The sequence below is a fragment of the Gymnoscopelus microlampas genome (genome assembly GCF_963454915.1).
Source record: "Gymnoscopelus microlampas genome assembly, chromosome: 1".
Classification (NCBI taxonomy): domain Eukaryota; kingdom Metazoa; phylum Chordata; class Actinopteri; order Myctophiformes; family Myctophidae; genus Gymnoscopelus; species Gymnoscopelus microlampas.
In genome coordinates, this window is record NC_139962.1 from 6,834,580 (window position 1) to 6,978,758 (window position 144,179).

General features: G+C 41.7%; 2 protein-coding genes across 12 annotated transcripts in view; one reads left to right on the forward strand and one right to left on the reverse strand.

The window, feature by feature from the left end:
- Positions 1 to 2,276: 2,276 nt before the first annotated feature.
- Positions 2,277 to 108,961, forward strand: madd (MAP-kinase activating death domain). Of its 11 annotated transcripts, none has more exons than XM_084061148.1 (34): positions 2,277 to 2,551; positions 13,512 to 13,696; positions 19,072 to 19,740; positions 34,728 to 35,031; positions 38,995 to 39,126; positions 39,805 to 39,918; positions 41,908 to 41,988; positions 49,090 to 49,271; positions 50,165 to 50,400; positions 51,400 to 51,559; positions 53,174 to 53,277; positions 54,200 to 54,411; positions 58,365 to 58,660; positions 59,327 to 59,466; positions 61,845 to 61,946; positions 69,485 to 69,596; positions 70,507 to 70,693; positions 71,435 to 71,585; positions 72,245 to 72,490; positions 77,232 to 77,338; positions 77,452 to 77,535; positions 80,340 to 80,498; positions 81,316 to 81,436; positions 82,648 to 82,710; positions 83,799 to 83,919; positions 84,731 to 84,836; positions 86,617 to 86,727; positions 87,813 to 87,920; positions 89,607 to 89,771; positions 90,569 to 90,641; positions 94,869 to 94,975; positions 99,604 to 99,673; positions 103,810 to 103,856; positions 106,030 to 108,961. In XM_084061148.1, exons 2-34 carry the CDS (start codon positions 13,638 to 13,640, stop codon positions 106,144 to 106,146), a joined length of 5,046 nt encoding a protein of 1,681 aa, XP_083917274.1. In that variant the 5' UTR covers positions 2,277 to 2,551; positions 13,512 to 13,637; the 3' UTR covers positions 106,147 to 108,961. The 11 variants fall into 11 exon arrangements, with proteins under 11 accessions (XP_083917274.1, XP_083917278.1, XP_083917277.1 ...); XM_084061152.1 differs by having other exon boundaries at positions 87,816 to 87,920; XM_084061151.1 differs by having other exon boundaries at positions 77,452 to 77,532.
- Positions 108,962 to 137,124: 28,163 nt separating this feature from the next.
- LOC311063316 (torsin-1A-interacting protein 1-like) overlaps positions 137,125 to 144,179 on the reverse strand; it is a 13,760-nt gene continuing 6,705 nt past the window's right edge. The window contains exons 3-4 of the mRNA XM_084082691.1: positions 142,582 to 142,842; positions 137,125 to 139,870 (exon numbers count right to left, since the gene is read on the reverse strand). Of these exons, the coding sequence (XP_083938817.1) occupies positions 139,095 to 139,870; positions 142,582 to 142,842 (1,037 nt within the window). The 3' untranslated portion in view covers positions 137,125 to 139,094. The remainder of the gene's footprint in view (positions 139,871 to 142,581; positions 142,843 to 144,179) is intronic.

The following is a 144,179-nucleotide window of genomic DNA, read 5'->3' on the forward strand; positions in this document are numbered from 1 at the left end:
ATCAAGACCTGAGTCAGAGACTAAAACAAATACTGTTTTACTGTACCACTACTGCGATTTATAGTTTTTGGTTTCAGGGGCAACCCATTTGTTTAAACAGAGCCTTTAATATGACTCATATGGCTGTGTGATTTGCAGGGAACGTGCCTCATGTTTCTTTTATTAATGAGGGAAGCTCGCCTGGTGTTGCCGAGGTTATTGCGATGACAAGACAACATGTCACACAAAGCATCTTCAGGTTTCAGTCCCCAGCATTGGCTGCCATGGCCGGGTTATTGTGTGGGTGAAATATGGGCTCTACCCTCACCCTCCCTCTCTCTTCCTCTCTATCTCCATCTCCATTTCTCCCTTTGCCTTGCCTCTCTCTCCATCTCCCTCCCTCTCTCTCCATCTCTCTCCCTCTCTTTCCCTCTCTCCCTCTCTCTCCATCTCTCTCCCTCTCTCCATCTCTCTCCCTCTCTCCATCTCTCTCTCTCCCTCTCTCTCCATCTCTCTCCCTCTCTCTAGCTCCCTCCTTCCTTCTCCCACTCTCCATCTCCCTCCCCATTTCTCCCTTTGCCTCCGTCTCTCTCCCTCCTTTCCCCCCTCTCTCACCCTCCCTTCCCCTATCTCTCGCTCTCTCTTTCTCTCTTTCTTTCTCTCTCTCTCTGATCAAGCGCATCACACACAAAATAAATCGTGCCTAAAAACAGCTGTTTGCTGTTTGCTATTCTGAGTTCCCAGAAGTTTTTGCCAGCTCTCTCATACAAACGGGAGGGGCGGATAGCTTTTTGCTTACTGAACTACTTATTATTGTTATTTTAGTAACTTGTAGCTGCAACTTGTTAATGGATTTTTTATTTATTCCTAGATCAGTGGTTCTCTAGCCTCGATCTCCAGGCTTTTATTTTCCTTCGTGTTTTTCTCAAAAATAAGAGCCTGGACCAAGCTGTTGAGATTTCTGGCATATAGGAAGTTGGAGGTCAACCTTTCATTTCCCAAACCAACCAGAGTGCAGTGGGCGTCGCTCCAAATGTTGTGACGTCAGGGCTCTCAATGCTGCACATTGGGGGAGGAGGAGGGGCGCGGCGCAGGGCGGGGCGGGGGCGGGCGCACAGATCGACAAACCAATGGGAGCCACCGGTTGTTTTCACCGGAAATTTTGAATCCGCCCCTCTAGACCAGATATCAGACGCGCTGCGGCAGGCTAGTGGTTCTCAAATGTTAAAAATTTCAAGGACACCCTCAACTCTGAGTGTACAAATGGAACCACATGGACCCGTAAGTACGCTCTCAGAGTTACAGACCTGTAAGGGTCCATTTGGTTCCATTTGTACACTCTCAGAGTTACAGACCTGTAAGGGTCCATGTGGAACCCCGTCAAGGAACCCAGATGGTCCCTGGACCCCACTTTGAGAACCACTGCCATAGATTTTTTTATTATTACACACTGTTATAGGATCGGTACTCTATATCGAACGCAAGTTATGGGAATCGGAATGCGTATCGGGAAGGAAAACATGGTATCGGTACATCTCTACTTGTAGCCTACATCTGCAGTGGTTGAGGTGGTTCTTCCTACTCTTCCATTGTGACATTTAGACCCTGGTGTTGGGTTAGTCCCATCTGTGACCTCCAGCTACAGCAGAGGGGTGGGGGAGGACGACGACTCACAGATGGGCCGGGGGGCTAGTGTCGGGCAGGACACCTGCTGGTCAACAACTTAGTTTTGCCTGAAGCAGTGAAGCTTATATGCAAATGACTGCCCTGGACAAATAGGATCCTGCTTGGTCCAGAAGACCCATAGGGTTCATAATCCAGCTGGGATGTTAAATCTATGGATTGCAAAGGATTCATCACCTAATGTTTAGGTCTTAATGAAGATTCATCATACATTATATTATTTACAAATATAGCACAAGAAGGCATCATAGTGTGTCAATGATATCACATTTTTTTGTAACTGCAGCTCCTATGCATGTGTTTCTCCAATCTATCGCATAATTTATAAAAATACATATATACATTTATATTGTTTTTATTATAAATACATAAATATATATATATTCTTCTTTTTTTTCTAAATTATTATTATTATTTATCATTATTATTTTAAATAATAAAATAATACAAAAATAATAATAATAATAATAATATATATAATGTTGTATTTTAGCATGCAGCGCGACACCGTCCTACTACGTCATATAGTGGTGGTTGAATCGTCATTCACGATGCGGAACTCCTCCTCAACACACACACACACACACACACACACAACCATCTGAGGAGGAGGAGGATGTCAGTGAGGAAGAGAGAGAGAGAGAGACACAGGTTCAATGACAACACACACACACAGTAGTAGGAGGACCAACAACTTATAGGAGCCATGCTTTATACTATCTTTATGAATCACTAGATTAATTCATTCATATATTCAGAGAGGATGTCATTTACACACCAGTGAGAGGTAGAGAGACACCAGCCATAGGCAGGAGAGAGAGAGAGAGAGGGGCAGGCCGTCATCATCATCATCTGTGAGCCTAGCAGCAGCAGCTAACCCTACTGACAGGTTGGTACATTATATTCTACATATAAACATCATGTTTTAGTCTATACTGTCCTTGCACTGCTCTGGTCATGTGTCAGGGTGCTTAGTGTGTTTAAAAACAGACACCCAGCCATAACAACAGGAGAAACAGTGGCTTTAAACGTGGAATAGAAGGAGAAGTGAGTGTATATAATTGTCCTTCTATTAGCAGCTACTAGCTTAACAAGCTACTGAAGCTAGCTAATCCTCCACACAGCACCGTGACGTACAGTTCATATACAGCCGGGGATGTGTTGCATTTGTAGGGAGAACATGGTGGCTTTTTATCGGTCTGAACAACCAAGTGTCGACGTGTTCTCATGTCGACACTTGTCTGGTTTAAGAATAATATTGTTTTTTGGTCTGGAATGCGTAGCTCTTTTTTTTTATACACACAGTCCTAAAATGTTATTGTTTTTATTGGGACATACATTATTGGACATACGTTATTTGTGTCGCTTGTTAAAGGGTCGTACTGTTAGGTGCGACGTCTGACAGCTATAGGTTTAGGTTATCAGTTGTGAAGTCAATGTGTTGGTTATTATCACACACATCATATGATAAGATGATCATAAACCAGAGCAGATAGACTGCACTGTTACAGCCATCAGCTCCTCCTGTGAGGCAGAGAGACATACATTGTTTTGTTGCATGTTGTTTATACTGTCTGTTTATATGTCACTAATGTCAATGGAACCCTATAGTTATACCCTCTATAGCTAGCCTTGGACGAAGACTATGACAGATGTTATTTTATCCTGTCTGACTTTTACTTTCGTATCTATGCTAGATAATATGCAAATGTCAAAATCGATGAAATACATGATAGTCCTTCTTGATCCAAGGCTAAGCTCCTAGCAGCAGCAGGAAGACATTCTATACATTGTTCTGTTGCATGTTTATTGTGTCTGTTTATGTCATTTATATCAATGGAACCCCCTATAGTTAGTTACCCTGTAGGCTAGCCTATTTACAGTATAGTGGCTAATCTCTCCATATAAGCTATATTTATAGGTACAAAAACGTTGCTAGTGTAAAAGAGCAGGATTGGTACTCTGCCCACAGTAATGATAATGTGATTGAATGCCATGGTGTCTCGACTAGGGTTACAGTTACAGCCCTAACTGTGTCATCCTCCATCATCCATCAGGCGTTGCATCATGGTGTCATCTTGTAGTAGGAGGCCTACGATGACTAGCCTTGGATCAACACTGTCTGTCATAGAGTCTGACATTTATATGCAAATGTCAGACCTTGATTAAATGCATCTGTGACAGTCTTGATCCAACGCTATACAATGACAAGACCTGGCAGTGAAAATGCTTCCCCTGTTCTTCACATTACATGGCTTACAAATTGTCAATTTTCCACATGTTATCACTGGCATAGCCCTGAAACATCATGTGAACCATGGCTATCACTGGCATAGGTTTTCCCCAGTTTGGATTACTTTAAAGTCATATTAGTGTGTACTTCAAAGATGCAATCCGGAACTTATTTTAATGAATGAAATGTTATTTTGATTTGAAATGTTATTTTGATTTGATCTACCATTTGATCTACATGATTGAGCATGTTAATAGTAAAACTAGTACATCTGCATCTGAGGTGGTCTCCCAGCTCCTATTCTTCCATTGAGACATTTAGATCATTGTACTGGTTGACACGTAGTACTGACTGAAGCTCATCAAGTGCATTCATGTCTGCAGGGTACTTACTGCCTCTTGGCTGAGTAGATGTTTGAATGCCAGCACTCAGGGAAGTGTCCCTATGACCCATTAAGACCTGATGCCCATTCTACAAATGTTCTCTAAATCTTTACTTATGTTTCTATATCAGTGGTGCTCTAACTCTTTTGTGTCAAGGACCCCCAAAATGATATGTATTCGGCCGTGGGCCCCCATCTCAAAATATTTGGTTCCAGGGACCCCCAGAAGCAAAGATTTGAGTTAAAAATGTTCGCTTTAAAATATATATATTCAAAGATTTGCACACACTTTCAAAAATAGCAGATCTACAAGCTCATCGCTCCACGAAGTGATGCGCTATTGTATATCTGCTATTATACATGTGTTCATGGGAAACCATGAACACATTTCAGCTGAAGCCTTCTTCCTCATTTATCATCACTATGAGGAAGGTTTTGTTTTGTATGTGTTGATTAGATGGTGCCTTATCTGATCTAGTCTGAATGAAAGTCACTTCCTTCAGGTCTGGCATTTCTTCTTTAGCTGATAATAAATTATTCTGAGTCATGCTGCACCCAGTAAATTTAGTTGATTACTTGTGAGTTGTGAGTTGAGCTCACATTCTTTTTTTAGTTGAGTAGATGTTTGTTTGGACACATTCTCATGGCAAGGTGTGTGTCACGTTTGGCCCAGTGTCAGAGTTGGGACGGGACGATTGACGCCCTTGGGGGTGACAATTACCAATTACAAGGTGTGTGACCCCTGTGACCAGGCATAGTTGGGACCATGCAGACTCAACGTTGAAAACCTTGTTAAAACGTCGGAGAAAAAAAAAAGTTTAAAAACCTTGATGACGAGGCAGGCACACCTTCAGATGCAGAGTCGAGCACCGCGGCGTGCACCCGCGCCAGGCCACAGCCGAGCGAGTGCCCGTCACGAGTGGTGTGACACTTCATGCTTCTGATGACTCTGTGTCTGTGCCATCCGATTTTACGTCTTATTATTATCAACATAGTTTAAAAGCTACAGAAAAAGTGTTTCTGTACACATTTGTAAATGGAAGCATGCAGTATGTAAAGCATATATATGTTCCCCAGAACCTTAAAAAAAAAGAAAAACAAGAAAGGAAGATAAATGCATTCAGAGAGAGACTATGCTTTTCAGAAACTAATAAAACAGACCTAATGGGAAGGAATGTTCCCGTGCAATATTTTGAGAAACTCCCCTCTAGATTCCTGCCGTAATCTGACAACTCAACGTCTCCAGACTCCACCTTTTAGCCCGTAGCACTTGACCTAGCCTTGACCCATTCTATCCGGGAACGCATCTACAAATGCCTTCTAAATCCTAACGGGTGTCTTTTCTTTTTTTTACTAAATTTTGATCCCACGATTTTGTAACCCCATTTCTTTTTCACTCCGTGCCAATTGTCTAAGTAATCCTGGGCACTACACTCCCTCTGCCAACCTAGGGAGAGCTCAGAGCCGAGCTCATGCCTCCTTCAATGCATGAGAGCTAACAAGCCTTCTAAATCCAGGTTTCTGAAAAACCTATGTTGCTATAATATCAGTGGTGCTCAAACCTTTTCATGTCAAGGACCCCCCAAAATGACAAGTATTTGACCGCCGAACCCCATCTCAAAACATTTAGTTCCAGGGACCCTCCCAGAAGCAAAGATTTGAGTTATGAATGTTCGCTTAAAAAATGTAATATATTCAAAGATTTGCACTCATTTTCACGATTTTTCAAAAAAATAGCAGATCTACAAGCTCATAGCGCGCTATGATCTTGTATATCTGCTATTTTTTAATGGTCTAGTATAGCTAAAAGACACAGATGTGTTCCTGGATTGGCCATGCAGTAAAGGTTAAAATGTATTTTAGATGGCATGTTATTTAGACAGATTCTAGGTTTACCTTTACATCCGATAGTTTTCTATAGTGTCAATGTACAGATTATAATTCTTTTGATATTATATGGTTTAGAGTCTAAACCATATAGCATCAGTCTAAACTTTAGACTGATGCTATATGTTCTTGGTTTACCTATGATCCTATAGATTACTGAGGCACTATGCGCTGCCTCTATGCATTCTATGCATGTGTTCAGCTTGCTTACTGTAAGTCGCTCTGGATATAAAGAGCGTCTGATAATTGCCTACATTGTAAATGGTAGATTATTTCAGTAGATCTTTTTTCCTGTAGTCAGTTGTTCTCTTCTCTGCACATTGTGACTGGGAAGGAGAAGGTGTTATGCATGCAGGAGAGGAGACCAGTCCGTATGAATCATATCTCTCCCATCTGTGCTTGCGTAACCAGCCTGGTGTAGACCCACTCTGGCCACATTCAGCTGTTGCGTTAAACCTGTCACTGTTTAGCCTCTGTGCAGTTTATTACATTTTAAACAGGCCTCCCCCTTAACCTTAACCCCTATTATAAAATTGGGTTTAATCTCAAACTAAGCTCACTCATTTAGCCACAAACGTGATGAGGTTTGACCCATTCAACCCGGGGACGCATCTGCATCATTTTAGATTTCTTTGGCTATTCGAAAATAGCAGATACAGTATACAAGCTCATAGCGTGGCACCGAGTGCCGCCCTACGAGCTTGTAGATCTGCTATTTATTTATTTTTTAATCGTGATTTTTTTTTGAATATATGTTTTTTTTTAAGCAAACATTTTTAACTCAAATCTTTGCTTCTGGAGGATTCTACTAATGTCTTCTAAATCCTAACCGTTTTCTGAAACACTTATGTTGCTATAATATGGTTCTCAAACTTTTTCTTGTCAAGGACCCCCAACATGATGTGTATTTGGCCGTGGACCCCCATCTCAAAATAATTTAGCTCCAGGCACCAGACACGCTTAAAAAAAAATATATATATTGAACGATTTGCACACATTTTCCTGATAAAAAAAAAAAAAGCAGATCTACAAGCTCATAGTGCGCACTAGAGCTTGTATATCTGCTATTTTGAGCAGCCCAAAGTATAAGATAATGGTTAAAGTGGTTAAAATCTAAAATGACAGATGCGTTCCCGATATTAATGGTTTAATATTGTGTATTTTCCTCCATTTCCTCAAACGGCAAACCGTAACGGACCTTTTATTTGTGATGGACTGGTCTGTGTTTGCCTGTAGTTCTGTCTGTGTGTGTGGATTTGATTTGTCGCTTCAGAAAATGGCCTAATTGCTGCCTCCAGGAAACTTTGATGTTGTCAGAGTTGGCTCTGAAATTTCTGGTCGGTAATAACAGGATTAATCCATTAAAAACGGGAAAGCATCTGTGTCATTTTAGATTTCTTTGGCTGTTCAAAAATGGCAGATCTACAAGCTCATCATAGCGCTATCAGCTTGTAGATCTGCTAAAAAAAAATTATCGTGAAAATGTGTGCAAATCTTTGAATATATATATATATTTTTAAAGCGAACATTTGTAACTCAAATCTTTGCTTCTGGGGGTCCCTGGAACAAAACATTTTGAGATGGGGTCTGTGGCCAAATACATATCTAAAAAATTGCTATATCAGTGGTGCTCCAACTTTTTCATGTCAAGAACCGCCAAAATGATATGTATTTGGCCCAAACCAAAATATGGTGTTCCAGGGACCCCCGGAAGCACAGATCAGAGTTAAAAATGTTCATTTAAAACACACACATATATATATATATATATATATATATATATATATATATATATATATATATATATATATTTGCACACATATTCCACGATAAAAAAAAAAAAATGCAGATCTACAAGATCATAGTGCAGCACTCTGTGCCGCACTATGACCTTGTACAGTATATCTGCTATTTTTTTTATATCCAAAGAAATCTTAAAATTACACAGATTAGTTCCCGGTCTTAATGGATTAAGATAAAGTAAGGTATAATTCTGTGTGGGTCTCCACAACAACGTTAAACACAACAGTGCAAAAAAAAGCATATAACTTAAGCCCTATATACTTTGTCATACAACAAATGTGATGCGCTGTGAGCTTGTAGATAACGTAGGCTACTTTAGCCAATTTAGGATTTCTTTTAACCAAAATAGGACACCAGGGTTAATGTTGTTAAAACACTACAAGCTTTATAACTCACACAAAAAGATCCTGGCTGTGTGTGTGTATAGGAACCATATACTCCTGTGGTTTTGGGTAAGAAGAACATTTAATTACTTAAGCCTCACTACTACTCACTCAGCCTAAGATGACAACTGACCAGAGCCAATGGGATCTTTTTCATTCGTTGTAATTAGAAAACTAAGTGACATGAGGAAAGATCACTTTTGTCTTGTAGACTTGCATAGATGCTTGAATTATCTCATATGGCCAGACCTGTCCTGTTGGCTAAACCACTGGTTCTCGCATTGCAAGGCGTTGTGAGATTGTAGATAAGCTGTTTGCACAATTTTAGCTTCCTCCTTATTTTTTTGGACAATTTGGTCAATGTTTGACGAGTTTGTATAGTATTGTTTGTTGATTGCTTTTGAGACAGTAATGGTCTTATTTGTATTTATTTGTTTTATTTTAGAGGTATTAAAATGGTCCTTAAATTATCACTTTAGAAATGTGCAGATACCCTACCCTGTATATACTTCTACTGTGTGTTGGTTTGTTTACTGTTCAGTGACAAAACAATGTTGCTTTCACATTAGGCAAATCATCTACACATGTTGAGAACCACTGGGCTAAACCATCAATGCAAATAAATGTCTTATATACCATTCAGCAAACAAGCAGTACACAGTGTGTATGTGAAGTGATTGATTCCAGCCACATGCTCCACCAAGTGAGACAATACACACACACACACACACACACACACACACACACACACACACACACACACACACACACACACACACACACACACACACACACACACACACACACACACACACACACACACACACACACACACACACACACACACACACACACACACACACACACACACACACACACACACACACACATGATGCCTTGATTGGTCCCATGGGGGAAATTCAGGTCAGTAACTATTCAGCTTCTGCCAGCAGATGGGTGGCTGCTCAGATGGTCATGACGAGGAGCAGTTATAGGGGTTATATAATGGGTGTGCTGGGTTAAGAAGTCGTGGCCTCTCTACCCATTCAGCTACGGCCGCCCACATTTTCCACAATACTTAACCTATTAAGACCTGAAGCCGATTCTACAAATGTCTTCTAAATCCCAACAGTATTCTGAAAAAAACCTATGTTTCTATATCAGTGGTGCTCAAGCTTTGTCATGTCAAGGACCCCCAAAATGATATGTATTTGGCCATGGACCCCCATCTCAAAATATTTTGTTCCAGGGACCCCTAGAAGCAAAGATTTGAGTTACAAATGTTTGCTTTAAAAATATATATATTGAAAGATTTGCACACATTTTCTTGATTTTTCAAAAATAGCAGATCTACAAGCTCATAGCGCGGCACCGAGTGCCGCGCTATGAGCTTGTAGATCTGCTATTTTCAAATAGCTCAAATCTCATTTAAAACCTCTATTTAAAAGTCTTCTCATTACTTCCTATACAGAAGAATTGTGGGCTTTTGACAAGCTATCCTGAGACGGAGCAGAAAACAAGAACATCATTTTGAATCAAATAGCCTTCTACTACTACTGCTGCTGTAAGGTTTAAGTGGAAGTGTATGTACAGTATGACATAAGATGTACTTACATCAGTGGTTTTCAACCCTTTTCATATCAAGGTTCATTATTTATTCTGCATTTGAGCCACGGATTCATCACCATTTGATGAGATTTAGCCCCTCAGACCCAAAACTTAGAATATTTTGTTATCGTTGGATAAGATTTTGTCCACAATTCCATCCATGCTGTATTGATTTTGGTACGATAGAAGAGATAACAGGCACACGTTGATCAAAATAACAATTCTTCTACATTCTGTAATGGACCCTTCGCTAAGCCCCACCCACTCCACTCTGTGACTGGTGGTGCGGAGTTAGTCACACCCAGGCCTGGCAGCGCCTGGCAAACTTTGCTTCTCACCCATTGACTTGCATGTTAAATGACGGCTTTTCCCCTTAAAAATAATCGATCATTTCAGCAGCAAGAGCTTCAAAATCTCTTCTAAATCTAGTCAACAAGGCCTGCAGTAGGCTATTCACTGGACAAATGTGCATGACATTATTTCAATAAACTAGAAACACGGGAAATGTTAGAGGGAGTAATAGCCATGGATACACGACGGTCGACTGTCTCGACCGTCATGGATGAACTTCAACCTGGTGTTTGCACTGTCTCCATTTACGGCCCGTACATCTACAGAAACGTTCATATTTCAAATATAAAGTGCTTATCCCATGGCCACGGATGTTACATTTATGTACGGGTTCTCAAAAGTACCCGTATAATCCGTGTTTGTTCAATAAAAAGCATTTTAATCTGATCGGTGGCCATTTTCTCCATATGCGTTCAACTAAGCGACCCTATCGGTTGGTAGGTGTATTGCACTCTGATACATTATAACTCTATGATAAAATGGCCACCGATCGGATTAAAATGCTTTTTATTGAACAACACAGAATATACGGGTACTTTTGAGAGTCCCGTGCATCATTTTAACATCCGTGGCCATAGCATAAGCAATTTATATTTTGAAATCCGAACGTTTATATAGATGTACGGACCGTAAATGGAGAAAGTGCAAACACCAGGTTGAAGTTGATCCATGATTGTAACAGGAGTTTTCATGTACCGCAGGGTAAGACTACAGTAGCAGTTAATAAATAGACGAACAAATGAATGAATATACTTTAACGTGCGGAATTCGAAACAGGCAGCGCTGGGATTCTGAATTGTGTTACGATTACGGTGATTAGTATCATTGACACCACCTGGGCGAGTGAGTCGTGTAACTTTCCCAACGTTAAGCTGTGTTCAACAACTCAGGCACAGCCATAGCCTTCCAGTTTAAGCGCAGATTTCAGCTTGGGAAAAGAACCCTCCAGTTGTGGATAAGTGGAATCTGTTGCTGGTTCATAGTCACCATAGCGTTATCGTGGTATTCCTGTTCTTGCTATTATGTTGCAAATGATTGTGTGTGTGTGCGGGCGAAATAACATTGACAGCTATGGCAGGTGACGAAAGTTTGCCAGACCTGTGCCAGGCTAACAACGGTTGCTAAGCTGGCATTGGACAATCGCTTTTGGGGTGGGGTTTAGCGAAGGGTCCATTGTGTAGACGTCTTGTAAATTCAGTAATGCAGATGTTTAACAATAATTTAACTCTTGAGAGTTAAAGATCTATAAGGGTCCATTTGGTTACCAACTCTCCATCATTTAGCTGGGGACCACCTGGAACCCCCTCAAGGACCACTGGTGGTCCCCGAACCACTGACTTACATCTTGACTTAGAAAAGAGTGTGTGGGGTTACCCAGTAGCCCAGTGGTTACTGGTTAGGACCCAGTAGCCCAGTGGTTACTGGTTAGGACCCAGTAGCTGAGTGGTTCCTGGTTAGGACCCAGTAGCTGAGTGGTTACTGGTTAGGACCCAGTAGCCCAGTGGTTACTGGTTAGGGCCCAGTAGCTGAGTGGTTCCTGGTTAGGGCCCAGTAGCTGAGTGGTTACTGGTTAGGGCCCAGTAGCCCAGTGGTTACTGGTTAGGGCCCAGTAGCTGAGTGGTTACTGGTTAGGACCCAGTAGCTGAGTGGTTACTGGTTAGGACGCAGTAGCCCAGTGGTTACTGGTTAGGACCCAGTAGCTGAGTGGTTACTGGTTAGGACGCAGTAGCTGAGTGGTTACTGGTTAGGACCCAGTAGCTGGGTGGTTACTGGTGAGGGCCCAGTAGCTGAGGGGTTACTGGTTAGGACCCAGTAGCTGAGTGGTTACTGGTTAGGACCCAGTAGCTGAGTGGTTACTGGTTAGGACCCAGTAGCTGAGTGGTTACTGGTTAGGGCCCAGTAGCTGAGTGGTTACTGGTTAGGACCCAGTAGCTGAGTGGTTACTGGTTAGGACCCAGTAGCTGGGTGGTTACTGGTTAGGACCCAGTAGCTGAGTGGTTACTGGTTAGGACCCAGTAGCTGGGTGGTTACTGGTTAGGGCCCAGTAGCCCAGTGGTTACTGGTTAGGACCCAGTAGCTGAGTGGTTAATGGTTGGGCAGCATAGTACCACATGGGCTGAAATGCCTGACAGTCAGCCCCTGTTTAGATTCCAGGCCGGCCAGACCATTTTCTGCATGTTACTGCCTTGCTCTCTCTCTCCTAAGTAAAGATACCAATGTAATCTACACCCTGTGTGAAGAGAGTGGTGCCTTTGATGAGCCCCGTATTGATGTTGTCATCAATGTTTGTTTATTGGACACACGGACATACACACGGACACACAGACAAAGTCAGATATAGGACTCAAAAAAAGAGTGTGTGTTGATGTTGTATACAAACTTTGAAGCATTAGGGTATCGTCATGTGATATGAGACGCATCCGGGATAATGGACATGGAAATAAGAGTTCTCCTGAATTTATTAATTTAAGCCTTAGTTTATACTTTGCTTTTTTTTCTCCAAAAAACAAAACCATTATCATCACAATCTCAATATCGAGGTACTGTATCTAATAAAAAAATTACAAAAAAAAGAAATGTGATTTAGTCCATACTACCCAGTCCTATGATTAGGGCTGTGTCACAATTACACATTTAAGTTGACGATTAATTGTCACTCAAATAATTGCGATTAACAATTTAATTGTGTGTTTGGCCATTGAACATTGGAACATATGAAGCCTTTGATATGACAAATAACTGTAAATAATAGATTATAAATGTAAAAATAGCTCATCTACAAGTTTACAACACATCACAAAGTGACACGCTGTAAGCTTGTAGATGAGCTATTTCTGCTTTATTTAATATTTGAAAATGTGTGTACATTTTCAACATGGAATTTATTATGACGATTATGCAAAGATAATTGCAATCATCTCAAATAATTGCGATTATGTAATAATTGTGACAGGCCTACCTATGATACAGTTGATTTGCCAGCAGCCGGTTATTTTGCATGTTTTTTGTGTAACACATGTAATAATGACCGACGGCATGTCTTTTCCATTGTTATTGCTATTGGTGTGTTCCCAACTGATTTGCTTTGTGTGACATTTGACAATTCAGCATCATTGACGAGACCAGAAAATGAATGGCTTAAAAAAAAAAAAACATACATTTAACACAATGTTGTTTTGGTGTGTGTGTGTGTGTGTTACAGGTAACCTGCCACGATGATTGACACAGGCCGGTGTTTGTCGTGCACCCCTACGCTTACCCTGTTGTGATTGGCCCAGTGAGGTCCTAGATGCCGTGACGTCCACACGCAGCACAGCATCGATCCAAGATGGAGAAAAAGAAACCGTGCCCTCGTCTTCTGGACTACCTCGTGGTAGTAGGAGCCAGGTAAGAGCTTTTCAGTTGGTCGTGGGCAGTGGTGGAAAAAGTACTCACATTATTTACTCAAGTAAAAGTATCAATTCCACAATGTAGAAATTGACTCGAGTAAAAGTACAAAAGCATTGCTATCAAAATTTACTTAAAGTACCAAAAGTAGAAAGTGCTGTCTCGTTTTCAAAAGTTTTCAAATGTATGAAATTTATAAAACTCTTTTGAAAATAGCAGATCTACAAGCTCACAATGCGACGCATTGTGAGCTTGTAGATCTGCTATTTTCAAATGGCCGAAATGCATATAGGGCTGAAGTGGTTAATGTATGTTTTGTAATAATAATCAAAATCTACAAAGTAACTAGTAACTCAAGTTTTCAAATAATTGTAGTGGAGTAAAAGTACACTATTTGCCTCTGAGATGTAGTGGAGTAGAAGTAAAAGTGCTGAAAATTGGAAATACTCCAGTAAAGCAAAAATACCTAAAATTTGTATTTAAGTACAGTACTTGAGTAAATGTACTTAGTTACTTCACACCACTGGCCGTGGAGCATGGTGGGCTTTTACATTTAGCTTGCTTTGAATACATTTGTATGGAGCCAGAGCTGCAAGCACGTTTACAGACAATCACAATCAATCATCATTATCCTGTCCATTCATAGGTGTCCATTGTTGTTAATGGTGTCGTCTTGTTGGGTTCTATATTCCGTCCATTTCTCAGATTTTTCAATGAATGAAGTCTCTCGCAATCTCTCGAGAAAAAGGTGTGTTAGTTTCTCCATTACCAATGTCTCCTCCACAATGTTCAGCCAGAGGATCTGCTTTGTACCATTATAGCCTAGTGATTTTCACTAGCTGCCAATAATACTGTAACTAGGAGGTATATATCTTCTCTTTGTGTATTTTCCTGTGTCAGGTTTCCCAAATATACAGTACCACACTTTTTGGGGTATCTCATAGCTTAGGATGTTATTTATCACAGACCACAGGTATTTTTTGCTATTTTAAAACATTTTTCCAAATAAAAATGCCCAATAATATCAGTCATAAGACATAAGACGCCGTGCAAAATAGGACATCCTACTATCCTACTATCCTACTATAATTCTAGTAACCTCTGTGCGTGCGTTTGTAGTGGTGGTGGTGAAGCTACCCGGTTCTCCCCACTGGCTGGACCAATTGCTCTGATTTTGCACACAGCCATTGACCATTACCATCTGAACTTAACTGTGAAGCCCGTTTTTCAATTTCATCAAATCTCAGCTTCTTATTAGCGTTTTTGTGTCAAAGAATGTCGTCCCATAGCTGCGGCTGCCCAGCTATGGGACAAACTGCCTCCCGGGTTGCCAGATCATGTGCGCATATCCCCCCACGGATGCGCTGCGCCGACCGGGTATGGTCTAGTATTTATAATTGTGTGATACAGCACAGCGTCTATCAAATTCATGCAGTTTTAACCCATTGAGACCTGAAGACGATTCTACATGTCTCCTACATATCAACAGTTTTCTGAAAAACCTATGTTTCTATATCAGTGGTGCTCAATCTTTTTCATGTCAAGGACCCCCAAAATTATATGTATTTGGCCGCAGGCCCCCATCAAAATATTTTGTTCCAGGGACCCCCCAGAAGTAAAGATTTGAGTTAAAAATGTTCGCTTTAAAAGTATTTATATTCAAAGATTTGCACCCATTTTCACGATTTTTCAAAAATAGCAGATCTATAAGCTTGTAGCGCGGCACTCGGTGCCGCGCTATGAGCTTGTATATCTGCTATTTTTGAATAGCCAAAGTGTAAAATAATGCTTTTTAGCTCAAATCTAAAAATGACACAGTTCCAGGTCTTAATGGGTTAACATAATTCAGCACTATGTGTTTCAAGTTTAAATCCAATATCCCAATGTGTGGCCCTTCACTCACTTTATCAAAGTCAACATGGCCCCCTGGAAAAACATGCTGCCTAGTGGCCACCCCTCTATATGGCTAACTCCCACATGTAACATTGTGAAGTACAGTAAATCAAACTGTGACATTTAAACATGCATTGAGAGGGGTGGTGGGGTTGATAACAGTGGTGTTTCTCAACGTAGGGTGTGGGGACCCTCAGGGGTCCTTGAGGAGTTATACAGCCCTGTGTGGCTCAGATTTTAAATGAACACTGAAGATTTTACAGTGTAGATTGAAGTCCCAGAGATAGAAAAGATGGTTATCAAATGTGGGTCTCATGGCCTAATGCACATCAAATATGGGGTCCTTTAAAAAAGGTTTACTTTACCTGTGATCCTAGATTACTGAGGCACTACATGGAAGTAGTTTGGAGGTGTGACTGATAAATATCAGCAAAAGAATGTCAGCGCTCACGGAAGTGTCTTTCAGGTACTTTTAACCCATTGAGACCTGAAGCCGATTCTACATGTCTCCTAAATCTCAACAGTTTTCTGAAAAACTTACGTTTCTGTATCAGTGGTTCTCAAACTTTTCATGTCAAGGACCCCCAAAATTATATGAATTTGGCCGCGGACCCCGATCAAAATATTTTGTTCCAGAGACCCCCAGAAGCAAAGATTTTAGTTAAAAATGTTCGCTTTAAAAATTTATATATTCAAAGATTTGCACACATTTTCACGATTTTTCAAAAATAGCAGATGTACAAGCTCGTAGCGCGGCACTCGGTGCCGCGCTATGAGCTTGTAGATCTGCTATTTTTGAATAGCCCAAAGTGTAAAATAATGCTTTTTAGCTCAAATCTAAAAATGACACAGTTCCAGGTCTTAATGGGTTAAACAGCACAGGTAAATCACCAACAGCGCGTTTCAACAGTTTCCAACAGCCTCCCTCAGCGTGATAATAATCATTATGATAATCATTATGATGATTATCACACCGAGGAAGGCTTGTGCCAAAATGCCAGCGGTGGAAAGTAACCAAGGTACATGGAAAATAGGAAAATATTGTGCTTTTACTCCACTACAATTATTTGACAACTTTAGTTACTAGTTACTTTACAGATATAAATCATTACGTTGTAAAACATACATTAACCACTTTAGCCCTATATTATACAGAGGCTATTTGAAAATAGCCGATCTACAAGCTTGCAACGCGTTGCATCGCGACGCGTTGCGAGCTTGTAGATCTGCTAAACATTTTCAAACATTTTAGTACTTTTGGTACTTATATATATATAGGTATATTTTGATGCTAATACTTTTGCACTTTTACTCAAGTAGCATTTTGAACGCAGGCCTTTGACTTGTAACAGAGTATTTCTACATTGCGGTATTGCTACCTTTTACTCAAGGAAGAAATTTGAACACTTTTTCAACCACTGCAAAATGCGTGAATAGAAAGGACTCTTCCGGGAGTGCTGACATTCTAGCCGTGCACCCGGTAAATAGTTGATTACTTGTTGTGACTTGAGTTGGGCTCACATTGGTTAGTTTGATGTGTAAGCTGCCCACACACATACTTGTGGCCTATAAGTAAACCCACATGTGCTGCTGGGGATTAAGTGCTTTGCCTGAGGGTAGTGTTAGTGTAAATGTTGTGTAGAGATTATTTCTTGTTCGCAAACATGTCTTGATGTAATGCAGAGAAATGTGCGTTCACTCACACAGGGTTTCCCGGGGTCTTTAAAAAAAAGTTCTCAATAATCCGAATTTCAGCCCTTTCAACCCATTAAGACCTGGAACGCAGCACGTGTGCATTTTTAGATGTCTTAGGGCTATTCAAAAATAGCAGATATACAAGCTCATAGCGCGGCACCGAGTGCCGGGCTATGAGCTTGTAGATCTGCTATTTTTGCTATTCATGAAAATGTGTGCAAATCTTTGAATATGTATATTTTTTAAAGCGAACATTTATAACTCAAGTCTTTGCTTCTGGGGGATTCTACAAATGGGAAAAAAAACGTATGTTTCTATATCAGTGGTTCTCAAACTTTTTCATGTCAAGGACCCCCAAAATGATATGTATTTGGCAGCGGACCCCCCCCCCCCCCCCTCCATCTCAAAATTTTAGTTCCAGGGACCCCCATGAAGCAAAGATTTGAGTAAAACATATATATTCAAAGATTTGCAAAAAAAAAATCACGATATTTCAAAAGATAGCACATCTACAAGCTCATAGTCTTAATAGGTTAAAGCGGCTTGACATCTTTTTTTTGTTTTGTTAAAGTTGCATAAATGTCAGTCTCGCTATTAAATGTGTTATGGGGAAAAAAACATTTTTGATTACACTAAACAAAACTATAAAATGAAACCAACACAGAACCAATAACCACTTATAACAAGCTCAACCTCATTAGACTAAATTAATTTACTTTGCCAATAGATCTGGGACTGGGCTTTACCTTCATATCCTTCCTACTTTTAGTTTAGACAGAATGGACGTGAAATAAGTCTTAAATTGCATTCATAATGGTCGTCTCCAAAGGTCTCTCATTTAACTGGTTGAAAGCTGCAGAAACCAACAAACTGGTTTCTTCAACATTGGCCAGCCGTTTCTGCCACGGTTCATTATTTGGCTTAGACAGGCTTAATTTTTAATTATGCCTTATTGCCTTTGTGGTTACAGTAAAACGCAGACTTATGTTTGACTTGTTAGTGATTATATAAACTGTTTATTGAAGAAGTTGTAGTGATAATAAACTGTTTATTGAAGCGGTTGTAGTGATTATAAAGTGTTTATCAGTGGTGTAAAGTAACCAGTAGCTCTACTTAAGTACTGTATTTAAGTACAATTTTGAGGTATTTTTACTTTACTGGAGTATTTCCAATTTTCAATACTTTTACTTTCTACTCCACTACATGTCTGAGGAAAATATTGTACTTTTACTCCACTGCAATAATTTGAAAACTTTAGTTACTAGTTACTTTTTAGATTTTTATTACTAAACATACATTAACCACGTAAGCTCTATATATATTTCGGCTATTTGAAAATAGCAGATTTAGAAGCTGAGCTTGTAGATCCACTATTTGTGTACTTTCACTCAAGTACATTTAGAATTCCAGGCTTTTACTTAACGTAACAGTAACGAGTATTTCTACGTTGCAGTATTGATACTTTTACTTAGCCCATTAAGACCTGAGGCCGCGTCTAAAAAAAAACAAAATCCTAACAATTTTTCGGAAAAGAATATAAAAAAAATAATTTTCACGATTTTTCAAAAATAGCAGATCTACAAGCTCGTAGCGCGGCACTCGGTGCCGCGCTATGAGCTTGTAGATCTGCTATTTTTGAATAGCCAAAGAAATCTAAAGTGACACAGATGCGTTACAGGTCTTAAAGGGTTAAGTAAAACATTTTCCACCACTGGTAGTGATTATAAACAGTTTATCGAAGCGGTCGTAGTGATTTATAAACTGTTTGTTTGTATGTTGTTTCCCAGGCAACCCAGTAGCGACAGCGTGGCCCAGACCCCCCAGCTGCTCCGGCGCTACCCTCTGGAGGACCACAAGGACTTCCCCTTGCCCCCGGACGTGGTGTTCTTCTGCCAGCCGGAGGGCTGCCTCAGCATCCGCCAGCGTCGGGTCAGCCTCCGCGACGACGCGTCCTTCGTGTTCACGCTGACCGACAAGGACTCGGGCATCACCCGCTACGGCATGTGCGTCAACTTCTACCGCTCCTTCCAGCGCGGCGGCAGCGGCGGCGGCGGCGGGCATCACCGCAGCCGCGGGGATAAGTCGGGCGACTCGGCCGCGCAGGCCGCCGAAACGGCCAGCGAGGGGTCGGACGGCGGTTTGCCCCCGTCGACGTTGGCGCCGCCTAACGGCGCCGGCGACCCCGCGGCGGCAGCGGGACAACCGCCCGCCTCCGGAACGGAGACCGGAGGAGGAGGAGGGCCGCCCGGCGCCGGCAGGTCGCCGCGGCACAGACGGAGCGCCGGCGCCAAGCTGGCGAACAGGAACCGCAACAGCACGTTGACGTCGCTGTGCTTCCTCAGCCACTACCCGTTCTTCTCCACCTTCAGGGAGTGTCTGTACATCCTCAAGCGGATGGTGGACTCCTGCAGCCAGAGGCTGGTCCAGCGCGCGGGACTCCCCCGCGCCACCCAGAGGTAAGGGCCGGTGTTGCGTCTTTAGTGACATCATCTATTACAGCGGTTGTGAAAAAAGGGTGTGTCTGCCGAGGCACACTGACTGGTTCTGTGGCAACCACACGTTATTATTGCAATATTTACTACTGTACAAAAGGTTATGAATTACCTTCTAACTCAGTTCTTTGTACTCACTCATTTCCCAATACAGTAAAATATATATTTTTTTGACCACTTTCAACCTGGTGTCCCTATTTTGGGGATGTCGGAATGGAAGGCGGTTACCATGTTATGTACCTGTAGGTCAAAGGTTTTTATAAAAAAATTAAAAAAGCAAATAAGCCGATGTACATGCTCACGAGGCTTTGAATCATGATAGGTTCTGAGCTTTAAGATCAGCTATTTTTGCAAATGTATTAAAGTATGAAATAGTGCTTCGCAAACCCCAGTCAAGGCAAAGATTTCAGTTACAAATGTTCACTTAAAATATATATTCAAAGATTTGCACAAATTTTCACGATTTAAAAAAAAAATAGCAGATCTACAAGCTCGTAGCACGACACTCGGTGCCGTGCTATGAGCTTGTACAGTATATCTACAATTTTTTTTATAGCCAAAGAAATCTTAAAATGACACAGATGCGTTCCCGGATTGAATGGGTTAATGCAGGCTTTTGGAATAATGGACGTGCTGCTAAGTGCTAACAACATGAAGTGAAACAGCTGAATGACTGGGTCTCCTCTGTAAGGAAGGCCAGTCCAGTATACCACCAGACCACATCTCAATAAAGGAAGAAGATTGCCTTTATGTTGACATTGCATTCCACAAATATTGACCAGGTGGATAGAAAATGTCTCTACAGCTGGTTGAAATGAAATCTGTGAAAATGCTTTTCAATCCTAAATGTTTTACAAAGTACTAAGAAAGTGGAGTCTACAGTCTAATAATAACTATATAAAATGTGATGAATTATTTACTGGAATAGTAAATTAATCATAGTCTTATCATCGCTGTTGGGTGGAAACCTTGTACTGTATGTCCAAAAAACGTTACTTTTCTGGCCATACCATGGAAGAAAGAACCTGTGTTCTAATGGATTCAATGTAGTTATTATTTAGTCACAAGCTCTTGTTGATTGATACTTTTCATTTGTTGAATATTTCGTCTCTTTCGGGTGAAAACCTCATATATGTCCAAAAACCGTTACTTTTTAGGATACAAATTCAAAAACTGCGAAAGTAGCAGATCTACAAGGTCAAAAGTGTCGCTTTGTGCACCGTTTCGAGACGCGTTTGGGGCTTGCAGATCTGCTGGCTTTTGATGCTTTTGTGTGACACTGTAGGATCAAGTAGGAGCGTTAATTTATGAAAAAAACACAACAAGTTTGAATGTGGAGATAAAAGGTTTCTGCCCGACAGCAACGAACCTACATATTTTGTAGAGAAAGAAAAGGTCTTTTTTGCAGGGTAGGAGCAGGCTCCAGGCAACCATTTGTTCATGTTTATACATATAAAACACAATTTTATACATAACTATACGATATATGTGGTGGCCTACCCCCTACCCTACGAGGTAGGGGGTCCCTGCTCCATCACCCCATCAGTTTAGGGGTCCCTGGCCTGAAAAGGTTGAAGACCCCTGCACTAGGCCATCTGCACCCAGACTCTAGACAGTTTTTAAGTTGCTTGATTGATTTAGATATCTTGTTTTTTCAATTCCTTTTTTTTTAATACAAAATAAAAAATACATGAAAAAAGTAATTGAAAAAACGGCTTGTATATCTGCCCGACAGCAACGATTTATAAACCCCCACACAGACACACTTATTAACCGCTTTCAACCTGTTGTCCCTGTTTTTTTTAGGCGTGTCATTATAGCCGCCGAAAATAGCCGATCCACAAGCTCACAAGGCGTCACACTGCAGCGCGTTGTGAGCTTGTAGATCGGCTATAAAAAAATAAAATAAAATAAACCGGTATCGGTGCTAAGCGCCTTGCCCCCTCGCTGCTGTCATTATTGACTCTTTGAACCAGAGTAAACACAAGTGTGGCTCAGTGGCGTGCTCCCTGCAGAGCCTGAAACACTTCAATATCCTGCCCAGTGTTGATAATGATCTGGGACTCACCGTGTGCTTGACATTATACCGCCGACCTTTTCCCCCCAAAAGCACACCCCCGCTATGTTTGATTTGCGATGAAGCCGCCGATTTGATGGCGTTCATTTCAGCCAGGTATATGAAATTCATTCAACTGTGCAGAGACTTGCTTGAGCACGCTGAATTCAGGCTCATTGCCTAAATAATAACCGTTGTTATTTATTGTGTTTTAATGCGTTGTCAGAGCTGATTTGTCAGGTCGATTTGAAAAGCGTAGCTGCAAATAGTTCCCTGGACAAATGACTGATTCACGATTCACATGCCATATCGCTAATCGCTCCGATAGGCTCTATGCACAGCAGCCATAGTATCACTTCCTTCACAGGTGTTACCAATGATACTAATGAAGGCTCTGTTCCATTTAGTGTAGCACAGTGGTTTCCACGACCCCCATAACTCTGAGAGTGTACAAATGGAACCAAATGGACCCACCCGTAAGGGCCATTTGGAAGCCCATGAGTGTCCCTGGACCCCAACTTTAGACCCACTGGTGTAACAGAGTGTTTCCAGTGAGCCAACAACAAGCATCCTGACTCTGTTTGACCAGAATGGAACAGAGCCTTCATTAGTATCATTGGTAACACCAGTACGTATGACTCCAAATTTGGGCAAGGTTTCAGCGATCACAGCCCCTTTGACTTACATTCTAATATTAAAGTCAAAGGGATATTTCACTTTCAAACATGTTTGGGGTCATTTTAACGTCTACTCTTGCTTTTGTGTTTCACCCCAGTACAGTTTTTAAAGATATTTTTGGGGCTTTTCTGCCTTTTATTTGGATAGTACAGTTGAGAGATAGACAGGAAATGGGGAGAGAGAGACAGGAAGTGACACACAGGGTGGTCAGGATCGGGAATCAAACCCACGACTCTGTTGTTATTTAGATATTTTCACTAATTGATTTTAGCTGTTTTGATTTTAATTGTTATCGGACACGTCCCCTTCCTATGTAAACCCATTGTAACTTCAAATTCCTTTATCGACTCATTGAAAACCCACATCCCTGGTTCTGGTGACTCATGTTGTCCTTCTAATAAGTGAGGGGTCTGTGTTTTTTCAATTCCTTTTTTTCTTCATTTTTTTCCCTTTCTTCATTATCCAAAATAAAAAATACATGAAAAAAGTAATTGAAAAAACGGCCCCCTCACGCATTAGAAGGACAATATCAATCACCAGAACCAAGGGATGTGGATCTGTTGCTTTTGATACCTTTGTGTGAGGCTGTAGTATGATCAAGTAGGGGCATTCATTTATGAAAAAACACAAAAAGTTAGAATAAGGAGATAAGAGGATTCTACCCGACAACAATGATATATTAGAGCATTGGTTCTCAAAGTGGGGTACGGGGACCCCCAGGGGTACTTGAGGCGGTTCCAGGGGGTCCCCAGCTAAATGATGGATAGGAACCAAATGGACCCTTATGGTTCTGTAACTCTGAGAGTGTACAAATGGAACCAAATGGACCCTAACGGGTCCATTTGGTTCCATTTGTACACTCTCAGAGTTAAATTAACATTGATTTTATAATATAAATTCGGGTCCCAGAGATATAAATGCCATTAAATGGGGGTCCGTAGCCCTAATACATGTCAAACTGGGGGTCCTTGACATTAAAATGCTTGAGAATCACTGCGAGAAAGCCGTATAAATCTTCTCTTATTGGGGTCCCTGGCTTATCTTTTCAAATGGGGGTCCGCGGGCTAATAAGTGTCCATTTGGGGGTCCTTGACATGAAAAAGTTTGAGAACCACTGATATATTAGAGGAGGAGGCACTTCTCTGGCCCCACTGGCCAGAATGTGCACCAGAAGTTTGGCGCTCAGCGATTTGCCAGATTAGTCTCCTGACAGACTCCTGCAGCAGAGTCATGATGGCCATAAAACTAGAACGAATCGTGAGGAATGACACAGATGGAGTGAAATCCTTGACGAGACACGCTGACCGAGCAGAGCTGTCTGTGTGAATAAATAATGAAAGCCAAGCCCACAGCATTCTAGAGTTTCCGCGCAGAGGAAAGGACAGTCATTGCAGCAGCAGAGCCAGAGGCCCCCATGTGATCGCTGTGTCATCCACACTGATGAGGCTGAGATAACCCTTTTAATGCAACCGCTGCGTTTCTATATATCGACGTTATATAGACTGACTGCTGTGCCCCTGACATTCGGGGTTCAGTAGTACTCCCCTCTCTGTGTCACTGCTTGGCAGCGAGCTTGTATATCTGTTATTTTTGAATAACCAACGTATACATGGATACAGTGGTTAAAATGATTGTGATGATGTATTAACAACTTTTACTGGGGACCCTCTCTCTCTCTGCCTCTCTCTCTCTCTCTCTCTCTCTCTCTCTCTCTCTCTCTCTCTCTCTCTCTCTCTCTCTCTCTCTCTCTCTCTCTCTCTCTCTCTCTCTCTCTCTCTCTCTCTCTATAATAGTGCAGTGGTACGACTTTGCAATGATGCTAAAAGGATAACACAAAATTCCCTGAGGGCCTGTTTCCATTGTGGTCCTATGTATTCATTTCATCACGACATACAAGAAATCGTCAACACTAGTAGCAATACCAGTATATGTCCAAAAACATTGGGGGTGGGTGTCATTTCTGGTGTCAAGCTTGGAAGACTTGTCTCGGTCCAGTTGCAAATTGCAGCAAGGTGTTCTTTTATGGTGGTTTTGAAGGAGGGTTGGTGTGGAGTCACACTTTTTGATGGCTTTTGGTAGGGCAGAGTTTACAAAAAACAGGGAAAGGCAAATCAATCGATAAACCCACTGGACTGAACAAAGTGAAAAACAACTCTAAAGCAAAAAAAAACTCACCACTAAAGGTTACAGTGGGCGGCACTCAACTCTAAGCTTAGTGTGTTTAATCCATTAAGACCGGCGGGAAAGCAATATAATATAGCATCTTTCATTTTAGATTTGAACCACTTTAACTGATGGAGCTGTTTCTTCCTTATCACCCACACAAAGTACCAGACACTTTCTAAAGGCCACAAAGAAAATTCAGACTCGGAGACAAGCAGCCATTTGGTTATGACGATTATATTCAGACAGAGAGACTGGGAAGGTTACAGTATCACAGGTATGGTAGGCATCATCGGTCGTGTCTCTCTGAAGTTGAACAGAGAAAGCATTGGATTTTAACAGCGTCCGTTAACATAAACATATGACATCATGGAAGACAGATCAAGGGTCCAGCCGTCGGAGGTGTAATCCTGCCATTGGTGGAGAGTGATGATTACGTCGTCGTCAGATGAGGATGATGATGAGGATGGTAGATGATGAAGATGATGATGGTGGTGTGACAGTTTATCTTTGGACAAACAGCGTCCACATGTCTGGGTCAACACTTTGACCTCGGCTCTGACCGGTCACTGGTCAGTGGTGACTTTGTGATACTGAAAGAAGGGTTAGCGTAGAGGAGAACACCTAGATACAGTGTTCTCAAAACATTTCCATATTGACATAACTTGAGAAGCCAACAGATAGCCACAGAAAGCCTGTAGCTAGTTTGACCTTGCATAGACAGAGAGAGAATAGGAGAGTACAGAAGCACATTTAACATGACTGAATTAGGCCAATATGACACCATTATATTAATTTGTCATTTAAAGCAGGTTTAGGACACTAGACAAATTATGATAACAAGATTAACTCTATCAAACCATTATCAGATCTACAAGCTCATAGCGAGGCACCGAGTGCCGTGCTATGAACTTGTAGATTTGCTATTTGTTGAAAAATCATGAAACTTTTTGCAAATCTTTGAATATACTGTATATTTTTAAAGCAAACTCAAATATATATATTAAAAGATTTGCACAAATTTTCAAGATTAAAAAAATAAAATAGCAGATCTACAAGCTCTGCCGCGCTATGAGCTTGTAGATCTGCTATTTTTTAAAAGCCAAAGAAATCTAAAAATGACACAGATGCGTTCCCGGTCTTAATGGGTTAACAGAAAAACCTCCTCCAAACCTTACCTTACCTAGTCCTACTTTACCATAACTAAACAAATTAAAAGCTTAAAAGGACAAACACTAATAGACTTAACAGATCTAGGTTACATACAACTCTAAGCTGACAGTCTGGTTGATGGAGACGGATAAAAACAAAAACCCAAGTACTAAATGTTAAATTAGCTGTTGTTTCCCAAAATGTAAAAAAAAAATAGAAGTTAGAAAATGGTCTGAAGTATTATATTGTTCTTGTCGGGGAGAAATCTCCATATTTTAACTTTTTGTGTTTTTTCGTAATGAACGCCCTACTTGATCATACTACAGCGTCATACAAAAGCATCGCTTCACGCCACGTTTCGAGCTTGTGTATCTGCTACTTTTGCCATATTTGTCTAAATATGATAATCTCGAAGGCATCTCCGAGACTATGTTTTGCGCCCTGTCCATCCTTCCGTCTGTCCGTCCGTCTGTCCTTCTGTCTGTGATCAGCTAATCTCCGGCACCGTTGGCTTGCTCGCAGCGAAACTGTGCACACACACACTCCCTGGGCGCCAGAGCAGAACCTCTGTCCCAATGTTTTCACATGGGCCTGTTATAGCGCCACCAGGAGGCCGATTTTAGCAAAACGCATTTTTTGACAGTACTCCTACAGATTTTGTCCAAACATCACGCACATCGGTACGCAGTATCTCTATAGTCAAGTGATCAAGACGGATCCGATTTTTCATATTCCATCCTGAACGGCGAATTCCACACATTGCTGGTCCACAATACCTGACCTGACCTGTGCTCTGAGGCAGTGGTTCTCAAACCTTTTCATGTCAAGGACCCCCAAATTGACGCTTATTAGCCCGCGGACCCCCATTTGAAAAGATAAGCCAGGGACTCCAATAAGAGAAGATTTGTATGGCTCTCTAGCAGTGATTCTCAACCATTTTAATTTCAAGGACCCCCAGTTTGACATGCATTAGGGCTACAGACCCCCATTTAATGGCATTTATACCACTGGGACCCCAATTTATATTGTAAAATCAATGTTAATTTAACTCTGAGAGTGTGCAAATGGAACCAAATGGACCCGTTAGGGTCCATTTGGTTCCATTTGTACACTCTCAGAGTTACAGACCCATAAGGGTCCATTTAGTTCCTGTCCATCATTTAGCTGGGGACCCCCTGGAACCCCCTCAAGTACCCCTGGGGGTCCCCGGACCCCACTTTGAGAACCAATGCTCTGAGGAGCACTTTTTCTAGTTGAATTTGAATCCTGAAAAGTAAGAGTTTTGGACCCGACAGAGTCTACTGTATATAGTATGCTTATATGTATATACTGTATATAGTATACTTATATGAGTATATACATGATGTGAATATGCATGATGTATCATTTTCAGACATACAAAAAAAAAAAGTTGAATGGGGACGATATTCATCGACCAATAGCATTTATTGGTCTGGCTGTTCACACACAAAATGAGCCCTGACCCAAAATGCAATAACCTGTGGACACCACCAGTTTAGATCCACATTTTACACAACATATTCCTTGAGATAACTGCATTCATATCCGCAGAACATTTTAACCAGTATAGCTTAATATTTGCTGTTTACAAAATGGACATGTGACTGTCTGCCATGGTGTTTTTGGCGAGGTCTTTTTCTCCATTGAGAGACAAACATATTGTCATTTTCAAGTTTAATGATTTGCTAATTAGTTGTTGTATTGGTAAGTCTGGGCAGTCAGCCATTCATAATGAGCTTTTTTCCTGTAAAGTGCACTTGCTTTCTCAACACAGGCATCTATTTATAGCTTCAGGAATGCGTGCTGCTTTGCACCTTCTCTACAGGGGGTTGAAGGGATGGATAGTGCAATAACACAGCCTTGTTTCCCCATCGATCCATTTATACTGTGCATGTAAACAGTGAGGGCTCACTGTCACCATCATGACATTTTAGTTGATGATTCATTTTGATACAAGTAATTGCAAGTTTGGCTTTTAAGTCTTTTTTTTGGGGCGTTTTCCCTGCCTAATAAGCCTCATATGCCTTAATATATTACACTTGCCCTCTTTGAAAAAAAAAAGAAAAGCACCTTAAATATTGTATTTATTTTAGGAATAGTTCTTTTACTATTACGGTACTATCTTTTACTATACTGAAGGGAAACGACGCCCGTCGCAAGTTGATGTCATTTGTCCATGTGTGGTCCAGCCCAATGGAATGTATGGAATGCATGTGCTAACTAACAAACAACTTAATACGTCCTACGGTTAATTTGAGCATCAAAACATTATTGTCTCCGCCAGGCCGAAAGGCATGGCGAGAGAGTATGTTTTGCACCATGTCCGTCCGTCTGTCTGCGTCCAGCTTATCTCCCACACCGTTGGCCCGCTCGCAGTGAAACTGTGCACACACACTCCGTGGATGCCAATTCAGAACCTCTGCCAACCAATTTTTCACATGGGCCTGTTATAGCGTGCCCAGGAGGCCAATACATCACACAAATCGGTACACAGTATCTCTATATTCATGTGATCAACACGGATCTGTCCGATTTTCCATATTCCATCCTGATTGGCTAAGATTGGCTTCCAAAGTTTGCTGGATAGGTCCATTTCAACAAAATGCCTCAAATCATGAACGCAGCGTGTGATTTCCGTGGCATTTTGCACACGCATATCCCACTAGGCCGAGGAAGAAATGCCACCCTTTTCACATTGGCCTGTTATAGCGCCACCAGCAGGTCTAATTTAGCAAAACACATTTTTGGAACAAAATGCCTCAAATCATGAATGCAATGTCCGATTGCCGTGCAAGGCCTGAGAAGAAACGGGCACCCTTTTCACATTGGCATATTATAGCGCCACCAGGAGGCCACAATAACCTACCTGACCTGGCGGAGACCTGTGCTCCGAGGAACACTTTTTCTAGTTTTAAACATGTTTTTATTAGCACATGCATTCAATAGGGCTGGACCCTTGTCCCCCTTGAGTAAATAGATGAACTATTTCTACAAATCTACAATATTTAAGGTGTTTATAATGTTTTATTTGAGTTATAGAGGGCAATTATAATGTATTAAGGCATATAAGGCTTATTAGCCAGGGATTATTTTTGCAAAGATCCTCTTTGTAAACACACATTGTTCAGCCCTGGATCTTTAAATCCATTAAGAAGGGGAACGCATCTGTGCTATTTCAAGATTTCTTTGGCTATTCAAAAATAGAAGATCTACAATATTATGAGCTTAGCCATTTATTTAAAAAAATCTTGAAAATGTTTGCAATTCTTTGAATATATGTTTTTTAAAGCAAACATTTGTAACTCAAATCTTTGCTTCTGGGGGGTCCCCTGGAACAAAACATTTTGAGATGGGGGTCCGCGGCCAAATACATATCTAAAAATGTTTTCTAAATCCTAACAGTATGTTGCTATATCAGTGGTGCTCCAACTTTTCCATGTCAAAGACCACCCAAAATGATATGTATTTGGCCGCGGACCCCCATCTCAAAATATTTTGTTCCAGGGACCCCCAGTGAGCAAAAAAGATTTGAGTTAAAAATGTTCGCTTTAAAACATATATATTTAAAGATTTGCACGCTGTGCCGCGCTATGAGCTTGTATATCTGCCATTTTTGAATAGCCAAAGATATCTTCCCGGTCTTAATAGATTAATGAAGACTTTTATATGCAGCCCAGACCCCTAGTCTCTTCATTCCTGTGTGTGAGTCCTTGTCTGCTCCTGTGTGCCCAGGCCCATTATCTCTCTTTTATTCCTGTGTGACTTCTTGTCTTGACTGCTGCACCACAGTGACAAAGACAAACAAAGGAGCGTTTTCCAAGGCACAGCTCCTCTTGTGTGCTCTAACCCTGAGGCAGATAATGACAAATAGCTTTACGACAAAATAATAAGCGATGAAGGTCAAAACTGTCCATGTACTTACAATAACGTTATACTTTAAGAATGTTTCAAAAATACCAAAAGTAGCCGACCTTACAAGTCACATTGCGACGCATCGTGAGTTTGTAGATCGGCTGATTTTGAAGGGAAAAAAAGGAATTAATGTTACATTTTTGGCCCTAAATCCACAAAATAGGGATAGCAGGTTGAAAGTGGTTAGCCACTTAAACCCTATATCAGTTGTGGGCCAGAACTTGACCCGCCAGCGATAATATCTGGCCCCGACAAATTATTTTGTAAATAATTTACAATAGCTGACTGACAGTCCAGGTAGGATATGGACAGCAATAGCTTTGAATTGATGAAATCAGGTATGAAGAACAAATAGTTCTGTTTCCATTCTTTGAATGTTATGTTTTCACTGTCAACTTTCCTCTTGAGACTTTTGCATGAAAAACTCCTCTCACGTTTAAAAAAAAAAACACACTAAAGCTGTGTTTCACATGCCTTAAAAGATACATTGTTTCTCTCCATTCTGAGAGACCTCGAACCATGAAAGAGCTCTCGCTCGAAAAGGAGTACTCTCTGTCTCCAGATAAAATGTTCACTAGATATCCTCTAAGTGAAACATTCAAGGATGACGCCTGCACAAAAAAGAATTACGTAAGCATTTCTGTGTGCACCTGTAACATTTGATTCCACATGCTTTTCTATCAATTGTTATACCCACATCTTTATGTAGTAACTTTTATAACAATACAGTTATTATTATTGTATATAAGGTTGTTTGTTGCAAGTTCCAAGTCCTAATTTAGCCATTGATTGTGTTCTGGCCCACCATCTTTCCAATGTCTTTGAAAAGGTTTGGCCCGAGGCCAAACTTACTTGCCGACCCGTGCCCTATATGGTTGACCGGAGTCCCTCAGGGCTCTATACTAGTGTATTTTCAGTTTTCTGTTATTGTGGAGATAGCTTTTGCAGAAAATAGCCGATCGACAAGCTCACAACACGATGTGAGCTTGTCCTGGCGTGTCTGCTATTTTTTTGCGAAAGCTATCTCCACAATGCAGATGCTTTTAAAGTGGTTTAAAGAGCATGGGGCAATGACATGGAAATAATGATGGAAAACATACCCTAACAACCCTAACCCTAACATTTCTGTTCATTCCATCCAGCTGTTTTTCTTATAGGCTACATGAATGGAAACGATTTGACGATTCTGAAAAAAATATTGCAATTATCTAAAAGAAATTGCGATAATATAATCATTGTGTAATATTTGTGACATACCAAGCTTACAAAACAATATGGTTTCACTAACCACCTTGAAAAGCCTGACCGAGCCCATGGTTAACCCTTTGAGACCGGGAACGCATCTGTGTCATTTTAAGATTTCTTTGGCTATATAAAAATAGCAGATATACAAGCTCATAGCGCGGCACCGAGTGCCGCGTTACGAGCTTGTAGATCTGCTATTTTTTTGAAAAATCGTGAAAATGTGTGCAAATCTTTAATTTGAATATATATATGCTTTTTTAAAGCGAAAGTTTTTAATTCAAATCTTTACTTCTGGGGATTTTACAAATGTCTTCTAAATCCTAAAAGTTTTTTTTCCTAAAGTCTTTTTTACATATGTTGCTATATTATCAATGGTTTTCTAACTTTTTTTCTTGTCAAGGACCCCCAAAATAATATGTATTTGTCTAATATATGATAATAATATTTTGTTCCAGGGACCACCAGAAGCAAAGATTTGAGTTAAAAATGTATATAAAAGATTTGCACACATTTTCACGATTTTTCTAAAAAATAGCAGATCCGCAAGCTCTGCACCGAGTGCCGCGCTACGAGCTTGTATATCTGCTATTTTTGAATAGCCAAAGAAATCTTAAAATGACACACATGCGTTCCCTTCCCGGCCTCAAAGGGTTAACAAGTCGGGGGGGGGGGGGGGGTTGACATATCTTCCTAGCTATTTCACCTGCGGTCACTGAAGTCTTCTGTCTGACATAATCATTATTAATAATGTCACTGTGGCTGCTACAGTAATGGCTCAGAGGCCTGCCTGACACAGTTATTACACAACCCACCGCGTGATCGCAATTATTCAAGGTAATCACAATTATCTTTGCACAATCAGAGAATTTTTTTTTGTTCTCCATTCATCTGTACAGTATAATACATTCATTTGTTGAAACATGTTCATACATTTTCAAAACATTGCAGAAATAGACAATAGATCTACAAGCTCACACTGTGTTGCATTGCTATGCATTGTGAACTTGTAGATCTGCTTTTTTATTATTATAGTATAGTATACCATGTATAAAATTATTTAAAAGTGCCTATTTTGGCCATTACTTATTTTGATTATTGCTACCGGTCATTTCTTTGTATATTAAAGCTTCATCTGCCCTGTGCAGTTTTTGTTAATAGACAAACACTTTTTTTTTTGCTAAAAACACAACCAAATGGACTATTAATCCTCATCAAGTCCAGTGTTCATGATGGCCCCAGTAGTAATATACTGTATGTCTACAGTGGGTTCATGCTGTGGTCGCTGTGGTTGTTGACAGATTGAGGTCTTTGGCAGAGTTGCCAGATTTTGTGATTTAAACAAGCAACCAGGTCTAGGAAAACAAGCCCAAAAGAACCAGGAGAGCTTGTAGATCTGCTATTTTCAAAACATCTTGAAATAGAATGTTAAAAGAATTCCATATATTTCACATTCTAACAGCACAAATCTGGTACGGGGGCTCCCTGGCACAAAACATGTTCAGATGGCGGTTAGGGACAAATACACTGCTTTAAATAATTATAAAACAAATGTGGAAGCAAGCCCAAATAAGCAACTACACTTTAGAAATAAGCCCCAAATAAACGCAACCCGCAACTACCAATAGCCCAAACGCCGCTTATAATAAGGAGACATGGCAACACTGGCCTGTGGCTGGCTGCCTGGAGGCCAGTTGGTGGTTCTGGGAGTCTCTGAGCAGCTAATGATTTATCTACTCCTCCTCTGCTACAGACACCCAAAGAGGCTTTAATAGCTGTGTGTGTGTGTGTGTGTGTGTGTGTGTGTGTGTGTGTGTGTGTGTGTGTGTGTGTGTGTGTGTGTGTGTGTGTGTGTGTGTGTGTGTGTGTGTGTGTGTGTGTGCGCGTGTTACTATACTTATGAGGACCAAACGTCCCCACAAGAATAGTAGAATATGAGATGTTGTGAGGACCATTGTCTTGGTCCTCACAAGAGAAATTGTTATTTTATTGGTGAAAAAAATGTTTACTATTAGAAAAAGATTCAGGTTGGGGTTAAGTTTAGGATTTAGACCTTTAGAGGTTAGGTTTAGGGGGATGGGGTTTGATTTTCCCCTATTTTATACTTACTTGTGCGGCGATGTCAAACACCGGAAAATAGCCGACCTACAAGCTCCCAACGTGTCACAGCGCGACACGTTGGGAGCTTGTAGGCCGGCTATTTTTCGGCTTTAGACTTGCGGTGAAAAATGCCCCCAAAAAATCATAAATCAATCATAAAATCGGCTTCCTAAAATGTTGATGTCCTCACAAGTATAGTAATACAAACGTGTGTGTGTGTGTGTGTGTGCTGTTAGAGTGGAGAGGTGCTTGTTGATGCACGGGCAATCCCTCAAGAGCCTCCTTTTCCCATGTTTCTGCTCAATCTCATCACATTAGTGAATGTCCACACCTTCCCCCCTCCCCCTCCCCCCGGCCGGGCCAGGAGGATCCTCATTGGCAGGTGTTTGTAGTGGGGCCGTTATTTGACCTGTTTTAGTTTTTTTCATACTGTGTAACGTCTATTTTAGTATTTTTCTTTTCTGAGAAAATGGTCGATTGATTGGGATGATTTATTGTCAATTTTAAAAAGAACACACTTGTAAAAACGTCATTGTGTATTGGTGGATATACACAACTCTTCTGAACCCCTTCTAACTTGTGGTTGAGCTGCATTACAATATCCGGATCAGACCGCTGCCAACATGTCATTTAACCATGTGTAATATGTGTCTGAAACATGTACCCTGTCGTCTCGTCATTATGTCCAAAACGATTACTTTTCAAGATTCAAATTCAAAAACGGCAAAAGCTGTGAGCTTGTGGGCTTTTGCCGTTTTTGAATTTGAATCCTGAAAAGTAACAGTTTTGGACACCCGACAGAGACCATATGGTACATGTTTCCGACACTAATTACACAAGGCTAAATTACATGTTAGCAGACATGCAGCAGGGTTTTGCAGTGAAAATCCAAAGGTCTGATCCGGACATTGTAATGCTGAACCCAAGTCAGAAGGGTTCGAGAAGGGTTGTGTTGTGTATATCATCCACGTTGATGTGGATGATATACACATATAGCAGATCTACAAGCTCATAGCACGGCACAGAGTGCCGCACTATCAGCTTGTATATCTGCTATTTTTTTTCTAAAATGTGTGCAAATCTTTGAATATATATATAGATTTTTTAAAGCAAAGATTGGTAACTCAAATCTTTGCGTCTGGGGGGTCCCTGGAACAAAACATTTTGAGATTGGGGTCCGTGGCCAAATACATATCTAAAAATGTTTGTTGTATGTATGTTGCTATATCTCCAACCCCAAAATGATATGTTTTTCGCCGCGGACACCCATCTCAAAATATGTTGTTCCAGGGACCCCCCCAGAAGCAAAGTTACAAATGAGTTACAAATGTTCGCTTAAAAATATATGTATTCAAAGATTGCACTCATTTTCAGTATTTAAAAAAAATAGCAGGTCTACAAGCTCGCCGCACTACGAGCTTGTAGATCTGCTATTTTTGAATAGCCCAAGTATAACATAACGTTTACAGCTAAAACGTAAAATGACACGGATGCGTTCCGTATTGAATGGGTTAAAAGTAGGACATTAATTTATTTAAAAAAAAACGTTAGAAAGTTAGAATATGGAGATATGATGTTTTCTCGCCCAGACACCAGCGATGCTAACATTTCTTGCTCTCTTCTTCAGGGACACCATGTGGAGGGTGTTCACCGGAGCTCTGTCGGTGGAGGAGAAGGGCAGCCAGCTGCTGGCCGACCTGCGGGAGATCGAGTCGTGGGTGTACCGGCTGCTGCGCTCGCCCACGCCCGTGCCGGCCCAGCGCCGCGTGGACGTGGAGGTGCTGCCCCACGAGCTGAAGCGGCCCATGACCTTCGCCCTGCCCGACAACTCGCGCTTCTCCATGGTGGACTTCCCCCTGCACCTGCCTCTGGAGCTGCTGGGGGTGGACGCCTGTCTGCAGGTGCTGAGCTGTGTCCTCCTGGAGCACAAGGTACGTTAATGATATTATAATGATAATAATAACCTCATTATTAACACATTGAGTGCCAAAGACGTAATGTTATGTTTTTAAAAAAAAAGAAAAAAAAAGAGGGCGCTCTAACGCAACTCGCGACTCTTTAAAAGGGAATGGACGGATGTGACGTCATCCCAAAAAAAACGGACGTGTATCCGCCCCAATGATGGGATCTTGAGAACAAGGTCCATACCTCCATATATATTTTTTTTGTGGTCAAAACCAGCCATTTTCGACGGGCGATCTCTCTGCAATGGCGGATCGCAGTAGAAATGTTATTGTTCCAGTCGTTAGACGGGACCCTTGGCCATCGCCCAGACACCGTTTGTTTACATCCGGGTCCTCGTTGTGGCTTTTGCAGCTCTAAAAAGATCGCCAATAAACGGTAAAAAAACGAAGGAAACAAAGGACCGCACATTATATTCGACTCTCTTCCCTCTCGTTGCTGAGTCATCATGCCATATAGGCTATACCCCAGATGCAGCTCTCGGCTATATTTAAACTTCAGCTCTAAAAGTGAGTAAGGAAAGCCTTTTTTGTGTCGTGTCCTGCCATAACCCGTACCATACCGCCGTATTCACTGACTCTGGCACAGTGCTGTTTACCGACGCTCGTCTCCAAATTGAGATTTTTTATAACCACATCCCACTCTGCAAACACTGGCTCAAGCAGCAGCAGCAGCACACCCATGCAATGTGTTCACTATTCACTTACTGCTGAAAGTACGGCATCGGTCCAAGCAGTTCAGTCTGTCGGCCCCCAAATATAGCTGCATGGAATAAAGGCAAGGCGAGTCAAAGTTGATTTGTTTAGCACATATCAACCACAAGTGCTTCTCAAAAAACATTAAGCATTAACCCATTAAGTTTGGCAACGCATCTGTGTCATTTTTAGATTTCTTTGGCTATTCAAAAATAGCAGATCTACAAGCTCATAGCGCGGCACCGAGTGCCGCGCTACGAGCTTGTAGATCTGCTATTTTTTTTTAATTGTTACAATTTGTGCAAATCTTTGAATATATATTTTTAAAGCGAACATTTGTAACTCAAACTTTGCCTCTGGGGGTCCCTGGACCTAAATATTTTCAGATGGGGGTCCACGGCTAAATACATATAATTTTGGGGGGTCCTTGACATGAAACAACATAAGTTGTTTTAAAAAACTGTTTAGGATTAAGAAGACATTTTGTAGAATCTTAATGGGTTAAGACAGAGCATTAAGAGCAAAATAAACACAAAGGACATTAATAAAAATGAGCTAATTAATCAGCACGCACGCACGCACACACACACACACACACACACACACGCACACACACACACACACACACACACACACACACACACACACACACACACACACACACACACACTGCTATTGTATATACTTGAATGAAGAACATTTCAGAGAAAGCTTTCTTTTGAATTGTGCCGGTGTGGAGTGAAAGCGGCGCCATCTTGTGGTTCATTCTTCTGGTTGATTATGTAATAATCTGTGTAATATTCCATAAGTGAGTCAGAAGATGAAGATCACATGTTTTCTTGGTCAAATGGGTTTGTTTTCTGGAAGAAAAGGAAAAGTCATGCATGGGCAGCCCAGCCCCAGGGGTCTGGTGTAGACAAAGGGATCCACTTGAAACCCTATATACTTATATTAGTTGACCGTGGTCAGCTCTGTAATAATAATAATACATTTTTGTAATGCACTTTTCATTCACAAGGAATCTCCACATGGTAAAACATCATCAATCATCTAAAGTTATACCTCCCCCCCCCCCCCCCCTCTACATCAAAACTCTTCAGAGAAAATAGCCGATCTACGAGCTTGTAGATCGGCTATTTTCAGCAAAATGTTCCCCCCGGAGTAGGGATGCTAGGGTTTTAAGTGTTTAAAAAGCCTTTATTTAACCAGCGTTTTGACACTTACAGTATGTGTTGTAGCAGCCACACTACAGGGAATTCCACCCACTTGCACTTACACTTGTAAACCTGTGATGTGATGATAATATAAAGTTGAATCTGAATGTGCATTTCAGCTTGTGTCACAGATCTCGGTGTCCCTTTGACTATGGGTTAGTCTTTCATCTTTTTTCAGCATGCTGAACTAGGAATCAGAATCATCTTTATTGTCACATCACAGCTTTACACAAGTAAAACAAAGTGGGTGAAATTTAGTTTTTTCGTGCAAGTTAAATCGTTTTGTTATTTCCATAGAAAAAAAGAAAGGGAAGAAGAAGGGGGGTCACAAAGAAAAACAAACAAATAATCTACATATTTACACATAGTACCTGTGATATAAGATATAAATGTGCGTGAGCATAGCAGCAGATGTATACTGTACATGATATACTTATGGACGTTAGTTAAGGTGTTAGAAAACAAAGAAAAAAGACAAAAGTCTGTGCGTTGTACATGGGATTAAGGTGCAAAATGTCAGCGGGTGTTGACTGCATAATCCACAGGCCTGGGCTATACTGTATGACTTCAAATCAATATCACGATTATTACAATCGTTTGCCTCTGTAGCGATTAATCAACAGTTATTAACCAATTTAGACCGGGAACGCAGCTGTGTGTCATTTTTAAGATTTCTTTTGGGCTATCTTTTTTTTATCGTGAAAATGTGTGCAACTCTTTGAATATATATACATATTTTTAAAGCGAACGTTTGTAACTTTTTGTTTGCTTCCCCAGAAGCAAACAAAAATCTTTGCTTCTGAGGATCTCTTGAACAATATTTTATTTTTAAATATTTAAACATTTTATATTTCTTTTATATTTTTATATATTTTTTATATTTTTTATGTTTAAAAAAAAGGATTAAGAAAACATTTTTAGAATGGCCCACAGGTCTTAATGGGTTAAAACAATAAAGCAATAATGGCACATTTACAGTAGCCTGGTAAACCCTCCCTCCGGAAATCTCATTTCCATTCGATCTCAGGAAGGAGCCTGGCATGAACGCCCATTCTGCAATATTGGGGAGTTTCCAGCGAAATCAGGACCTAACCGCGCCTATCAGCGTCGTCGCTCATCGTTCTGTGATTGACAGCTTACGTTGGCCAATCAGGTGGCGAGTTCGAGTGAGCCCGAATGAAGCCGAGTGCAGCCTGAGAGCCACCGACAAAAGACGAACGGCAGCCATTGTTATTTGTGCGAGTGCCTTCACTTCTTACTTTCGGTTTTAAAACGCTCTCAAACTTCTTTTTTGAGGCACGGAATTTACTATTAACATATCGTTTGGATAGAATTTAGTTGTTTAACTTCATATATGTGGTCAATTAATCATGACAGAGCCTATTTAAAAATATAAATTTAGAGAACGGGCAGGGGCGGGGAGTGACACGCATGTATCCCAATAAGGCAACCTATTTTCGGCATGGCCGTCCCAAAAGTCCCGTTGCGTCACATAGTCTGGAGCTCGTCAACATGAACTGCTGAGTGGCTGAAGGGGAAAAACGATCATTGGTTGAAGGGGTTGTCAGTCAACGGTATTACTCCCGCCCAACTCCAGCCCACAGCCAATATTGCAGAATGAGCAATCATGCCAGACTCCTTCCTGAGATCGAATGGAAATGAGATTTCCGGAGGGAGGGTTTACCAGGCTACATTTACAGGCTCACAATGGGACACGTTGTGAGCTATGTTTGTACGCCATCGTTGTACAACAATGTATAATACAGGGTTAAGTGTTTAGTCAGCCTAATCCATTAAAGAAAATATATTCACATTTTTTCGTGTCAAATTGTTGATGTATAAGAGATTATTATTGATTATTCAATGAACAAGGTTAACAAGGTGAGAAAGATGAAGTCAGTTATCGGTTCTAAATATCGATTTTGACATGTTATTTTCGGTTAACCGTTTGTTTCCCGTTTAGCCGGTGCCAGCATGCTTTCACGATATAGCATTTGATTTGTGTGTTTTCTGTGTTTTTCAGGTGGTGCTGCAGTCGAGGGATTACAACGCCCTCTCTATGAGTGTCATGGCGTTCGTAGCCATGATCTACCCCCTGGAGTACATGTTCCCTGTCATCCCCTTACTGCCCACCTGCATGGCCTCTGCTGAACAGGTGACCTTAACTCATTCCCTGCCTAGAACGACTAAAACGACTTTGTCCATAAGCCATGCCTGCCAAGAACGACTAAAACGACTTTAAAAAAATAAAATAAAAAATATGTATTTTTTTTTTACCCAAAGACCAAGGAGATATGATTTTTCGAAGATATAGACTCCCATCCACTTCCTTGTTAACTTAAAACTTAAAAATTCTGTATCTCGGCTCCTGAGTACTTTTTTATTTTCAATGAAAAATCTTGGCGGTGTTCAAACGGGCCAGAAATAATTCTGGCAGTGAATGAGTTAATACACACTGCTTATCTATGACCATGTTGATTGATTGATTGAATACATTATTAGTCAGAATCGTAAACGGCATGAGGCTAAAAGGACTTGTTTCCATTGTGGTCCTATTAGTGATGCGGGTTTTTTTCTGTGAGTTTCTGTGGGTTGACCCGCTTCGCCCGCCCCGCCCCGCGATAGTTGCGTCGTAATCTATAACCCGGCCGCCCGCCCCGTGGTTCAACCTGCGGGCTACAGGTCGGCCCGTGCATCAATAGGTTACTCTAAATTTTTTGGGGGAAATATAAAAAAAAATACCTGTGACCCAGCAGGGGTTAACAGAGTGACGTCAGGACTAACATACTCTATTGATCATCCCCTCTCTCCTGTTGTTCTCCTCCTCCTCCAGCTGCTCCTGGCGCCCACACCTTACATCATAGGTGTACCGGCTAGCTTCTTCCTCTACAAGCATGACTTCAAAATACCAGACGACGTGTGGCTTGTGGATCTGGACTGCAACAAGGTCAGTTGTGCTGCTCACACAGCTACTACTCCCCCCCCCCCCATTTCATCAAGTGATGATAATATAACATGTAACATATCAAAAAGTAATGTTGAAAATAAATCACAAAAAAAACTGACTTGTTTCCATTGTGGTTCACTAATCTGATTTTTGATCAAGTCTGAACAGCATAAAACCTCATGGAAACTGATTGTTTTGGTGTTTAGCATGTAGATCTGATAGTTTTTACCACTGTTTGAATGAATACACACATTCATTCTGATCAATTTGAAAATAACAGTGTAGACAGAGACAGACAGAGACAGACAGAGACAGACAGACAGACAGACAGACAGAGACAGACAGAGACAGACAGACAGACAGACAGACAGAGACAGACAGAGACAGACAGAGAGACAGACAGAGAGACAGACAGAGAGACAGACAGACAGACAGACACAGACAGACACAGACACAGACAGACACAGACACAGACAGACACACAGACAGACAGACAGACAGACAGACAGACAGAAACAGTTCAGATTGGCCTGCAGTAAGACGCGCGAACGCTGGAAGCGAACGCAGCTCGAAAATATTGTGCATTTACGGACTGTGTGTGTGTGTGTGTGTGTGTGTGTGTGTTTTGACTGCACTCTGGCGCCACTCTGTTGGTTGCACACAGACAGACAGAGACACAATGAGAGCAGAGTTTCATAGTATGCTCCACTTGGGCGGAGGCCTCCTTCCGCGTTCGCAAACAGACTGTAGGGCAGGAAGAGATGAGACCACACAACACAATAAAGCAACAGCTGCTGTCCTGCAGGAGAAGAGAACGTCCACATGTATACACGTGTATAATAATCAATATATTCTAACACAGAGATAGAGCCTCAACCCAGGTCAGCCTCGTTAACCCATTCAATCCGGGAACACATCTACAAACGTCTTCTAAACCCTTCCAGGTTTCTGAAAAACCTATGTTGCTATATCAGTGGTGCTAAAACCTTTTCATGTCAAGGACCTCCAAAGGTATTTGGCCGCGGATCCCCCTCGTCTCAAAATATGTAGTTCCAGGGACCCCCAGAACAGAAGCAAATATTTGAGTTACAAATGTTCGCTTAATATATATTCAAAGATTTGCACACATTAGCTCAGCTTGTATATCTGCTGTTTTTGTTTCCACGACCCCCATAACTCTGAGAGTGGACAAATGGAACCAAATGGACCCTTAAGGGCCGTTCAAAGTCCCTAGATGGGTCTTTAACGTACGTCAGTGGGTGAGGGATGTCTTGCGTTCTTTATGGATACATGCATAGTCGCGCACGTTAAAGACGTTGGAATTATTCCTTTGAGGCGTCGCGAGAAAAAAAGGACGCTCTGCTTCTAAATTCCGCCGATTTTCGCCTTTTTTTTTTCTCACGCTGTTAGGTAAAGCCCCCAAGGTTGGTGCCCTGTGCTGCTGCGCTGATTTTATCCGCCAGATTGGGACGTTCACGGCATATTTTGCACCATTACGGTGGTACGAGTGCCTCTAACAGCCGAGACGATGCGAGGCGACGCGAGTCAACACTCATACAATCACGTGCAGCATGCGTTCTCTACCGCTGCGCCTAATGGCTGTACATGGGGCCGACGGGTGCTTTAGAGTGATTGTGTGAGTGTGGCTTCAGGAAGTAAATTCCTAGCCTCGATCTCCAAGCTTTTATTTTTTATTTTTGCTAAAAAATAAAAGCTTGGAAATTCCTGTCCCAGCTGTTGGTACGCAAAAGCGCCTCGCGTCGTCTGATGTGGTGCGCATTTTTTATTTTGGGTGCGCATGCGCACCTGCGCACCAGTTACAGTATGTGCACCCCTGTTTATATTCATATATTTAATATATGTAGTGGAGGTCCTTGCTTCATCTATCTCTCCGCTAAGGGGTCCTTGGCCTGAAAAAAATGTTGAAGACCCCTGGTTTATGTTCTACATTAAAATCCATGTATTCCATGCACCATCTTCCCTCTGCAGGTCATAGCTCCCACCAATGCGGAGATCGTACCGCCTCTACCAGAGCCCGAGTCTTCCGAACTCAAGAAACACCTGAAGCAGGTTAGATGGCGTGTCCATAAATAGAGTTTATGTTTTGCTGTTTGGCGATATGTTTCATTCTGTATTTCTGCTGCACCACATCTGTCAGTTGTTTTGTGTTATCAGTTGGGTTTTTGGGCACATATTAATAGTCTGCGTTGGTATATTTAAACTGAGTGTAAGTGATATGTTTTTGTATTTTTTAATTAATTTTTCCCCTTTAGGTTAAAGCTGTGTATTCCGTTAATTAATAATTAACTCTGTAATTATTGTTATAGAGTGTTCGTTCAGCAATAGGGGTCTCCCAGTCTCTCCAGGTCCTTAGTAAACAGAAATTATAATGTTTAGGTGGTTTACAAATGTTATCTAGTCAGGATAAAGATCATTTATCAGCTTCAATTTTATGGTGTTCCACTTCCAATTTTGTCTGCTCTATTTGTTTTTTGTTTCACCTAATTCTTCCAGTTTCACTTATTTATCCTGTATGAGTTCTCTCTCCTGATTGGATAAAACTTCTATCCCAACCTGAAAATGTGTTTTCTGTTTGTTTTACTACAGAGCTGGAGAGACAGAGAGACCCCTGTTACAGAACAAACACTCTATAACAGTGATATAGCAGTGATCAGAATATATGGCTATTTAACACTTCTAAACCAAAAAATATCACTTAAGCTCCTTACACACCGGGGGCGATTTTTTCACGCGAATGATACGTTTTCTTTTCAAACCTTATAAAGTCAATGCAAGCTTCCATGGAGCGAAAAAGCGAAGCGTCTTTTAATTATTCGGAACGAGTCCGAATTTTGCGTATATTCGCATAATCGCCCGTGTGTAATGACCTTAAAGGTCCTTCCTTACATACCGGCGAATATAGCGTATACTGTATACACAAAATTCGGACTCGTTCCGAATAATTAAAAGACGCTTTTTCGCTTCGCTTTTTCGCTTTTTCGCTCCATGTACGGACCCATTGACTTTATAAGGTTTTTTTAAAAAGCGCATTATTCGCACGTAAAAATCGCCCCGGTGTGTAATGACCTTAACACTGAATTTAAGAACCTACATTAGGATACTGCTCGAGAACCCATTCATAGTGTTGACCATACTTGGCTCTCACAATGACAATTCCTCTTTCAGCTATGTGAATGGCAGTAGGGCACGGGACACAGCTGTGTCCCTGCTCCAACAGAGTTGTATGTACTTTGCATAGAGTGTGGGAGCATCTTGACGTAGCATTTTGTATTATACTAATAGAATGTCTATTCCTTCTTTTCTTCTTCTTTTCTTTGCATGCTGTAGCTGTTGGAGGTAAATTGTGATATCAAGCCCCTTTGACAGCGTAGAAAAGGCTTTAGTAGGAATAGAAACTAATGGCTAATTTATGCTCTGCCCTACCGACAGTGTCCCGTTCTGATAATAGCACATTTACAATCATCTGTTTTCACGTCTGGAGACTCCCGTCCAGGACGGGCTTCAGACGCGCCTCCCTCAGGAGACTCGGTTTAGATCTGAACCCATTTGATTTGGCGTCAGGAACCCGCTGTGACAGCATGCCCTTGGCTGATGTCGACCCCCCCAGGCAGGGTTCGAACTCACGACCTTCTGCATGAAAGCCATTTGCTCTAACCGCTCTACCCTAGGGCGGCCCAAGCTTGTAAATGTGCTATTTTTTGTCACGCAACACTGTCATACAAGGAGGTATAAATCAGGCTTCACTTTTTTTTTTTTATTGGGTCATTTTATTGTCCACTCAGGCTTTTGGGAGCACCCTGGACAGTTTTTAAGTTGCTTGATTCAGTGTTTAGATATTTGATATTCATTTTATCAGACACACCCCCTTCCTATACAAACCCATTGTAACTTCAAACTTCATTTTAACCATGATGATAGATTCATGGGAAACACCCGTCCTTGGTTCTGGTGACTGATATTGTCCTTCTAATACGTGAGGAGAACGTGTTTTTTCAATTACTTTTTTCATTTATTTTTTTGAAAATGAAAAAAATTAAATACAATAGAAAAATATATAATAATAAATGAAAAAAGTAATCGAAAAAACAGCCCCCCCACTAGTGATGCGCGGGTTGACCCGTAACCCGCGGGACCCGCGGGTTAACCCGCGGCGCGGGTGGGTCAAGTCAGAATTTCGGAGAAAATGATGCGGGCTGAGGGTGAGCGGGTCACGCGCTCTCACACTCAAAAAATAAAATAATAATAACATGCTCTTGTTTTGTCTTTATTCCCAATAAGAATAAGAATAATAACAATAAAACAGTTTGAATACACTTGGGGATTATTTTCTAACGGGGCGGGTTGAGGCGGGTTGCGTTCCGTGGCGGGGCGGGGCGGGGCGGGTCATGAAAAAACCCGACCCGCGCATCACTACCCCCCACGTATTAGGAGGGCAGGATGAGTCATCAGAACCAAGGACGGGTGTTTTTGATGAATCCAACAAACTGAAGTTATAATGGGTTTGTATAGGAAGGGGGCGTGTCTGATAAAATGAATATCAAATATCTAAATACTAAATCAAGCAACTTAAAAACTGTCTGGGGGGTTCACAAGAGCCTGAGTACACGATAAAATGACCCAAATTCTTTTTGAAAGTGAAATATCCTTTTAACTCTTCCCTCTAAGGTCCTATAACATAACCTCAGAAGTTGGTCCACTTCTGGTTTCCTGTTCCTTATTAGGGGTATATTAGCAACAAAGCTGCTGGAAGCCTGTCGTTTGTATCTGCTAGGATTCCTGTTCTCAGATAAATGTATCTGGGTCTCTCAGTCCATAATTGCTACGGTTCCCAAACTAAGCAGATATAGTTTCGGAATTTCACCCACTATGAAGAGAAAAAGATTTATACCTAGTGGCCAGCTGGTGGTGCTATAACACGTTTTGCCCAGGCGGAAAGCATCCGGGTTTTAAAAGGAGGCCAATAAGGAAGTGCCTTTTCCCCTGCAGTTCTCATTAAAGGCCCAGCAGATGTCGCTAGTTTCCCTCCTGCTGGCTGCAGAAAAACTAACACTCCATTCTAATGAGGTTTACGCCGGACTTTGATTTTATTACCTTTTAGTAAACATTTTCATAAATACTTTATGTTTTCAATGGCTAGTTTAAAGTATTTTTGATATTATCATGATATGCGTTTAATAAATTGTGGTCCCATTAAATTAATGATAAAGTATGAGTATAAGTGAAGCCCCGCCCCTCACTGCCCGTCCAGCCAATAGCATTAGTTTCCGGTTACTTTTCGGGACCAGAAGTTCCAAGATGGTGGATTTGAATTCGCCAAAAAAAGTGGCTTTAAAATGGGTCAGTAGAAACCAATGGGGCATATTTTTCACAGTCTTGTCCCTTGCCCCCTCTAACTTTTGAACCAGAAACCTCACAAACGGATAGTAATCGCCACGATTCGGCACATACAGCAAATCTGGACCGATCCAAAAAGTAGCTTTACTTTTTTATCCATCAGTTTACTTTATTTGTACAAAGAAACGCCATATATGATGACGCAACATCCGTCCGTCCGTCCGTCCGTCCATCTTCATCCACTTATCCGAGGGTCGGGTCGCGGAGTTTCAGCAGAGAACCCCAGACTTCCCTCTCCCTGCCGGCAACATTAGCCAGCTCTAACTGGGGGGGATCCCGAGGCATTCCCAGGCTAGTGTGTGTACAGATAGATACAGATGTGCCACTTCAAAACTTCACACGTTACTGTTCTTTCCCTGAAAGTGCCCTGAAAATGCATTTTTTCCTCCCTGTTCTGCCCTTAAAAAGGCACTGTTTTGCCCCTGAAAAGAAGTTGTCACTACACACCCCCGTTTTTCCCTTCAACAGACATCCATATACATGAGAACAAAAGAATGTGTGTTGAAGAAGGTGTCAGACTCATTATGAGGCGAAAGGTGATTTGAAGAGGTCCTTGACCAGTTGCTGAAATTAATTTGCATCATAAAAGCAGTGATCATCAAAATAATTCAGCATTTTAAATGCCCTTCTTTGTCCCTCTTATTGCCCTGGGAATCCCCTGAAAATGTACTGTCTTGGCGATGGCAGGACATTTGAAGTTTTGAAATGGCACATCTTGTATAACCCTCTCACCTGGTCCTCGGTCTGCCCCGTGGACACCTCTCAGATGGGCGCCCCCCCCCCCCCACCCCGGGGAGGCCACCTGGAGGCATCCGTACTAGATGCCCAAGCCTCTTTTACTGACTCCTTTCCAAGTAAAGGAGCAGCTGCTCTACACAGAGTGACTGAGCATCTCACCCCATCCCTGAGGGAGATGCCAAGCAGCCTCCCTCCTGAGAAAAAACAATTTTGTGTCCGCTTGTATCCGTCATCTTGTTCTTTTGCTCATAACCCACATTTAACTCATTCAATGCCGATTTTTTTCCCCAAAGCCCAGCGCGCCAAAGACGTGTAGCACGTCCAAACCGTGTTTTCAGTGTTTACGCTAGATGGCGCTCTTGGCTAATATATGAATGACACCATTTTAGTCTCCACCATTCACTTCCTGTTTAACGTATTTGGGGGAAACGACTGTATCTCGCCTCCTGTGTTTTCCTCTGCATTTTTGGCGAGACATGCTATGTTCATAAGCCAATAACTAGCAAACGGAGGGTCGAAATAAAATTAAAAAATCATGGAAGCACAGAGAAAACCTCCGTGTTTAGCAATGATCGAGGGATCGGTCTTACTGGAGATAAATATTCTGTGACTACTTGAAAAGGTAAGAAAAATGAAACATCACTGGCACTAATTGGCAATTATTTATGTACTTGGCACTGAATGAGTTAATGACCATGGCGGATGCAACCCAGAACTAGTGTCGGGTCAATCTCTCCAAATTGTCTAGCTACTTATTTGAGTTTTCTCAAGAGATCTGCTTGTGTTTTATCATCCCCACTCCATTCTAACTGCTGGTTTGTCCCAGTTGGTCACTATGGATGTCCTTCAGTCCCTTTGTGGCTGGGTGTTTTCTTTAGTTCTTTTATGTTGTTGTCTGTGTGTGTATGTGTTTCTTTTTTAATCACTGTTTTGTGCGTCAAACATCTCCGTTCTGTGTCCTCAACTTCCTCTTGTCTGTCCATCTTGTCTTCTCTACCTGATCTCTCGTCTTGCTCGATTGTCCCATCTATAGAGTTTTCAAAACGAACGCACAGCAATAAAAACAAGAAAACCTAAAACCATCTTTTTTTAATCTCCTTTCTTCAGTGTGTTTCTTGGGATGAGACAGCAAGATGTTTCTTTCTGCCTACTTATCAATCTTCAAATCTGATTACTAATCGATTTACACGACTAAAGCATATTGTTTTGCATTATTTTAGCAGGAAATTTGGTTAATTTAAATGCTAATAAGTTGACCTAAATGAAAAGAGATATAGTCGCTCTCGGGTCGTAAACCTTGTACAGTATGACCAAAACTGTTACTTTTCAGGAAATGGAAAAAAGAACCGTCATTCCATTGGATCCATTGGATACAAAGTATAAAATAGAGAATTAATTTATGGAAAAGAATAAATGAGATATAAGGTTTCTGCCCGACAGCGACAAAAGGCTTTTCCGATGTGCTTTAATGTTTGTAGACTGTGATGGGGAAAGAACTGTTGAAAGGAGAACAAGAAAAGAAAGTGAGAGAGATCATGATGTTTATGTGTTGTTCCAGTCATGAAGTGATCATCCCAGCCCTTCCATCTGTTTTATCTCCGTTCCCAGTGTCTGTTTAGATTGACCGTGATCACCCAAAAGCAGATGTTCTCCTCTGACAATAAGGTTCCTCATTTCTCTTCCTGCGGAATGTGGAATGCCGCCTGCACGGATATATTTACCAGTCTGACATCATTGTGCTTGTCGATACCGTTATTAATTCTCTATTCTCAATCTCCATGCATAACCTTGGCAATACTGTATACAATCATTGATGAGCCGATTCTTACTGTATATAGATATATATACTGCTTAGCTCTGGCTTGAGCATGACTGAATGTGCGTTGCATCTACTTTTGTGGCGTCAGTGAAGTTTTCTGGTGAGCAGAGCAAAGATATGATGAAGCCAACAACTTTGTCAAAGTTACACCCCCCCCCCCCCCAGTTCTGACCACTAATAATGTTCCATCATGCTAAGCTAAACATTAACTGAACATCTGTAGCAGTCTGTTTCAGTGTAACTCCCTGTTTGTCTGTTCCTCCCTTGTTGTCCTGCAAAATTGCAAAATGACTTGTTATCCTGCAAAATGACAGCCCCACGTCAATGACACGCCCATCTCAGGCATCAACACGCAATTTACAGTATAAAGTGAGAGATTAATCACTTAAAAAGGGATTTCGCTTTTTGTTTGTTAAAACTGGGCCATATTTTTAGATAATTTGTACCACAAATGACAAAGGGTGTCATCATTCTTGGAATTGGTCCATTTGTTTCGCATCCGAAAGGAGGGGCAAGCTGGTACTTCAAATATGACTTTTTTTAGTTTTTGTTATTTTTGGCCAAATTCAGGCTTATATTATTACATAATTCTGAAAACATGAATCCAGTGATCCCCGTGGGGAAAAAAATAAAAAAGCCTGCACAAAATTATAATCCCCAGCATAATTTTCACACCGACCCTTTTGTTTGTGGTGCAAATCAACAAGTTGAGCTTGTCGATCTGCTATTTTCTGTGAAAGCTTTCCCCACAATACGGATGCTAGGGTTTAAGTGGTTAACATGCCCTCTTCCTTATCCATATAAGATGACATTTTAACCCATTCAATCCGGGAACGCGTCTGTGTCATTTTAAGATTTCTTTGGCTATTCAAAAACAGCAGATATACAATATATAAGTCATAGTGCGGCACAGATTTTGAAAAATCGTGAAATCTTTTTTTAAAGTGAACATTTTTTATATCTGCTATTTTTTAATAGCCCAAAGAAATCAAAAAATGACACAGATGCGTTCCCGGTCTTAATGGGTTAATTCATAGTGTAAACGGGGTCTCGGTGCGACTACAACAACCCAGTTATACACACAGCTGTTGATGCCAGCGTTGGGTTGATGGATGTATGATGATGATGATGATGGGGCTGTTATGTGTCTCTGTGTTGTTAAACTAAAGCGTTGTGTTGATGTGTTGATGTGCCGTTAGGCCTTGGCCAGCATGAGCCTGAACACCCAGCCCATCCTGAACCTGGAGAAGCTCCAGGAGGGGGGACACCCGGAGATCCCTCTGCTTCCTCCGGGACGGGACAACAAAGGTTCCCCGTCCTCCACGGAGTTCAACCCTCTCATCTATGGAAACGACGTGGATTCTGTGGACGTGGCCACCAGGCAAGACTTCATACATACCTCACTTCTCTGACTACTACTGACTAGTACTCCCTGTTGTTGTATTTTGCTTATCTGTTGGAAGGTGCTGAAAGATGAACCACGTGAAACCTATAGCATCGTTATTCTGGGGGGAACATTATAGCTGAAAATAGCAGATCTACAACTGATGACTCTGTCTGCGTGTCCGTTTGTTTGAGCACGGGCCGTTTGTTTGAGCACGGGATAAGCACGGCAAAGAAGCAAACAGCTATAACTTCAGTTTGCAGCATGCCACCAAGTCCAAATTTGGTATGTGGACTTAGACCACCAATAGGGACGAGCATGAATTGATGACGTTATCAAAGAGGGGTCCAGGGACCCCCAGCGCCCGTATGAGCACGGGATTTTAAACAGCTATAACTCCAGTTTGCAGCATGCCACCAAGTCCACATTAGGTATGTGGACTTAGACCACCAATAGGGACCAGCATGAATTGCTGAAGCCCCGCCCCCTCTGTCTTCCCATTGGCTGGCCTTCAAACAGCCATAACTCAAGTTCGCAGCATGCTATGGAGTACACATTTTGTACATGGACTAAAGCCAGCAATAGGGACTAACTGTCATTACTTAAGCCCCGCCCCCTCTGTCTGCCCATTGGCTGGGCTTTAAACAGCCATCATTCCAGTTTGCAGCATGCTACCAAGTACAAATTTGGTAAGTGGACTCAGACCACCAATAGGGACGAACTGAAATGAGTTAAGGCCCGCCCCAAAGGCACCGCTTCCTTCACACACGGTGTGATTTTTTTTACGATACATGTAACTTTCCAGGAAGAAATACTGTAGTTTGTATTAGCTTGGAATTCCCACTAAAAATGTAAATGTAACAAAATGTAATTGTCCTTTGTCTCCATAGGGTGGCCATGGTACGGTTCTTCAACTCCCCGAACGTTCTCCAGGGGTTCCAGATGCACACTCGCACCTTGCGTCTCTTCCCCCGGCCCGTGGTGGCCTTTCAGGCGACCTCCTTCCTCGCTTCTCGACCCCGCCGCTCGTCCTTTGCCGAGAAACTCTCTCACACCCAGGCGGTGGAGTACTATGGGGAGTGGGCTCTCAATCCCTCCAACCTGGCCTTTCAGAGGATACATAACAGTAAGAATCCATCAGTTTGACTGATATATAGACCTTTGGTTGACCTTGTTTTGACAACATCGGTATCGGCAAGTATATAGCCAATATGTCCAGATTTTTAGCCACTTTGTTTTGTGCCTATTTTAGGCAATGTCCTTTATAGGCGAAAATGAACAAAAATAACAGATCGACAAGCTCATAACTCGTCGCGATGAGACGTGTTGTGAGCTTGTCGATTACATGAGTAATCGGTGTTCCAGGACTCTCCTAAATCATCATGCCAGTTTGAAAGTAGTTAAAACATAGGGTCATATTGGAAACATACCAATGCATATACTGCTTGTGCTATAACCACGCCCAGCTTCTGTGACGAAGGCAGAACTGCCTCTTGCCTACAACACCGGCGGACACATTTATTTGGCCGATAAAGTATAGTTTTTCACCGCGATGGAGGCGCGTCGTCTCAAGCGAACTTGAGCCACAAGAGGCAACCTCTGCCACCGTTTTCACCTTATTTTGACGATCCACGGAGAGCCACGGAACCGGGGACACGGATGTAAACAAAGGCTGTTTGGGGGGAGGGGGAGGGTCTCGTCTATCCACCGGAACAAAAACATTTGTACCGTGATCGTCCATTCCGTTGTTACCGGCAGTTGAATGTGGCTTGTTTTCATCATAAAAAGGCAGTCTGGGAGAAGAAATCCGAGCTAAATGTGTTTTTCTAAATCTCATAACATGGGAGTGGATGGACTGTCTTTTTTTGGGATGATGTCATTTCTTGCTCTAGCCTTCTCTCGCAGTCAAGGGATCATTCATAGGTTGGTGTAGAGCGCCCTCTGGTGTAACCACTGAAAACATGATTTTTTTAAAAGGACGTATATATACGTCTTTGCCTGGCAAGTGTTGGATTTGAAAGGAAGTTTATGCACGTCCTCGGTAGGCAATGTGTTAAATAAATGCAGAAAAGCCCATCGGTTCTGGCTGTAATGTGTGTGTGTGTACTCTAATGATTTTTTCTAGATGTGTACGATCCCTCCCTGATCGGGGACAAGCCCAAGTGGTACGCCCACCAGCTGCAGCCGGTCTTCTACAGAGTGTACGATGGAAGCTCCCAGCTGGCCGAGGCCCTGAGCGGACCCCTGGAGGACGAGGCCAACGACGACTCTGACCCCACCGACAGGTAGGAAGGAAGGAAGGAAGGAAGGAAGGAACACACCCAGTTTGTTATGCATTAGCAACGATCTGTCATTTGAAGTTATACAAGCTCATAGCGCGTCACAGAGTGCCGCGCTATGAGCTTGTAGATCTGCTATTTTCGAAAAATCAGTATGTTGCTATATCAGTGGTGCTCCAACCTTTGTCTAGGTATGTTTTATAGGTATTTGGTGGCGGACCCCCATCTCAAAATATTTTGTTCCAGGGACCCCCAGAAGCAAATATTGGGAGTTACATTTTTTCGTTTAAAAAAAATATATGTATTCAAAGATTTGCACACATTTTCACGATTTTTCAAAAAAAATAGCAGATCTACAAGCTCATAGCGATTATATATGAGCTTGTAGATCTTCTATTTTTGAATAGCCAAATAAATCTAAAACGACACAGATGCTTTCCCGGTCTTAATGGATTAATATACCAAGATACGCCATCCCACGCCTCCCCAGTCCCACTGGTACAACATTGTCACTCCACTTCGAGACTCACGCCTGGCTTGTTGAGATATTCTGAGCGGTAGGAGCGTGGCAGATTTTCAGAGCGTATTAACTTAAGAATAACAAACACACCCCGTATCTCCTAAACCCAGCTGACATAAGATACAGGAAATCAATGGAAGTTGGGGAGTCTTGGTTTCTCCATCTGTCTTGGGCATTAAGCCACGGACGTCCATGTTTTTAAATCTCTGGGACCCCAGTCTACACTGCAATGTTTTGGAGTTAGAGACCTGTAAGGGTCCATTTAGGTTTTGAACTATCAATCATTCACTGTTAGCTGGGGGGACCCCTCAAGGACCCCCGGGGGTCACCGGACCCCACGTCGAGAACCACTGTCTTAATATAAAGGTCTTAACTAGATAATTGAGTGGATTTTGACTAAACATCAATGAGCCGTTAAGAAGACATTTGAATTGTTTACGCAAATCAATCATTTCAAATCAATCCATGTGTTAAACATGAATCACCCATTAAGACCTGAAGCCGATTTCTACATAATGTCTTCTAAATCCCAACGTATGTTTCTATATCAGTGGTGCTCAAACTTGGGGGTTGACTTTTTCATGTCAACCCCTAAAATGATATGTATTTGACCGTGGACCCCCATCTCAAAATATGTTGTTCCAGGGACCCCCAGAAGCAAAGATTTGAGTTAAAAATGTTCGCTTTAAAAGAATATAAATATATTAATTTGCACACATTTTCTCGATTTTTCAAAAATAGCAGATCTACAAGCTTCTTCAGGTCTTCTTCATGGGTTAAAACACAAACAAGTTTCATGTCCGTGCAAGTTGATTTTCATACGGTACTGAAAACACTGGCTACTTCCTCCATGGCCAAACAAACCTTGTTATGCTTTAGAAAACGATTCGGCGGAAATGTCACAGTGCACAGCGAGTCCGTAATCAATACGCTAATCATGTCAGAACACTGGGTACGGTCCTTCTAAAGGAAGCCCATTTGATTCTCATGAAGCCATTTTCTAGTTCTCAAATCTCTTTCTTCGACTGCTCTAGTTCAGTATAAGTGGTGGATATCTAATTTCTGCGTTATTTTCTGTTTTTTTTTCTCATGGGTGACAGTGGCAGTGACAGTGAGGCGTACGACGACTCCAGTTCCTCTTATTCCTCACTCGGGGACCTTGTGAGTGAGATGATCCAAGGAGACATCCAGGGAGACACTCCAAGTAAGCACTTCAAAGTTCAGTCGCCATGACTGATTCCATATAGGCTCTATGCACAGCAGCCATATTATCACTTCCTTCACAGGTGATACCAGTGATACTAATGAAGGCTCTGTTCCATTTAGTGTAGCACAGTGGTTTCCACACCCCCCATAACTCTGAGTGTGTACAAATGGAACCAAATGGACCCTTACGGGTCCATTTGGTTCCATTTGTACACTCTCAGAGTTGCACACCCGTAAGGGGCCATTTGGAAGCCCATGAGGGTCCCTGGACCCCAACTGTAGACCCACTGGTGTAGCAGAGTGTTTCCAGTGAGCCAACATGCACAACATCAGCACCCTGACCTCTGTTTGACCAGAATGGAACGGAGCCTTCATTAGTATCATTGGTAACACCTGTGAATTTCTTCATAATATGGCTGCTGTGAATAGAGCCTTTTAGCGGATCTAAAAGCTCATAACACGTGGCGCGTTGTGAGCTTGTAGATCGGCTATTTTCGGTGCTTGACACAGTGTTATTTTAAGATGAATGCGTATTAGAGCAATGGTTAAATCCTCAATCTGTAATGTCTCCAACTGGTTTAGAATGATAATGGCAAAACATTTGTTTAAGGATATACAGTTACGGTAAATATCGTCTCTGTCGTATGGAAACCTCATAATTATGTCTAAAAATGTTACTTTTCAGGATTCTAATAAAAAAAATGGCAAAAGTCGTCAACGTTTGTGACGTTGATGTTTTTGTGTGATGCTGTAGTTATGATCAAGTTACGAAAAAGCACAAAAAAAAAGATATGGAGATGAAGTTTCTGCCCGACAGCAACGATGTGCATCTTTAAAAACATGCCGTTATAATGTGGTGATTTAGTAGAACGGCGCGTGTTCTCATCACTGTCGTCATGTTGACATGAACACCTCCTCAGGCTTGGACCCGCCTACCCACGCTGCACTGGGGGACGCCAGCGAGGTGGAGTTCCAAGACTTCCAGGAGTTCAAGGACGGTCATGCCCCGGACGGTCCAGCAGGGGGCGAGGGGGGCACCGCCGCCGAGCCCTCGGACGGACAGCCTCTCCGCTCCAGCTCCAGCACCACGGCCAGCTCCAGTCCCAGCACCATCATCCAGGGAGTCAACCACGTATGTAGTAGTCTGGGAGGGTTAGCGTCGGAGCTTGGACAGCAGGGGCGCGGCCACTGCGTTGTGATTCAAATCAACAGCCAATGAAGAAAAGGGGGCGGGATCCACATGCAGTGGGTGTTGCATCTAAATAGGATCGACGGGAAGCAATTTCCCCTTGAGAAATTTCGGCCGCCATTGTTGTGTACTGCTGTTTGCCTCTCGTCGGACTTTTTAGACGAGTTGCACAGCTCTCAGACCGGTAAGAGGCGTGTCCGCTCAGATTCAGAGCGTAAGGTACATCCCGCCCACAAATACCAGGGCTCTGGCCCAGAAGTTCCTCGCCAGAGCTAGCGAAAACTTCTGGGAACTCAGATTACGTATGTAGCAGTGTGGATTTTTTTATCGACTAAAACTATGACGAAAAATGTTCGTCGACTACCTTTTTTTCACTGACGAAAACGAAATAAAAACTAAGCTACGATGACCACAACTAAGACTAAATATAATTGACAATTTCTCGTCAACAAATAAAAACTAGACTGATATGTTAGTGAGGGACTAGTGGAGAAGAGATCCAGTAGAACTAAAAGACAAGTCATTTTATGTTTGGTTGCGCTCGGGTGTTGCGCTCTTAAAATAGCAGATCTACAAGCTCACAACGCGTCGCGCTGCGACGCGTTGTGAGCTTGTAGATCGGCTATTTTCAGCATGCAACCAAGTGTAAAATCAGCCATTACGACGCCATCAAGGCCAAAATACATTTTAGTCGACTAAAACTAGACTAACAGCAAAAAAATTCAGATGACTAAAATACGACTAAATGGAATTTGATTAACTCATTCCCTGCCAATAACGCATATATGCGTTCTATTGAGTCCATCACTTGCCTGCCAATAACGCATAAATGCGTTTTTAGAAAACTTTTTTTTTAAATTTATTTTTTATTTTTATTTGACCCAAAGACCTAGTCTCGCGTCACCAGACTACTATTCCACAATCTCTGAATGCTATATAGAGTCTGGGACTCCACTTCCCGAAAGCTGTGTAACGGAAGTTGTTCAGACCGGAAAGACATTCGACCAATCACGCCGCGGTGCCCGCGGACCTGTAGTCCTAGTGGAAACAGAACCGAGGCGGAAGCATAGTCATAGGAGCGGTAGATTCATGTTATTTGTGCGAGGATTGTTTATCACAGAAAACTGAGAAAGGTATCATGGAATTAACGCCGAAAAAACTGTGAAAGAAGACACTAGTAGACATAAACGATGTTTATGAGATTCGTTGATTCCACTCGGACTCTGCACAATGCTGAAACGGACGTGGGTAGGGGAGGGGCATCCGCTTTCCACTTACACATGATCAGAGCTTCCGAGTCCCAGACTGTATGTCGGAAACATTTGTAAATTGTGGGAGGCAACAGTCTGGCCACGCGAGACTACAAAGACCAAGTAGATATGATTTTTCGAAGATCTAGACTCCTATCCACTTCCATGTTAACTTAAAACTTAAAAATTCTGTATCTCGGCTCCTGAGTACTTTTTTAATTTCAATGAAAAATCTCTGGCAGAAAAAATCTGAAATAATTCAAGCAAGTTAAGTGTTAAAAAGACTATGACTAAAACTGAATCAAAATTTGCTGTCAAAATCAACACAAGGATGTAGTCTAGCGTAGCCGGACAACTATTCCACAATATCTGAATGCTATATATAGAGTCTGGAACTACACCTCCCCAAATCCCAGACAGGAAGCTGTTCATCCGTTCATCATTTCAGTTCACGAAAATATATCTTAAAATGTCTTTACATTACATTCTTTAATATCCATTTGTGCTTAGCAGCAAGCTATACATGCTTAGATTATTTTGATTTATGTTTGGATAAATTTGATCATTTTCAGAGCTTCCGTTGCTCCAGACGGTCTGGCTGCAGAGACTACCACATATATGTGATATACAAAGAAATGACTGATAATGATCAAAATGGCCTGGACAACTGGCCCATCTCTCTCCCCATTTCCTGTCAGACTACTATCCTATCAATAAAGGCATAAAAGCCACATCAAAAACAAAAAAAAACAATGTACCATGGGCAAAACAGGCCATGATTAATAACTTAATGTACTTCATAAATAATTGGTACTTTTGAATACTATTTTAAAAGGAAGTACTCCTGTACATTAACTCAAGTACAAATTGGACCGAGCAACTTTCACTTGAAGCCGAGTAATATTTGATCAGAAGTATCTGTACTTTGACTCAAGTACCGGGGTTGAGTACTATACGTTGTCCAAAATGGCTCTCTGATGAGTGTGGAGTTTACATTTCTTTTTTTTTCTATAATTTTTATCCCTCGATTTTGTAACCCTTTTTTTTCACCCGGTGCCAATTTGCTAAGTGATCCTGGGCGCTACACTCCCTCCACCAGCCTAGGGAGGCCAGGGGCGAGCTCATGCCTCCTTCAATGCATGAGAGCCAACTGACCTTCTTGTCACCTGACAGGGGGGAGTTTCCCTGGTTGGACGTAGCGCGTGGAAGGAACACGTTATTCCAACCAGTTCCTTTCCCCTCCATCAGGCGCCCCGGCTGACATGGGGAGGCATTATAGTCACCAGGATTACTACATGTTTATGTGGGGGTATTAACTACCCTAGGGCGGCTGTGGCTCAGGAGGTAGAGCAGGTCGTCCAATGATCCGTGGGTCGGCGGTTCGAATCCCGGCTCCTCCTCCTGTCCACATGTCGAAGTGTCCTTGGGCAAGACACTGAACCCTACACTGCCTCCAATGATTCGGTCGGCGCTAGCTTGCCACCATTGGTGTGTGAATGTGGGAAAAGTGGGGACGCTGGCGTCGACTGTTCGCCGCTCCACCTCCCAATGTCCCCTCCCTGTATGAATGAATGAACCATTGTAAAGCGCTTTGAGTAAGTTTGAGTACTTAGAAAAGCGCCATAAAAATGCAATTCATTATTATTATTATTATTATTAGGAGACACGGGGAGAACATGCAAACTCCACACAGAGTAGGCCCTTTCGCCAACCCCACCTAGGGTATGGGTGCTGATGACACGGAGGAGAGTTGAGTTTACATTTCTAACAGCCTACCAGTCTAGTAACCTTTACACAGCCAACAACATCCCCGCTCTACTCAATCGATAATTAAGGAACCTAAATAATTAATGGAAGACGGAATTGAAATAGAATTAGTGGACTAAAAGTAAGTGGGAGGAGCATCTGTGGAATATGTGCCAGCAACTAAACTTATGTTGACACCCAAATTCGTGGTAAACCAGATGGAAACCATGTATTTCCAAATCTGTTTTTTTTTTTGTCTTTTAAGGAAATTGACAGTGGTGGAAAAAGTACCCAAATGTTTTACTTAATTAAAAGTATCAATGCTGCAATGTGGAAATACTCTGTTACAAGTCACCGAAGTCCACCAAGTCCGGAATTGAAAATCTACTTGAGTAAAAGTACAAAAGTATTGATATCAAAATACTTAAAGTACAAAAGTCATTAAAGCTACTCATTATGCAGTATGTCCCATTTCACAAGTTTTGAAATGTCTAAAAATCTTTTGAAAATAGCAGATCTACAAGCTCACAATGTGTTGCATCGCGACGCATTGTGAGCTCGTAGATCTGCTAATTTCAAATGGCCGAAATGTATATAGGGCTGAAGTGTGTGTTTTGTAATAATAACCAAAATCTACAAAGTAACTAGTAACTAAAGTTTTCATATAATTGTAGTCGAGTAAAGTATACTATTTGCCTCTGAGATGTAGTGGAGTAGAAGTAAAAGTACAGAAAATTGGAAATACTCCATTAAAGTAAAACAGTACTTGAGTAAATGTACATAGTTACTTCACACCACTGGAAATGGAAAAAAAGAACCAATGGATCCAATGTCCATTGGCATTAATAAAAAATGAATAAAAAAAAACTGTTGAAATATGGAGTGTTGTTTGGTTTTTAGGATCAGGCGGTGGAGCCCGGTGAAATCGAGGCTTCGCCCAGCGCCGCCTTACAGAACCCTGTCCCAGGACTGGTGGGCAGCCAGCCGTTCTGCCCCAGACCCGCCGCTGCTTCTGCCCCCCCCACCACCACCATGCTGGACCCGGCGGCCCCAACCGACCCGGGAAGCAGAAAGCCAGAGTATGACAACCCTTACTTTGAGCCCCAGTACGGCTTCCCCTCTGAGGACGACCCCGACGCAGAGGAACAGGTGGAGTCCTACACCCCTCGCTTCAACCAGAGCCTCAACGGCAACAAGTGGGTTTAACACACGCACGCACGTGCACACGCACGCAAGCATGCATGCACGCACACGCACACACACACACTTTCAACCAGAACATCAGCAACAAGTACTGTATGTTGTTAATACTTGTGAATCGTGTGTGTCACCTACACCAGTTAAAGTACCAAAAGTAAAAGTACTAAAATGTTTGAAAATAGCCGATCTACAAGCAATGCCACGCGTTGTGAGCTTGTAGATCTTCTATTTTGAAATAGCTTAGGGCACGCACGCACGCACGTTCATTTCAAAGGAGCTTTATTGGCATGAGAAAACACATTGCCAAAGCAAGTTAAAATATAATACACACACACACGCGCACAAAAATAGCAGATATACAAGCTCATAGCGCGGCACAGAGTGCCGCGCTATGAGCTTATAGATCTGCTATTTTTGAAAAATATTGAAAAAAAAATGTTTTAGATTTTTTTCAAAACATTTTTAGGATTTAGATTTTTTAAGAATCGCCTCAGGTCTTAATGGGTTAAAGTTTGTTCATCACTTGAATGAATAGCGTGTATCACCTACACCACCAGTGGTTCTCAAACCTTTTTTTGAGCTTGGAGACGCATGGAGATACAAGGTCTCTAGCCTGACAGTGATGATATGACTGAGGTGTTTTTTATGTGGTGATGTTCCAGGGCCCAGCGGCCTCTACGCCCCAGCAGCCTGAGGCTGCCTGGGGAGTCAGACGGAGAGGGAGACTCCCACAACAGCTCCCCCAACTCCACCATCTCCAACAACAGCGGGGACGGCTTCGGAGGCCTGATGAACTTTGCCAGTGAGTACAATTAAATGCATACGTAACGTTACGTCATGTGACGTTGCGCTGATGAACGTTGCCAGTGAGGACAATTAAATGAATACGTTGTTACGCTATGTTCTGTTTGCCTTCGAAGAGGGAAGCTTTTGATTTGAATTAAAAACCCAATCAATTAATTTTTCTTTAGCATAACACATTTTGTTTTGCGTTGTTTTTAACTATTTAACCCAAGAGAAAAACACAGCTAACCTACCTAGTACCTATTCCCGGAAACTAATGACTTGATTTTTTTAGCTAGACCTTTTCATGTGATTGTGTCTCCTGCAAAATAGGCCACGACTCTTAATGTATTTATACCAGTGGTTCTCAAACGTTTTAATTTCAAGGACCCCCCATAAGCCATGACTCTTGACGGCGTACAAATGGAACCAAATGGACCCGTCCGTATAAGGGTCGGATTTGGTTCCATTTCTACACCGACCTGTGGTTTGGTTCCACATTTTGTTACAGACCTGTAAGGGTCCATTTGGAACCTCCCTCACGAAACCCGAAGGGTCCTTGGACCCCGCTTTTGAGAACCACTGATGTATAACCCAGCCAAACCTGCAACGTTACTGAAGAGTTTGTGCTTTTGTGCTGAATCATTTATTGACGGTGGCTCCTGAACCAGTCCGCATGCCCGATTTCTTAACAACTTGAGATCACACGCTCTCAGTAGCTAGCTCCCTTCCAGAGCCTTAAGCGTCGAGCAACACAATGAGTCTATCTATAAGCTCACAACGTGTCGCAGATGTAATGCGTTTGTGTGCTTATAAATCGACTATTTTCGCAACATCCATTTAGCTTTACCCTGATTTTAACCAACAGCAACCCTAACTACACCAACTCTAACGTAATCCCTAAACGCAAGGTTTTTTAACCATTATACCAACATTTTACCATCTCTTATTCATAATCACAACCGTTTTAACGTTACCTACAAATTTAAGGGCCTCCAATGGAAATAAGCTCTCGAGCATGCATCGTGGGTGTGATACTGTGACTGCCGGTTCAGGAGCCACTATTACAACAATTCATTTTCTTTTGCATTGTAGCAGCTTTGCATTAATCTTTGAAGTGTGTTCATTTTTCTGCATCCTAGCGATTCCTAAGCCAGTTGTAGAGGAGGGAGGGAGGGAGGGAGCCCTCGTTTTGGTTCACTCGTCGTCCTGCGTGTGTGTAAGGCTGTACAGCAAAGAATGGGTTTTTCAAATGAATCCATTAAGACCGGGAACGCAAGCTATATACCAGCTCATAGAGCGGCACCGAGTGCCGCTCTATGAGCTGGTAGATCTGCTATTTTTGATTTTTTTTTGCAAATCTTTGAATATATATATTTTTAAAGCCAACATTTTTAACTCAAATCTTTGCTTCTGGGGGGTCCCCTGGAACAAAACCTTTTGAGATGGGGGTCCGCGGCCAAATACGTATCTGAAAATGTTTTCTAAATCCTAACAGTATGTTGCTGTATCAGTGGCGTTCCAACTGTTCCATGTCAAGTAACCCCAAAATGATATGTATTTGGCCATGGACCCCCATCTCAAAACATGTTGTTCCAGGGACCCCCAGAAGCACAGATTGGAGTTAAAAATGTTGGCTTTAAAACATATATATGTATATTCAAAGATTTGCACAAATTTACCTCGATAAAAAAAAAATAGCAGATCTTGTATATCTGCTATTTTTGAATTGCCAAATAAATCTTAAAATGACACAGATGCGTGCCTACAGCGGACGGAATAGGCTCTATCATGTGAACCAAAACCAGCGCTCCCACTGCGTGTCACAGGCAGCGATTGTGGGCAGGGTTTTGAGCTCGACTGGCTTTGGGAATCGCTCACGCGCAGTCATGTGTTTAATTAGCATATTGTCGCTTTCAGGTGGAAACCTTGTATGTACAAAACTGTTACTTTTCAGGAAATGGAAAAATATAACATGTGTTCCAATGGAGGATCTACTGTAGTTAGTATTTAGTCACACGCTCTTTATAGTTTTTTATAGTTTTTACACACACACACACACACACACTTAACCACTTTTAACCTGGTGTCCTTATTTTGGGCATTCTCTCTCTCTCTCTCTCTCTCTCTCGCTCTCGCTCTCTCTCTCTCTCTCTCTCTCTCTCTCGTATCATGACATGTTGTGAGCTTGTAGATCTACTGTTTTTGCTGCTTTTGAGCGACACTGTCATAAGACAAAATAATAAAGTAGGGCATTCATTTAAGAAAAAAAAACAACAAACAACAACAAGGTTTCTGCCCGTCAGCGACGATATGTTTTATTCCTGATCACTCATTTTGATTCTAATCATCTCTGACTTTTTAATCATCTTTATGATTTCTGATAATCAAACACAGGTAATCTGTACAAGAACCATGGCACTAGTTTCAGTTTGTCCAACCTAGCTATTCCCAACAAAGCGGCGAGGGAGAAAGCCACGCCCTTCCCCAGTCTTAAAGGTACAAGCACGCCCGATATGACAACCTTGTGATCTGCTGTTTGTTATTGTTGTCATGATTATTGTCCCATCTCATTCTCTCATCTGCTGCTCCTAGGTTGTCATTTATTAATCCACTATGACGAGTTCAGTGGAAATGATTAGTTTCATTAGAAAGTTATTACCACACAAGTTAACCCTAGAGTCCCTTTTCTGGGGTGAACTTTCGGTGAAAATAGCTGATCGGCTATTTTTGGTGAAGATATCTAGTGTAGAGTGGGAATAGGAGGGGGCCTAATAAAGCCCTGAAGGACTCCGTCAACCAAGTATATAGGGTTTAATTGTTTAGTTAAATCAGGGATGGGTTGGGGGAGCTGATCAAATGAAATTTCAAGGTTGGAGAAAAGGCCATTCTTCTCATTAAGTTTCCTTTTTTAATTATCTAAGTATATATATATATATATATATATATATATATAAGTATATATATAAGTATATATATAAAAATATAAAAGTATTCTAGAATGTAGCTCTTATCTCCCACATGTGTAGTTCTAATGCTAATTTAGATTGCAGATAGATTTAAAATAATATATATAATCCTCACAATTATTAATAATGCAGTTCACTCAGGTATTGAAAGTAGTAAACTATTGTTTGAGTTATATATATAATTATGTGATGTTTTATTATAATCAGAGTTTCGGAATGTATATAAAATGTTTGTGCCATGCTTAAAGTAGAGTAGAGCTCTAAATTAAACTTTAATGTGTTTTCAGTTTGTATTTTTTAAATGTTGGTATATTTATGGGATTTTTTTCTTTCCTTTTTATTCTTTTTTTTTCTTCAATTTTTTTTAAAGAATATTTTGATTTTGATGTAGAGGAGGAAATGGAGCAAGCAGGTTTGTAGAAGTGTTTTATATTAGTATTTTCTCTTCTTTTCTTTTAAGCCTGACTTCCTCCCCTCTGGACTGAAGTGTCTTTTATTAGTATTTTCTTTTCTTTTAAGCCTGACTTCTTCCCCTCTGCACTGCCAGACTGATAATTATGGCACTATTATACAGGAGGATATTGAGGATGTATGAAAGTTGGGTTTTTCTCTCAAGTACTGAGTCTTAAAGGGAAAGTCTCCTCCAACAGACTTCACATTGTGTCTTTTATAGACCGACATATGCCAGATTTTGGAGAGTTCTAGACGACTGATTACCAATGTTTTCACTGATATGTTGTGAAAAGGTAATTTATATTTTTTATCAGTTTGAAAAACTATTTGAGAACATTTAACTAAAACAAATAAGTAAAAACCAACATTTGCACATTATCTGATCTGTATTTTATCTATACTTTATCATATTTTTAAATGTAAAAAAATAGCCGTTACAAACTCGCGAAGCATTGTCTGAAAAAAGAAATCAATAAAAGGTTAACAATTGGGACACATCAGCTGCATATTTGCTGATAGTGATGTCATCAAAAAAGTAAATTAATGGCCTGGTCGAGTCGGGCTCTATTAATCCACTTTAGAATTTTGAAACGTACATTTTTAAGACTTGGTTTTCCTAATGTTGATGAAACCGTAAGTTATTTAGAAATAATGTGAATTCTGTTGGTGGGGGGGGGGGGATACATTTTGCCTCGGTTAACAATGAACATGTTAACATGTAAAAGTTGTTGGGTTCATCTTGAGAGAAAAAAGGTGCAGCAGATCATGGCATCGTTAACTCAATAGCTCACATGGAATAGCTGCCATAGAGACGTTACTGTTCCGTTGACGTGGATGTGTTGTTGTTTTGTCTTTGTTGTTCAGAAGACCCAGACAGCCCGGGTATGTTACATCTGGTGTGGATATAGTGTGTTCTGCTCTTGCTACTAGACGTTGACCTTCAGCTATCTTATCCCCTAATCCTTAGCCTAGGGCTAAGATAGAAGATACACCTGTATTAATACTTATGTAACCTTGCCATTACTCGTGTGCCTTTGCCATTTCCTCTGTAACCTTGCCGTTTCCTATGTACCCTTGCCATTACCCCTGTACCCTTGTTATTACGACTGTAGCCTTGCCATTACCTCTTTAACCTTGCCATTACCCCTGTAGCCTTGTCATTACCTCTGTAGCCTTGCCGTTACATCTGAACTGTTGCCATTACCCCTGTAGCCTTACCATTACCCATGTAGCCTTACCATTACCTCTGTAGCCTTACCATTACCCCTGTAGCCTTGCCATTACCCCTGTAGCCTTGCCATTACCCCTGTAGCCTTACCATTACATCTGAACCTTTGCCATTTCCTCTGTCGACTGTCGCCTTGCCATTTCCTCTGTACCTTTGACATTCCTGTATGTGTGACTGGTGGAGTCTTGTTGATGCACTTTGATACTCACATTTAGACACAAGTGATCAGATGTGTGTATTCAGACAACGTCTGCTGTGGTTAATGACGTAACCACATGGGCGTAACACACTAACACTTAACTTATACTCTCGTCACACGCCGAAAATATATTCTGTGAGCGACAGCGTCATGCGACAAAGTATAAATCACGCTTCAGTGTCTGATTCACAAATACCAGTTTCCATGTGTTTTTTCTGCTGGTCACACTTGATAAAAACAGATAAATCAGATAAAATCAGATTCAATAGGCTCTATTCACAGCAGCCATATTATGAAGAAATTCACAGGTGTTGCCAATGATACTAATGAAGGCTCCGTTCCATTCATGGTCAAATAGAGTCAGGGTGCTGATGTTGTTGCATGTTGGCTCACTGGAAACACTCTGTTACACCAGTGGGTCTAAAGTTGGGGTCCAGGGACCCTCATGGGCTTCCAAATGGCCCCTTACGGGTGTGTAACTCTGAGAGTGTACGGGTCCATTTGGTTCCATTTGTACACTCAGAGTTATGGGGGTCGTGGAAACCACTGTGCTACACTAAATGGAACAGAGCCTTCATTAGTATCACTGGTAACACCTGTGAAGGAAGTGATAATATGGCTGCTGTGCATAGAGCCTATTTGGATTGGTCCAGAAATGTGATTTGGGCTGCCACTCTGAACAAAGCCTCAGCAATACATTCTGTTGCCCTGTCTCTCTTTCTCTGTCTTTCTGTGCGTCACTCTCTATGTCATGTTTATTTATGATTTACTTTGTCCTGTTTGCTGCCATGTTGAGTGTGCACGTCTCTCTTATGTCCCGGGCTGATGTTCAGACTGGTCGTGTCAGGGGCCGGTTGTCCCCTCTCTCTCTCTGTGTCCCCTCTTGTTTTCCGGCACTAATTCTAAGTTTTGTGTGCAGTATTTGGGCTAAATTCTCTAATGGAGATAATTTCTGAGGCCGGCCCGGGGAGCGGAGAAGGTGGGTTCTGCCCTTTTGAACTGCATGCCATTCTCCAAGCCAGTAAAAAAAAAAAAACTACATTTCCCAGCCTCCATCGTTTTCGTCCCCCTCATCACCTCAGTCACCTGACGTGATGACACACACGTTTCATCATCACGTTTTCCAGTAGCGCACAGAGTCAGTCCTCTCACCATTTCACCAACTACACAGTGACTGCTGCCCCTTATGACTAACTGTTATGTCACCGCACCGTTTGGCCGTCTACTGTTTACAAACGGGGTTGGGCTCCTACTGTACCTGAGTTAAGCTGAGTGTAGAGTAACACTGCCCTCTAGTGTCTGTCTAGCATAATGAAATCATAGCCCATAGAGTCAGGGTTGCTGATGTTGTTGCGTGTTGGCTCACGGGAAACACTCTGCTACACCAGTGGGTCTAAAGTTGGGGTCCAGGGACCCTCATGGGCTTCCAAATGGCCCCTTACGGGTGTGTAACTCTGAGAGTGTACAAATGGAACCAAATGGACCCGTAAGGGTCCATTTGGTTCCATTTGTACACTCTCAGAGTTATGGGGGTCGTGGAAACCACTGTGCTACACTAAATGGAACAGAGTCTTCATTAGTATCATTGGTAACACCTGTGAAGGAAGTGATGATATGGCTGCTGTGCGTAGAGCCTATTATTGGTTGAAATTGTCATGCGTCATAATCACGCATTAGTTTATAATATTGTTTTAAAAGTATGTGTGTGGGGGCGAGAAGGGCGGGGTATTGTGTTGCTTCTGGTTTGGATTGCTGGTCAAGAGATGACCTACATCTTTTGGAGGTATTTTGTGCCGTCAAGCTGTCAAGTCTTACTGAGTTAGCTATGCTAAATGAAACATGTGTGTGTATGCAGTGTACTCGCCAAGGATGTGGATTCCATAACCAAACGTATGATGACGCATACATTTGTTCGGCCCACATACTGTAGGTTGAGTATATTTAAGTAGTAGCGACTGTAGCGTGTCTTTCATAAACTCTGCTTAATTGTAGAAACCAGCTGGTAAATGCTGCTGGTTTCATTAAAATAAGTAATTGAAATGATGTTTGAATGAAACATTGTGATTTGATAATGAAATTACTTTTCCACAAAAGCTTACAAAATAGGTTCCTTCCACTGGTGTAAGGTCAAATGATCTCTCCTCCTCTCTGCCCACAAGAAGGGGCTCTGGAGACTTGATGGGCCAATGTGGAGATTCAGTTTCCTGCAGAGGCCGAGGCTGCACTAGAAATGATAGAACCGCATTTCTAGAACCGACTCCTAACATCAACCCTAACTACAACCTTAACCTTAACACCTAACTCTAAGCCTAAACCCTAACCCTAAACTCACGCTGGAAGTGCAGTTCTCTGGCTCTGCAGGAAGCCAGCATTGAACGTGGAGGACCTGTTAGGGGCCGTCTTTGATCAATCACGCAGTTTTGTCAACCTTGAGCCTATATTCATGTCAGCTGCAGGGATGAATAGGCATCCGTTTAGCATTTATTTCCTCCCCAGGCCGGAACTTAAAGATCCGTGAAAGTCCACTTCCATGACCCTACAGCAGTGTTCATTGCCCTCAAAGAACTTGGGTTAGGTACCGTACGTGACCTGCTGGTCGCGCTCTCGATTATAACGTATGCCTCAGAACAGCTGCACTCGTTCCAGGCTGTGATTCACATTCTGGTGCTTGTCAATATCCAGCGTTTTGACAGTCTGTGCATGTCGTATAAATCTGATTACCGTGCTTCAGAGGTAGGGGTGTGAATCTTTTGGTGTCCCACGATTTGATTAAAGCTCGGAGAGCGAGCAAAATGCAGACAGACAGACAGACAGACAGACAGACAGACAGACAGACAGACAGACAGAGAGAGACACACACACACACACAGATGTACATAAGTGCGTCTAAACCAGTGGTTTTCAACCCTTTTCATATCAAGGTCCATTATTTATTGGGCATTTGAGCCACGGACCACCGTTTGATGAGATTTAGCCCCTCAGACCCAAGACTTAGAATATTTTGTTATCGTTGGATAAGATTTTGTCCACAATTCCATCCATGCTGTATTGATGTAGTACAGTACCATAGAAGAGATAACAGGAAAACAATCAAAATAACAATTCTTTAAGTAATGCATGATGTTCAACAATAATTTAACCAGGGTCCATTTGGTTTCATTTTACACTCTCAAGAGTTAAATATCTTATAAGGGTCCATTTGGTCATACCAACTCTCCATAATTTAGCTGGGGACCAGCTGGAACCCCCTCAGGGACCAGTGGTTGAGAACCACTGGTCTAAACACTTGCTGCCGGCTGTATTTCTAGCAGCCGGCGACTTAACAGACACAGCCCACTAGTGGCCGCCACACTGCTTGTTGTGCAACAACTACAGAAGCCGGGAAGGCAAGTCAACAGTACCAGCCTCCAAGCTATGGACTTGAAATTGTGATACGATAGGTTCTATGCACAGCAGCCATATTGGAAAGAAATTGGGCCTCTTCATAGTTCCTTCACAGGTGTTACCAATGATACTAATGAAGGCTCTCTTCCATTCTGGTCATGGTGCTGATATCGTGCATGTTGGCTCACTAGAAACACTCCATTTTGGTTCCCAAATGGCCCCTTATGGTGGGTGTGTAACTCTAAGAGTGTACAAATGGAACCAAATGGACCCTTACGGGTCCATTTGGTTCCATTTGTACACTCTCAGAGAGTTATACGGGTCCTTGAAAATAAGACAACGACTATGCCACACTAAATGGAACAGAGCCTTAATTAGTATCATTGGTAACACCTGTGAAGGAAGTAAGGAAGGGGCCCAATTCATTCCCAATATGGCTGCTGTGCATAGAGCCTATTGAGAATACTAAAACATAAGAATCGTGATTTCCTATTCACTCCTATTCAGAAGAATACTGTAACTGGCACAAATGACATTATTGTTTTTGTTATACTGTTCAGATTTCAGCCTCATTGTAATGATCCTTTTAGAGTGAATCAATGGACCCAACCCCTTCAGTTTGTGGACCCCTGTTCGAGTATTTATTGGCTGCAGGGCTGTGCATCGTCAGTCGTATATATAGAAGACAAAGACGCCTGACGTTATAATCCATGTTGTGTTGTGGTTTGTCCGTTCATCTCTTGAGTTCTCGTGCATGATATCATTGGTACCCCCTAATCTGACCTCACTGAAGCCCAAGCTCCGTGCCATTTAGACGTGTGCGTGCGTGTGTGTGTGTGTGTGTGTGTGTGTTTGTATTACTATACTTGCGAGGACCAAGTATAGTAGAATTTGAAGAAATATACATTGTGAGGACCGTTCCCCTGGTCCTCACAAGACAAATGGTTGTTTTATAGTTAAGAAAACATTTTTTAGAGCTACGTTTACAATTAGAAAAACATTCAGGTCAGGACTAGACATTTAGAGGTTAGGTTTAGGGATTGGAATTAGAGTTCAACATGATTTATACTTAGTTGCGCGACAGTGTCATGCACCGAAAAATAGCCGATCTATATAAGCCCACAACGCGTCGCAGCGCGACGCATTGTGGGATTATAGATCTGCTGTTTTTCGGCTTTAGGCTTACGGTTATAACTGCCAAAATATATGTATTTTTAAATGACATTCATAAAATCACTTTCCTAAAGCGTTGATGTCCTCACAAGGACTATAGTAATACAAATTTGTGTGTGTGTGTGTGTGTGTGTGTGTGTGTGTGTGTGTGTGTGTGTGTGTGTGTGTGTGTGTGTGTGTGTGTGTGTGTGTGTGTGTGTGTGTGTGTGTGTGTGTGTGTGTGTGTGTGTGTGTGTGTGTGTGTGTGTGTGTGTGTGTGAAACATCCTTGTTGTATCTGTCCCTCAAATCTCAGACATTAGAAGCACTAGTAGTTTGTATCACCACATCAGTAGAAGTACTGTAGGTGTGTGTGTGTGTGTGTTCGTTCTTTTCATATTGTGATGACGGTTTGATGTGTGGAAGCCTTTTTTTCAAACATCTGGTTGAGATGCCACCTGACTGCTCTTCAGTCTTAGTGCTGTAGCAGTCCTGTAGACTTCCTGTGTGTGCGTGTGCTGTGCACTGACCGTAGTGTTGCTCTCCTAATCTAGTAAAATCCTGTGTGCAGTCAGTGTGTGTTTTGTGGTGTCATCACTGGTGTTGTGTGTGAAACGTCCAGTAAGCTCATGCTCTCCCCCCTCCCCTCCCAGGTGCGCGAGGAGCGCCCCGGGCCCTGGTGGACCAGAAGTCTTCAGTCATCAAGCACAGTCCCACGGTAAAGAGGGAGTCACCCTCTCCCCAGGGCCGCATCAACAATACCAGGTAACAATACCACTACCAACTACTACCAAAGTCAAACGCATCCTCATTAAAAAATGTTTACCTGCCGCTGCCAGTAGTTTAATAAATAGGATCAAATCTTTAATTTCCATGTGCCGGATATATGTTGTTATAACTATCCTCACATGGTTGGAATATGTAGTTAATGTCACATTCAACCTGGCTGTCCCTTTTTTGGGCATTTTAACACATTGAGTGCCAGGGGTGTTTTAAAACAGTGTACAGTCAGTGCCTGGATTTTTAACCATTTTTGAACCTTTTTCAAGTAGTCACAAAATATTTTCAGTGATCACCGTCCTCACGGTGATCCCCTCATTACACACATAGAGGTCTCGTACAATCGGGGGAAAAAAATTAAAAACATTCTGTAATCCGTTCCATAATTGCAGCCAGTTGAAAATAGTCAAAAATACATAGTAAAAACAAAAAGTACACAGGAGCCGAGATACAGGCTTTTGAAGTCATAAGTTAACCAGGAAGTGGATTGGAGTCTAAATCTTCGAAAAATGGTATCTCCTGGTGCTGTGAAGGAAAAAATATATATATATTATTATTTTTTTCTATTTTTTTCCAAAAATGGTCATAACCGTTTTTGGCACTCCACGTTTGGATTATGAAAAACGGTCCGGACTGTTTTTGGCACTCAATGTGTTAAGCAAAAAATGAACTTTTCGGCATTTCGAGAAATTGAAAGCTATAAGACAAATTTCTCTCACGGGAGACAAAATAAAGTAACCTTGAACCTTGCCGTTTTCTAAGCAAAATGCCGTAGTCTGGTGAAGGGAGTACTTGGATTCAAAATTCAGGGAAAAGGGGGTATGAAGCTAAAACACCTTGAGATGCAGTGGTTACAGTGTGACCTGAACCCAGCGTGTTGTTGTTCTGCTTCCAGTGAGAACCAGCAGTTCCTGAAGGAGGTGGTGCAGAGTGTTCTGGACGGACAGGGCGTGGGCTGGCTCAACATGAAGAAAGTGCGCCGCCTGCTGGAGAACGAGCAGCTGCGTGTCTTTGTGCTGAGCAAGCTGAACCGAGCCATCCAATCAGAAGAGGACGCGAGGCAGGAGGTCATACGTGACGTGGTGAGATGATGACAATATTCACAACAGATGTTTATTTTTTTTATCAGTTACATTTTTCTCCCCTAATTTAACCATGTATGTGTGGTATGATAGCCACTTGTCTTGAACCCTAGCCTCCCTATTCTGGGGAGAACATTCAGCCAAAAATATGCGATCTACAAGCACACAACATGATGCGTTGTGAGCAGCTTGTTTTGGCCGATTCTGCAAAATCTCTTCTGAATCCTAACAGTATTCTGAAAAAACATATGTTTCTATATCAGTGGTTCTCAAACTTTTTCATGTCAAGGACCCCCAAAATGATATGAATTTGGCCGCGGACCCCCATCTCAAAATATTTTGTTCCAGGGACCCCCAGATGCAAAGATTTGAGTTAAAATGTCACATTTAATACAATATATATTCAAAGATTTGCACATATTTTCACGATTTTTCAAAAATAGCAGATCTACAAGCTCATAGCGCGGCACTGTGGCACTCAAAAAATCGATGCCGCGCTATGAGCTTGTATATCTGCTATTTTTGAATAGCCAAAGTGTAAAATAATGCTTTTTAGCTCAAATCTAAAAGTGACACAGACGCGTCCCAGGTCTTAATGGGTTAAGTGGATAAGGGTTTAAGTGGATACACAAGTAGTGGTTTACTCAAGTATAAGTTACATTTGTTTTTTTCTGTAAAAGCGAAAACAAATGATATATTTGATGTAATTAAGTGTGTGTGTGTTGTCGTGGTCCTTTTTAGGAGGTGAGCAGAAAGGTGTACAAGGGCATGTTGGACATCCTGAAGTGCACAGTGTCCAGTCTGGAGCACTCCTACACCAACGCAGGGCTGGGAGGCATGGCCAGTGTCTTCAGCCTCCTGGAGATAGCACACACACATTATCAAACCAAAGGTAAACACACACACACACACACACACACACACACACACACACACACACACACACACACACACACACACACACACACACACACACACACACACACACGTTGTGCCTAATTTGAAAATGGAAAGTTTGCATTCTGTGATCTCCGTGCGCAGCGACTCATTTCCCTGACATTTAAACAAGGTGTTTTTTATTTTATTTTGATTTCTCGACAAATATGTATACATAGTTGTGTGCTGGAGTCACACACCAAAAACAGCAGATCTACAAGCTTATAACGTGTCCTGGAGCTGCTATTTTTGGTGCGCAACACCAGCGCGCAACAAAGTATAAACTAGGCAGATGACTAGGTGAATATATTTTAATATTTTGATATTTTGGATCCGTTTTTTTCATGTTTGTGATGAAATGACTGTATCATGTTTATGCACATTATAACTTGTCTTATGCAACTGGGCCCTTTTGGTGCAAGACGCTATAATAGAATCAATCAACCCAATCAATCAATTAATCAATCAATCAATCAAAATCAATCAACTCCCGCTCCTGCTGTACTGTCTGCTGCTGTTGTCTCCTCCTCTAACTGTGTGGGACTCTCTTTGACCTCCTCCTCCTCCTCTCCCGTCCTACCGGTTGCCTCGGTACGGTACGGTACGGTACGGTAGACCCGGTCAAAAACAAGCGAAGCCCCTCGGACGGCGCCGGAAGCCCGGGGAGCAAAGAGAGCCCGTCGCCCTCCGGTCGCACGGAGAGTGGAGGAGGAGGAGGAGGGAGACCCCACGGCCTCCTGAACGTCCCCCGCCTGCAGGTGCCGGCCCACCCCCACCACGGCGCCCCCGGCAGAGGAGGAGGGTCCCACCACCACTTTGACACGCGGAGTCTGAACGAGGAGAACTTTATTGCCTCGATCGGTGTGTACCATCGCCTTCGGCCCCCCTTGGTTGCATGTTGCTGCTGTCAGACCACACCCCCACCCCTCCAAAACCCCAGCCTGATCCCTCCCCCCCCCCCCCCTTAACAAGCTCATCAACCTGAACCACTGGTTCTCAAAGTGGGGACACCCAGCGGTCCTTTAGGGGGTTCCAGGGGGTCCCCCCCAGCAAAATGAGAAACAGTGTTAAAGTCCCATGTAATCTTTCGGCTATTCGAAAATAGCTGATCTGCAAGTCGTGGATCGGCTATTTTCGAATAATTTGAACTCTTATGGGGGTCCCTGGCACAACATCTTTTCAGATGGGGGCCCGTGGCCAAATGCATATACATTTTGGGGGTCCTTGACATGGAAATTGAGAACCACTGACCACCACGTAGAGGAAAGTCACCTCCCGTCTTCCTACAAAGCATCCTTGCAGGAGTCCTAATATTCCATCCACTTTGACATGAATACCGATGGAGTCCCATCAATGTTACTTTATTGACAAACCTCTGTCGTCGGCACTGAACGTATGGTGAAAACTGAAGGTGCTGTAAGTGATATGTTCTTGTTCAAAGACGTGTTAAATAGTTCTATATTCTGATAGCAATCATTGCAGAGTGTTTGATCAGTATCAGGGGTCTCCTCTAGGGGTGTCGGAAAAAATCGATTCGAATACGAATCGCGATTCTCATGTTGGAAGATTCAGAATCGATTCTCATTTAAAAAAAAAACAATTTTCAAAAAAAAAAAAAAAAGCCCTCTAAATCCTGTTTTCTGAAAAACTTCAAATATTTATTCAAAAATGACAAAACATGTATGTTGCTATATACTGTACATAGACACAGGAACCCCAAAAGGGGTTCTCTCCTGAAAGGTATAGTTACAAAAAGACCCCCGTTACTGAACAAAAAACTCTATTACCATCAGAAGCTTTAACCTTTTAACAATACACATTTTGTTTTAACCAACAAAAAAAAACATCACTTACACCACCACACTTCAGTGCTATATCCATGTTGATCAAAGGCTTTCCTGTCAGAAATATTACAAAGGATTTTATCCATTCCAAATGAACAGTTTGTCTCGGGATAAAATATCAGTTAGCATACTGTTTTAGCAGGTACAGTAGATGCAGTGTAAAAGTGTGTGGAATATTGCCCTGACTCTGCAGCCCTGGGTTCTGAGTTTGTGTTCCCCTGAATGTTCTTCTGCACCAAGTACCCCAACCCCCCTGTTTGCCTCCGGCGTTTGCCTGTCAGCGCCTGGCGTTTGCCTGTCAGCACCTTGAATATGCATGTGTTTGGTTTGTTCTGTTCGTTCTTTCAAATACCCAAATAAATCTGCAGTACTGGACGAGGGAGCCTGGAGGTTTGTGCATCGATAACATGAAATCGATAACGGTCGGGGCCCTCGTACTGCAGGTTTTTATTTTTCTATTTTTTTCGGCGAGGTGTGCTGTTGTAGAAATGGCAGCTCCCTTAGCTCTCAGCATGGAGGGTGGAGGCATCACTCCCCGGTAAACAGTCCCAATACAGAAGAAGAGACAAATTTCTCCTACCTCACCTGTTGGCTGTCAAAGACCCCATTGACTTGGGGGAGGGAAAATATGTTTTATCCACTCCTCTTTTTCAACACTGTAGTTTGGGTCTGTATACCAGGGGAAAGGCTCGGTCAAACACCCTCAAGATACCCCCCCATGCCTACCTACCTACCTACCCGCAACCCCAGCACACCCCCACCCACCCCTCCCTGTTCTTTAGAAGATGCACCTTCAATTCTACTGAATGTCTCGAGAATTGCACCCCCCTGCTTTTGCAACCGCTTCATTCCACCCCCCCCCCCCCCCGCTGGCTCGTAGGTCAGTCTCTCACCTTCCATCTCACGCTCCTCTTTTTTCTTAGAAGATACCGTAGCATCTCTCACGGACACCCTGGTTCTGGAGAGCAGCCAGCTTCATGAAACCAAACCATGGAGCCTGGTCCTCCAGGAGCACGGCCGTCTCAAGAGCTTTGGATTGTGAACTAGTAGAAGCTACTTTGCAAAACGATAGAATTTAGTCATAAACTGACTTAATTTTGTTTTCTGTTTTTCTTTTAATGCTCATCCAACCATACATGCCTACTCAACCAGCTCTCTGACTCTCTCTCTGTCTTTCTCTCCTTTGCTTGCAATGCATCTTGGGTAGAATTGTGGAGCAAGCACCAGGATAAGCAAAAAGCTTTGGAAAAACAGAGTAAGATACTTTTCACACACCAAAAAAAAGATTGGGGTTCTGCCTAAATGCCAGCTTTTGACGTGTTCGCCCCCTTCTCTCTTCCTTTTCAAAACGCACCACAATTTTTTTTATATATATATAAGTATTTAGCCACTTAAGCCCTATATTTTATACTCTGTCATACGGCGGTGTTGCACAGGGAAGACAGCTGATCTAATAAGCTCACAGTGCATCGTGTTGCGAGCTTGTAGATTTGACTATTTTCACTAATATGCATTGTTAGTTCGCTTGGTAAATAAGTTGTCCTTTTGTCCTGCTTGATCAAATAGAGAGAATCAAAGGATTCAGGACAGAAATGCAGAGTTATTTAATTGTACGTCCAAACAACCGAAACAATACTGTATTACTGTAGCTTTTTGTCATCTTAAACACGAGATGATAACCACACTTGTCGGGGTCTATTTTTTTTTTTGTCCATTTGGCAGGAAAACAGAGAATCGTTAGGCTGAGCAGATGTAGGTACTTAAATACAATCAATTTAACGATGTTAAAGCTGCAATCCGTAACTTTTATGGCCTATCCGAAGTGCACCCGACCCACTCTTCTTATCAGCAGTGTCTTTGGAATGTGTTATCATGAGCAATATCAGTGGTTGTGTCGTTCCGGTAGGTGGGATTGAGAATGGGTGCGTTGAGATGAACAGGAAGGACTATAACAGGGCCCTGCCTCGCTCTGTAACAGCATAGGGAGTTGAGTATTTGCAGCCAACATTGCCCCAGAGTGGGCACTCAGTATCTGCGTAGAATAGGCTCTATTCACAGCAGCCATATTGTGAAGACATTCACAGGTGTTACCAATGATACTAATGAAGGCTCTGTTCCATTCTGGTCAAACAGAGTCAGGGTGCTGATGTTGTGCACATGTTGGCTCACTGGAAACACTCTGTTACCACAGTGGGTCTACAGTTGGGGTTCAGGGACCCTCATGGGCTTCCAAATGGCCCCTTACAGGTGTGTAACTCTGAGAGTGTACAAATGGAACCAAATGGACCCGTAAGGGTCCATTTGGTTCCATTTGTACACTGTCAGAGTTATGGGGGTCGTGGAAACCACTGTGCTAGACTAAATGGAACAGAGCCTTCATTAGTATCATTGGTAACACCTGTGAAGGAAGTGATAATATGGCTGCTTTGCATAGAGCCTATTGCTTGTGACATAAATGCAAAAGAAAGGTGAAACTTGGTAAGCTTTTTAGCATCAGCTGGCTTTTTTTGTCATCAGGCAGAGGTTCTGAGCCACCTACTGCTACATATACAGTATATTATTGCCAAGCCAAAATATTGCACAATGCAGCTTAAAATAAAGGTGTCAAGGCATAACAATGCAAAGATGGTCTCCTATAATTTTATTTACTGTTCATGAGTTTGTCTGCATGCCTAACTGCCTGTGTCTGTCTTTCTGGTGTAACTTGAGCCAATGTTGAATCTGATTTTTTTGTCGCTCTCTTGCAGCTTTGTTTACTGTACATGTGTAATTCTAATTCCCCTGATTGTGTTGCACTCTACGCTTGCCTCTCTGTCACCCCGCAGTCTGGTGGTTATTTAAAGATAATGCACCGGATCGATTACATATACAGTATGTATGCATTAAATGTAGTCCCATGTAGACTTTTTAGAACATTGCAAATAATTGTTTTTCATATGTATAAAGCTACGGTAGGAATCCTCTTAAGGCACTTTTATTTATTATAACATTTTCAATTAATGGTGAATTATTATGACCATTATTAAATGAGCACTTGACCCATTTTCAAATGTATCTTCATATCCTCCCTAATCCTCACTAATGTTTATTATAAGATGGCACCATTTCTGTCTACTCATCACATTGGTGGGCGATGGACAGTTCAATAACTTACCAAGCCTATACCAGTGACATCATTGATGGGGATTCCAAGCTAATCCTCTTCCTGGAAAGTTAGCGTGCTGAAATTGAAGTCAAAAGAAGAGCGTTAGAAATGTTTGAAATGACCAAACCTGCCTACTGATGATGTCACTGGTAGGCAGGTTTCTGAACTGTCCACAGCCCTCCTCTGAGACACAGAAATGGTGACGTCTTATCATGAGCATTAGTGAGGACCAATTGCCATATATATATGAAGATGTGCTGAAAATAGCCTTTTTAATTGAGAGCTGCCTAATTTATGTTCTGTCGCATGACAGCGCTGCGTGTCGAAAGAAAGAAAGCCGACCTATAAGCTCACAACACGTTGCGGATGCGACGTGTTGTGAGCTTGTAGCTCGGCTATTCTCGGCGTGCAAAACTGTTGCGTGACAAAGCATGAACGGGGTTAATCATTGACTTGGCTCACTACAGTATTTTGACAGGACCTCTGTTTTTTAAGATGAAGAGCGTGGCGGTTCGCAGCGCCTCAAGTCATGTGACTGAAACGGGAAGGTAAGAGGTGAAAGGTGACGACGCTCATGACAAGCTGTACTGACGAGGTCACGTGTCCCCAACAGGGTCAGACGGGGCCAAGCAGCAACGTCCTCCAGAGGCCACCGACACGGAGGAGAAGAAGTCACAAATGAGTGCAGACAGTGGCCTCAGCGTCACCTCCGGATCTCAGGTGTGTGTGTGTGTGTGTGTGTGTGTGTTAAAGAATGAAAACAAGCTGTCACTGTTCATTTTATTGTATTAGTTTGGTAGTGAACCTCGTCTTGCTTTCTTTGGTTTGTGCAGAAGAGTGACACAGAGTCGGTGACGGGCTCCGAACTACCCATCTTGACCAGGAGTACCAGCCAAGACTCAGAGGCCAGCACAGTGGTAGGGCACGGCCAACACAGACTATTGAACACATAGTTATCACAGTGATAGGGCGCGGCCAACACAGACTATTGAACACATAGTTATCACAGTGGTAGGACACAGCCAACAGACTATTGAACACATAGTTATCACAGTGGTAGGGCACGGCCAACACGGACTATTGTACACATAGTTATCACAGTGGTAGGGCACGGCCAACACAGACTATTGTACTCATAGTTATCACAGTGGTAGGGCACGGCCAACACAGACTATTGAACACATAGTTATCACAGTGGTAGGGCACGGCCAACACAGACTATTGAACACATACAGATGTGCCATTTCAAAACTTCAAATGTCCTGCCATCGCCAAGACAGTAAATTTTCAGGGGATTCCCAGGGCAATAAGAGGGACAAAGAAGGGCATTTAAAATGCTGAATTATTTTGATGATCGCTGCTTTTATGATGCTAATTAATTTGAGTAACTGGTCAAGGACCTCTTCAAATCACCTTTCGCCTCATAATGAGTCTGACACCTTCTTCAACACACATTCTTTTGTTCTCATGTATATGGATGTCTGTTGAAGGGAAAAACGGGGGGGTGTAGTGACAACTTATTTTCAGGGGCAAAAAGTGGATTTTAAAGGGCAGAACAGGGAAGAAAAAAATGCATTTTCAGGGCACTTTCAGGGAAAGAACAGTAACGTGTGAAGTTTTGAAGTGGCACATCTGTAGTTATCACAGTGGTAGGACACGGCCAACACGGACTATTGAACACATAGTTATCACAGTGGTAGGGCACAGCCAACAGACTATTGTACACATAGTTATCACAGTGGTAGGGCACAGCCAACAGACTATTGAACTCATAGTTATCACAGTGGTAGGGCACGGCCAACACAGACTATTGTACACATAGTTATCACAGTGGTAGGACACAGCCAACAGACTATTGAACTCATAGTTATCACAGTGGTAGGGCACGGCCAACACAGACTATTGTACACATAGTTATCACAGTGGTAGGGCACGGCCAACACAGACTATTGAACACATAGTTATCACAGTGGTAGGGCACGGCCAACACAGACTATTGAACACATAGTTATCACAGTGGTAGGACACAGCCAACAGACTATTGAACTCATAGTTATCCTGCATGTTGCTTGTGATTCATGTCCAGAAATGTCCGGTGCGCTCAGCCCATTATAATTGGTGTTATATCAGAGCTGAGCAATATATCGATGTTATATCGATATCGTGGTATGACACTAGATTCTCTGGCTACACAAAACTACTTTTCAGGTGAATTGGCGGGGGGGGGGGGAGTGAGCTGCGTTCCAATGGAATCAAATGTAGTTATTATTTAGTCATAAGCCCTTCTTAACACATTAACCGCCAAGAACGTAGTCCTACGGTCCGTTAAATCCAACTGTTAAGCGCCGAAACCGTAGTCCTACGGTGCGGGTGTTTTTTCCTTTTTTTCAAAAAAAAAAAAAAAACGATATTTTTTTTTTTCGGAGACCATTTTCAGTGTAACACCACCGGAAGTGACCCGGAATTTACCCGGAAGTAATTGTTTCCCGTCCGCCTTCATTCTAAGGCGCACACTATAACTCCATTTTGACTGTTGTAGTTTTTTCTCCTCGCATTTCCCATGTTAACATAAACGGTCCAGGCTCCTTTTGACACGCGGTCTCGACGAGTACACAAAGGGACATGTGGACGATGTTTACAAACAGTGGATCGCGGATTCTAAAGGATTTTAACGAGGGCTATGGCGACTTGAAAAAAACAAAAAACAACAATAAAAGCTTGGCAGTGGTGAGCACATTATGAGATTAGCCCTTGGCGGTGGATGTGTTAATACTTTTCATTGGTTAAATATTCACATAACCATTTTCAGCCTGGTGTCTCTATTTTGGGCATGTCATTATGAACCAAAATACAATGGTCGATCTACAAGCTCTATACACCTGAGCTGTTTTCGCTACTTTTGTTTGACACTGGCATACAATCGAGTGTAAAATAGGGCATTTGTTTATTTAAAAATAAATAAATAAAAAGATGAAATATGGAGATCTTTCTGTGACATTACACATGGCTCTTTAAGGCTTTTAACCCATTGAGACCTGGAACGCATCTGTGTCACTTTAAATTTCTTTGGCTATTCAAAAATAGCAGATATACAAGTTCATATGAACTTGCAGATCTGCTATTTTATTTAAAAAAATGTGTTTTTTTTTTTTAGATTCATTTAAAAAAACTGTTTTAAGAATCGCCAAACAGAATCAAACAGTCAATACGTCATAAACCGGATGTGACGTTTTCAACAATCGCTGATCGGGCTTAAATACGATGTGATACACGACGCCGATGACTGTTAGTCACCCAGACTTAAGAAAATAGAAGTGGAGCTGTCCGTTCGTTTTTTATACCCTATTCTGGCCTAAAATGACCGGGGGAAAAAAAATGAGAACCGGAAAGGGAATCTGCGCCATGAAACCGGAACCCAGTGAGTCTGAAGGAACCAGGAAGCGAAATTGATGATGAAAAATAAACAGAATAGCGCGATCACAGTAAAAAGTAAAAACTCAGGATTTCTCCTTCTGGCAGGGAGGGTATTCAGAAAAAACTCGGGATAACTCGGGGCTTCAAGGCACTGAGAGAGTTAATGGGTTAAAGCATGTCGCTGAGAGAGAAACGATGGGCACACGGTAGGAGAACCATGCATACAGCCAGTGAGCAGTCTGAAAACACAAAGACCATAGAATGCATCTCAGTTTGGTTGACTGTGTGTGTGTTTTTTTTTTTTTAGATAAGCAATAGTTCTGGAGAGACGCTGGGCGCTGACAGTGACCTGAGCAGCGTGGCAGGAGAAGGCCCCGGGGGGAGGCCCGCACCGCATCTAGCTCAGTCCAGGGGAACGCTCTCCGACAGCGAGATCGAGACCAACCCCGCCACCAGTGCAGTGTTTGTAAGTGCACTCTAACTACATTTTGATACCAATACCTTTAGTTAATTTTGAATTCCGGACTTTCACTTGTAACTGAGTACTTCTCTATTGCAGTATTGATACTTTTACTTAAATAAAACATTTTGAGTACTTTTTCCACCACTGTTGAAATGTTATTATAGAGCCAGGAAATAGAAGAAAAGAGCTGAGCACTCTGAAAAAAAAAAACTATAGGAGAGGACGTACATTTAAAAGTAGGGATATGTAGAAGTGACCAAAATGAAAATCGATTACTATAATTCTATTCTTACCGACTATTCGAATATTCGACCACGCCCTTAAAAAAAAAAAAAGTTTTTTACTGGCATTTGTTTGGGTGAAATTGTTCTGGGGATTTTCATCAAATGACTCAGGTTACAATAACAGCATTTCATTGGCCTATAAACTTTTTCAGAAATTAACAAAGACAGTAGCATGTACATCTTTTACATTATTGTAACTAAACTATTAAAGACGTGGTGAAATAAACAATATAGCCTTTGCAACAGAACTAAAAAAAATATTTATATATTTTTTAAATATTCGATTTTTATCCTACAAACGACTATTCGAATAGTCGGACTCATCCCTATTTAAAAGAACTTTAATGTAACCAGAAATATACATCTGGTTACATTAAAGTAACCAGATGTATATTTCACATCAGGGCCAGAGTAGGACTGACAAACAAACAGACTCACTATAAATGGTGTCAGAGCACGTGAAACATGCAAATGAATAGTCATCGTTGTGTTCTTCCCAATGAGTATTTCAACTGAAAACTGTCCTGCTCTCTCAGGGAAAGACCCAAAAGATGAAGCCAGGACCAAAGGAACCAGTGCCAGTTGTAGTGAAGGCTCCACCTGCCCAGCCCATGGAGGACCACAGCACCAGGATATACCTGTGTGAAGGACTGCTGGGTATGGCCTACTGTCTGTCTGCTCTGCCTGCTACCTGGGACAGTCCTATATGAAAGGGAGGGGAAAATATATGTATTTTATAATATAATAATGTGTTTAAAAAATCTTTAAAAGGTTAATGCTGTATATTCTGATAGCAGTCATTGCTATGGAGTGTTTGTTCAGTAATAGGGGTCTCTCCAGCTCTTCAGTCAACCATGAAAATACATTTTAAGGTTGGAAAACCAATATTAATCGATCAGGAGAAAGAACCCTACAAAGATCATTCATCCGTTCACTTCTATAGTGTTCCAGTTCCCATTTTCAATCGCTTGTTGTTGTCTCCGCAAGGCGCGGAGGCGAAGACTATGTTTTCTGTCTGTCTGTCTGTCTGTCTGTCTGTCTGTCTGTCTGTCTGTGCACTGCTAATCTTTCTAAATTTGCATGCGTGCAGTGAGTAGGCCAAGGGAGACATTTTTCAAATTGGCCTCATGGTGGTGCTATAACAGGCGACGTGATGTAGACATAATAACCAGTAGGTCGTGCATCAGTTGATCGTGCTCAAACCAAATAACGTGTTGATTAACTGATTAACACACATGTCAAATCAAATCATCAATCAATGGACATGAAAGAGGTGAGTAAGCGGGGCCGAGCGTCCTCGCTGATCGTCCTTCCTGTCCCCAGGTTATCGTTATTGCAGGGGTCTTCAACGTTTTCAGGCAAAGGACCCCCTAGCTGAGAGAGAGATGAAGCAGGGACCCCCTTTATATTGTATACAATTGTGTTTCAGATTGAACTTTTTTTGTTTACTTGGTCTGCTATTTTTTTCCCTCTACACCAAACAGCTCTTTGCCAGAAATATAGCCGATCTACAAGCTCACAACGCCTCACGCTGCGAGGCGTTGTGAGCTTGTAGATCTGCTATTTTTTGGCTAAAGTTCTCAGAAAAGGGATGCTAGGGTTCAAGTGGTAAAAAAAATAAAAAGTCATATCACACAAAGATTTGGCGGACCCCTTGTAGTAAATCTGAGGACCCCCTAGGGGTCCCGGACCCCCTGTTGAAGACCCCTGCGTTATTGGTTATGCGGCCAAAGACGACCAATTTGTGTGTCGAGAACCAATGCATCATTAACCCTCTCAGCTCTCCAGCTCTAACCTAACCCACGTCTACTAACTCTGGCTGCTTCTCTGTTCCTCTGCTGCTGCTTCTTCCCGGGACGTCCTCTCAGGGCGAGATAAGAGCTCCATGTGGGACCAGCTGGAGGACGCGGCCATGGAGACCTTCTCTTTAAGTAGGGCTGCTCTTTCTTTCGCCTTTCTCCGTGCTCCATTTTTGTCCCGTTGTTCTTGGATCCATCCCGGTGCTTCTGTTCTGTCTGTGGGTTCATGTGCTGCTCCTCCACGTTGCTGTGTTTTTGGTTCTGTTATTGAATTCCCACATTCTGTTCATACGCGGTTCAGTACATTCTGTTTGCATGACACATTCATGCACGTTTATAATATTTTAAAGATGAAAAGCACGTATTATTTGGTGGTGCTGGTGTGTGTGTGTGTGTGTGTGTGTGTGTGTGTGTTGTGTGGTACATTACTCTGACACCATAATGCATGAAAATGACACTTGATAGAAAGGCTTTGCCATATTGTATACTTTTTCATTTGGTACAAATGTATGTCAAATGGGAGGTTTTCTTTATTTATTTTAATAAGCTGATCATTCAATTGGAGCACAAACTAATGGTGAGTGTAAAACATATTGGCATTGGTCCATTCGGTTGCCCCTGTACGTTTCACATCCGGAGGGAGGGCCAAGCCCATAATTCAAATTAGGCAGTTTTTTGTTAGTTTGTTTCTTGACAAATACAGGCCTATACGTCTTATACTGTCTGAAAACTATGTTGGAATTAATTTAATTAATGAAAAGTTGTGATTATTTTTTTAAACTTATTTTTTAATGGAAGACACACAAAAGGGGATCATTTCTTGTTGATGTTAATGTTCTCAGGTAAGGAGTGCTCCACACTGTGAGCTTAGAGCAGGGCCGGCCCTAGGACTTTATTTTTTTTTGGCCCCCCTAGTGGTTGTGGCCCTAAGCGACCGCTTATATTACTTATAGCAGCGGCCGGCCCTGGCTTAGAGTAATGTTGATGTTGATGTTCTCAGGTAAGGAGCGCTCCACGCTGTGAGCTTAGAGTAATGTTGATGTTGATGTTCTCAGGTAAGGAGCGCTCCACACTGTGAGCTTAGAGTAATGTTGATGTTGATGTTCTCAGGTAAGGAGCGCTCCACACTGTGAGCTTAGAGTAATGTTGATGTTGATGTTCTCAGGTAAGGAGCGCTCCACACTGTGAGCTTAGAGTAATGTTGATGTTGATGTTCTCAGGTAAGGAGCGCTCCACGCTGTGGGACCAGGTCCAGTTCTGGGAGGATGCCTACCTGGACGCTGTCATGCTGGAGAGGGAGGGCATGGGCATGGACCAGGGCCCTCAGGAGATGATCGACAGGTGGGCGAGTAATAAGCAGGGATAATGTACCCTTTGCCAGTCGTTGTTGATAAATAACCCCCGACAGGATGATTAACCCATTAAGACCTGAGGCCATTCTTAAAAATGTTTTCTAAATCCTAACAGTTAAAAAAAAAAAAAAAAAAAAAATTTGAATAACGATATACAAGCTCACACCGTGTTGCGTTGCAGAATGTTCACCTATTTCTGCTGAATGTTTTTGCGTATTATTACATGCCGAATGGGTTCATGTGGTTAATGTTTAATCAACGACCGGGCAAAGGGTACATTATCCCTTGCATATTATATTGTTTAGACCAGTGGTTCTCAACCAGTGGTCCTTGAGGGGGTTCCAGGGGGTCCCCAGCCAAATTAATAGTTAGGAACCAAATTGATCCTTATGTGTCTATAACTCTGAGAGTGTACAAATGAAACCAAATGGACCCGTTCGGGTCCATTTGGTTCCATTTGTACACTCTCAGAGTTAAGTGAACACTGCTGATGATACGGTGTAGATTGGGGACCCCCAATAAATCAAAATGGTTGAGTCCCTGCCATATCTTTTCAAATGGGGGTCCGTGGGCTAATATGTGTCAATTTGGGGGTCCTTGACGCGGAAAACGGTTGAAAACCACTGGTTTAGACTGATGCTAGGTTCCTGGTTCACCTGTGATCCTAGATCACTGAGGCACTGCACTGTCTCTCTGCATTCTATGCATGTGTTTACCTTGCTCACTGTAAGTGGCTCTGGATAAAGAGCGTCTGCTAAATGCATACATTGTAAACTGAGGTGATGTGATTGGATGTGCAGGTACCTGTCTCTGGGAGAACACGACCGCAAGCGCCTGGAGGACGACGAGGACCGACTCCTCGCCACCCTGTTGCACAACATGATCGCCTACATGCTGATGATGAAAGTAGGCGTCTCTCTCTCTCTCTCTCTCTCTCTCCTCCTTACCTTTCCTGCAGTTAGGCCAGTGCTTCTCAAACCTTTTTTAATAGGCTCTATTCACAGCAGCCATATTATGAAGAAATTCACAGGTGTTACCAATGATACTAATGAAGGCTCTGTTCCATTCATGGTCAAACAGAGTCAGGGTGCTGATGTTGTTGTTGCATGTTGGCTCACTGGAGACACTCTGCTACACCAGTGGGTCTAAAGTTGGGGTCCAGGGACCCCTCATGGGCTTCCAAATGGCCCCTTGCGGGTGTGTAACTCTGAGAGTGTACAAATGGAACCAAATGGACCCGTAAGGGTCCATTTGGTTCCATTTGTACACTCTCAGAGTTATGGGGGTCGTGGAAACCACTGTGCTACACTAAATGGAACAGAGCCTTCATTAGTATCATTGGTAACACCTGTGAAGGAAGTGATAATATGGCTGCTGTGCATAGAGCCTATTTCAATGACGCCCCCCATAACTCTGAGAGTGTTCAAATGGAACCAGATTTGATTTGATTTGATTTGATTTGATTTTGCACACAATGCAAAAACAATACAAAAAATCACACCCTGTGTGAAGGAAGCGGTGCCTTTGGGGCGGGCCTTAACTCATTTCAGTTCGTCCCTATTGGTGGTGTGAGTCCATTACCAAATTTCCCTGGACCCCTCTTTGATAGCCAGTGGCACGTGTGGCCAATGAGAGGAGAGTTGGCGTAGGCAATCTCCAAGTCCGTGTGTGTGTGTGTGTGTGTGTGTGCGTGTTTGTATGTGTTTCTTCGTTGCCGTCAGGCTCATACGGACATTTGCCGTCAGGCTCATACGGACATTTGCCGTCAGGCTCATACGGACATACGGACAAAGTCAAGTGTAGAGCGGTTGGCACCGCTAAAAACAGTACACAAAACATAAAAAGAAAAGTGCCAGGAGGAGGCAAGAATCCTAAAGGGCTTATACGAGGCCTCTACCTATGTATAACAACACTAAACACATTAATAGAACATCTCTGTGCGGGTGGTGAGGCAAAAATCTCTTCCGCCCGGTTCTCCTCAGTGGCTGGAGCAATTGATCTGAATGCACACAGCCATTCACCATTACCATGTGCACGGAACAGCGAAGCCCGTTTTTCGCTTTCCCCAAATGTCAGCTCTTTATTAGCGTTTTTGTGTTTGCTGGCTCCCGGGTTGCCAAATCATGTGCGCATATCCCTCCCATAGGTATGGTGTAGTTATTTGTGAACAACAAAATATGAATGTATAGAATTTACAAATAACATGATTGCAGTATAAAAATAAAAATCTACAACATCATTGAAATACCTCATTATACCTGATTATCCATGACAAGATTACTGATAATAATTAGCCAACATAGTTGACATATCGGATTTTACAGGGTGTCAAATCCATAGTGCAAACAGGTAATAGACTAAAAGAAACCAAACAAAAAAGTTATCTATGTGACCTGTACAATCAGAACATTCTCCAATTTGTTCTTATATAAATTAAGTGAAGAAAGTTGTATACCAGTAGAGTACTTGTCCCAAAGTGCTACACTTTGGGTTCCATTTGTTCCATTTGTATACTCTCAGAGTTACATACCTGTAAGGGTCCATTAGGAACCCCCTCGAGGAACCCTGGGGAGTCCCTTGACCCCCTACTTGAAGAACCACTGAGTTAGCTGATCCGAGTATGTCCGAGATTTGTCGCGCTATTTTGATCATAACAAATTTCTTTTGTTTTTTTGTTGTTGACCAGGTGACCAAAAATGACATCCGTAAGAAAGTGAGGCGCCTGATGGGGAAGTCCCACATCGGCCTGTCACACAGCCAAGAGATCAATGAGATGCTGGACAAACTGGCTCAGACGGTAACTATACACTCTTGTTTTGATTGATTTGAATACATTTATTGGTCAACTTAATGTAAACAGCTCGGCGGTACAGTAGAACGTTTAAGGCTAAAAGGATCACACACAAATGTCCTGGGGACTTGTTTCCATTGTGGTCCTATGTATTCAATTCATCAATAGAGGATAGAATACAAGTAAGACGCGCGAACGCTGGAAGCGAACGCAGCTCGGAAATATTGTGTATTTACGGACTGTGTGTGTGTGTGTTTTGACTGTAGCTGCACTCTGGCGCACTCTGTCGGTTGCACACAGGCAGTGCACACAGGCAGTGCACACAGGCAGTGCACACACACAGAGCCACAAGCCGAGCCGAGTTTCATAGTAGGCTCCACAAAGCCGCGCCTCCGCGTTCGCAATTAACACATTAATACACGTCATCAACACGTACAAAATGGCTTTATTATCAGAGGAGAAAAAGACTCCACTTGTAGTTTCCTCATAGATACTTTTTCAGGCCAGTTTTGAAAGAAGCCAGTGATTCACATTCCTTTTCATCCAAAGTTTTTTTTTAAACTTTATGTTGATACATCAGTGGTGCTCAAACATTTTCATGTCATACCACCCCAAAATTCTATGTATTTGGTTGCCCATCTCAAAATATTCTGTTCCAGGGACCCCCCAGAAGTAAATACTTCAAAGATTTGCACACATTTTCACGGTTTAAAAAAGAAAAAGCAGATCAACAAGCTCGTAGTCTGGCACTCGGTGCTGCGCTATGAGCTTGTATATCTGCTATTTTTGAATAGCCAAAGAAATCTAAAATGACACAGCTGCATTGTTTACAAGCCTGCCATGGTTTTTCAGTCTAGGGATTTCATGCCCATTTAAACCCTCTATACAGTAACTGATCTACAAGCTCACAACGTGTTGCGTTGCAGAATGTTCACCTATTTTTGCTGAATGTTTGCTTATTATTACATGCCCAGAATAGGGACACTAAGGTTCATGTGGTTCAGGTTTAATCGGCACATATACAGTAATTCATCACAAAGTGATAATTGTGCATCCTTCCTATATAATAATATCCTGGATGATGTTTTCAGCAGGGTCATGAGCTGACCATCAGGCCGAGTGGAAGCCGGCACATCAAGAAGCAGACCTTCGTTGTGCACGCTGGTACCGACACCACCGGAGACATCTTCTTCATGGAGGTAACACTTTGACCAGCACTGTATCTCAACTGGTTTTCATCAAAGGATTCCAGACAGACTTGCAGTATTGGGAGCAACTTCTCTTAACAAAATTAAAACCAGTAATCAAATGAACATTAAAGTCATACTGTGTCCATTTTAGTAGTTAAACGAAACCACAAACCTACTGCTCCAAAATGAACGCTGCAGGGTACTAGCACCGAGGTTATTGGTTTTTGGAAAATGTTTTAACCTTAAATTAATAAATAAATGTATTTCTGGTACATTTCCAAAGCTAGCATGCTCTCATTTTTGCCACGAAAGTCGGGGGCGGGGTAGACACCCGAAACATTGTCTAAAACAATATGGGAAAATATACCAGTGAAACGTTTTGTTTGATTGAAAGAGTTATTCACATTCACATTATGACTTTAAAGGGCAACTAGACCACTTTGGTAGAGGTTTGGGTTGTGTAGTTACCTTGGCATGATGTAACTCCTAAGGTGGACAAGAAATCAAATTTAATTGCTCCATTGATTAGAAATTGATGATTCAAAACATGCTCTTCATTGACGGTGAAACAGCTCTCAAAGTCACTCTTTTAGCACATAAATGAACACAAACAAAGCTGATTCAGACAATATAGATCATCACCAAACCCAGTACTGTTTGTTTTTTAATAAAAATGTTAACTTCCTGCTGATTTTACTATTTGAGGAAACGGATCCGGATCCACGGATCTAGTCCGGGTTTTCTAACTAATAAAAATAGCACAATCAACAGGAAGTTGACATTTTTATAAAAATAAAAAAAACAGTCAATGGAGCAATTATTTTTGATTTCTTGTCCACCTTTGGAGTTACATCATGCCAAGGTAACTACACAACCAAAACTTCTACTAAAGTTCTTCTTCTCGTCTGCAGCATCCTGTGTCTCTTAGTCTTCGTTCATCAGCTGTTGTTGTTTCTTTTCTTTGGTATTATTGTCTACATATATTTTTTTCATCATCAGTATGACATGTCTATTGATGTTTTCTTTTTAACTCTTTCACTGCAAGACTTATTTCTGGCTGTGTGCACCCACTGCCAGTGATTTTTCGATTTTCTTACCTTTTTGAAGTAGTCACAGAATATTTATCTCCAGTATGATCGATTTTATACGCCTTTGAAAATATCATGTCTCTGCCAAAATTACATAGTAAAAAAAAAAAAGTACACAGGAGCCGAGATGCAGGATTTGTAAGTAATAAGTTAACCAGGAAGTGAATGGAGCAGTAAATCTTCGGATCGCGTTATTCTCTGGTTTCGTGTGAAAAAACAAAAAAACAAAAAAAAAGTCTGCATACAGTAAGTCGTCCGCGGGTGCCAGGGCGTTATGACGATGTCTCATCATATGTCGTCCTTGGCAGTGAAAGAGTTAACCCATTAAGGCCCGAGTCCGATTCTTGAAATGTTTTCTAAATCCTAACAGTTTTTGGAGAAAAAAAATATATATATATTTTTTCACGATTTTTCAAAAATAGCAGATCTACAAGCTCATAGCGCGGCAAAGAAATCTAAAGTGACACAGATGCGTTCCTGGGTCTCAATGTGTTAATAGATGTGTATATTTCACATTGATGTCATTTTATCATACATTCTCCTTCACACTTTACTGAATCTTTATGTGTCGAAAACAAACAAACAAACAATGTGTCCCTCTGGTCAGGTGTGTGACGACTGCATCGTGCTGCGCAGCAACATCGGCACCGTGTACGAGCGCTGGTGGTACGAGAAGCTGATCAACATGACCTACTGCCCCAAGACCAAGGTTCTGTGTCTGTGGAGACGCAACGGCCAGGAGACGCAGCTCAACAAGTTCTACACCAAAAAGGTTCAGATCTGGCCTTTACATAACTTCCCATTCTTTATCTTGTTCTTCTTTTCTTCTTTTTTTTTGCTTTTTACACCTTTTTCTCGTTATGCCAATTAATTCCTCCCCACACACATTTGTGCTCATTTTCACTGTTTATGATATAGGGCTGTGGTCTTCAACAGGGGGTCCGGGACCCCTAGGGGGCCCTCAGAGTTACTACAGGGGGCCCAACTCTTTGTGTGATATGATTTTTTTTTTTTTACATTAACCACTTGAACCCTAGCATCCCTTTTCTGAGGAGAACTTTAACCAAAAATAGCCGATCTACAAGCTCACAACGCCTCGCAGTGCGAGGCGTTGTGAGCAAAGAGGTATAGGTGTAGGGGGAATAGAGAGCAAACCAAGTTAAAAATAATCTGAAACACAATTTTATTTAGGGTCTATATAGGGGGTCCTTGGCCTGAAAAACTTTGAAGACCCCTGATATAGGGCATATACCCAGGGGCGCTTTTTTCCCTGTGCAATTAATCGGTGCAATTAAAGTTTGTTTGTGTCATGAACACTCACACAGAACCCTAATATTACGTGGCAATAAAGTGGCGCAATTGAACGAGTTGGATTTCCACCGCGAACAGAGGCATCAACTATATGAATAGTTTTGATGTGAAATACAGTACTCGACCAGTGATTTTCGTATATTTTATTTGTCATTTGTCATGTGTAAAAGACCTTTACACTCGCTTATTTAAAGGAACATTCTGTATTTTACCGCGCAGTGAATACATAAAATGAAACCTCTACCCTCTGCATTCCAGTGTCGTGAACTGTACTACTGCGTGAAAGACAGCATGGAAAGAGCTGCTGCCAGGCAACAGAGCATCAAACCAGGTATGTTCAGCTCAACTCCACTGTATTGTCACACCAGGTGGAAAATAAGTGTGTGAAAATTTTTAGACGCACAAACTCAAACACATCATTTGCAGTGTCAAGAAAAAAGGAAAGCAATAAAGAAAAGATATGAGCAGTTTAAAATATCGTTGCTGTCGGATGGAAACCTTGTACAGGATGTCCACAACCGTTTTTTTTCCCCACTTTGTGTCTCACTCTTGTATGATGAGGTAGGACACACATTTATGAAAAAAGAATTAAAATAACTGTGGAGTTATGAGCTTTCTTCCTGACAGCAACGATATATAAGGCAGTTTATATCCTGTGTGGTGGTGTGTATGGTCAGGACAGGCCTGACCACAGGCTTGTTCATTGGTCTGATGGCAGCCAGGTGTAAACTGTTCAGACATGATGTGTTGGTATGGCTTTGGATACACCGTACACCTGAGATATTGCTGCTGAAAATGAGAATCCAAACCTTCATTGAATCACTACAGAAGGCGACTTTTTCTACAAAACCTGTGGTGATAACAGGAGCGTACCTATGTTCCCAAGGTTCTATGTTCCCCAGGTTCTATGTTCCCCACTTACCTCCGCAAAAAAGGTTCTATGTTCCTCGCTTACCCAAAAAAGGTTCTATGTTCCTCGCTTACCCAAAAAAGGTTCTATGTTCCCTGGGCTCTATGTTCCCTGTTTACATAAAAAGGTTCTATGTTCCCCGTTTGCCCCAAAAAAGGTTCTATGTTCCCCATTTACTAAAAATAAAGGTTTTATGTTCCCCGCTCACCAAAAAATGCAGGAAACATACATTTCTAATTTCTAATTATTAATAACATCTCTGAACACACACAGCTGAACATAATGGGGGGAAATTACTATCATAAACTTGCCCTTTGGGCCCGCCCCCTTTCCCCTGGCGGCCATCTTGGTGGTATAGAGCACCTTGTAGCAACTCATATGTAATAACGGCTCATGATGTAATAACAGTTCATAATATAATAAACCAAATGTAATTAAAGCTCATAATGTAATAATCAGCTCATAATGTAATAAAATCTTGAGCATATAACATAATAACGGAATTTTGCATTAAGAACCTTTTTTTTTTTAAATAATAGTTTTTGGCTTTTTCTGCCTTTAGTAGATAGTATACAGTAGTCTGACAGGAAATGGGGAGAGAGAGATGGGGAGTGACACGCAGCAAAGGTCGTCCGGATCGGGAGTCGAACCCGCGACACGCTGTGCCCGGACTGCCACTTCAGCCGTCCGGGCCATAACTGCTCAAATTGTTGAAAAAAGTGTTATATCTTATAATCAGTATCATGTTAGTGTCATGTCAGTATCATGTTAGTGTCATGTTAGTATCATGGTCAGTATCATGTCAGTATCATGTCCATATCATGTCAATATCATGGTCAGTATCATGTCAATATCATGGTCAGTATCATGTCAATATCATGTCAGTATCATGGTCAGTATCATGGTCAGTATCATGTCAGTATCATGTCAATATCATGTCAGTATCATGGTCAGTATCATGGTCAGTATCATGTCAGTATCATGTCAATATCATGTCAGTATCATGGTCAGTATCATGGTCAGTATCATGTCAGTATCATGGTCAGTATCATGTCAGTATCATGGTCAGTATCATGTCAGTATCATGTCAATATCATGTCAGTATCATGGTCAGTATCATGGTCAGTATCATGTCAGTATCATGTCCATATCATGTCAATATCATGTCAATATCATGGTCAGTATCATGTCAATATCATGTCAATATCATGTCAATATCATGTCAATATCATGTCAGTATCATGGTCAGTATCATGTCAATATCATATCATGTCAATATCATGTCAGTATCATGTCAATATCATGTCAATATCATGGTCAGTATCATGTCAATATCATGTCAGTATCATGGTCAGTATCATGGTCAGTATCATGTCAGTATCATGTCCATATCATGTCAATATCATGTCAATATCATGGTCAGTATCATGTCAATATCATGCCAGTATCGTGGTCAGTATCATGTCAGTATCATGGCCAGTTTAATGTCAGTATCATGGTCAGCATCATGGTCAGTATCGTGTCAGTATTGTGTCAGTATCGTGTCAGTATTGTCAGTATTGTGTCAGTATCATGGTTAGTATCATGTCAGTATCTTGTCAGAATCTAATCAGTATCATTACAGGCCAAAAATGTACCTTATTCAATTTTTATTTTCAGTAATATGGTCAGTAACATGTCAATAATGTCAGTATCATGGTCAGCATCATGTCAGTATCATGGCCAGTGTCATGTCAGTATTGTGTCAGTATTGTGTCAGTATCATGGTTAGTATCATGTCAGTATTGTGTCAGTATCATGGTTAGTATCATGTCAGTATCTTGTCAGTATCTAGTCAATATCACACAAATGCAGATCTTGACACTTTTACTGAATGGTGTAATGTGTTGTACAGCCCACCAAGCCACAAGGTGTAATTCACAAGTTTGACCTGTGTGCTACTTCCCTGGGTCCTTAGCAGATACAACTTCCGTCTTTGAATGTACCTCAAAATAAACTTTGTGTGTGTGTTTTTTTTTATTGATTGAATACTTTATTTAGAAAAGACAATGGAAACAGTACATGGGGGTACAATTCACAATACAATGTCCTCTAAACTGGATCGCTCATAAAAGCACAATGGCTTATTTAAAATGAGATCCCCAAGCACTCAAATCATGCTGACGTCTAAGAAAACAGACAAATATACACTACTATGCAGAACGTCATACAATCAGCTTACAGGTTACTGGTATGAAAAACAAGAAATATGTACAATAGACTTTGAGGAAAGGGGGGGAGGGGGTTAGGTTAAGACAGTTTGGAATTGCAGCCTCCTGAAGGTGTTTTTTTAGGGCAGTTTTGAAAGTGAGTAGGGTTTTAGACTCCTTTACTCCTTTTGGTAGGGCATTCCACATTTTTGTTGCATAGCATGAGAACGAGTTCATTCCCTTTGTTGTGCCAAATCTGGGTTGAACATGATCCGTGGAGCTGCCTCTGGTGTTGTGATCGTGGACTTCATTTACATTTTTGAAATATTTTGACAGGTACATGGGTATCCCAATGTTGTGTCGTATCTTGTAGACCAGGCCCATTGCAAGTTGCTGTATTCTGTCCTCAACCCTGAGCCATCCAACCCTAGCAAAATGAGCAGGGGTTAGATGGGTTGTGTGTTTGAGGCCAAGAAGTAGCCTTACTAGTTGTTTTTTTTTGGCGATGTTTGGAGCCTTATTTTTAAGGCCTTGGTGGTGTTGTGATACCATTTGAAATGACCTCGTATGCCCCTGTAGGCCCCTGCAAGAAACTTCAAGGTATTGTTACTGACTAGAGAGGAAATCCTATACAAAAAGCGTGTTCTTTGGTTGACCTTTTTGACCACTCTTTTGGCTATTTTATCACCGGAGAGGTTTGCCTCCAAGATGGAACCCAGGTAGGTAATTTCCTCCTTTCTTGAGATAACATCATCACCCGCTTTGATTGTGAAGCTCTCAGCCTTGCTAAGGTCAGCACTAGACCCAAAGAGAATGGATTCAGTTTTTCCCAGTTGTAATGACAGTTTGTTGTCAGCGAGCCAGATGCGGATCGTGTCGAGTTCAGAGCTGAGAGTTTTCTCAACCTGCAGCCTGTCCCTGTCCGAGAGCAAGCTGAAGACATATCATAACAGCAACATATATTGGGAACAGTAAAGGTCCTAGTATGCTTCCTTGCGGTTCAGTGGGGTACATAGAACCTTTTTTTTGGTTGAGCGGGGAACATAGAACATGGGGAACATAGGGATGACCCCGTGATAATAACCGGACTTAAAATAGTTCACCATATATTCCCAAAACAAATCACAATAGAAGAGCACAGTCAAAGGCTATGTCTCAGGCACCCAGAAAGTTACTGGCAATTCTGGCAGGTTAACCCTAACCCCTAACCCCTAAGGTAAGTGGGGAACATGACCTAGGTTGAAAACCAGTGTAATACTTTATATTCTGTGTGTGTGTGTGTGTGTGTGTGTGTGTGTGTGTGTGTGTGTGTGTGTGTGTTTGTGTGTGTGTGTGTGTGTGTGTGTGTGTGTGTGTGTGTGTGTGTGTGTGTGTGTGTGTGTGTGTGTGTGTGTGTGTGTGTGTGTGTGTGTGTGTGTGTGTGTGTGTGTGTGTGTGTGTGTGCGCGCCCTGCCCTCAGGTCCAGAGCTGGGCGGAGAGTTTCCCGTCCAGGACATGAAAACGGGCGAGGGGGGTCTCCTGCAGGTCACCCTGGAAGGGATCAACCTCAAGTTCATGCACAGCCAGGTAGGAGCTGAGGTCACAGCAGCGCCACACACACACACACACACACACACACACCCACCCCTCAGCCTGGAACTCATCCATTCACCCCCCCTCCCTCCTCCAAGCCTGTATGTCACCATGTGTCTGTGGCATTTACTTCATGTGACTCTCTTCCTCTAACGTTCATATTATTTCATAATTTGGCATCAACTGACATGATTTGACTGATTAAGATCTTAACCCATTCAATCCGGGAACACTTCTGTGTCATTTTATATTTTAGCTATAACTATTATTTTATACTTTGGCTATTCAAAAATAGCAGATCTACAAGCTCATAGTGCGGCATAGTGCTTTGTAGATCTGCTATTTTTGAATAGCCAAAGAAATCTAAAATAACACACAGATGCTTTCCCGGTCTTAGTAGGTTAACTAAAAAACAATAGCCCAATGGTTCTCAAACTCTTAATTTCAATCTCAGAGTTACAGCCTGGACCACACTTTGAGAACCACTGAAATCGCCGATCTGCAAGCTCACAGCACGTTGCGTTGCGTGAAGCGCAGAGAGCTGGCAGATCGCCTTTTTTTTTTTGCTATCCGTCATACGACAAAGTATTAGAAGGCTTTAAGTGGTTATTTAACGTAATTATAATCCCACCCTCAACTGTTTTTTTTTGTGCGTCGGGAACTTGGAGGAAGAATTCAGTTTGTGCTCTTGCCCTTTATTTATCTTTTGTTATTGTTTGCTTTGATTTGTTTCATTGTGTGAGTACATGCATGTGTACTTTGTGTGTATGTTTCAAGAACACATAATTCCTTCCTTCATGTAGTTTCTGTTTATTTCCGTCATGGTGCCTAAATCTTCTGTTCCCGTGTTTAGGAATGTGTTTATAGGACGTAAGGCAGATGACACTGAGCAAAGACCTTTCATTAATAATTGGCTTTGTTTTTCTTTTTTAGTAACTTTCATTTTTTAAGTTCGGACCCTTTGGACGTTATCATGTATTCTTCACATGTAGTGGGGGGGCGATTTCATTCACTGATTTATCAATTGTCACATTTCACTCGACACAAATGACATAAATGTTTCAGCATTTGTTGTCGAACTATGAAGTATAGTTGAGTTGTTTACCCTCTGCTTCAGCTCTAACTGAACGCTTTATTGAATAGCGTAAGAAGTGTCCATGCTCAAAAGGTGACTTGGAAGAACAAGACAGTATGAACATAGCTGAATTAATTACGGTAGCTGTTCCCTTTTAGAAGTGTAGTTACTGCATTGAATGACAAAAAAACGAACATTTCATGAACATAAGAAGGAGTACTGTACATCTGACATCCTGTATTTGTGAAATGATTTTTCAACTGCTTAAGTTATTTTAGTCGGATGCGGTTGAACCCAGTAATGATTGTTGGCTGCTTGTTTCTGCTGTCTCTGGTCAACTTTTCATCTGAATGTTTTGTGCGTCACATTGCAGGGGGTAGAGTTCTTTACATTACAGTAGGTAGAGTGCATTAGGTAGAGTTCTTTACATTACAGTAGGTAGAGTGCATTAGGTAGAGTTCTTTACATTACAGTAGGTAGAGTGCATTAGGTAGAGTTCTTTACATTACAGTAGGTAGAGTGCATTAGGTAGAGTTCTTTACATTACAGTAGGTAGAGTGCATTAGGTAGAGTTCTTTACATTACAGTAGGTAGAGTGCATTAGGTAGAGTTCTTTACATTACAGTAGGTAGAGTGCATTAGGTAGAGTTCTTTACATTACAGTAGGTAGAGTGCATTAGGTAGAGTTCTTTACATTGAAGTCGGTAGAGTTCTTTACAGAGTTCTTTACGTTTGAAGTCGGTAGGAGTTCTTTACATTGAAGTTGGTAGAGTTCTGTAAGGATATTGTCGGCCTGCCCCAGTCCTCATATAACATCACTACAAACTTGACACTAAGTACTAAAGACACTAGTCGTGAAGCGGTTGAAAAATTTTTGAAAGTGGCATTTTGTGTTGGATTTGGAGAAACCGCTTGTAATATTGGTTGTGTTGAGCTTTATAAATTGTTCTTGTTTGATTTATCTTTGCAAAAAGCTGACCGTTTGTAAATTATGCCAATAAGCCTTTAGTAATTTTGACTGCAACTACATGACAGCAAACATCTTTCCTGTATTTCTTTCATGGGGGACATGATGTTAAGTTTAAATATGCATATTTATAGAGTGTAGTCCCGTGTGGCTTGTGGAAGGTAGTGAAGGCAGTAGTGAGGTGGTGTTGGAGGTTATGAAAACGTGGTGTTGGTGCCAGCCGTTGTTGCTGGAGGAGGAGGCATGGAGGGCACTGAAGGTTGGTGTGTTTAAGTCCAGGAACACCGAGGTGAATCCAGCTCCACAAAACCTGGTCAAATCTCTAGTCCTGGTTTTACTAGCTTCTTAGCTTAGTCAACCACTTACACTACGTTATACTATATTTGGTCCCCTTTTTTCCCTCTACACCAAATCTCTTTGCAGAAAAGAGCTAGTCTACGAGCTCACAATACGCTGCATTGTGAAATGTTGAGCTTGTGGCTATTTCTTGCGAGTTATCACCTATTTCCGCCAAATGTTCCCATGTTATGGCAGGCCCAGAGTAGGGATGCTAGGGTTCATGTGGTTAACATTCTTTGTGATGGGTCCTTCCTATTGACATTGATACAATATATAGACTTTGATACATTATCTATAAACATTGATACATTATTATATATATACAACATACATATATATATATAGACATTGATACAATGCACATGTATATAGACATTGATAAAGTCTATAAACATTGATACATTATCTATAGACATTGATACAGTATGTAGACATTGATACAGTATATATAAACATTAACATACAGTATATATAGACATTGATACAGTATATATAAACATTGATACAGTATATATAAACATTAACATACAGTATATATAGACATTGATACAGTATATAGACCTTGATACAGTATATATAAACATTGATACAGTATATAGACATTGATACAGTATATATAGACATTGATACAGTATATAGACATTGATACAGTATATAGACATTGATACAGTATATAGACATTGATACAGTATATATAGACATTGATACAGTATATAGACATTGATACAGTATATAGACATTGATACAGTATATAGACATTGATACAGTATATATAAACATTGATACAGTATATAGACATTGATACAGTATATAGACATTGATACAGTATATAGACATTGATACAGTATATATAAACATTGATACAGTATATAAACATTGATACAGTATATAGACATTGATACAGTATATATAACATTGATACAGTATATAGACCTCGATACAGTATATATAAACATTGATACAGTATATAGACATTGATACAGTATATATAAACATTGATACAGTATATTTAGACATTGATACAGTATATATAGACATTGATACAGTATCTATATCGGTTGGGTTGGACAGTACAGTGCCCTCTATCCTCTCGTAGCGTCAGCTGGTGTTTGTGCTCTTCTGTCCGATAATAATCCAAATCATTTCTCTCCCATGCTCTCTCCCCCTGCAAGGAGCGGAAGGTACACGCACCTCTGCTGTGTTTGCTTTGTTAGCGGTTCCATTTTTAATTGGGTTACTTTTCTTAATTTTCCTTTTCACCGTTTTAGCTGTATGGCAAACTTAATTTTGTGTCCTTGTCTGTGTTCTTCTTATATGGAAATTCCATGTATGCATTACATGGGCCATGTTAAATACAATTTAGCCTATAAACGTATGCAAAGGCATTGGCTACCTTTTTATGTTGACATCAAAAACGTATATATTTTCATAAAAACACTGTTTTTGTAATTATATTTGTTTGGTTAATTATGGTTATTTGTTCACGAAACAAGCCATCCAGAGTTAATCAGAATGTATGGCTCACTATGAGCTTACTTAACAATGGATTTGTATTCATCTAGCCCAGTGGTTCTCAAAGTGGGGTCCGGGGACCCCCAGGGGTCCTTTGAGGGCATACCAGGGAGGTCCCCAGCAGACAACCCTATTACACCGAAACCTAACCTAGGTCATAACTCCAAATCCTAACACCCCTAAACCCAACCTATCATTTGAACCATATTTGGCTCTTCTAAAATAGCAGATATACAAGCTCATAGTGTGTCACTTCATGCCGTGCTAAGAGCTTGTAGCTCTGCTATTTTTGAAATATCGAGAACATTTGTGCAAATCTTCTTTCTTTTTTTCAAGCAAATGTTTTTAACTCAAATCTTTGCTTCTGTGGGTCCCTGGCACAAAATATTTTTGAGATGGGGGTCCCGCAGCCAAAATACATATCAATTTGGGCATGAAAAAGTTTTGACAACCACTGATCTAGCCCCCACCCCCATGTACGTGTTGAATCATGGAAGCTTCTTCATTGTGTTGCTTGGTTTCCTTCTGTTAGCTGTTTAAAAAAAGCTTGCACTCCATGTAACTGTACAGTTGTTTTTTTTTACTTTACCTTCTCATGCTGAATAGAACATGATTTAACATGGTTTAATTTCAATATGAAATGTTTTAATTTCAGCCAAGTGCGGTGGTTGAGTTAATAATGTTTTGTCTTGTGTTTTTTTGTTTGTTTCTTTTTGTTTGTGTTTTTAGGTTTTCATAGAGCTGAGGCACATTAAAAAGTGCAATACAGTGAAGGGAGTCTTTGTCCTGGAAGAATTTGGTAATTACCCCCTCTATTGATTCTAAGCCTGTACTCGCCACGGCAGTAACTCAGCTTCATACTGTAGCACGTATATACCGGTTTATACTTGGTTTATACTGGTGTCTCAACACCCAAAACAGCAGATATCGTCGTTGTCAGGCAGAAACCTCTTATCTCCATATTCTAACTTTTCGTGGTATTTCGTAAATTAACGTCCTACTTGATCATACTACAGCGTCACACGAAAAGCATCAAAAGTAGCAGATCTACAAACGACACGTTTTGAGCTTGTAGATCTGCTACTTTTGAATTTGAATCCTGAAAAGTAACAGTTTTGGACATGCCAGGTTTCCATACTGACAGAGACGATAATACAAAGCTCACCACGCAATGCATTTTAAGCTTGTGGATCGGCTGTTTTCGGTGCGAGACGCGACGCGCAGCCAAGTGTAAACGAGGCATAACGAAGGAGGGAAATTGGATTTACAGCAATATTTTGCTATGCTTTTCTCTGGGGAAAAATAAGGTGTAGGCTAGTATATACCTAGTAGGAGTTACGTGTGCCTTAGAACAGGGGTCTTCAACATAGGGGTCCGGGACCCCTATGGGGGTCCCCAGAGCTACTATAGGGGGTCCGCCAAATCTTTGTGTGATAGGATGTTGTTTTTTTTACATTAACTGCTTGAACCCTAGCATCCCTATTCTGAGTGGTGAATTAGCCGAAAATAGCAGATCTACAAGCTCATAGTTTGTAGATCGGCTATTTTTGGCAAAGAGGTTTGGTGTTGGGGGGGGTTAAGTGGTTAAATGTCTGAAATGAACAAAAAACATGAATTTACTCAACGCCGATGATAGTCAATGAAGCTATCGATGAAATCTACGAAAAGGTTTAATCTGCAACACTGGTAAAAAATAGTGGTGGGGGGAGGGGGTCCCTGCTTTCATCTCTCTCTCAGCTAAAGGGGTCCTTGGCCTGAAAAACGTTGAAGACCCCGGCCTTAGAAGATGGCTTATCCTTGTGCATCTTAGAGTTTGCTAGCTTGTAGAGGAGAAACCATTTGAATTTGAAAACCTAAAATAAGTCCAAAAAGTATGACGACACACACAGTTTGAGACAAATGCAGGAGAATAGCAGTAACGTTGTTGATGTCTGGAGCACTGGTATTCATGTTTAGGTATTTATGGATGTCTGGAGCACTGGTATTCATGGTTAGGTATTTATGGATGTCTGGAGCACTGGTATTCATGGTTAGGTATTTTTATTGCATTATATTTCATTCAGTTGTGGTGTTCTTCTGTGAGGGATTGACTTGATTCTACGCTGGTCAGGTTTGCGATCGTTTTTGAGGAGTCGGCTAATATTAGTTCACTAAGAATAGGGTGTTTTAAGTGGTTATAGGACACGGTAGGTGAATAAAGATTCAAGGAGACGTGTCCAATGAGCTTCGAAGGTCTCCATGCGTCTGCTGAACTCGAACCCGTGCAGTGTTTGTACAGCGTCTGTCACGGAAATTATACAGTATGGAAGGGTCGCTGCGTTTGCTCTGCCAGAAAACCGCAGTGTAAAACAGTTGTCGATAAAGACGTTTAAATGATTGAAGGGGAAAAGCTCCACGAGGCTCCCTCCCATCACGTGGCTGCTGGACTGGGTTACTGCCGTGTCTATGTGCTGCTTTTTTAATGTTAACCCTCATCTTTGCCGCTATGAAAACCTTCATTCTCCAGCAGGTAAAGTGTTGTCACCTTTCTCCTTTTTCTTATTCAACTGACTCTTCTTGTGTATGAAACATCCTGCATAGTCATCGTTACACCGCCTGTCCTTAAAGCCTCGTTGATACTTGGTTACGCCCCGCCGTTGTGAGCCTGTCGATTTGGCTGTTTTTGGCGAGGAAAAAAAAACGCCGGGGCGCTACCAAGTATAAATGGGGTTTTAACTGCACCATGAGGCTTGAGTGTTCCACATTTCGCTTTTTTTATTTGAAACTCACCCAGACTCCCATCTCTCTCAACCCGTTTCTCATTGCTTTGATAGTCGGTATTCACAGTCTTAACTCGGGAGTGTTTTTGGGTGCAGAGGGCCTTAACCTTTCTCAAACCTCTCGACCTGGCCTGATCTCACGCTTGTATAAGGTTCACGGTTACTAATAGAAAGTCAGTCTGTAGTGTGGACAGTGGCTTTGTCCTTGTGCTCAGAGGACCGTCTAGAGGCTTCTCTGTGAGGTGGTTCCTGGTGGTGGTGGGGTTGCTAGGGGGTGTTTGTCCTCACTTTCCTTTTGTTTTATATAAACATGATTTTGTGTTGATTTGTAAAGCCTGAGTTATACTTGGCTGTGCGTCGTGTCGTGCACCGACAATAGCCGATCTACAAGCTCTTATAGATCAGATAATTTTGGTGCACGACATGCGCAACCAGGTATAAATGAGGCTTAACTCTACAATATGTGTGATCACTTAATCACATATTTTCAACCCATTATTGTCGTGTTCCATTTATCTTTCTGTGGGCCACGGATGTCCTTCCTCACTAACTAACTATCACTTGTTCACAACTAAATTTCACTTACATCAAGTCTGATCTATTTCCAACTCCAACTGTGTGAGTAGATCATCCTGACCTCAAATAACTAGGTCTTGTTTGTTTATTGTAATTGGGCATCATAAAGAAATGTTCATTTTCATCTGAGGGTATGTACACACAGCAATGCATGCACATCCTATAACTCATCCAGGTGCTGGATAAGCAATGATCAACTGTAAAAAAAAAAAATAATAATAATAATAATCCGCACACTGGTATCTCATCTCCACTTAATTGTTTATTGCAGTTCTCAACGTTTACATCTTACATGATCTTCATCAGGATCGTGTAAGATCAAAATACCAGTGTCCCACAGAGTGAAGCAGCTTCAAACAGCTGAGAAACGTTCAGGTTGACTGCATAGTTTTGGAACAAAACCTTTGAATAGAATGAATTGAATTGAATTGAATTTACATCAAGATATACAGAGACTCAAACTGTCCTAGGTTACACTGGGAGGTGTTACATTCCTTTTTGTTTCAAGTGGTCTCTCTCTCTCCTTCGTCTCTGAGAAATGCTCCCATTTTAACATGATTTTGTTGGTTAATAATGTATAGGTTACTAAAAGATGGCTCAAGTTTGGACAGGGAGGCTATGCCGTTATGATAGCCTGGAATCCAGACTTGACACAGATTTCTTTTTTTCTCACTTCACTTCTTCTCAGTCTGGCCAGGGTCCTACAGTAGGCACGCCAGGAAGAGACTCGAGTTACATCGGAAGCCACGGAGCCACTGATAAGCGTTAGCCTTTCAAACCATGTGCCTCGGGATCGAATCCTTCCCATTACACTGATTATTGCTCATACAATAATTGTTTTGTTAGGATTAAGGTTAGGTTTAGGCAAAGTTTTTGTCGCCCCCAGCAAGGTGGACCACTCGGACCGTTTGGTCTCGTTCTGAAAAACTGTTACAACGTCTGAGGCGCGCCGTTTCTGGTGGACTCGAGCAACGAGAGGCACCGCCGAGCGAGCCATCAGCCGAGCGAGTTGCCCCGTGCCGAACGTTGCGAATCATTATTATATTACGAAGCGCCGATCATTATTTTCCACCACGGAGGAAAGCCGGCCAGTGCAGTGCTGTCCTCCTGGAATGTGAAGCATGACTAGGGGCGAAGCAGTTCGGCGCGCGTCACAGAAGGGGGGCGTGTTACTACGACCCGGTGGGAAAACAGGGCTCGCGGACCAGACTGAGAAGCGAAGTGAGAAAAAATTAAACCTGCCGAACGGAGCGAAACAGTCTGTATCCCAGGCTAGGCTGCCATTATGCTTCTTGGTCTTGTTTTTCTTTGTGTGTGTGTGCTAATGATGTGGATGAAGCAAAATACATAAATAAAATGCTATATGTGTACATACCCCCAACTCTTATTCACCCCTGAATATCTTACATTAATCAAACTTAAGCCCAGTGTTGTGGACCTTCCTGGCCCGCGGCTCCATTTGTGTCTCATTGTAGCCTGACAGTCTGTTACCCCCACACACACACACACACACACAACCCCTATAGTCCTCTAACTTTAACGGTACTGAGGTCCCTGCTCCCCCTTTGAATTGTTTGTTTTGTTTCTTGCACCGGCATAGTTCCTGAAACTAAAGAAGTGGTGATCCACAAGTACAAGACCCCCATGGTGAGTCCCTGTGTTCCTCAATGCTTTGCTCGACCCTTTGACCTTTTATGTCCATTTGAAATGCATGGAAGACGCCGCTTTGGAGGTATGCTCTGGTTAACCCATTAAGACCCATGAGGCCCGTTCTCACACTTTCAAGATGTTTCAAAAAAAAAATTGAGCTTGTATATCTGCTATTTTTGAATAGCCTACGCAAACATCTAACGTGACACAGAAGCTTTCCCCGGTTTGGGGGAACATCCCACGTGATATTCAGATTTGAAACGAAAAATTACAAATTTGACACAAATTGATCTGCTATAAGCTTAGTTTAAAAAAAAATATATATATATATATTTCACTGCACCTGTGCTTTAAATTGTAGGCAAATGACTAACAGAGTATAGATTGGCTTTTAGTATTTAGATGCTAGTGGCATGATGTGTGGCTCTGTGTTGAGATGGATGAGAATGTCATAAAGGAGGCAAAAACTGTTCTTCTTGAGATTATGCTAAATATGAAAAGGCAGAAATGGATTCATAATATTCCCACGTGAACTGAGAGCGAGCTTGTCTTTGCCGTTCACATTGAACGCTATAACTATAGCTATAAAAATATAATTTTAAAAATCAAGTGGATGGCACCAACTATAAAAAATAATACAATGGTGAACGATATCGATATAGTTATAGTTATGGTTATAGTTATAGAGCTCAGTGTGATCGGCCCTTAAATGTTTTAAAATGTGTACAGCAGTACCAGGGCTGGGCGATATGACTTCAAAATCAATAGCACCGTTATTTCAAACTCTTGCCTCGATTATGATTAATGAACGATCATTAAAAATATATGGTGAACATAGCCGATAGCCTGCAAAGCTTTTAGATCGACCATGTTCACTAGTTTTGTACACCACCATTGTACAATGAATTATAATACAGGGGTTCAAGTGGTTAATACAAGTAGTACGTTTAGGCCATTATAAAAAATCTATTTGAATGTTTTCATGTTGATTTGTTGATATACTGTATAGGAAATTTAAAAAGATTATATAAAAAACACTGTCTCTGGATTATTCGATTAACGAGGAAGATAAGTCGGTTATTGGTAATGGTTACATTACATTACATTACATTACAGTCATTTAGCAGACGCTTTTATCCAAAGCGACTTACAATAAGTGTATTCAACAGGTAGGGAACGAAAACTAGCCTGGTAAACCCTCCCTCCGGAAATCTCATTTCCATTTGATTTCAGGAGTGAGTCTGGCCTGATCGCCCATTCTGCAATATTGGCTGTGTACGCCAAACTGACGAGCCTATCAGCGTCGTCGCACATCATTCTGTGATTGACAGCGACAGTTGGCCAATCAGGTGGCGAGTACAAGTGAGCCCGAATGGGACCGAGTGCAGCCGACAAAAATGGAACGATCCGCCATTGTTTCTGTGGCCAGTTACGCTGTTTACTTTCGTTTTTAAAACGCTCTCAAACCACGTTTTTGAGGCACGGAATTTACTTTTAAGATATCGTTTGGATAGAATTTAGTTGTTAAACTTCATATATGTGGTCAATTAATCATGACAGAGCCTATTTAGAAATAAAAAATTAGAGAACCGGGAGGGGCGGGCAGTGCCACGCATTTATCCGATTAAGGCAACCTATTTTGGGCATGGCCGTCTCAAAAGTCCCGTTGCGTCACATTAGTCTGGAGGTCTGCTGGAAGGGAACAACGATCATTGGCTGAAGGGGTTGTCAGTCAACGGTATTACTCCCGCCCAACTCCAGCCCACAGCCAATATTGCAGAATGGGCGTTCATGCCAGACTCACTCCTGAAATCAAATGGAAATGAGATTTCCGGAGGGAGGGTTTACCAGGCTAAACAAAAACTACTAATCACCAGAAGTCTTAAGTGCATTTTCTGCAAAAACAAGCAACCAAGAGTATACCTAGCGCTGTGTATCGACTAAACAAGATCCAATAAACAATACAACAATAGAAAACAAGCGTTCGTACAACTAGTTAACAACAAGTAGGCCAGGCAGAGAGGAAGGGTAGTGTTTCCTGAAGAAGGTTCTAGATATTTATTATTTCCGGTTAATTGCCCAGCCCTAGTAAGCGTACAGATGTGGATTAAATGATACCGCCGTAACAGTGGAGATGTAGAACCTCACGGTCTTCTCTTTCCTCCTCCAGGCGCATCAGATCTGTTATTCTGTCCTCTGCCTGTTCTCCTATGTGGCTGCGGTGAAGGGGAAGGAGGGAGACGGCAAACCCAAGCTCCTCCCGTCTCCACGACCCCTCCCCAGCTAGTCTCTGTGTGCCTCTCTCCGTCTGCCACGGCCCTGACAAGACCTCTGACAATCCCTCTCTGTATTCTAAGCACACACCTCTCTCCCCTTTTGACCCTGTATATGTAAAAGTGTAAGAAAAATAGTCCTTCTAAGTAATACCTGCTGTGTTCCTGTTGGTCTCGTCTTATGTGGCATCGTATGTAACGCATTGGCCACGCCTCCCTCCCTGCTGCTGTCCTGACGCAGCCTAGCCACGGTTCTATGTTTGCCTTGTCATTAATTAACTATAGGAGAAAGTACGATGTGGCCCATTCATCCGGTCCTCCTCTGTAAAGGGTACGGTCACACGGCGGCTTTAGAAGCGTTGTAGTAGCATAACGCATGCCGAGACCTCAGATGCGAACATTTCCCCTGTTGTCTTGTAGACGGTGCTGGCGTGTACTTCGTTTTGACTTACGGTGGAGTCGGTGGTTGGTTCAAACTGAAAGTCGAAACTACGAGCCGAATGGCTGCGGAGTTGTGGCGCTTCTTTCCAATTGTTTTTTACGCCCAGTCAAAGTTCCAGCAACGTCCAATTCCAAACTTCACGGCCCGTTGAAAGCCACACGCTTCAAAGCCACCAGCGCGCCGCAAACGGGGTGCTCCGACCAGTGATGCCAGATTTTGCGAGAGAAATAAGCAACCAGGTCTAGGGAAACGAGCTCAAAAGAAGCAACTATAGGCCACGCGAGCACTTCAAACCTATATACGTTGGCTATTTTTTTTTTAAATGACAAAATGTGGAATCTTTTTTTAAACATTTTAACAACACAAATCTTGTATGGAGGTGCCTGGCACAAATTATGATCTCAAATGGGGGTCCATGGACAAATACACATTAATTTGGGGGTCCTTGACATGAAAATGTAATGTAATTTGGAAAACATTTGGAAGCAAGCCCCAAATAAGCAGTTACACTTTAGAAACAAGCCCCCCAAAAAAACCGCAACCCGCAGCTACTAATAGTTACAAGTAACTTTACAGAAAAACAAGCCCCAGAGCCGCTTATAATAAGCAGACCTGGCAACGCTGGCTCCGCCCCTTTGCTCCCGTGGACGAGAACAGTCTTTGTGGCCGTACCCTTGGAGGAATGTTCATGAAGAGGCACAAACGTGCATGCAGGTACCAATGCACTTAAAAACCCAGTGTATATACTTCCTTGACAGGTGTCCCCCAGGGATCCGTACCTGGTCCCCCCCCCCCCCCCGCCCCTCTATCCCAAATCTCTTTGCCGAAGATCTAAGCGATCTTACAAGCTCAACAAAGCTCGTTGTGAGCTTGTAAGATCGTCTGTTTTCGCAGAATGTTCACCTGTTGTGGCAAAAGCCCGCAACAGGGGACGCTATAGGGTTCATTGTGCCCACCAGTGTTAATATTCGTCGACCATCTTTTTTTCACTGACGAAAACTAAATAAGAACTTGCCTATGATGACTAAAAACTATGACTAGATATATTGAACAATTTCGTCAACAAATAAAAACTAGACTAAAATGTTATAGGAGGGACTAATGGAGAAGATATCCAGTAGAACTGAGGCAAGTTGATTTTATGCTTGGTTGCTTGGTTACACTCCGAAAATAGCTGATCTACAAGCTCACTGCGACACATTGTGAGCTTGTAGATCGTCTATTTTCGGCACCCAGCTGAATCAGGCATTACTTGTGACTAAAACTGAATAGAATTTTAAAATTCAAAATTTGCTGTCAAAATGAACACTGCCCCCCCCACCCTTCTCCGTATGACTGTGTGTGAGTTGCTCTGTGCTGTTTGTGTGTGTGTGTGTGTGTGTGTGTGTGTGTGTACGGTACTGTACATTTCCAGTCTGTCTAAATACTGGTGAAACATTTAGAAAAGGGTTTCTTCTCTACAGGCAAGGATGTCAACATTGTGAAATGCTACTGTATAATAAATGCACCAGAACAGCTGCATGTTAAACGCTTTGTAGAAACGGTGTCATTGTTTTGAACCCTGAGATACTGTGAGTGGTCTTATATGATGTGTGTTCTCTCTAGCTTGCCTTGTGAAGCCACATTACTGTACTAGTTCCACTGTAAAGTGTGTCGTCGTCTGCCGTACTCAACTGCATGTTGTTATTAAGATAGAACATATATATATATATATATAAAAATGCAAAAAAATGCTGTACATTTCTGAGAAAAAAAAAAGAACTATGGTTTATTCAACTAGATAGATGTGCAATACATATTCATTAAACATAGCCAAGATCCATGTTTTTAATGAGTTTTTAACTCTGTGTTTTCACAGAGTGGAGAATGTAAGAAAGGACCTTTTTTTGTTTGTTTTTCTATCTCGACTGAACTAAAAAAATAGACTTACTGTATGTGTGATAAGACTGTGTTTGGAGTTTGTGTGTAAACGTGTGTCGAGCTCTGCTGTAGTGGTTTGTTGTGTCCATGAGGAGATGCATTGAGTCTTAACGTTGTTTCTGTACTGTAATAATTGCAACTGTTCAATCTTGACACATTGCTGTTTCATTCTGAGTTTCCAGGTGTGAGTGTGTGTGTGTGTGTGTGTGTGTGTGTGTGTGTGTGTGTGTGTGTGTGTGTGTGTGTGTGTGTGTGTGTGTGTGTGTGTGTGTGTGTGTGTGTGTGTGTGTGTGTGTGTGTGTGTGTGTGTGTGTGTGTGTGTGTGTGTGTGTGTGTGTGTGTGTTCATGTTCGTCAGCATTGCCTCCAGATCAGCAATATATCAATACAGCTCTATCACTGGAAGTATGTTTTTTTTTATGTTAAAAATGGGGCTCTTGTTTTTAGTGATTCAAATGTTCAAAAGGAGCTTAATAAATAGGATGTCCACAAAATGTTATGTTTTTAGCAGAACACCATTGTCTTTCATGGAAAATAAGTAGTAACTTAACACATTAAGAAACAGGGCATCTCCAAATGCTGTGGGAATTAATCTCGACGTCACAACTCTTTGCTAACGGAGTTATAAAGAACTTATTGTGAAAGTGGATTATTATCATTAAAGGCCCATCCTGTTAATGTACTCGCCTGCTGCTGTAAAGAGAGGGAAGACATGACATGAGATGTCAGGTTGTAAATATTTCAGTATTTGAAAAACAAAACATAAAAAAGGTATTTATAGAATATGTACAGCTTTGGCAATATCCTAATAAAGTTGTCCCAGCTGAAGCCCCAACTTGTTCATTACTCGTCTTTGAGGAAATACTTTTGTGTGTGTCAGACATTGTGTGTGGAGGGAAAAGACACCTCTGAGCACAATGGACGTATGACTTATGAATACTGATTGTAGTACCGTGTGCTTGCCCCATTAGTAAGGAGTAGTTCACCCAAAACATGACTTATTTTCTATCAATTGCACACTCCATGAAGAATTCATGGAGATTTTTTAGTTTTTGTCGCATTCCTAAGCCAATAATTTGATGACCGCTGGAGTCTCCTATTGATCGATGACACGGCCATCAAATTATTGGCTCAGGAATGCGACAAAAACAAAACATAAATTCAAGGCTTCATGGGGTGTGCAATTGATAGTAAATACATATATTTGGGGGTGAACTCCTTTAAGACCTGAGTCCGTTTCTACAAATGCCTTCTAGTTCCAAATCAGTAGTTCTTACACTTTAAAGATTTTTCAGAAATGTTTCAAAAATAGCGGATATACAGTACAAGTTCGCAGTGAGCTTATATATCTGCTATTTGTCAATAGCCAATGCAAAAAACTAAACTGCTAATAAAGTAATCAATCAATCAATCAATGACGGTGGTCTCAAAAACAAAGGAAAACCGTAAAAAAAAAAGACTCTTTTAACAACACATTCCATGCCAGAGTTTAATATCATAGTGTACTCACCAGTGGCAGCGATTTATTGTTGTTTTTTTGTTTTTTTCACTTCGCCACAGACCTCGCTAAATACCTTAAGATCGCGCGTTAAACTGTTTGTAGACACACAGGGTAGCTGTGTGAGTGGCCCAGAGAAGACCGTTTCAATCGGCGACATTCCATTTTGCAGTTGTCGCGGTCAGCGAGGTGAAAAAAAAACTCAGAGATAATGGCGGGTTAGGGGAAGATTTAGAGCGGCGGCGGATGGGAACGAAAATCTCCGTATACGGATATTTCCATATCCGGGTGTGCTACAATGAAATGTGTCACTGCGAGGGAGGCCTACAATGAAATGTGTCACTGCGAGGGAGGCCTACAATGAAATGTGTCACTGCGAGGGAAAAAAAAAAAGAAAGACCACTTCCCGTAGAACTACGCGACTGGCACGCTGCGCAATTATTTAGGTTTGCGTAGAACTACGCGATTGGCACGCAATGTGTTAAGGAAGACTCCTTGGACAGAGAAGAAAATATTTTCTAAGCCTGTATGTAAGGAGTCTTTTTCTGCCAGTTTTCCAGTAATGTGTGCTTAGCAGTAAAATCAGTTTTACAACATGCAGTCTGTCATAAATCAAATACACACAAAACACAAACAAAGTCGATAGATAGGCTAGACAGACATACTCTAACTGCTTTAGGCCTATGAATGAACTTTTTGAGTTTTTGTTTGTAATTGTATGTTGTATATCCACAGGTTGCTTGTGGGCAGAAACCAATCATTGGTTTCTATTGTATCAGCGCCTTTTATGTTATTTTTGTCGTACTAAAGTGGGGAAAATATTAGCCAATCTACAAGCTCAAGCATTATGAGCTTGTAGTCGTAGATGGGCTATTTTCGCATTTTTTGAAACTTTTTGACAAAAGTTTTAAGTGAAAGTCTGTCTATTAGAGCAGAACCTCTGCCCCAAGAGGAGGCCGTTTTTTGCAAAAAAAAAGATTTTTGACAGTACTCCTACAGATTTTGTCCAAACATCACGCAAATCGGTACACAGTATCTCTATAGCAGGGATGTCAAACATACGGCCCGCGGGCCGGATCAGGCCCGCTAACTAGTTTAATCCGGCCCGCGAGATGATTTTGAAAAGCATAAAAAAATCCAAAAAAAAAAATGTTTAAAAAAAAAAAAAAAAAAAATCGGGGGGAAAATGGAACGCTCGTCCAAAAACACACTGCCCCATTTTTTTCGCGGACCGTGGCCGCCGGATTAGACCCGGGGCGATGGTGTTTTGGGACGAGCCTTTCACCGAAAAACGTCGTCCCAAAACACACTCGCCCCCATTTTTTTCGCCGACCGAGCCACGCGGAAATACCCGGGGTGAGCGTGTTTAGGGACGAGGCGTTCGAATACATCTCACACCGCTGCTTCCAGCGAACACATGTGGACCGGTGGGAACTAACTTGTCAACATTAGCTTACGACCCATCGTGCTTTGGCTCCCAGACTCAATGCTGGCCCAAAATGGCCTTATCAAAGAAGAGAAAAGTGGACTCAGAGTGCAGAGTGTTTCAAGAAAAATGGACATCCTCATATTTATTCACGGAAGTTAATGGGAAAGCTGTGTGTTTGGTTTGTTCAAAAGATATTGCAGTTATGAAAGAATATAACATTCGTCGCCACTACCACACTACGAAGCATCATGCCGACAAATACCAAAACATTCAAGGAGAAATGAGAAAAGAGAAGGTGAAAGAATTGTTGGCGGGTCTGAAAAAACAGCAGTCAGCATTTACTCGTAGCCGAGAAATAAGTGACGCTGCAGTGAGAGCCAGCTTTGTTATTGCTAATGAAATAGCTGCGTCCTCAAAGCCATTTAGTGATGGGGAATTTGTGAAAACATGCATGCTCAAGGCTGCAGAGATCGTGTGCCCTGAAAAGCGCCAGACTTTTGCAAATATCAGCCTGGCAAGAAACACAGTTGCAGACAGGATTACTGATCTTTCAGCGGATTTTTACAGCCAATTGAAGCGCAAAGTAGAGTCATTCATTGCGTTTTCAGTCGCAATTGACGAAAGCACCGACATTACAGATATTGCTCAACTGGCTGTATTCATCCGTGGAGTTGATGACACTATGACAGTCACCGAAGAGTTTGTTGAATTGGTCCCAATGACGGATACAACCACAGCTGCTGATATTTTCACTGCACTCGTCGGGGCCCTGGACAGGGTCGGAGTGGACTGGGCTCGTGCTGTCAGCCTGGCTACAGATGGTTGCCCCTCAATGGTCGGGAGAAAAGCAGGTGTTGTGACAAAGTTCAGGGAGAAAGTGCAGACTGCAAATGGAGGACGTGATTTTTGGACTTTTCACTGTGTTTTGCACCAGGAGGCTTTGTGTTGCAAGTCATTAAAGATGGATAACGTCATGAAGTTGGTCATCCAAACGGTTAATTTCATCCGATCCAGAGGCCTAAATCACCGTCAGTTTGACAGCCTTCTCAGAGAGAATGACATCAACCATGGGCTTCCATACCACACCGAGGTAAGATGGTTAAGCCGAGGCAATGTGCTGAAGCGTTTCTTTGAATTGCGAGGGGAAATTGAACAGTTCATGGAAAAAAAGGGCAAACCAGTGTTAGAATTCCAATCCACAGAATGGATGCAGGACCTTGCATTTATGGTGGATGTTACAGAGCACTTGAATAAGTTGAATACAATGCTGCAAGGGCGCAACAAAGTTGTCACACAGTATTATGACAACATATGTGCGTTCAAGTTGAAGCTGTCTTTGTGGGAAACACAACTCGCACGTGGTGATGCTGCTCACTTTCCTTGTCTGAAAGATGTGTGCGCGAGCAGCGCGACACGTCGCGGCGCAGACATGAAGCGGTTCAAAGAGAAAATAGCGGGGCTATCCCAGGAATTTGAGCAACGCTTTCAGATTTTTGTTGAACTGGAGAAAGACTTCAAAGTTTTTCCCTCTCCATTCACCGCTAATGCCTCTGATCTACCCGTAAACATCCAACTTGAGATAATAGACTTGCAGTGTGACTCAGATTTGAAGGACAAGTTTGCCACGGCTGGCTTGGACACATTTTATCAGTATCTCTTGCCTGCGCGTTACCCCAACTTGACAGCCCATGCTGCAAAAGTGTTGTGTATGTTTGGAACCACATATGTTTGTGAGCAAGTGTTCTCTATTATGAACATCAATAAAACAAAGCTGCGCTCTCGGCTCACGACCGAACACTTGAGTAGCATTCTGAAATTGGCTGCCACTCAGGATGTGACGCCTGATATTGACGCACTTGTGAAAGCTAAAAGATGCCAGGTTTCAGGAGTGAAATAAAAAATGTGTAACACCCCACTTAAAATGTTGCATGAGAGACTGCACCCTGCCCTGATATAGTTCTGTGAAAAGTATTGCCTTCTGTGGACATGTAAAGACAGTGAACAGTGTGTGATTTACTGTAATGATGTGATGTCAGTCACCTAATTTCATAAGTTTGGTTTGTTGAAATTGTTCATGCAATGCACAGCTTTTAGTTTTCTAGTGTTGCCTACAAGGCAGGGAGTACTCAAACCTCTTTAATTGTTCCTACCTCAGTTTGTACTTTGTATGGTTTGTTGAGTTAGCACAGGATTAATACCTTTGATACCTAGAGTTGTTATTTTATTATTTATTTTGTATTTTTGTTCAATCCCAGATAGGCTGTGACTTAAAGTTTTATGGATTATCATTTGTAGATACACTGAGATGAAGTCTAAGTTTCAATCACTGAGGCATTGTGTTCTTGATATTGCACTTTTTTGCCTACAAGGCAGGGGGTACTCAACCCTCTTTAATTGTTCCTACCTCAGTTTGTACTTTGTATGGTTTGTTGAGTTAGCACAGGATTAATATGAGGTATTTGATACCTAGAAGAGTTGTTTTATTCATTTATTATTTATTTTGTATTTTTGTTCAATCCCAGATAGGCTGTGACTTAACGTTTTATGGATTTGTAGATACACTGAGATGAAGTCTAAGTTTCAATCACTGAGGCATTGTGTTCTTGATATTGCACTTTTTTGCCTACAAGGCAGGGGGTACTCAACCCTCTTTAATTGTTCCTACCTCAGTTTGTACTTTGTATGGTTTGTTGAGTTAGCACAGGATTAATATGAGGTATTTGATACCTAGAAGAGTGTGTTCTTGATATTGCCCTTTTTTTCCAAATAAGAGGATTATTTGTGAAGTTTACATTTTCAGAATGTGCTTGTACTTTAAGACTAAGTAAAGTAAACAAAGAAAACTATCTGAAGTTGTTGTTATTGTTATTATTAGTTAAAAAGTTAAAAAGGAGTTTGGGGGGCTGGCTCCCCCAAAAGAATTAAATAACCCTAACAACCCTAACAACCCTAACCCTAAAACCGCAATAAAGTAACAAAAAAAGTAACTTTATCCACGGTAAACCCGAAAAAAAATCGCGCGCGCGCGCGGGAGGGAGGGACCCATGCACGCGCGCTGCGCGCACGTGCATGTGTCCCGTGCATGTGCTCCGCCTATGGGTCCGGCCCTCTGGCCCTCTGGCTCTCCTCCATGTGGCCCCTGAGCTAAAATGAGTTTGACATCCCTGCTCTATAGTCATTAAACGAAACGGGTCTTTCGGCTTTTTAATATTCCATCCTGATTGACTTCCAAAATTTGCAGGAGTGCTCCGTTTTGAACAAAATGCCTCAAATCATGAACACAGCATGCAATTTCCGTGAAATTTTGCACAGACATTCCCACTGGGCCGAGGAATAAATGCCACTTGAAAATGTTCTAATAGGCCTCATGGTGGCGCTATAACAGGCCGATTTGTGTTTTTACCTATAACTGCACCGATCTGTGTAAAACTTTGTTTTTGCACTCCCTAGAGGTCAAGGAAAAACCTTTGCTCTGCATTTTTCACGTCTGCCTTTTATAGCGCCACCAGGAGGCCGACTTATGTAAAACACATTTTTGGATGTGAATCCTTCAGATTGTATCCAAATTTCACACAAATGGGTACACACGATCTCCATAGTCATGTGATCGAGACGGATCTGTTTGACTTTAAACCATTAGTCACTTTATGACTTGACTACGTGGAAGTTCATTATCAACTAATCATACACTTGTTTTATTATTGTTCTTACTTACTTTTTCTTGCCCCAAGTCCATTCACCATTTCACTAGCATTTTGAGGTCTAACTCAAGAGCAGTCAAAGGTAAGAGATTCTCCTTACATTTCTCAACCTTTAAATCTACATCACTGGATGTTTCAGGGTTTAATAATGTGGAGATGTGATTGCAGTGTCACTGGATATTTACAGATTTGTGAACAGCTACCGTCTTGTGACTGTCGCCATGCAAATAAAGATGGCTCTGTACAAAAGTGCAGCGGTGGAAAAAGTACTCACATTCTTTGCTTAAGTAAAAGTAGCAATACTGCAATGTAGAAATACTCTGTTACAAGTAGAAGTCCGGAATTCAAGATGTACTTGAGTAAAGTACAAAAGTATTGGTATCAAAATAAAGTATACCAAAAGTAGAAAGTACTCATAATGCAGAAGGTCCCATTTCACAAATTTTATAATGTATTATAAAATGTTTAAAAAAATCTTTTGAAAATAGCAGATCTACAAGCTCACAATGTGTTGCATTATGACGCATTGTGAGCTTGTAGATCGGCTATTTTCAAATGGCCGAAATGTATATAGGGCTGAAGTGGCTAATGTATGTTTTGTCATAACCAAAATCTGCAAAGTAACACATTAATGTCATCATTCCTCCTCTCCGTACACTAGAACTCTTCTTTTTCTCAAAGTCAAGCACAGTGTCATCTTGGGGCGCGACATGAACAACATTAAAAAGATTTTCGAACAACTTTCTGATATATTTCTACTCCAAACAGGTTACATTATTGTATAATATAGCAGTTGTGTTTAAATCACTGGAAGCACTTCATCTGGTGGTCTGTTTGAAGGTGCTGCTAATTTCCCTAGAGGAGTATCTATGGTATTCGTATGGGTTGGATTGTATTTCATTTTACCCATTTTTTTTGTGTTTTAATGATTATTGTATGGGTTGGGTATTTCTATCTGCTTTAAACTTGGTTTAATGTGTAATTGTTTTGTTTATGAGTGTATGGTTTTAGTTTCAACTTCCACGCACACAAAGAAGATTGCTGGTCAAAATACACAAATTATGTAGATGCTTGTCATGAATGTTAGGTTTATTAATGTGTTTTCGTTTTCTTATACAGGAGACATGGCAGAGGCCAGAGATCAACGTATAGGTGACAACACTGTTTCTTATCTATTGATAGATGAACCATTAACTGTTGTTGCGTCACATCGCAACGTGTTGTTGTGAGCTTCAGCTCAAAGTTGGGTTGAAAGAGGTTTCAAATGGTACAACACAACATACACAATACAAACATATATTAAAAGACTTACATTTATTTATTTATTTGTATCTATTAATTTTCCTCTTTGGACCCCAGGCTTCACAGTGAACAGATGTTGGTTACCTCACTGCATGTCTTCTTAACCTTGTCTCTGGTTTACATGTCATTCTAGGCCAACATTTTCAAACATTTTCTAACAAATTGTAAATCTGTTTCCCCAAAAAGTTATCAAAATAAAAAAGAGTGTCAAAATATTCCAACATGGGGTTTATGAGCTTGTAGATCTGATATGTTTTTGTTTAGCTATTGTCCGTATGACAAGGCATATAGGGCATAAGTGGTTAATTGTAAACATGTTTAAAGGAACACTAATAGTTTCATATGTCACTAATTATTTTATTTACTCCAACAGGTGACTTTAAACTCACCACTGGAGGCTATGTTCAGGGTAGGACAGGTAAAAATGTCACCCTCCCCATTCAGCTCTCTCCTGAGACCAACGTGGTTTCCATGACAATCAGGTGGTTTAAGAAGACAGAGTGCATTTACCTGTATAAGAATGGTCAGGTGATAGAGGGGAGGGGCTATGAGGGCAGACTGACCCTGGACACCAAGGAGCTGCAGAAAGGCAACGTGTCTCTGATACTGAAAAACTTTGATAAAGATACAGATAAAGGAGTTTACATCTGTCAGGTCAAAAATGGAGAACAGGAGGTGGAGGTTGCTGTCAGATTATACTACTATGGTAAGTGATGTACTGTCACAATGTATTATTCTAACCTTGACATGTACAATGATGTGATCATGTTTATATTACGTTGTGCTTTCATAATGTCTAGAATTGTTTACATTAATCTGAGTCTTCATTATGTTCTATATTGTAGCTGTCGGGCAGAAACCTTGTAGCTCTCCGTATTTAATCTTTTTATGTTTTGCAAAAATAAATGCCCTATTTTATACTTTGTGTATGACGATTTCACACAAATGTAGTGAAAATAGCCGACCAGTGTTGTGAACTATTTCAGACGCTTTTGAAAGATTTTTGAATTAAAAAGCAACTTTTGCACAACTTTTGCCTACAGAATGCCCAAAAAATGTTAAATAATGAACCAATGAAAAGTATTAACAAGAGCTTGTGACTAAATCATAACAGAAGAATAACAGACGACTGAATATGTATCTGCTCGGTGGCAGCATCAACAACCATTACTGTACCTTAGCTGTTGCGGGGTGAGTAGTTTAATCATTATAAACCAAACGTGGCCTTGCGCTCTGGGGTTGTGGAGATGACATAAGCGCTCAGATTTCAAATATTAAGTGCTTACCCCATAGCCTCAGATTTTACAATTCTGTTCGGGCCCTCAGAAGTAAACTTATATTCCATATTGTTCAATAAAAAGCATTTTTCATCCGATCGGTGGCCATTTTCTCTGTATTTCCTCCATAATGCTTTCAACTATGCAACCCTATCGGTTGGGAGGTGTACTGCACTCTGATACATTATAACTCTATGAGAAAATGGGATTGAAATGCTTTTTATTCAACAATATGGAAGATACAGGTATTTCTGAGGTACATAATTTTAACATCTATGGCCATGGCGTAAGCACTTTATATTAGAAATATGAACGTTTACGCAGATGTATGGGCTGTAAATGGAGAAAGTGCAAACACCAGGTTGAAGTTCATCTGTGGTGGTCGTGACAGACGATCGTCGTGTGATCCATGGCTAGAATATATGTCACAGGGAAATTGGCATTCCAGGGAAATTGAAAGAGGAGCGCTTGCTTTTGTGGCTTTTGTTGTTCCCCCCCACATAGCAACCAGGAAGCTACGCTAGGGGAACGCTGAACACGCGCGCACACGTGATAATAGTTATTGTCCATGACGGAGGCGCGCCGACTCGAGTGCCCGCGCCGACCGGCCGAAGGTCTGCTAGTCGAATCAGCAGCGTCCGAGTTGTGAACCTATAGGGGGAGAATAGATCTTTTCATGGGTTACAGTCTATGGTTACTATCCAGTGTCCACGACGACACACATGTGTGCGTGTGCACGTGTGCGCATGCACACACGCACACGTGTGTGCATGCGCACGCGCGTGCGCATGCCATGCACACACGCACACACGTGCGCACACATGCGTGTGCATGTGTGCATGCGTGTGGCTTGCATTCATTGCCCTCTAGCGTTGGTTATACTGAATTGCCTGGGTGGGTGGTAAAAACAAGCGCTCCTTTTTCAATTTCCCTGGAATGCCAATTTCCCTGTAACATATACATTGAGTTAAACATGTCAGTGTGTACCAGGGACAGGAGTCAGTGAGGTTTTAGGGAGATACAAAGCAGTAAAAGGTCTGCATAGATAATACCACTGAGAGATGGGTAGATTGAGCACACAAATTTTGCTATAGCGCGCTCTGAGCACACTATCCAAGGAGCTGAGTTGCCGATGTAAACATGAAATGCACCGGATGCAGGGTGCAGCGTGCACCGCAACTGCGGTGCCGACATGCATTGGCTAGTCCTGTTAATACGAACCTTCATTTATTTATTCATATTAAGCAAGACGATCATGCAAAGAACAAACAAAAAACATTTTAATGAAAGAAAGGCATTATGAAATGTATTCATGTAATTATTTATATAAAATATATATATATATATGTTTTGCAAAAACTTTTTTTTTTCCAAAATCGATTGGGTGGGCCAGCATTGTATGTGGGTGGGCCACATCCAGGCCCAACAGTGGCTGCGCCACTGTCTCGAGCTGAAAAGTTTGGGAACCACTAATGATCAATGGTTCAATGCTTACCAAATTGGTAAATAAAAAAATGTGAGAACCACTGACCACCATTGATTAATGTAATCTTGTTTGTGTGTGTGTGTGTGTGTGTGTGTGTGTGTGTGTGTGTGTGTGTGTGTGTGTGTGTGTGTGTGTGTGTGTGTGTGTGTGTGCGTGAGAGAGAGAAGCTTCAGATGTGGTGTAGCCTACATTCCCATCACAATGCATCATCTTTGTGTTTAAATCTTGCACTAACATATACGTTAAGTTAACGTATACACATCACATGTTAATACCAGCTATAAATACTGATTAAGTATGAAATTAATGAATCAGGTGATTATTATGGAGGATGAACCTGATTCCTGAGTATTATGGAGGTGAAAGGCGTGTTGCACACATTACAAATATGACAAGATGGTGTCCATAAGACTGGTTAAAATGCATGATATGGACTGAATAAAAACAGTAGATATGGAAGCAGATAATCTTAAACAGAATCATTTGATTATCTGAAAGAATATCCTCCTTAGTGAGTTCAGCAATTGAGATGGCAGATTAAGTAAAATTATGTGATGATGTTCCATTATCAACTTTTGTAAATGATGAGTCATATTTGTGTATGTAAAGTATCAGTTTTCTAATCATGAATGTGTTTTGTCTTTTCATGAATTATGAACCTGAATGGGAACATGACTAGGGTGTGAGTATCAGATCTATTCTACTTCATTTCCTGCAATGTGTTTTCAGATTTAAGTTCTCACAATAGCAGAACACAAACTGAAAGGATCTTAATATCTTCACTTTGAATTGTGATTGTATCTGGGGTTTTTTTGCAATGTAAAATACAGTGCTATAAGATTTTGTTACGATTTTGTTGCAAAAAAACAACAAAGTCAGATTTAAATTTAGATAGTTGCACTTGAGTCTAGTAAGACTGAGACATGATTCAGAAGGTCTTAAAAAAAGATATAAAGAATGCATTATTATGAGGTATAGGGAGGAAGAGTTACATTAACAATCTACAGGTTTACTAAGACATTGATTATACAGTAATTCACAAGATAAGGAGGGTACTGTGTTTGGTGTAATATAGTTAGAATATATTTATAGAATATGTAAATACTGTACTTGTAAGTTTATATGTATGAATTACTTTATTTGATTATCTGTTTAATTTGAAAGATTTGGTTTATTTAATGGTATACCACATGGGTATATGAAAAAGAATGAGATGACGCTGAAGTCAGCGGAACAAAGGGGTAGGATTAAATACGTTTTATACTTCATCCTACTCCTTTTTGAACATGTAGAATTATAGTTTTGTTGTTGCCTGAGAGGCTGTTTTTTATTTATTTTTTATCATATTGCATTTATTTAAAAAAAAATAAACTTTGTTGCCTAATTCTAACATGTTCAAAATAAAGATTTAATTCATTAAAGGTTGAAAAATATTAACAAGAGCTTATGATTAAATAATAACTACATTGGATCCATTGGAATATAGTTTTTTTTTTCCCATTTCCTGAAAAGTAACAGTTGGACATACAAGGCTTCCCTCTGACAGCAACAATGTAATAACTGTCTCATAGATTGATCTTTCTGTTTTGATTTTAGGTATTTTGATCATAACATTATGATTTGATCCAGGTGACACCTGATGGTGACTTCTGTCATCCAATCATATTAGGATGCATTAAGTGACAGAATTAAATTGTATTTCAGAATACAACAGTTGTTCTCAAACTGGGTTCCAATGAACCCAGGAGTCCTTGAGGGGGTTCCAGGGGGTCCGCAGCAAAATAATTTAGTTAGGAATTAAATGGAACCTTACAAAAAAAAATGTACACACTCCGGTCTGTCACTCTCACTTTTTTTCAATGTGTACAATACTGAATAAGATGAAATAAATGAATCAGGTGATTATTATGGTGGATGAACCTGATTCCTGAGTATTATGGAGGTGAAAGGCTTGTTGCACACATTACAAATATGACAAGATGTTGTCCAAAAGACTGGTTACAAATACATGATATGGACTGAATAGAAAAAGTGGAAGCAGATCATCTCAAACAAACAAAACATTTATTTGAAAGAATATCCATTTTAGTGAGCTCAATAATTGAGATAGCAGAATAATTTTAATCCTTTTATTATTTATTCCACTATTAGCAAGTTGTAAATTATGAGTTATTAGATACATTTAGTGTTTTCTAATCATGAATGTGTTTTGTCTTTTCATGAATTATGAACATGAATGGGAACATGACTAGATGGTGAGTATCACATCTATTCTACTTATGTCCTACAATGTGTTTTCAGATTTACTGATGACAATAGCAGAACACAAACTGAATGGATCTTTATGTCTTCACAGTGCATTGTGATTGTATCTTACATTTTCTTAAAGTTTCAAGTCTAAAGTTTTATTAAAAGCATTGTTTGTGTAATTTGACATAACCCTTTATGCTAAATCCCACCAATTATTATTTAGTATAAATAATGAACCAATGAAAAGCATTAACACATTGAGTGCCAATCGCGTAGACCTACGCGAACCTATTTAAAGCCGCCACGTGCCAATCGCGTAGACCTACGCGAAATGGCCTTTTTTTTTTCTTTTTTTTCTTTAAAGTTCACATTGCATTGTAGGCCTCGTTCGACACGACACATTTCATTGTAGCACCACCGGAAACGGAATTATCCAGGTTCCGGTTTTGCCGATCCCATCGGCCTCCATTCTAAAGCGGACACAAAAACGCCATTTTCTCTTTGTAGTTTTTTTCGTTGCTGATCACTGTTTAACATAAACCTTTCTAACTACAAGATGGCGATTCCGTTTTGCATGGGGTTTTCACTGGTCGACGCAGTCGGATCTCCGCTGTGTTTACAAACAGTTTAGAGCTCAATCTTAAGGATTTTAACGAGGTCTATGGCGACGTGAAAAAAACAAAAAACAACAATAAAACGCTGGCACTGGTGAGTACATTATGAGATTAAACGCTGGCATGTTAACAAGAGCTTGAGACTAAATAATAACAAAATTGGATTCCATCGGAAAAGTGATAGCTCACCTGAAAAGTGGAAAAAACGGTTTTCCGTCTGAAAGTGACAATGTAATAGCTGTCTGAAAGCTTGATCTTTCTGTTTATTTGAAACATCTTGATCATAACATTATGATCAGAGTTTGATTTGATCCAGGTGACACCTGATGGTGACTTCTGTCATCCAATCATACTAGGATACATTAAGTGACAGGTCTAGATGTCGGCAAATAGATTCATATCAGAATGGCCTTCAAAGGGTTAGGGTTAGGATTAGGATTAGGGCTACCTATGGACCCTTAACGCTGAGAGCAGTGGTGGAAAAAGTACTCAGATTCTTTACTTGAGTAAAAGTACCAATACTTCAATACAAAAATACTCTGTTACAAGTAAAAGTCCAGAATAAAAAAAATACTTGAGTAAAAGTACAAAAGTATTGGCATCAAAATGTACTTAAAGTACCAAAAGTAAAAGTACTAAATATTTGAAAATAGCAGATCTACAAGCTCACAACGCGTCGCGATGCGACGCGTTGTGAGCTTGTAGATCTGCTATTTTCAAATAGCCTATGTATAAAATAGGGCTAACGTGGTTAATGTGTGTTTCATTATATCATAATTTATATCTGAAAAGTAACTAGTAACTAAAGTTTCCAAATAATTTCAGTGGAGTAAAAGTACAATATTTGCCTCTGAGATGTAGTGGAGTAGAACTAAAAGTATTGGAAATTGGAAATACTCAAGTAAAGTACAAATATCTCAAAATTGTACTTAAGTACAGTACTTAAGTAAATGTACTTAGTTACTTTCCACCACTGGCTGAGAGTGTACACATGGAACGAAATGAACGCTTATGGGTCCATTTGGTTCCATCTGTGTGTGTGTGTTTGTGTCTCTCTCTCTTTTAAAGAAACTATTTTGTGTTCAAACAGTGCTTCAACTATACTTAAACCCTATATACAGTACTTCATTGAGTGGGGGCCCCGAGGGTTCTTTACTTGGTCGCCTCCGTTTTTTCCCTCTATACCAAATCTCTTCACCAACAATAGCAGATGTACAAGCTCATAACGCACCGCAACATGTCAGATTGTAGATCTGGTATTCTTGCCAAATGTTCACCTAATTTTGTCAAATGTTCAACTTTCCCCCAAGTATAGGGTTGCTATAGGATTCATAGTTTGATTGATTGAAATTTTTATTAGGCAAAAAGAATGTAAAACAACACAGTTACATTTATAATGCTTTTGTCTAAAAGGTCCGGCCAAAAAAGTCCTTGCGGGCTTGTTTCCATTGGGGTCCTTGAATTAATTTCATAGACATATATAGTAGCAACCAAACAGTTCAAAAATCAACATAAGAATACAGAGGGGAAAAAATATATACCATTATGTACAAAAAAGGTCATGGGAAAATAATGAAATATATACAAAACAAAACATGATCAAAATAAAAATAAAAAGTGTGTACAAAAAAGGGGGAGGGGGGGGGGGTCGTCTGTCTACAGGGAAACTGGTACTAGCTCCTCTTTAGGCCTCCAGAAAGATGAGTTTTTAGGGCTGTTTTGAATGAGCCCAGCGAACTGCATTTTTTGAGGGATGGGGTTAGACTATTCCATTCCTTGGTGGCAGTGCTATAGAAGGAGAATTTGCCCACCTTTTTGTAAATAAAAGGTGAATTCATATCCTGATGAAACATTTGAAGTAATCATAATCTAACTGATAATAATACACAGCTATAGCATTGCATAGAGATGCAACAATGCTGAGATCACAGAAATACATACATGAGATTGATTTTAGCCATAGTCACAATATCATTACTAAGAGACCACAGCAACCCTAGCATTCAGTTGTATTTGTAACTTTTTCCAATTTAAATTACTCTAAAGTAATATTAACAAACGAATTGTACTTGTTTTGATAATTCAAAATAATGACCCAAGGTATCAGGCTAACCAAATGCTTGTGGTTGAGCATTGTGAGGAGAGTGACATCATTATAATACACATGAATCAGCAATGCAGCTCATATTAGCATTAATAGGTTTATGATTATCTGATGTTCATATTATTTTTAACCTGTCTTCTTCATCATGTACATGTATCCAATAATTGTATGTGATGTAATATCAAATGTAGTGTCCAGTCAGAATGACATGTTAATCTGATGAAGAGTTGTTTAAAACACATCTTATCTTAACTGTCTGTATGTGGTTAAAGATGAAGATGAATCGTACCTCAGCAAAGAGACAGAAGAGAAGAAGAAGAAGAGAAGAATGGAATCAGCTCATCAGATTGGTAAGTATGAGAGGTGATAACAAATAGACACAATGAAAACTGTATGTTAACCTTTACAATACTGTGCATTAATCAATGAGAGTGTGTGTGTGTGTGTGTGTGTGTGTGTGTGTGTGTGTGTGTGTGTGTGTGTGTGTGTGTGTGTGTGTGTGTGTGTGTGTGTGTGTGTGTGTGTGTGTGTGTGTGTGTGTGTGTGTGTGTGTGTGTGTGTGTCAAATGTAACATGTAATCACATTGTGAGCTGTAATGATATGTATCTTGGCATCCAGTGTAACACCAGTATTTTATATTGAAATACAATAACTTTGTTGGAATTTTGACTTTCAGGTCAAAATGACCTTCAGGTCAAAAAACAGGATTGTGTCAAAGGTTGTGTCCAGTCTAGACACATGATCTAAATGTCTCAATAGAAGAGCAGGGAGATCAAATACAACCACCCCAATCGTATATCTTTTATTGCATGAACATACTAACATACAGATTGGACAAAATACAAATGTAATAACAGAAAAATACACTGAAGGACAGATTTCATACATAAACACATCTGGTAACTCCGCCCACCCTGGAATGCCATTCTCAAACCCAAGATGTAGAGAGAGTGACAACTCTGCTAAAATCCTGCTAAAACGACAGAGGTGGATTTGAGTCACACACCGCCTAGCGAGTCTCCTTACAGAGAGTTGGACTTGAGTCACACCGCAGAGCGAGTCTCCTTGCAAAGCGTCGCCAAGTCCGCTTCAGCCAACTCAGCGGCTCAAGCGGCGGTGGTGCATGGCTCAACGCGATGCCGGGCGACATCGTCCAAAAAGAAAATCCATCTTTCATCGCCCCCCCGCCCACTTCGCCCGATCGCCAGTAGTTGCCGGCTCTCATAGACTTTCTTTATCTTTTGGGCGATGTTGCCCGAGAGTCGCCCGCTGTTAAAACGTACCGAGAGAGTATGTTTTGCCCCCTGTCCGTCCGTCCGTGCATGTGTCCGTGTGTGTGTGTGTGTGTGTCCGTACTGTCTGTGTGTTAGCAGCTAATCTCCGGCACCGTTGGCCCGGTCGCTCCGAAACTGTGCACACACACTCCCTGGATGCCAATTCAGAACCTCTGCCCCAATTTTTTCACATGGGCTTGTTATAGCGCCACCAGGAGGCCGATTTGTGCAAAACCCATTTTTTTACATTACTCCTACAGATTTTATCCAAACGTCATGCAAATCGGTACACAGTATCTCTATAGTCATGTGATCAACACGAATCTGTTTGATTTCCCATATTCCATCCTCATTGCCTATGGTTGGCTTCCAAAGTTTGCAGGATTGGTCCGTTTTGAACAAAAAGCCTCAAACTATGCACGCAGCTTGCAATTTCCGTGAATTTTCAGACGCACATTCCCACTAGGCCGAGGAAGAAATGCCACCCTTTTCACATTGGCCTGTTATAGCGCCACCAGCAGGTCTAATTTAGCAAAACACATTTTTGGAACAAAATGCCTCAAATCATGAATGCAGTGTCTGATTGCCGTGAAAGACCTAAGAATAAATGGCACCCTTTTCACATTGGCCTATTATAGCGCCACCAGGAGGCCAGAATAACGTACCTGACCTGGAGGAGCACTTTTTCTAGTTATGTATCAAATACATTATAAAACCAATGTTATTTATTTAATTATATATATTTTATCCTGTCTGGTGCCTGTACGCAGAGACACACACTGTTTTTCTCCCTCTCTCCCAGTATGACAGTATAATTCACTCACACATACACACACACACACGCGCGCGCACACGCACACGCACACTACACTCTATAATCACAGAGGTGTGCTGGAAGTGGTTTTCTGCTGGGGGGAGGGGGCTCAACTAAAGTAGTGACTGTATGACAGTATGATGACATTGTTCGCATCAAAAGCCAGGTGCAGAATAAACTAATACACTAATAACCAAAACACTAGCTGCTGGTGGCACAACAACGGCATCATCAACAAGAGACTATAGCCTGGACAACCAAAACACTAATAGTTGCATGGGGGGAACAACATCAACAAAGCCTACATTAGCCCGAGCAGTGGCAGTTTTACAAAGGAGAGCGGGCTATTACAGTCCTGCAAGTAGGTTAACTCCACAGTGAACTGTTAAATAAGGTCACCCTTACCTTGTGTTCCTTAGTGTTGCTAATGAAGCCTCTCAGCACTATCACCCAACACGTCAACAACGCTAACTTTGACAGCAATAATATATATTATATATTATATACATACATATGTATTTTATATATATATCTCTCTCTCTCTCTCTCTATATATATATATATATATATATATATATATATATATATATATATATATATATATATGTGGTATATATGCGGTATATATGTGGTATTACAATGTATGTTAAACGTAAATGTTCTATCTCTTTGTTCTGTAAAAGGGAGACAACTGGATATAAAACAGCAACAGAAACTGATCCAGGACCAGCAGGACCCACGCACCCAAGTACATGAGCTTATAGTTCAACTGAAAGAAAGGGAGAGTGAACTGCAGAACACAATCAAACAGTTGGAGAAGAGCAACTTTCAGCAACATGAACTGACACAGGACCTGGAGGACTTGAGAAACCAAGAAGAAAAGCTCACATTTCAACTGAAGGAAAGAGAGAGAGAACTGGAAAAGTTCAACCAGACACTGATAGACAGAGATAGGAGAATAGGAGAGAATGACCAACAACTGATGGAAAGAGAGAGAGAACTGAAGAGCAGTACCAAAGAGGTGGAGAAGAGTAAGATACATCAAAATAAATTGATCCAGGACCAGAAGGACCTATGCACCCAAGTAGAAAAGCTCACAGTTCAACTGAAAGAAAGGGAGAGTGAACTGCAGAACACAATCAAACAGTTGGAGAAGAGCAACTTTCAGCAACATGAACTGACACAGGACCTGGAGGACTTCAGAAACCAAGAAGAAAAGCTCACATTTCAACTGAAGGAAAGAGAGAGAGAACTGGAAAAGTTCAACCAGACACTGATAGACAGAGATAGGAGAATAGGAGAGAATGACCAACTACTGATGGAAAGAGAGAGAGAACTGAAGAGCAGTACCAAAGAGGTGGAGAAGAGTAAGATACATCAAAATAAATTGATCCAGGACCAGAAGGACCTATGCACCCAAGTAGAAAAGCTCACAGTTCAACTGAAGGAAAGAGAGAGTGAACTGGAGAACACGATCAAACAGAGGGAGAAGAGCAACAATCAGCAATTTAAACTGACACAGGACCTTGAGGACTTGAGAAACCAAGTAGAAAAGCTCACAGTTCAACTGATGGAAAGAGAGAGAGAACTGGAGAAGATTAAGATAGAGAGAGACAATAGTCTAGAAGAGAAACGACTGAATCAGGAAGATGAAGAGCTGAGGATGGAGAAGACAGAATGTGATAATGCCATCCCTGAAAACACACAGCTTGGTGAGAATTGGACTATTAAAACCCTCATCTCACTACATGATTGGCCTGTCATTGGAGCTCAGCAGATCTGTCTGTTTCTTTAAAAAGAAACAACACAACACTACTAAACTTTTTTAAAATATTTTATTTTATTTTCAACATTAAAAACATTTTGTTGCCCCATGCCTCCCCCCAGCACAAATACAAGTTCATTATTTTTCTCTCTCTTTGTCTTTTGTTCTCTCAAATCATCATACCCTCAGTTATTTTACATAAAAAAGGAAAACAATAATAACAATATTAACAATAAGTGTAATAAAAAAAATAAAAATAATAATAATACTAATACATAACAGAAACCAGGTACAACAGAAATAATAGTAACAAATATACATTCAAGTGTTTCATTCAAGGGTCAGCATTTTCACCAATTTTTCAAAGTTTATAACCCTTGGACCTAGAAGTTGTGAGGCGATCTTCTCTCCACCATTTTTGCTGCTGTCATTATTAATAGTATCGATTTCCTCACATCCTTAGTAAATTCCTTGAGCATCTCTACATCTCCCAATATGGATATTCGGAGGTCAAGGGGAACCTCTTTTTGTAGTATCTCAGACATATATTTATAAGTATTATTCCAAAAGCTATTCAGATGTGTGCACTTCCAAAACATATGTATGAGGTCCCCATTCTCTGATTGACAGAAATATACTGCACTTTAAGAATAATTAACTTTATTTGTTTGTAGAAGTTGAGGTCTGGGTCAAATCTTACCCCCAGATGTCTGGTTTCCTGGGAGCACTTCTAACCCTGATATGGTATCAGCTGGCAAACAAATCTGCCAGTGCAACAAAACATTTTCTTTTTAAACCAGTCCCTTGGAAATGCAGGTTTCAAACAGAAATTCCAGACTAATATCTACAGTACACAGTGATATTGTTCTGGCCATGTCAATCTAGCAAACACTGTACCTGTATTTTTGGTCCAAACTTAATGACCTCGGTTTTGTCATAAGTTATATGGCATAAGTTGTTAATATACACTTTGTATGCTTATACTTCCATTGATAAGAAATAGGAAAGTCACTTGCAAACTTTTGTAAACTATTACTGTTGAGGGTGAATTTACACATGAACTTCAGTAGGTATGAGTGTTTAGACAAACAGTGTGAAACGATGTATCTAAACAGTATTTTATTTAAGGTACAACATCAAATACTTATAGTTCCGACATTTAATACCCAAAGGTAAATGTTCATACACACACAGATCTTCAGGACCAAGTTGACTCATCTAAATTCCAATTCATTCTGGACTTTTTAATATTAAACATGCTAGTTACCTTTGACCTAGTGACCTTCATCATAGCTCTGATGATGGTCACTAGGCTGAAACTTTAATATATATATATTATCAATGTTGTTATTACACAATTGTACCACAAATAATAAAACCAACCCCCGATCTTGTCTTCAAGGTTCTTCCACGACTCAGCAAATTCTGACAAAGATAAAGACCCAGGAAGCAGAGAAATGTCTGACGACTGTGAGGACTGCGTTCATTGATAGAGTCTCAGTGCCGATCCTGAATTCTTTAATGGACAGACTTTTGACTAAGAAAGTATTCAATGATGGAGAAATGGAGTCAGTCATAGGGGAACAACTCAGGGCAAACAAAGCACGAGGAGTTATTGACATGGTGAGGAAAAAGGGAAACAAGGCAAGTTCAGAAATGATTGACATCCTTGAACAGCTGGACCCTAACCTTAGTGAACACCTGCATGGATATTACAGCACCTACAAGGAGGCAGAAGCCCAGGCCAAAGACATGATTCAGAGGGACAGTGAGGATAGGAAACACAAGGAGGAGCTGGAGATGAGGGAGCGGTTTGAGAAGGAGCTTAAGGAATCTCTGAGCGAGAAAGAGGAAACCATCCAAGAGCTTAAGGCAAACATCACTGAGATTAAGTATCAACTGGCTGAACTGGAGAAACAAGTGATGGAGGAGAGGGATGAGGAAAAGAAAAGAAAGCTGGAACAAGAGCTGAGGAGGGAGTCTGAGAGAAGAGAGGAGATGGAGAGACAGTTGGAGATGTTTAAAGAGGAGAGAGAGAACGAGAAGATAGAGATGGAGGAGAGACACAGACAGGAAATAGAGGAGATGAACGAGATCTATGAAGGAGACACCAGGGCGGCAGCAGAGAGACACCTGATGAAGATAATCCTCCCTGAGTTATTCGGCAACATCATGATCTCAAAGACAAAGATGCAGAGAGAGTTTGAGAGGCAACTGGAGGAGAAGAACAGAGAGATGAAAGAGTTAGAGGAAAGACACAAACTTTGTTCAGTGTTGAAGGAGGAGAACCTGAACTTGAAAAAGAGAGAAAACATACCAGCAGAAAGAACAAATGAGATAGAAGAAGGGAGAGGCGAGTCATGGTGGATGAGATGTTGTACCAATATGTTCAGAAATGAACTACAAGATATCTACTTGGTAACATGAGTATAATGTGTATTATGTGCAACTTAAAGAAGTGTAATTCATGGGTTTACTTATTTAACACCTGGGTAAGTATTTTAATATAGTGGTGTTAATCTCGGTACAGTTAATCATCAACTTTCAAATGTAAATAGTTTCTGTATGATGATGATTGTTGTGTCCCCCAAGGATCTGTACTCAGCCCCACTCTATTCACTCACTGTATATGCTCCCCCTCAGCCGTGTCATCAGCAGGCATGGAATATCTATCCCGTCACCATCATCATCACCTTCATCCACACTCACCATCTGCATGGAGGAGACAAACGCGTGGATGACAGAACACTTTTTACAACTCAACAGCTCCAAAACAGAAGCCATTCTCATCGACACCCCACACTAGGTTCAATCATACCCCATAACAAGCATCACCTTCTCTGGCCAGGACTTTCCCCCTTCATCTGTTGTCACCAACCTGGGTGTAAGAATGGACCCCCACCTTAACTATGAGGCCTGCATCAAACACCTTTGCAAAACATCCTCCTTCCACCTCAGGAATATAGATGAACTCCATCCCACCCTCACTCTGCCTGATGCTAAAAAGCTAGTCTACGCCTTTGTCTCCTCCGGGCTGGACTACTGTAACGCACTTTGGGATCCCTAGTAAGAGCCTTCAAAAGCTCCAATACATCCAGAACAAGAGCCTTCAAAAGCTCCAATACATCCAGAACAAGAGCCTTCAAAAGCTCCAATACATCCAGAACAAGAGCCTTCAAAAGCTCCAATACATCCAGAACAAGAGCCTTCAAAAGCTCCAATACATCCAGAACAAGAGCCTTCAAACCGTCCAAAACATCCAGAACAGCGCTGGTAGGATCCTGATGAGTGTCCACTCGCAGCCTCTATTCTGGAAACACAACCGCCAACAACAAAGTCCCCCCAATTACTCAGAGATCAGGACTCATAGTAATTAATGATGTAAAGATCACTGGTCACAAGCCACATGACCAGATAAACTTCAGTAACTTCTGTTAAAAGGAATTATCCTTATAGTATGACTTCATAGACACACTGGTTTCACTTCTTTATTAATGTATAACTGCTGTCTGATGCTTAGCAGAAACACACTGGTCTCAGATCAGCATTAATACACTTCTCTATTCATTTATAACTGCTGTCCGATGCTTAGCAGAAAGGAGGGAAGCACATTGTGGAGTAATGGAGTAATGGAAATTGACTACCAATGATAATGATAATGATAATGAATTTTATTTGTATAGCACCTTTCCAAACAAAGTTACAAAGTGCTGAACAGAGCAGGGTTAAAAACAAACAAAGCAAAGCAAAAAAAAAATACACACACACACACACACACACACACACACACACACACACACACACACACACCCCTTTCTTACATCTAACACTAAACCCTAACCGTAACCTTTATAACTTTACCTAAACCCTAACTTTAACTATGACTAGGTAAAAAACAGACCTTATAGTTAACCTCCAAAACAAGGGTTAATGTGTCCTTTTATTTTAGTTGCACACACTTTAGAATGTTAACATTGGGATGGCCTTAGCATTATACTGCACCTCCTTCCCTGAAATAGCTACATAAACTGTACATAAACTACTATTAGTATTAATAGGACCTGGGGAGACGAAGGAGGGGCCCAGACAGGAGGCCATCCACAGAGCCTAGTCCCTCACCGTGCCAGAGCCTCCCCCGGTCCCGGCAGAGTAGTTCCGGAGAAGCGGATTGAGTGTCCCTGTCTTTCCCTAAGAGGACTGACCGTTGGTAGCTACTGGGACGTAAATCGGGGCTTGATCAACCCCGGCTGGGTCACCTGGGCGAGGGTGAGACACGAAACACCCGATGACCCCAGGCTACAACACTGATGATACGTCCCAGGTGCATCCATGTGATGTTTTTTATTTATGCACAATGACAACCTAAACCAGAATTCTAGAATGATAAAGTACAAATCTCATTCATTTTACTCTTTGAACTAAATCAATAAATATTGTGACGGCCCCCTGGGCCTTTGCTATAGGGTTATGTGTGTGTGTGCCTTTAACATTCCATTGCAGTGCTGGGTTGGAGGGTGGAGGCTGAGATGATCAGTGTAAGGGGAGACACCTGGCCAATTGTCTCCTCACTCTATAAAATCCCCACTCTACAACAGTTCATTCTCTTCAGTCCTCCCCAGGTCACAAGCGTGTGGCCGCACATGGGAGCATTGTGTTTGAGTTCTTTATGTTCAGTTATTAGGTTCAGTTTCAGTGGGCAGCATGTTTCCCTGCCTTTATGATTTGGAAACTTGACTTATTACTTCATTATTATTCTTTCACAATTTGGTAAATAAACTTTACATTTATTTATGTATTCCTCCGTGTCGTCTCCCCTTTTTTGTTATAGTCTCTGAGCCAGACTGTAACAAATGGGGGCTCGTCTTAAAACGGATAAAATTGGCTAAATTGAGCTACAAAGCTTGATAAATTTGGTGAGCTACAAAGCTTGAGTATTGCTGGTTAGGTTGCTTGTGTTCAAACAAGCAGTTAAGGTTCACACCTACCCTTGGTGGCAGCAGGGGGGTGGGGCCGTGGGAATTGGGAAAGCCCTGGTGAGGTCAGTGCTGGGGATTCCCTATCCAAATTCTTTTGGGGAACGACCGGAGGTCGGAGAAGTTTGTTAAAGGTCTGGTGACTAAAGAACTATACTAGAAGTATATTTGTTTTACAAATCGGTTTTATTGAGCCAACTCAAGTAGGTATAGCGCGTTTCCCCTTGGGATTCGTGAGCGGGTGAAAAAGTAGTGTGGGGTGAAAGTGGCTGGGAGCATGTCCCTAGTCTTGGGGGTTTGCCAGCTTGCTGGTCGATTTTTCCACACTAGTGGGTTTTGGTGCATAAGTACCTGGCCGCAGAAACCCTCTGAAGACTAGAGCGCAGTTAGAGAAGTTTTTGGTATAGGCAGTCAGTGGGGAGGCTCAATTTAATTGATTTGTGTTCTGTATACGTTCTTTTGTTACTAGAGGTTTTGGTAATTTGGTATTGTTTTTTTTTGTTTTTTGGGAGGAACAGTTTCAACAAGTAGCCCAAATGGAGGTTTCTGATTTTGTTGCGGCTCCGTCGGAGGAGGGGTTAGATGCCTACACTAAAGAGCAGCTCATTTCAATTGCAGACCATTATGAAATCGAAATTGGAGATAAAAGGTCCAGGAAGGACACCATCAAGGCCATGATTAGGGATAGCTTGTATGAGCAAAAGGTGTTGACCCCGCCTCCGACAAAAAATGTGCAAGCTGAAGTGGTTGTTGAGGAGTGTATTCCATCTAGGTCGGGCTTGACTTTTGAGCAGCAGAAAGAGTTGTTGCAATTTCAAGTACAGTTAAAGGAGAAGGATTTGGAGATGGAGAAAATGAGGCACAGAGCAGAGATGGCAAGATTAGATGTTGAGGACACGAGGCTCAAGCTGATGAGGGATGGAAAGTTGAGTGAGGTGAAGAAGGAGGGAAAGTTGAGTGAGGTGAAGAAGGAGGGATCAGGCGACAAAGACCAAATATTGAAAAGTTTACGGTTAGTCCCCAAGTTTAATGAGAAGGAGGTGGAGGTGTTTTTCACTTTGTTCGAGCGGGTGGCAGACGCTAGGGACTGGAGTGATGTGGACCGCACGGTCCTATTACAGTGTGTACTAACTGGTCGTGCGCAGGAGGCATTTGCTTCACTGTCGGCACGGGACAGTAAAAGGTACACAGAGGTGAAAGCCGCAGTGCTTCGTACCTATGAATTAGTACCCGAGGCTTACCGCCAGCGGTTTCGAACGTGGCAGCGAGGCAATAGATCCTACTTGGAGTTTGCCCGTGACCTGACCACACATTTCAATCGTTGGTGTGTAGAGTCGAAGTCTATGATGATCTGGCAGATCTGATTGTACTGGAACAATTCAAAAACTCAGTCCCTGAGCAAGTGACCGTGTACATAAGTGAGCAGAATGCACAGACTGCGGCTGAAGCTGCGGCACTCGCCGATGAGTTCTCATTAACACATAAGGGATGGGGGGACAACCGTAGATTTACTGGTGGGTTTGGGGGTGGCAGAGAGGCTGGCCAAGTTGTTGGGGGAAAATATTTCCCTGGCAGGTCCAGTGGGGCGTGGGGTGCGGAGCATAAGGGTGGACCGAGTGGTCGTGCTGTAGATGACTCCGGCAACGCCTGTCATTTCTGTCATCAGGCAGGACACTGGAAAAAGGAATGTCCCATGCTTAGGTCACGTAATAAGAACGGCGGGCCTAAAGCTGAGCCAGCGGCTTTTGCTACATCCTTGCCCGATACCAGTGGTGCTGCACAGCCGATGGCTGAGGTACCGAAAATGTCAAAACCTGAAAGTTCTTTCTTACCCTTTGTTTCGAAGGGTTATGTGTCACTGATTGGTAGTGGAGAGAAAGTGCCAGTTACGATATTACGAGACACAGGCGCGTTCGATTCATTCATCTTGTCATCTGCTCTGCCCTTTTCTGAGGAGACTCATACCGGATCCTTTCTTCCTGTGTTAGGCATGGGAATGGCTGTGTTCCTGGTACACAGGTTAATGTTTCATTCAGACTTGTTTGAAGGGGAGGTGCGAATGGGAGTACGACCAGCTCTTCCAGTTAATGGGGTAATGGTAATTTGGGGAAATGATGTGGAGGGGGAACGGGTGTGGGCGGATCATGGGGTTCAGCCTGTAAGTCCGGTTCCGGTCCCAGTACCATTGATTACCAAGGGCCCTGATGAGAATGAGAAACTTTTCCCTGATGTGTTTCAGGCATGCGCTATGACGCGTGCCATGAAAAAAGCCAGTGACAGTGCTGAGGTTTGGGGGGAGACAGAATCAGAGGGTGGTATCATGGATGGGGTGTTGTTGTCTTTGGCTGACACTCCTATTCCTATTCCCCTCAGTAAATTGGTGAGTGAGCAGACATCAGATCCCACGTTGAAGGATCTATTCCAGATGGTGCTCCCCAAAAGTGAGGTGAATAATCTTGCACAGGGGTATTTCATGGAGAATTAAGTGCTGCTGCGCAAGTGGGTGCCGCATGGCGAGGCGTTCATTGGAGACCCTATTTATCAAATTGTTGTTCCCTCCAAATTTCGTGACTTAGTGTTGCGGGTCGCTCATGATGAGTCGGGACATATAGACGGGTTTCCTGTTAGTAAACATGAGAGGAATATGACCGCGCAGAGGAGGGGGAAGCCTATGGGTGCGTTTGGAAATTACGCACCGGAGCACACTCGCCTATTAGTTTGTATTGGCCAGTGCGCTCACTGCCGCTCATGGCTGTATTTTCGAACGCGCCTTTCACCCGGGCATGCGCAGATTGCGCATTCTGCTCTGTGATGACGTCGCGTGGAAATCCGTCTATGGGAGTGGGGAAAACATATGACCGTGTTCTGAGACATTTTTTCTGGCCTCGGGTTAAGAAAAGTGTTTCCGGCTACATTAAAACATGTCATACCTGTCAGTTAACGGGAAAGCCAAATCAGACCATCAAAGTGGCCCCTCTGTATCCTATTCCAGCTATTTCCCAGCCGTTTGAGCATTTGATTGTAGACTGTGTAGACCCTCTGCCTTCTGCCAAGTCTGGTGCAAAGTATTTGTTGACCGTGAGGTGCCAGAGCACCAGATATCCTGCTGCGTATCCATTACGCACGGTTACAGCGAAGTCAGTGGTGCGTGCGCTCAGTCAGTTTATGTCAATTTTCGGGATTGCGAGGACCATACAAAGTGATCAAGGTTCTAATTTTACCTCTCATTTGTTTGCCCAAGTGTTGAAACAACTGAAGGTTAAACACAACAAAGCGTCGGCGTACCACGCGCAAAGCCAAGGGGCGCTTGAACGTTTCCTTCAGACATTAAAATCATTGATGCGGGCATACTTTTCATTTCATTTCATTTCATTTCAATTATGTTTTACATGATCACATACATTTATTTTTATTTTTTAACTTTTCATAATTGAAAAGGAACAGGAAGAAGATAAATCTTATTTATACCCGCCCCTTTGTACCATTAGAATCATCAAATAATAGCCTACCAACCAATACATCACCAATTTATGGGACCATATAATGTGGTTAAACAGCTTACAGAGCAAAATTATCTTGTTGCCACTCCAGGTCGTTGTAAACAAAATCAGTTGTGCCATGTTAACCTTTTAAACCATATCTTGCCCGCAGCGTTGAATTGCACTCGCCCTGTGTGTGTTAGTAACGCACACGGGGTGAAAATGAAAGCGAGTAATGACGCAGTTTGTGAGGATGGTTTGCCAAATCATGACACCGCGCTGTTGTCGGGCCGACTAAAAAATTCAGAGGTATTGGCGGATCTAAATGGTGTTTTGTCTCATGTGTCAGATTCACAGCGCGCAGAGTTGGTGGAGCTGATACGTGGGTACCCAAGCTTGTTTGGGGATGTTCCCTGATATTGAGGAGACAGATCCCAAACCTATAAGACTGTGGTTTTATAGAGTAAGTCCAGATAAGCGCACATTTTTGGATTCTGAAATTGATTACATGCTAAAAAATGAGATTGATGAACATTCGGCATCGAGTTGGGCATCACCGTGTCTACTCGTTCCAAAATCGGACGGGACGTTTCGTTTTTGTTCAGATTTCAGAAAAGTAAATAACGTTACGAAACCTGACTCGTACCCTTTACCCCGTATGGATGACTGCGTTGATCAGGTCGGGGTGCAAAGTTCATCAGTAAGTTCGATATTTTAAAAGGGTATTGGCAGGTCCCCTTGTCAAAGCGCGCACGGGAAATATACCCTGTGTGGTGACCCACCAAAAAGTGCCTAGAAAATGAATTTCGTTCCCACGACTTGGATCTACTTTTTCAATGCATTTTTGCATAGACAATACCCTTGTGGACTTTGGGTTAAAATACCTCCGCACAAAATCCTGCAGTATTTTTTCACAAGCCAGAAATGTATATAAATAAAAATAACCAAAAAACGAAAATCTTGTGCTGCTGTTTTTGCTTGTAAAATGTGTTATAATATTGTTTTTGGCAACACAAAATCTTTCTCAAATGTCATAAATACATGTACCTAACACCTGAAACAAGTATTGGTGCATTAGTATACTCATATTTGAATTTAGATCACGAAATGTAGCAAAGTTAAAGAAAACGCTTCTACTGAAGTGATTGGAACCCAGCACAAGGGAACACACACATAGTACATCTAGCTAAAAGCTTAAGTTTCATACATAAGAAATGTCCCAACCTACTGTGTAATGAAAGGTAGAAAAAGAAGCAGCACACCTTTGCCCAAACTGGCTGAAAATCAATCAAAATGCTACCATGACCCCCTAAATTGGAAGAATACCATAAATGGACTAGACTAAAATAAATGCACTAAAGGACAGAATTATTTCAACATATGGTATAAAACATTTATTAAAGTAGCACAGTGTGTCACAGCATGTGTCATATGTACATCAACTAGTTCAGTTTTGGCAGCAGACACAGTGTTCAACGTGTATGTTTCCGCCTGCAATGGAACACTTTCATGGTGAAACAAGTTCTGTGGCCCTTGTCTTTTAGACTGTTGGTAATGTTCTATAGGGAAGCTATAGGAGGTGCTTTGAATGTGTAAACTGCCTTCTTTAGTGGCTGCCTGTCTGTTCTCGACACAGTTTCTGTGACAGAACTTTGCAGCATAATGCCATTACTCTGCTGTGGGAGGCCACGGGCATGTCATACCAGCAGAGTCACATAGAAGCCTCTTCAAAAGCGATCCTGCACTATACAGTGTCCTTGTGTTCTCCTCAGTTGTATGTCCAGTTAGGGGTTATGGGAGTGTATCTATATGTTCTCCAGGTTCTATGTTCCCCGCGTTCCGTGCATTGCGCTCCTTTGTATATTTAGTTATCGTTACTTATCATTGTTTTATTGTTTTGATTTGGGACATGATTTGTGATATTGGGCTATAATAAAACTTGACTTTACACATGAGAGAGAGAGAGCAGCATATGCCTATTCTGGGGGAGCATTCACCAAACATAGCCAATCTACAGGCTAATTTTATGTTTGGCAAAGAGATTTGGGGCCCTATCTTGCGTGCCGCCTTAGCCCTTGAGCCTAAACTTTGCCATTTTTGGGCGGTGCAACCGCCCCTATATGTGAGGTTTGGACCCCCACCCATTGCACCCCCCCAACCCTGCGCTGTGATTGGCCACCATTGTACCCCCCCTAACCCTGCACCGTGATTGGCCACCATTGTACACTGGTTGACTCTATTCAGGACCGTGATTGGCTAGTGAAACACATGACACATGTGCAGTCCTATAAATTGGACTGTGCACCCACTGTGATGACCACTGTGACCACACCGCCCACTTCACACTGGGTGTGATTTTTACTATTTTGAAAACTTTTAAAATTTGTGAAAATAGCTGATCTCCATCGACATGTTTTGAGCTTGTAGATCGGCTATTTGAACTATTTTAAAATGTTTTAAAAATAGTAAAACATGGCTAAAAAGGAATAAGGGGTAAGATAGGACCCTTGGTGTAGACGGGAAAAAAACGGTCAAAGTACAGTTGTAACTCTAACAACTAACAACTGTAGGTCCGTTTTTACTAAGAATGGAAGGTTTAAGTGGTTAGAAGAGCAGTTCAAATAAGGCTTGTGTCTATGTCTCTTGACAGCCTTCAGGTTCCATGGTCTCCTCTGAGGCCACAGGGAGAATAAGGTGCGAGACGCGACTCCACAGGCCGCTGTACTTGTCCGGATCCATCCTGTCATAGGTGATGGGGTGGCCGGCGGAGAGGAACTTATTTTTAAGGTGGGCATTCACCATCTCTTCCACAGTGCTAAGACTGAGCTTGGTGGGAAGCTCCTCCTCACCCGCCAGCAGCACCGTGAAGATCAGAAAGATCTTTTTGTAGGCGGCGGTCTCGTGGTCGCAGTAGTGGTAGAAGATGAGTGTGGAGCCCGGAGGCAGCTCCTCGAATCGGTGGATGACAGCCACGGGCGTGTCCCCTTCGAAAGCTCCCCGCAGCTGGCTGTCAATGTCCAGCTTGACCTGGTCACTTTCCAGGTGGGCTTTACTGGCTCCGTCAATGTGGAGGACGGAGGCGCTGAGGGCGGAGGCGCTGAGGGCGGAGGAGAAGGCAGAGGCCAGGCCTCGGGCCAGGCAGTGCAGAGTCTTCTCGGCCTTACGACCTGCAGTCAGGATGAGGCTGACGGGCTCAGTCGGCTGGTCCATTTGGAGATGCCTGCTTAGGTGGATCTTGCCCCTCTGCCACAGCTCAGGACGCTGAGTGGGGAACTTTGACTGGATCATCTCCAGTTCCTTGAGGAAGACGTCTACTGGCCGAACCTCCTTCCCCTTCTGAGAGCTGAAGGCATAAGGCGATACTGCAAGCAGGACTATGAAAACGGCTAAAAACCACACTTTCTTGTTACCTACAGAGAACACAACACAGACAGCACAGAGGTCAATTGTTTCTTCTGCCAGTATGTCTAGGGGGGTTGGGAAAAACAATCGATTCATGTAAGAATCGTGATTCTTATTATCAACGATTCGAAATCGATTCACAATTTTCAAACAATTACTGTTTAAGTTACAGGAGTTTTTACTCTATGGTGTTTGTGATATGAAATGTAAGCTTACCATAATCCCAATAAACATTATCATGTCTTCAGTCATATTCAAGGGCTTTTTAAAAAAAACTAACTCCAGTCACTTTCAGTTCAGCACAACTGAGGTGTGTGTCACTGTCCAACTGACGCTCGTTGACACTAGTTAATGTTGCATCAAAGCAATTATGTTGTGTTTCTGCAAAGCCAAGAAGTTTTACACGACTCTCTCTGGTATATATTTGTTATAGATTGAGCTGTTGGAAATAACTAGGCTACACTTGGTTGTTAAAGTCAAGATGAAAACAATATCATAATTTGGATTAAACTGATTGGGAATAAATCTTTAATGACTTTTTTCAATCCTTTTGAATTTTTAGTGTCTAAATGGAAGTACCGGAATTTGGCGGTGGTACCGCCCCAGGAAATGACGCTTTACAAATCTGTTTACATTCTCTGTGAATGAAACAAGTGATGTGATTGGTCGAAAAAGATTGTTTCCGTACGACGGAAGTCCTGCCCCTATAGACACTCTCTGCTTTAGGTCGTGACCGGGCTTTTCACTTTGCAGATGAGTAAGGCTGGGAATGAGGTTAATCTATTACTATAAATATCCATCTTTGCTACTCAGTGTTAGGCACTCAGCAATAGCTTGATGTGACCCTAAATGATAACAGACAATGGGACCAATGGTTTTCAAAAGCTTGTAAAAAAGGACCCAGATCTTCAATGCATCCTCAAGATTGACACCTTCACAACCCCCTAGTAAGACTGTACTATGTCACCGGCTTCGAATGCTATCAATGCATTGAATGGGAGATTATCACGTTTTATCAGACCATTGAATGGGCGAGTAGGTGACGAGTAGGCGATACACGGACCTACCCGCGATTTGTCAGACCATTCATTAGGCGTAATCAGGAGCTACTGACCTACTTTGGAGGCGGAGCAGTCCCCACAACAATATTTACGATTCTGTGCCTATCGGTACATAACTCCAACGGCGCTGAGCAGTCTCAGGTGAGCGTCGCACCGCTCAGGACGGCAACTCGGCCGATTTAGCTCCCTCGGTGGTCCTTCGCGGGGCTCCAGCTCGCCTGAGACTGCGCGCCTCCGTCATGGTCCGAAACCAAAACAACCAAAACCAAAACCGAAACTGAACTATTTAAGTAATCTCTGTTAGGTCAGTATGTCTTGATAACACCCAATGAATGATAAATATGATAAATCGCGGGTAGGTAAGTAGGTTGCCTACTTCGCCCATTCAATGGTCTAATAAAAGGTGATAATCTCCCATTCAATGCATTGATAGCATCCGAATCAGGTGACTATGTAGTGTGACTATGTAGTGTTTACACTACATAGGCTTCTGTGTTCTAAGAGAGAAGTATAAGCTGCAACAATGTGAATAATGATCATGTATTGTATAGTGTGACACAAGCTGGGAGGACCATCAGCTGATTGTGGTGCATTATGCATTCTGGGTAGAGGGCCACATCAGCTCATGCTTAATTCATACCTTGTTGCGCGCCGTATCTCATGCCAAAAATAACCCATCTACAAGCTAAAAACATGTTGCGATGAGTTGTGAACTTCGCTATTTTCAGCCTCACACAACCATAATTAGTGTGGTTGCCCGAATGGTCAACCACCTCCCACAGTTTATCCAGCTCCCACAGTTTATTTTTCCTAATTTAGTGGCATATGTCAAAATGACCGGCTTCACCGGGAATCGTGCACTTGTATTTTGCTAAGAGATAGGTTGCATAGTGTAATTGATATTAATTTGTAGTAACTATCGGTCTACATAGAAGCACAATTACTGTTTATACAGTTTCCACACTTACAATATTGGATGAACAAATGGACAAATTTGTGCCCTTCTCCCTGTCACATGCTGATGGCTCAATCTACATGTCATAGGAGCTTTGGCTGCACAAACTATCCTATTGACCCTCAGGAATGTTCCACTGAACCTGGACCATGGATACAGATTAGAGTCCGACCGATATATCGGTACCCGATATGGCCTTATTTGGTTATATTGGATCATATCGTATCGGTGAAATTTCTCACCGATATGAAAAAAAAAGACCGATATGAAAAAAAAAAGGTTTGCTCAAAAAGCACGTTGCTGGTGTAATGATATATTTTGTCCAGCAGAGCGCGCTGGGCTTGTAGATCTGCTACTTTCAGTAGGCCTACCATACTCTACTACTCAACCAAAGCAGCTTCAACCAGCGGATACTTTTCCCAGATGCGACGGTAAATTAGTTAAATCTGATGACTGGTTCAGCCCAAAACATGCCAGTATAAATAATTGTGGATTGTCCTATAATAATAATAATAATAATAATGATGATAGGCTGAGGTGAGGCTATACTCACTTCTATTTTAGCGTCGTCATTTTGGCTTAGTTTGTTACGCCTCAAACAAAAACAACACCACCACAGCTGTAGTGTTAATTAATTAATTGTCTCCATAGCGGGTTTGCGTATTAAGTAAAAGTATCAATACTGTACTAGGTAGGCTCTTACTCGGGGTCTCAGTGGAGGTGGAGGGTGGAGCAGGTGGAGTCGGGGTCTCAGTGGAGATGGAGGGGGTAGCAGGTGGAGTCAGGGTCTCAGTGGAGGTAGAGGGTGTAGCAGGTGGAGTCGGGGTCTCAGAGGAGGTGGAGGGGGTAGCAGGTGGAGTCGGGGTCTCAGTGGAGGTGGAGGGGGTAGCAGGTGGAGTCGGGGTCTCAGAGGTGGGGGTATCAGCAGTCACAGCAGTGCTCAGGTCATCCGTAGTGCGTCGTTCTGTGTCAGCAGGGAGAGCAGATGATTTCAAAGACATGGATGGACGTGCAATATGGAGGCTGTGACACACTCACACACTGTGGTATTAGTGTAGTGTTTTTCAGAGACACTCTCACACACTGTGGTATTATAGTGTATTAGACGGGGCCGAAAATGGAAAATTCTGTAACCATGTAGGCATTTTTGAGTAAAAGTTGGCATCCAGCATTTTTTCAAAGTTCAATGTGTCCCCAATAAGAATCCACCGGATGCCAGTGAAATAAGGGTCCCAGTTTTTTTTATTCCTCCGCCAAAGAAGATATGGTTTCACCACCACTTGTTTGTCTGAGCGTCTGTTTGTAAGCAGGATTACGGAAAAACTACTGCGCCAACTTTTATGAAACTTGGTGGAAGGGTGTAGCATGGGCTAGCATGATGAACCAAATTAACTTCCCATGCCCCTCGGCCATAAGGGGGCGGGGCAATGGGCGTGGTCAATCGCAAAAAGACACCCAACTCAACCCAACCCAAATGGCTTCACATAACGCCACAAAACTGTAGCAGGGATGGTCATCGCCTAAGAAAGAACGGATGCACTTTACACATCCACTGGCTAAAAGAGGGCACGGCAACCTAACAGAGCCCAGCACAGCCCACCAGAGCCCATTATAGCCCACCAGAGCCCAGCAGTCCGGCACATTCCAGCACACAAAGTCCAGCCCACTGGGAGAATAGCCTAGGGCATGGGGGTAGTTAAATGACTGTAATAGGCTATACAGGGCTGGATCCAGCTGGAATAGGCTAGACTAGAATGTTCTAGGCCTTACTAGACTCTAATAGGCTCTATTAGGCTGTACTAGGCTTTTGTCAGCCCTGTAGCCCCTTTGCACTTGAGATTAACCACTGTGTCCACGGGCAATAGTTTTACAAGGGTTTGTGTCCACCGGCAATAGTTTTACATGAAAGTTTCTAGGCTATAGTATAGTACTGCCCCGTACAACCTAACAGAGCCCAGCACAGCCCACCAGAGCCCATTATAGCCCACCAGAGCCCAGCAGTCCGGCACATTCCAGCACACAAAGTCCAGCCCACTGGAAGAATAGCCTAGGGTATGGGGGTAGTTAAATGACTGTAATAGGCTATACAGGGCTGGGTCCAGCTGGAATAGGCTAGACTAGAATGTTCTAAGTCTTACTAGACTCTAATAGGCTCTATTAGGCTGTACTAGGCTCTTGTCAGCCCTGTAGCCCCTTTGCACTTGAGATTAACCACTGTGTCCACGGGCAATAGTTTTACATGGGTTTGTGTCCACCGGCAATAGTTTTACATGAACATTTCTAGGCTATAGTATAGTGCTA

What these genes read in the sequence shown, in the direction of transcription:
- madd (XM_084061148.1), top strand. Translation starts at nt 13,638, where the DNA reads ATGGAGAAAAAGAAACCGTGCCCTCGTCTTCTGGACTACCTCGTGGTA. An exon ending in CATCCAGGGAGACACTCCAA is followed by an intron (nt 53,278 to 54,199) that starts GTAAGCACTTCA and finishes ACACCTCCTCAG; the next exon opens with GCTTGGACCCGCCTACCCAC. An exon ending in CATGGAGACCTTCTCTTTAA is followed by an intron (nt 82,711 to 83,798) that starts GTAGGGCTGCTC and finishes TGATGTTCTCAG; the next exon opens with GTAAGGAGCGCTCCACGCTG.